Source organism: Pipra filicauda, unplaced genomic scaffold (assembly GCF_003945595.2).
Source record: "Pipra filicauda isolate LSUMZ 115617 unplaced genomic scaffold, ASM394559v2 scaffold320_size837821_pilon, whole genome shotgun sequence".
NCBI classification, from domain to species: domain Eukaryota; kingdom Metazoa; phylum Chordata; class Aves; order Passeriformes; family Pipridae; genus Pipra; species Pipra filicauda.
Window position 1 is genome coordinate 526,937 of NW_024104444.1, and position 144,179 is coordinate 671,115.

Genomic DNA, 144,179 nt, shown 5'->3' on the forward strand with positions numbered 1-144,179 from the left:
GAGAAACAGGAGCCTTATTGGCAGCAAGTCTGAGACACAGAAAAATTTTAACTTTGGTTCTGTGTTTGTCTTTTCCCTGCCGTTCAACAAGACCTGCAGGGATCATGAGGATTTTGAGAAACATCATCCTCCCTTGGAGCTGAGCTTTTGCTCTGCTGCAGTCTTAGGGTACTTTGATCAGAGATACAATAGCAAAGCAGCAATTTATTATTGTGCATTGTCACCTCCAGCCACAATTAACATTTCCCCTTCTCATTAGAGGTTTTCTCTCTGTCCCTTTTCTGTTGGTGTGTTTTTTTTTTGGTTTTTTTTTTTTTTTTTTTAAGAGAATAGCAGAAGTCATAGCAAAGGTGACAGCTTGTGTCTGTGGCTTGAAGTGCACTATAGGGGGAAACATGATAACTTCCTTGAAAGTTGACAGATGCTGCAAGCCCTTGCCTACTTCCTCCTCTACAAAGTGCCCCACCAGGAAACCTCTTCCCAAAACCTGTAGCTGCATCCATGACCAGAAGCAGACACAGGTGGACAAAGTGCAGACCCACAGACCTGGCAGTATCCTGTCCCAGGCAATTTAAAGAAGCAAAAAGAAAACCTGTGTCAGAGGAAAACTTGCAGTTGCTGCAAGTAGTTTAGATTAATTTGGAATAATGTCATGGTTTTGCAACATGCTAATAGAATGTTTGCATGCCCATATCTTAATAAACATTTAAGAACTTTAAAGTCAAATGCAGGACTTCAGCTAAGTAGCTCCCACTACCATTGTTACCTTTGTCTGGGCATTATAAGACTCGTATATGTATACTGTGTGTGTGCATGTGCATTTATAAAATGTGCATGCATTTACATTGCATTTGTGCAAGTCTGCAGGGAGGAAACTGCTATGTTGTTGAACTCAGCTTTCTGAACACACATGGTTTCTCAGATGAACTGTAACTCATTATCATTCCTAAAACTTCAAAATCTGTCTGTGTGTGTGTCTGCTTTTATCAAGAATGAGATAATTCAATATGTGGGTCCTGAAATGCCCAGATAAATCTGCTCTGCTCCTATACCTTATGTCTCAGAATGCTGTTTCTTGAATGCAAATTATACAGGACACTTCAAATCTACAAATCTTGGGAAATGAGCAGTATCGTGAGCTTTTGTGGAAACTTTGGTTTCTGGAAGGAATTTGAGAGAAAAAAACCAAACCCTGAGATAGAAGGCATTTCTACATGACAAGGTCAAGACAAATATGTGTGCACAGATGGTGGCTGACAGTACCATACTCTCAGGCAGGCTTATTAGTGCAGCCTCAGTGCTATGATAACATAGATGTGCAGGACTGGAGGTGACTTAAACTTGACAGCTGAGAGCAAACAAGCAATTGGCTCACCAATTTGTGCTGACATACTTAAAGAGGGAGGGAAATTGTATGTGAGGAGACAGAGGAAAGAAAGCAACAATTACATATACTAAAAAAAAAAAGTTATAGTCATGGCCTTGAGATTTTCTTTTTCCTTTTGTAAGGACTCTTTCCCCTCTCTCACAGTTGTTAATCACATTGTTTTCTGAAGACAAAAAGAAGAAAGCAACCTAGTCTGTCTCAATGTCATCTCCATGTTATTAGTAGCCTCCATAGAGCCATAGAAAAAGTGGCTATATGAATAGGAGATAAATCCTGAAATATTCTAGCAGCCAGGTAAACTGCAGCCTGTCACAGGAGTGGCAGGACCTCAGAAAGGGATGGGGGAACAAGGTCCTGGGTACTGGATTGTACAGCTCTAGTGTTTAGGAGAAGACAGGGATTTGCATACCTGATTGGAATCTATTGCTTCTGCAGAACTCTCTAGTTAAGCATCACTTTATTTACAGCTACTGCACCAAAATAAAATAGCTTCTCTTTTATTTGGACTCAGAGTAAAATGTGACAGCAAGATTGTCACCCTGTCTCTGCTCTCCTCTGTACCAGAGGAACTGGAGGGATACTTGCCCCTGGTCAGACAACCTGGCATTGGTTTTATGCTGAGGCAGTGCCTGGATAGGCTTGACAAATGCACAGTGTTTTGAAACAGAGCTTGCATTCTTAAGCCTGCCAATTGCCCAGAACAGAGTGGAACGATGCATTTCTCAGCTGGAGCAAAGCTGGGAAGCCCCCAGCTTCCTCCAAGCCATTGGAAGTAAAACATAAAGAAAGGCCATTAATATCCTATGAGTTAAATTCCATGCCAATACCTAATTTCTAACCACAGCTCTTTATCCACATAGTTCAATGATTTTAGGAGAAGGTGCATGGTATAATTTCCTTCCATGTACAGGACCACTTTACCAATGGGGACACCGAGGCACAGAGAATTTCATGTTTGTCCAACAAGTCTATGAAGTTACAGAACTTGGAGGAAGATCCAGGTCTCTGAAGTCCAAGTCTGTCACTCCAGCCACAAGCAGAGCTACATCTGAAATAGAAGAAACATGTGGGACTCACTGCAGTTAGCTACAGTTCAGAGCTCAACTGTTCAGAGCTCACACTGAACAGAACTGTTCAGTTCTCCCACAAAACAGATATTTTCATTAATACCAAACAATCTAAGATATTCTCATTAAACTAAATAATATGACTGTTTCCTGCATCCACCCACTTGGACACATTTTGGAAGGCAAAGCAATCCCAGGCATCTGGGGATATGAACAGATGTCCTTTGCTAAGTCAGACAGTTCCACCTCCCAGTACTTTCTGTACCTGCCCTGCCCTCTGAACAGTACATGAGTTGGTTGATACAGGACAGGTGCATCCATATTTTCAATGAAGTATAATAATTTATGGTCTGATTTCAGACTTTAGGTTCTGAGAGCAAAGTAGTTTTGAAGGCATCAAAGGAGGTTATAAAGCTGATAAACTGGTTTTAGCATTACAGTTAAAAAGATTTATCTGATGTATTGTTAGCCTGAAGGCACATACAACAAAGACTTTTATACATAACCTACATATACAATACAAAGCTCTAGTAAAATATTTTCCTTTCAAAGTGCAAAGTGTCATATTGCAATTTTCATTTAAATTTAAACTACACCTAAAATTAAAGTGGTGATCTCCAAGGACACATCACAAAGAACAGCCTGAGGCAGGAGTAGCTCCAATAAATTTGGCCTTTTGGGGGAGTTCCATCAGAGGACATTTCAAGAGTATGTGTTGTGTTTGATTACACTGTGGCCGCACACCTCTGACTTCAGCAAGCAACAGTTTACCAGCAGTTTTAGAAGAGATGGGCATAATGGCTGTGTCTGAGCTTTGCAAGCCAAATCCTACCTGAAAAAAAGAAGCTGCCTTATGCTGACAAGTGTATCAGAATTTGAGAATGCACACCTATGCAGTTTAATTTATTTTTAAATTATTGTTATTTTATTTATTAATTATTTTAAAACCTTATTATTAAATAAAACAATTCGGTTTTATTTAATACTGATTAATTTTAGAAGAAAGGCAGATATGGAACATTACCTTCCAAAAATCAGGTTAAAACTTTAGGAGGGAAGCACAGCTGTCTGGTGTTTGGAAGAGACACATGAGCCAAGGGAGCACTCTCCTCCTACTCCAGTCCTCCCCCAGACTCACTGTAATGCCTTTACAGCACGTCTGACTTGCTCTGACAACCGACCTGCACTAGAGAAGTGCTTAGAGATCTTCAAATGAAGAAATGTTCATAACTAAAAAGCATTTACTGTAATGAAGCCCCTTAAAAGAGGCTCTGCATGCTGCAGCTGATCTCTAGTGTAAATGTAATTGCACTGAATGTTGTGGAGTGTATTTTCATTCCTCTTCTGCATACGTTCAATATAATTTTCTGAATAAGACAAACATCTGTGCACAGTTGCGGAGATGGGATTTTATACTTGTTATAGCGGACGACCTTCAGTTTCTGGTTTTGCTTAGCATTCTTACAAAATATAAAAAAAGTTACAACCCAACCTCACACTCTAACCTTTCAAAATTTACTTTTAAAAATAGAGGTTATCTTTTATGCTGCAAATTATGCCTTTATCTCTTATAATCCCATAAGTCAGATATCACAGTCCCACTTCAATTATGCTAAACTCTTATGTTAATTTTAAATCATGTAACTTAATTCCTGGCAAAGCAGGCTGGTGATTTTCAAAATGTGGTTAATGAGGCAAAGTACAATCTAGATTCTGCTACTGAGATCATCTGAATCCCTTAGGTCGCTGAAGATGACTATGGAGAGGCTCTTCTTTACAAATGTCTGGGTTAGATTTTCAAAGAATGAATTTTTAAGTGCAGTTAGGGGCTATGAAATTTGAAGTTGAGCATACAAAGAAGTTAAATTACTTTCACTAGAGCCATAGAACAACAGTGCAGCTAAAACAATTACGCTTCTGTGCACATACATGCTTTAAAGGCCTTAACTAGTGTCCTCCCCTGTTAAATCACAAATGTAAGCCATACCAGATTTTCAAGATGACAATCTGGGGACCTGATGTCCATGTCCACGCAAGCATGCAAATCAATGTCACTTTCCCTCTCATTTGCAGAAAACAAACATTTGCTAATAATTTCTTTCAACCCTTTCCTTGACTCAAACAATACATTTATCTAAGACCAGTTAGTAGATAAAATCCTATGAGACTGTAATGCTTTTTTAATGTAATTACACCTGCACCCCCCCAAGTCTCTGTCATTCTCTGATCAGATAGGCTGAAAGTTTGTCACTAAAGCACACGCAATGTGGAGCTTAAGTTCTTCAGAAACTTCAGAAGTTCAGCTTTAAGTTCTTCAGAAGCTTTGCGATTTACTATTATTTATTTCTCTGAATTAAAGTATTCATACAAAACTCATATATAGATTGGTTTCCATTCTTTATTAGCAGTTAAACTTTTTTCCTCATATGTTTTTTTGAAAATATTAGTACACGAGTAATTTTTTTGTCTGTAAATTAACAATTATTTTACATCCACAACAGACAAGACAAAGCAAATATATAGACATCCAAAGGTTGGTGTAAATTTATTTTTTATTAATAACTTTAATGGCCTTCCTATAAAGCAAGAGAGATTCACTCAGGATTTGAGGCTGAATTCAATACTTACAAGAGCAGAGAATATAGAGGTCAAAGCAAGGTCAAATCCAAGTGAAAACCAAGGCAGTTTTTTCATGAGTTAGGAGGTTGGATGGTACAAAATCAAAACTGTCAGGAGGTTCTCTTTAGTGTCCTTAATGCATAGTCTCACTTGAGAGCAACAGTCATGAAAGTGCATGGCCAAGTTAAATAAAAATTAAATCCTGCTGGGTAAAGACACATGGGAATGCAGTAAGAGCCATTAACCAGCATGATGCACAACACTGGAGTGGCAGTGTACTGGTGTCCAGCATGACATCAGCTGTAAGGAACTACCTCTCCAGTATTTTAGGGACATGGTCTAGTGGTAGACTTGGTAGTGTTAGGCTAATGGTTGGACTTGATGATCTTAAAAGTCTTTTTCAATGATTCCATGATCCTGTGATTTTTCAGAGATTCTCCTCCTCCTGGGACACCCTGGCGACCCATCCTTCAATGCAGGTTTCAGGAACAACTGCATGCGTTGGTCAGACAGCATTTGAGGGAGGAGAGCGAAGGGGAATGTAGAAGGTACCTTTTCCTTTATAACCAGGACTGTGGGACTCTGGACATACCTGCCTCTAGGAAAAATCACCAGTACACATCCCACCCCATAGTAAGTATGGCCAGTCTTCACGAACGAAGATTTGGGAAAGGTCATTACCCTTCGAGCCTCGCAGTGGATTTCTTAGGTGAGACACAGTGTGCGCTGAACTGAGCCCACCCTTTAATCCTGAGGTTCATCTGCCGGGGCCGAGCAAGCTTGGACAGTGGCAGCGAGGTCCTCAGGACGTAGGTTTGTTTAGAGTGACCTTCTCTTAGATGGATGGCCTTACAGGGCTGACGAGCTCCATCTGCCCGGAGGGGTTCCCTGATCGGGAATCGAACCCGGGCCGCAGCGGTGAGAGCACCGCATCCTAACCACTAGACCACCAGGGGGCCCCATCCCACCCCATATAACTGAAGCATCCACCCCACTCCTGGGGTTTGCTGGCTGCTGACAAGGCAGGCAGGACAGCAAAACACAGGTGACTTCAGGAAGCTCTGGAGGCAGCACCAGTTTATGGGCTTGGGAGGCAATGGGCATACGCACCTTCTGTGTTAAAAATTCCTGGGAGGTGGGCTGATGATTGGACCCTGGCAGACCAAGAATGGTCACAGCAGTTGCATTGAGGTTGCTTCTCAGTACAGACCTTAGACTGTTCCATAGCTGGCACACTAAAACTTTGCCCTATCACCAAAAATGAAGACTACATTGAGTATTGGGACCACAGTATCCATGCATCATATGTAATGATGTACCCTCTGTAAGTTAAAATCTTAATTTTAATGAATGCAGCAGCTCTCTGAAAGTAGAGAAAATATGCGCTCTCTCTCATATTTGTCAGCTCCAGTGCATCAATCAAAATGGGGTAGTGGACTGGCACTTCACAGGCTTACCCAAATTTACTCTACTCATCAACTGAGCTTCTGTGTTATTTGTAGCTTGATGCATTTGTATTCAAGTGCATCCTTCAATTAAAAAAAATCAGGCCTAAAAATGGCTACAGTTTAATGGTAATCAAACAACGAAGCCTTGCAACTGAGGATTCTGCAAATATTTTAGAAAATTAGCCAATGCTTCTTTATTAATAACTGACAGAAAGTAAAAATACATTCAAAAGTTGTTTCAAAAACAATTTCTAAAGCAGACACACCAAAAAAGAATCACGCTACTCTGAATGTTTTCTTCTTAAAACATTAAAAGAACATTAGGTAAGATAATGCAACAGCTGGCTGAGCTACCATAGTGTAATCCACAATCGTAAAAGCAGCTTTTTCAGGCATTTTAGTGCAATTTATGCTGCTAACAGGTCTTCTTTTCTGTGCATTCTTATAATTTAATGCCAATTGATATCACTCTAGCTTATAAAATCCCCACTAAGTCAACTCCATTTAGCAGTAACTTTGTTTCCTTTCAGGGCTGATATCAAGGTAGTTGCTTTGAATCCCAAAACAATAAATATCTAATAGAAGCCTGAAGCTATTCTGGTGTTATACACTTGGTGATGTGTAATTGAACATTAAGTAATCAAGGTAATAGAAGTCATAGGTCAGCTGTCTCTCCTCCTTAGACAATTCCTTTAAGTATTGCCTCACTACTTCTGCACTTGTTCTCTCATCAGAGGAATGTCTGTCTTTGAATTTAGGGAACTTCAGATAGGCTGGAGCACCTACCAGCTGCAAAAAGTAATTGGCATCTTCTTCCAGGGTTTCAAACTTTCCTATAAAATCATAGTTGATGAGGCAGGGGTAGCAGAGCTTACTGACTTGCTCCCAATGAATGTCCATTCCTACTGGTCGATGGGAATCTAACAAATATTGGATAAACTCCTTGAACTTAACTCCTGATCCTGTTTTCAAAGCCTCTTCATCTGCATTATGTCTATACTTCTTAATTATTGCCTTCCCAAATACTGGATGGTAATAGCTGTTTGGATGTTCAAACTTATCCCTGAAGGCAGATACCAGTCTTTCCACAGGATCACGTACAAATATAAACTTGGTGTACATGTTCAAGCGTGTGTATATCCCTTTTAGGTCATAACTGTCCAGTTTCCTTAGGTGCTTTCCATAGTGTACATCATCATGGGAAATGTTGTGTGCTGAAGTGGCGAGTCCACTGAGCACCATGAGGACCCTTTTCCAATTGGAACAGCCTGCTTTTGGCACTTCACAGTACAGGACCTTGTGCCTGTCCTCCACGTAAATTCTTGACACCAGGTGTACCAGGTGGGTTTGCAGCTTCTTTCTGCTGTTGTACTTCTTACAGAAGTCATGCAGGAATGACCTGCGCTTTTCCTGCGTGCTATCTACATCCTTCCACCTGTTACCCTTGACTAACGTCTTGTTTAATGGGTGCAGTGCCGGGGGTAAATACACTCCTCTGAACCAGCTGAGAGGTGACTCGCTTGTCTTCTGCTGGTCAGGCAGTTGGCTCACCAAGGAGGCAGCTACCACACTGAAAGGGTCAGCCTTGCCCTGCCAGTGCTTGCTGCTTGAGACAGCCATCTCATGTTTACTGAAGCTCACGGGAGCGCTTCTGCTCCATAATGCTTCCCTTGGCATCCCCGGAGGTTGGAGTGTGAAATCCTGCAATCATGGAAAGGAGTAGAGCTTAGAGTGCAGTGACAGTCCAGCCCATTCATGTTGCAACAGCAGCAAGGTGGGTTGTGCTCACAACCAAGCCACATGTGGTACTAAAAAGTCTCTTCCGAAGCACTTGATCAACCCACCTAATTCTGGAACTAGCTGGGCTAAATTACTGACATACACACTTCTGAAGCTTACCTGTTAGCACACAGTAGGTCTTCCTACAAAAATAAATAGCTTGAGTCACACATTTTAAGAAATCAAAAATGATTCACACAGGGAGGCTGATAGTCCTGGTAGGGGTGGCCAGGTGCTTTTCTCCACCGAACACATTTTCCCCCATGACAACACTGTTTGAGGTGTGTGGTCATTCTATGGAGTGCACTGGCACAATCATAGTAACAGGTGCTGGATCTACTCCCACCACTGTGGTTTGGAGCAGGCCTTGTTCCCTTGTGGTGGTAGGGTTGACTAACCTAGGCCCCCTAAACAGCTGACATCAGTGGATTTGAGCATAGTGTAGTGAAAGACAAAATCCTCCCTCCAAAAAGGTCCTACAGACAGATGATGGAAATGGGATGCATTGGACTGTATGTACATACAGGTGTCTGCAGTGCAGATGCCTGTATCTGAGCCAGCTGCTTCAGCTGATAAGAAAAAATAGGTGCCTTTAGAGCCTATTCCATCTGACTTATTTAAACATCAACATTAATGACACCAACTAACTAAACATCAGCTAGTGACTCTGCAAAGAATGTCAAAACGTGAGACTTTCCTCTCAAACATCTCTTTCAATGTCCCTAGCCACTGTGCAATCCACAAACCGCAGGAACAGGAAAGCTTGCATCTGTGTTTTGCCATCAAATTCTTGTATCATGCAAGTTGACCAAAGAGTTTCTTGCAGTTTGAGTATTACTGCTCACTCATTCCCAAGTGGATTCTCATGTGTCTACAAAGGCTTGTAGATTTTTTTCTCCCCTCAGTAGGCAAGCCTGTTGCACTGGGACACCTATACAGCTGCTTATTTTCATTATACATCCGGAGATGGAGGATGCCAGTCAACAGGTTTTTAAATATCCTGTTGCAAATACCAGATAGCCAAATGGTTAGATGGACAGACATGCAGAGACTGCCTGCTTTCATAAGTCTAACTTTTTTTGAAATCTACATAAAAAGACTTTTCTATCATAAACTGATTAAACATTCACTGGAAAGTTGATTTGTGGACTGGCAGATCATAAGTGTGGATTTGGGGGGATGTGATAGCTCATAGGCTGATTCAAATAAGGCTGTTAAAAATTCAGACGAATAATGTAAGAAATGCTAATGAATGGAAAACAATTTGAGTTCCAGTTTGAAATAAAGCCTATGAAAAACAAGCTGTTGCAAGGCAAGTTAGCCTATGTTACAGTGTAATAATTTCCCATACAAAAACAAACCCAGGGGAGCAGGCTTTTCTGTACTGCTGCAAGCCACTGACAGGAAGGTCTTTTCTTCCACTGAACTGCTGAAAATTATTTTTGTATTGGTGAAAACAAATAAAAGAAGAGAGCCGTGCAGGAGTTCTACATCTGTGAGAGAGGGCATGTTGGTGTTTTTAGAGATGCAAAAGGATACTTAAATTAATTTGATTTCATGTGGTCAGATTTTCTGATATAATATTTTTTTTTATTTTCTGCCCAATATTATATTCTTTAAAACAAATGAAGCACATGTATCTGGAGATTTATCCCTTCTGCTTTAGGATGGAAATAATTCAGGAGCTTAGTTAGTGTATAACAGAAGTACTACTAGTAAACCAGGGTATGATTATGAGCCTAATGGGAATTTCAGCACCACAGTGAATGGCAAGGTGCCACTCTTACAAGTGCTACTGCAGAATACAGACTTGCAAATAAATAAATGTTTTTACCTTAAAAGGAAAACCTGGAACTTAAAAAGGTGAAATGAAAAGTATGGGATACACAGAAACCAACCCCACAATACAAGGGTCAACAGAAGTAGGAATAAAACTATAACAATGCTATAAAGATTGTAAATTCATCAGTGTGGCTCTGGGGAATTGAAAATTTAGAAAACAGTTTCCAGTGATACATGACTGTACTGGTGTTCCCCAATGCAGGGAAAACTCAAGAGAGGGCACCACCTTATGACTTCCCATAGTATGTCATCTGAATTTAGCAGTCTATTTCAGGACATATTTCAGTGCAAAGAAACTTAAAGCATTTGAATTTCAAACTGAAGCCACTAATAGGAATCCTACACTTCAGAGGAAAGTTCAGCCCTCTGAATTCAGCCTACAATCCTCAACTAGTGGAAGACGCTTTAGTTCCGCTAGGACAGGAGGGAAAAACACAGGCTGGCAGGTACATGGTCTTGACTTTGTTCCACTTCAAACAGTCTGTCTGGGATCTAGGACCAACCACAGGGGATAACCCAAGAGGGTACCAGAGGAGGATTGCATTTTAGTTGCAGAAACTGTGAGTGCAGTTGTAGGACTGCCTACTAAAAGATTTTTCATGGGATTAAAGACTTCAGAGAAGGATGTACAGAACTATTCAGAGAATTCTCAGTTAACACCCTAGAGGAACAACACATGCACAGAGGAAGTCACTTGAAAGGGGCTTCATCCTAGTGAGATGAGGCAAAAAAAGAAAGAATTTATTAGGAAAAAAAAGCCCCAAACAGAAATAATAAATAAAAAAAATACCTAGGGGGAAAACAATGGCCCAGGAAGTTTTGAGGACCAAAAAATTATCTAAATATGTAAAATACTATTAGTTGCTTCCCCTTTCCACTTCCCCTTCTCTTTGAGACACATATTCCATAGTGAATACAACACTGTTGGTTAGTAAATGTTTTTATAGTGTCCTTGCAGTAAATGCTGGCTGTAACTTTCTCTGTCTAAGAATGGGAATGGATAATGGATAGTGATATTTTCCAAAGGCATAAATGGCCGATACATTGCCATGGAAGTTTTCCAACTCAAAAAAGAAAAGATCAAACCTTCCTACACACTTGGCTGAGCAGCTAGGTTAGTACCTAATAAAAGTGAGATGAATGAAAAGATGAACGAAGCTTGGTTTTTGATGAGAAATATTTAACTAGAAAGTTTTCTTAGGAAACTAACAGAAACTATTTAATAGATGGTGCCATATTCTCTAAGCAAAACTACCTGACAGTCTGACACTTATGTGCATGAGAGAGCTGAAAGTCACATGCTCTGAAAGGATTTTAATGTTTTTTGACACTAGTCTTACACAAAATGAGGTGTCTTATTTGCCTTCCTCTTGGTGCCAGTGATTTTTCAATGCCCATTTTATGATACGTTAAAGATCTGAACATCTCCACGTTATACTGATTTTTGTTTTCACTGCAGGAACAGTAAAACAAGAAACCAGCAAAAGCAATGAACATTTTTTAAAAAATCCTTGTCTATTATATCTACATTCCTAACAGTCCATCTCACAAGCTGCTGAGCACCATTGCTCTGGAAAATGCCAGAACATACAGCAACAACAGGCAGCATGCAGATGATATCAGATACTAACTCTCAATCCAGATCTTTGCATGCAAACAGTCCTTACTAAACTCTTTGAGCCAAGTATCCAAGGAGAGGGATGTCCATTTATGGGTTTCCAAAGAGAAGCTAAGTTTGGGAACCAGCTGCCTGGCATGGGAGATGAACTTCATCTTGGAGTTACCTTGGACAGATCAAAGGCTGTCCTTGAGACATGCTGGCAACCAATGCACCAGGTTGTGTACATTTACTCTGAGAATTAAAATCCAGTGAAGTGTTGCACCTTTGCAGTAATTGTGCAGAGAGCCCTGTCCTCTGCTTGCATTAACACATTTGAAAGGAAGTTAAGAAAAGGCCATGAGTCCAATTTAGGAGAGTAGGCACTCTATCTCACTTTAGGCAGGCAGGAACTGAAGATGGATTTAAAAATTAGTTTAAATACAAGGAAAAAAATTAAAATTAATTTCAGAGTGTGTTAGTGTGGTGTTTGGCTACCAGCAGGCAACTAAGTGAAGCTGTTGAAACAAAAGGCATTTTTGAGTCATTAATTGTGTTCATGAGTTTTATTTTTTTTTTTTGACATTTTTATTGCTGGAGATTTCCTGCTCCTACCCATCCACAGAAAGATTTCTCCTCACTGTAAAAATAAGTAGCCAAAACCTTCTTTTATACATATTGAAGCTGTCCTTTCCTTTAATACCTTCACAAGCCAGTGGGGTAGAAGAGATTGACTACTGCCAAGAATGGTTAAGACTCATCCAATTATGCTTTGTGGTGATTTTACAATGCATGGGTGGGATCTCATCTAGACAGTTTGCAATTAGAGCAACTCACCATGCAAAAAGATAATGATGTATTGGAAAGGCTGATATTCCAGGGCTGATTTACAAAGATTTAATGGCCTGAAGTGCAGGCAGTGCTGTGTTTCCTAAATGCTTTAGTACTGGATATCCATTTTTACTAACAAGAATAATAAAACTAAATAAGTTCAACAGAAAATGTAGCACAAAGAATAGTGGAGGGAATAAATATTCTGTTTTCTAGTGTTTTTCTCTGCTGCCCAATAACTACATTCTAAGTATTAGTGATGTATGTTTTGGTTCTCGACATCTAGTTACTACATCTTCTCTCCTAAAACACCCTTCATGAAATAGTCCTCTAAGATGCTGCTTAGGAACAACTGCATGAGTCATGTAGGAAGACTGCTGTGCTCTGCTTTTTACTGTGGCTTGAGTTTGGCTGCTGCAGGTTTGAGTGCCCTGAGGACTCTCTCAGCACTATTATTCTAAATAGCTAATATGGGTGCTCTGCAAACACATGGATACTCAGAGATGATAAAACCTTCATCCTTTAAGTCAAAACTTATAAAAATTATTTAGAAGGTCATAATATTTGCTTTTTCTGACCAACTCAGACATACTCACAGCAACTTAAGCAGGAGAAGAAGCAAAGGCCTCCCAGTGAAGAAATGAAAAGATTTTGAAAGATATGCTTGGAGTATATAGTACTTACATCCCAGTCCTTTGGCACTAGACATGTTCAGCAGTGCCAAAGTTCAGCATAAACTGAGAGCACTGTATGAATGTATTTCTTCACATTTCTTCACATTGCTTCTTATGTGAAGATTGTATTATAATGATCATATAACTTCAAAACCTTACTTATTTACCTAGGATCTCTCAATAGAAAACTGACAGAGAAAGGGTCTTCTGAGACAAGGTTCATTTTCCAATTCACTCTCTGACTCTATAATGATCAGGGAGCACATAGAGATCAGTCTCTTAATTCAGGTTTTTAGCTGAAGGCAGCTTGAGTACCAGAGGATTATAAAACAAACATCCTCTTACTTGGATAGTAGGTATGTGTGAGTCTTTAAAAACTCTGAAACCTATAGTTTTGGCCTAAAACATCAACTTTTTCACTTAATGGTTGGATGAGTCTCTGAGCAACCTGATCTAGTTCAAGATGACCCTGCTTATTACAGAGGAATTGGACTAGATGGCCTTTGAAAGGTCCCATCCAACTCGAACTAGTCTGTGGTTCTATGACAACTGAGCACAGTTAGAAGAAGGACCATGATTGTGGCAAATGGCTCAGACTTGGTATGTAGCTAAATTTGAGGAAAAGTTTGCATGATTCCTATCTTCAGCAAGACAGTGAAGCCTGGATCTGTTACTACCTCACTTTAGCTGTACAAACATGTACAGCTGTACTTACGTATGTACATGTAAGTTTTCTTAAGTCTGCCGAAAAGAGAGATTATCCTTTACCTTCTTTTGTGATAGAAGGCTATTTGCAAAGCATAATTCAGAATGGCCATACTCTTCTACTACTATGCTACCTGAGCTAACATGTAAATATGATCAGAACGCTCTCATATCATAGCAGCTGTTTAGTGTAAAGTTAGCAATCTAAAAAACCCCCCTACAGGATGTCCCAAAGGAGACACTATCCAAGCTGACCACAAGGGACAGAAAATATTTGCTGATGAGGTGCTTCACCTTCTGTCCAGTGGGGATATATACCTCTTGATTCATCACTTGTGCTTAAAACAGCTAGTTCAGAGAAAGGCACTTCTAACCCCTCACTTCCCAGTGGAGTCATGAATTTTTGGCTTATCTAATTTATTCAGGGCATATCACTAATGCTACATTCCTCACAAGCCAGAGATGACACATGTATTCCTTGTGATCACTGCAAGTTTAGCAGAGGTAGTTCTGTCAGAGATACCTTGTGACTCATACAACAATTCCATTATGGAAGAGGAAGAATGAAACAACTGTGATTTGAACTTTCATTGTTCTTTCTGCCCTAAAGTTCTCAAAAACGCACAAAATAGCAACAAGCTTATCTTTCCTCTGAGTTAAGATCTAGGAATATTTTGTATGTAGAGTCATCAGTCCTGACAGGGAAGACCTTACTGTAACAGACACCTTATTTTCTATGACATATGTATCCCTAAAACACATGTACTTGTACCAAGCATTTCTAAGATTAATAAACAAGTTGAGGGGGGGAAAAAAAAAAAGAATATACCAGATACTCAGAACTTCCAGCAGACACTAAGAGGCAAACTTCATAGTTTACAGCTAAATTACAATCAGGTTCACAGAGATCCTTGTGAACTCTGAGCTAGACACAAATGAGAATAACTGATCATAGTAAGAAAAGAAAATACTACAGGTAGATATTAATTAACAGATACCAGTAAATTTAAATACTGCTTTTCAAAACACAGCTTTGTGAATCAGTGACTATTGTCCCTTGAATCTGTTAGCAGAAAGTTCAGCATCTCATTGCAGGGTGACTTGGAGTTATGGCAAGGACACTGACCAAACTAGTGAAGAAGGAAAGAGATTTTTTTTCTTTTTATGTGGTGTGGTCAAGTGTGAGCTGGTGTGGAAAAATTTGAAAGGAGAGCCTCAGTCCAGAAACAGTTTTGGAGAACAACCCACACGCACAGGCAGCGGGGAAAGTGGAGAGGCCCAGTGGGATAAGATAAACAGTAACATTGTCATGAGTATCGTAGTAGTCCCATCCCCATTTAATAAGGGGACAGGAGGAACCCATTTGTCTTTGACTGAGACCCTCATAGATACCTGACTCTTGGCTTTGCACAGAGCTCCCCTCCTTTCCCTGCCCTGTCTTCACCTACAGAAGCACAAAGTCACTCATGCTAATGAGGCAAGACAGTCTGCACGAGCCACTTCGACAAAGCTGATTCACATGGTCAGCAACTTGGATGAAGGCACTTAAGCTCTAATTTTACTCGCCGATTCTTGTTCAAATCCAGAATTAACTTTCTCCTGTTTCAGCCCTCACAATCAAAACATTTGGTTTCTCCAAAGAATGCTCAGAATGGGAAGGGCAAGAAAGATCAAGGCATGGTTAATAGAAAAAATACCAATAAAAATGCTATTATTATCAGAAACTAACATATAAGTTTGCATGACTGATTAAAGATTCACCAAGACAACTGCAACCAAGTATTGAAAATAAAAGCAACCACTCCACTCCCATATTACAAATAAAGAAATAATTGTCAAGGTCAATTGATGGTAATAATAAATTGGCTTCAGGATAATGCAATACTGATGTTGCTTCTCTTGCTTTCTGACAACAGTTTTATGGTGGTGGTTCCTTGCACTATAACTTACAGACTTGTAAATAAGCACAGAGCTACTGCAGCCCAGATACCTTGTGTTTGGACAGACTCTGCAGTCAGTTTGCATGGAGTATGTGTCTCTAGATGTGTAGCTCAGATGCATTGCTAACAAAAGGCAGATGCACTGCTAATAAATGGCAATTTTCAGATCATGGACCTCTTAACAATTGGTCGTATTTATCCCAACCTTCTCCCTATGCAATAATACTTGTTTTGGGTACGACTAAACTGGTGTGTTCAAACTGTTTAATTCTGAGGTCAGTCCTCCTCTGTGTTAATAAATCAGCCACTGTGGTCAGTGGCCAGAAATCTTCATCAACACTCACTCATTTTTCTACACAGAACAATCTCACAGCAATCTGAAATTCAAAATGGACTCAAACTTACCATGCAATATTAATTTTATGAAGATTACCCTTTCTGGGTTTCCACCACACTGACATAAAAAGTGCCTGGATTGGATCAGTCCTGCCAACACTGGGGCACACCTGTCCCCACAGAACAGGCCAATGAGGCTCAACCACCTCCACTGGGAAGTGATGAATAAGCAGAGGTTGTTTAAGATCTGGACTTGCGTTAAATTTAGGCACTTTGGTTTCCTTCCAAATTTGCCCCCCTGAAATGCAATGAAGATACAGCTACTGAAACAGCTGCTTAGATGTTTGTTCTCAGTAGCCAACGGTGGAGCTTGGATGCGCATTAAGACATTTGAAACAAAAATGAGGCAAAGAGCGTGTGTTATATGGGGAACCAACGTGATACTAAGGCTAGAGGGTTTTGAGACAGGTACCAAATCCTTTCCTCAATTTCTGCAAACATCAGGTTACAAACAAGCTGTTCAATGAGATGTTCTTACAAGCAGCAACACAAGTGGTAGTCTAGTTTTGGAGGAATTTCAATCACATTTCCCCGTTCCCTCTCTCCTTGGCCAGCACTCCCTGTTCCTGCCTGTGCCCAACTGTCAACAGTGGGCAATGTGGCAGCTTACCACCTGCATTCATGCCCTCTCCTGAAATGGATACAGAGTTGGGATACCAATGACTGCCTTCTCCCCAGCAAGGACAGTATTACCCCTCTGACCAGCCACCACCCCTCACATCCCTGAGATCTTCTCTTATAGTTGTGGCTATAGTTGTCCCTGGCTTCCAACATTACCGAGAGGGAGATAGTCTGGCAGCATGACTGGACAGGATCTCCCTAGGGCACCCTGGGCATTTACAACCTAAAGGGTAAAAACCAAGATGATGAAAAACTGTATTCCTTCCCCACAAAACCCACCACCCCCTTTAAGAAAAGAGACCTGAAATGCAATGCTGTGCTTCTGCAACATGGCAGAATTTCTCACATTAGTGGCTGTGGTAAGATTCACAGGATTTTTTTTCCTGGTAAACAGAATCCATTTCTATCTTGTCTGCAGGTAAATACACTTATCTTCCAGCACAAACGAGACATGTTGCTCTTTTAGAAATAATAAGAAAAGTCTCAAATGAAACTAGGTTCAGATGAAGAATATTAATGTATATTCAGGCATGAAGAATTCAATTTTCCCCAAACTGTTTTGGAAGATCTCTAGAGGTCTCAAAACATTTTCCCTTCAATCACAATTAGCATTCAATTCAAATTAGATTACTTTATTGGTAAATAAAAAAGAAATAGAAACACATAATGCATCCTAGGTTGGCAAATATCTCAAATATGTCTTTTCCTACATTTATACTCTTTAAAACAAATTCATGCGTTCATTTTTAGATAAAAATATTAATAGTTGATAATTGATTGCATTCATAAATTGATGTGAGAAAATAGGCTGTGAATTGACAAAGGGAATCATCCACTGTGCACTTGGTTCTTACACTGACTGAAAGGTAGCATACCCTATTTTTGCTGAATGGGGCAAAGTCATGTTTATTGTAGATGAAAGAAAATACCCTAGTTTATTCTGTAGCAATTTTTTGTATAGCTATCCATTTTGGTATGTATTAATCTGCAAGCAGTGTCACAGAGATAAATGTGACACCCAAACACTAAATAGTTCAAGCACCATCCCTCCTTGAAGCACAGGAACAATAAGACCAGCACTGTGATTAAGGGTGGGTGCACTGGCCAGAGCCAGAGTCCTTGGTTTTAAAATTTTGAGCAAGTCCCTTGACCTTCACACTTCATTTTTCCATGTCTGCAAACCTAGGAAAGACAATAATTACCTAGCCCATGTGAATATTGTGATTCCTACTTTCTGATTAACACTGGTAGAAAAACCTTGTCAATTTTGCAGAGCAAGAGGGGACAGAGAAATCTCAGAGTCAGGATTGCAACTCAACTTCCTAGCCCATGCTGCCCTTCCTTGCTCAAACCTCACACCATTTCTTTCAATACTTCTGTTGAGCGTTCAAATCCATTGCATACTCTAATGTCTGTGTTTTTTCACAAAAAGAATCATTCTTCATAAAATTTAAGATATTATTATCTTCAGACACTGCATGTATGTTCCTGTCTATACAGCCTCAGAGACTGTTTCCTCCGCAAGGGGCTGAAAAGGTTCTTACATAAAAGTCTCTACTGTTCTTATTCAAATTATAGTTCCTCCTTTATTTTTTTTTCTGAGATTCACCATCTTGGTACTATATATTATGCAGTAATCAATGAATGACTGCTATGTTATCCGAACTTGAAGGTTCAGAGGATGGTATCAGAAGCAGACCTTATGAGCTTGGAAGAAAGAAAACTTTACATGTAGGGGGAAACTGAACGTTTTTCCCAACTGATTTTCATATCTTTTCATATACCAGATAAAAAATGAAAATTTAATTTTAAAAAAAGCAACTTCCACTTACTGATAAAATATGCAGGGGGAGAGGAAGGATCCCACAGTCAACCAGACAGTGCTCTGAGCTGTCTACCTCAGGGATATGCATGTAGACAAGTGAATGCCTAGCGGACATGACCAAGTGGCCCGCCTAGCAGATGAGGGAAATGCTGTGGATGTAGTCTACCTGGACTTCAGTAAAGTCTTTGATACTGTCTCCTATGGCATTCTATGGAAAAGCTGTAAGTGTACAGTTTGGACAGGTGTACTCTTTGCTGGTTAAAAACTGGCTGGATGGGTAGGCCCAGAGAGTGGTGGTGAATGGTACCGCATTCAGTTGGCAGCCCGTCATTAGTGGTGTTCCCCAGGGCTCAGCGCTGGGGCCAGTCCTATTTTATATCTTTACTGATGATTTGGGTGAGGGGATCGACAGCATCCTCAGTAAGTTCGTGGACCATACTAAGTTGGGTGGGAGTGCTGTTCTGCTGAAGGGCAGGAAGGCTCTACAGAAGAATGTGGATATGCTGGATCGATGGGCCAAGGCCAATGGTATGAGGTCCAATATGAGGTCCAATAAAGCCAAGTGCTGGGTTCTGCACCCCATACAGCACTACAGGCTGGGGGCAGAGTGGCTGGAAAGTGGCCCAGCAGAAAAGGAACTGGGGGTGCTGGTTGACAGCAGCTGAACACGACCCAGCAGTGTGCCCAGGTGTCCAAAAAGGTCAATGGAATCATGGCTTCTGTCAACAAGAGTGTGGCCAGCAGGACCAGAAAATTGATTGTTTCTCTGTACTCAGCACTGGTGAGGCCACACCTCAAGTCTGTAGCAAGGAAGACTTTCCATGGTGGACGAGGATCAGGTTAGGGAATATTTAAACAAACTGGACAGAAACAAGTCCATAGGACCTGATGGGATGCACCCATGAGTGCTGAGGGAGCTGGAGGATGTCACTGTGATCCTATTCTTGATTATCTTTGAAAGGTCATAGTGATGGGGGAAGGTTCCTGAGGACTGGGAAAAAGCAAGAGTCACTCCTATCTTCAAGGAGGGCTGTTAGGAGCATTGAAGAAATTACAATCTGGGGGCATGACACAGCAGGGAACTATTCTTCCTCAGGTGCATATACTTTAATGAACTTCATGAGGTTTTTGTTTGTCCATTTCTCCACTCTGTTGAGGTCCCCATCTGGTGTCTCAACTCCTCTCCCAGGTTTGGTATCCTCTGACAACTTCCTGAAGGTACACTCCATCCCATTATTCTGGTATGCAATGATGAAGTTAAATGGTACTTTATTAGGCTGTGACCCCTGGGGCTGTGGGCTGTGACCACTGGTGACTGGCCTCCAGCTGGATTTCATGATGCACAGATTCATGAAAGAGAAATCAATGCTTGACCAGTCTGATAGCCTTGTATGATGAGATGATTGCCTCAGTGGGTGTGGGTAGAGTACTAAAGCTTGTTTATCTCAAATTTACTGAGGCTTTTGGCACTGTCTCCCATAGCATCCTAATGAAGTACACGTTAGGTAAGTGTTCAGTGAGTTGGACTGAAAACTGGATGAACTGCTTAGGCTTACACAGTTGTGCATAAAATCCAGCCAGAGGCCGATAACTAGTGTCCCAGAGTCAATGGTCCAAAAATTGTCCCAGACTCAATGGTTCAAAAATTGTCCCATATCTTTATTACTGACCTGGATGACGGGACAGAGTGTACCCTCACCAATGCCGCAGGCAATACGAAATTGGAAGGAGTGGCTGATATACCAGAGGGTTATGCTGCCATTCAGAGGGAATACAACGAACTTGAGAAATGGGTAAACAGAAACTTCATGAGATTTGACAAGCTAGAATTTGAAGTCCTGCACCTGGGGAAGAACAAGCCCAGGAACCAGCACAGGTTGGGGGCTGACAGCTGGAAAGCAGCTTTGTAGGAAAGGACCTGAGGGTACAAGCTGACTGTGAGCCAGCAATGTGCTCTCATGGCAAAAAAAGGTCGAGAGCCTCCTGGGTTGCATTAGGCACAGCATTTCCAGCAGATCGGGAGAGGTGATCCTTCACCTTTGCTCAGCTCTGGTGAGACACAGATACACCAGGGGTGACGTGTCCAGTTCTGTCTCCCATGTCTCCCAGTGCAGGAGACATGGACATACTCCAATGAGTACAGTGTATAAATGGACACGGATGTAGACATGCTGGAGTGAGTTCAGTGAAGTCCAACAAGGTATTTAAAGGTTCTGACATACAAGCAGGGGTCGAGAGAGTTGGTGCTGTTCAGTCTGGAGAAAGCTTAGACTGATCTTATAAATGTATATAAATCCCTGATGGGGGGAATGTGGGGGGTGTGGGAGACTCTTCTCAGTGGTGTCCAGTGACAGGACAAGAGCCAGTGGGCACTAACTGAAACACAAGGAATTCCACCTAAATATGAGAAAATATTTTTCTACTGTTTGAATATTGAGCACTGGCACAGGCTGACCAGAGGTTGTGGAGCCTCCATTCTTGGAAGTATTCAAAATCCAGCTAGACACAATACTGGGCAAACTGCTCTAGCTGACTCTGCTTTGAGGAAGGGGTTTAGACAAGATGATGTCCAGAGAGAGAGGCCTTTCAACCTCAACCATTATGTGACTCTGAAGCACATGAAAGTGAAATAATAGCACACTAAACAAACTGAACTAAAGGCATAAGCTCTCTTGTAGATTTTCAAACTCCTAATTTTGGCCTAACAAAGTAACTGGGAAAACAGAACCAAGGGGGACACATATTAGATAACCTCAGTGTACTTGGAAGCTGGCATACTGGACTGAAGTTTTTGTAGCTAGGCCAAATGAAATGATGAAGGGGATAAAGGAGAGTACTGAAGTAAACTACAGCACTGCACAAGGGTAACCAAGGAGTTTAGACTGAACTGTGAAGTTTTTGCTCATATTAATATAGATTTATTATACCATGAGTGTACCTGAAGTACCCTTAAGGTCACAAGTCATTCCTCAGCATTGTCTGTGCAACACACTCACATTGTCATTTAACAGTCGTTTGAGTTGCTTTTCACTTCTTTTCTTTGGCACAAGGTGTATATATACTGACAGTACTTCAGTGCTGCAGTTACCCCTGGTCCAAGCTCTAGTAAGTATATTGCCTCATCACAAATCTTTCTGCATTGCTGGTTCCCCAACCCCACATGCAGAAGGGGGAATGCTTCCTGAAAGAGATCTTAAAAGACTAAGAGATGGATGTGCCACTGCAAGAGAGCCTGCCTTGACAGAGCTACTTAAGGGCAGAACAGTGGGATAGATATTGTGGAGCCCTCTCACTAGCCACCTGACCTGACATGCAGCTTCACTGTAGAAGAGACAGGCTCAAGCCTGAGCTCAAACACAGCTGTGATTTTAACCCAAGAGTCTGACTGTGCAAACAACTTGAACTTCTAAATCCAAGTACACATATTCTTGTTAGTCCTTCATAGATTCAGAGGCACTGGAGAAAACTGTATGTAGAAGTGGACATTAAGACTGCAACACAAACAAATGTGAGTGGTAAGGAGTGTATAAGGATGAAACACAAAAGATTGCCTTCAGATACATTTTGTTTGGCGGTCTGCAGTGTATTGTTTTGACAAGACTGTTACACAGGAACTCAAGGTTTCTTCTTGTTTCCTTGCATCTTCCTCAGCAGTGGTTAACATATTACAGCTAATCAGGCTGTACATTGGTGCCAGAATTTACCCTGAAGTTGCAAAGGTAGTTAAAAACAGATATTGAAAAGCAGAGCACATTCTATTTCTGGTTGACTGCTGGTGTTAGATGACCACTGCTGTTAAAGGAACATGCATATATAAATGACAAAAAAGGTGTTTGAGGAAAATGAGCAAATGCTTTATGATCAAAGAGAACAAAAGTTAGTGAAGATGATAACTGTAGTGAAAGGTTTCTGGAAGCAGATACTACCTTAGTGTTTCATCTACGTTGTGTTTCACTAAACTTTGCTTAGGCTTTAGAGAGAGCTACGAACCACACAGAAACCACAGTGGTCTTCAAGACGTGAGAGGTTTCCAGGTATGCACAGACAGCCAAGGGTTTACCCAGTAGATCACTGGGACAGCAGCTTTATCATTTCCCCTTCCCCTCTCTGTTTCACTCACCTCTCAACAAGATATTTCCTGCTACTTGCCCCTTTGCACTCTTGCTCCTCTCAAATTGTAACATCATTCATCTTCCGTGTAGACACTTCTCCCTAACTTAAATTTCTGGCAGCCAGTTTAACTCACTGTTGTTGAACCAACTTAAAGGGGACTACAAGACCTCAAGCCATATAGGTATCTTATCCTGCATAAAACATTTTAAATTCAGAATTGAAAATAAACAGAATCCTTCCATGAGAGGTATTCCATTAGGATTAGCCCCAGTTCAAATCTTTTTACTGAAGTAATAAAAGGACAAATCAAATATGCAGTGCCTCTGCAACTGTGCCTCAAATTATAGACTTCAAAATGAAATTGAGTCCTGTTCTGAAACATTCTTCCATTTCTTGGAAGTTCAAAGGAAGTTTATATAGAATGGGACATCACCAGCTTCATTAGAATCCATTTTAAAGTCAATGTCCACTATTTTTTCCCAAATCAACCTTTTACAGCTTTTTTTAGATACATCCTCAGAGTATCAAGACAATGAAGTATTCCTACAAAAGGCGATGTTCTTAAGTTAACCGCAGAGAGACAGAGCAGGTGAGCAATTCCAGGAGGGCAAGGCAGTGGCATGCGGGAAAAGCCCAAGACTGGATAAACAAAGTGCAGCACCTGATCCACGTCTTGAAACTGAGACAAATGTCTTTTTCATCACAATACACTCTTCCTCAGAAAAGGGCAATGGCATCAACAGAGCTGATTTTGTCACAGAGAAAAGGTGCAGAATTAGGTCTCCTATCAATAACTCACAGCCCTGCCAATGGAGCCTCAAGTCGTGTTTTAAAAAAGTGCCCCCCCTTCTGGCCAATAAAGACTCCCAAAAGGGGCTTTGCAAGATATTTTGGGCTAATTTAAAAATGCAGTTCAGTTTATAAAAGTTAATTAGACTTGTTCTAAGACATAAACTCTCAGTCAAAGCACAGAACTTCCACTGAATTTCAAAATATTTCTACACTTATTTAAAAAAGTGAAGGTTTTCCTTTGCTTATGCAATGCTATATTCTGGGCTAAATGTATCTATCCATCAATTTCTTAAGATAATAAGAAAGTTGTAACAACTCTGAGTGTTATTTTGTGTCACAGGACCAGGCTTCCCATAAGCGTTCAGATGTGCAAGGGCTTACTTCGTGAGGAGTGGTGCCAACTCAGGCCACTGAAAGTGATAAAGTGACATCTGTGCCATGCTCAGCCATGCCAGGGGAATTGCTGTTAGCCCCAGACCAGGATGCTTTAGGTGGACTAAAGCACTAACCTGACTAACTGTCAGGTTGGTGGTTCATAAAGGTGATCAGTTCACAGACAGTAGTGATGCAATGACGCCAATGCCTCCATTTATATCTTGGAAGGAAGGCTACTGAAGGGACAGTAATTGTTGGAATACAAATATTTTAATGACAGCTTTTTAAGTGACTTTTCAAAATAAATCTCATGAACAATCCAGATACTCATTTATATGCCATCTGGATAACAGCATTCAGCAAGAGGACAAGAAGCCAAAAAATGACAAGCAAGCTCACTGCTTCTGTACGAGTCAGGTCCTTTCAATCTGCAAGGACACAGAATTGAGGAGGGTAAACTCTGGGTTTTCTCCTCTCTTTCTGGATAAGATTTTTTTTAGTTTAATTCCTGTATCTTTTTCCCGATGTTGAAATCATAAATTACAATATATAAAGTTATTTTTTTTCTCCTAAGTAGTTACTCCTAACTGATACAGTACTAAGGACAAGATGGAAAATGCCTCTACAAGCAATGTCACAGTTTAGTGCAGCCTCAATGAAAATTCATGGAAGAAATAACCTAAGCAACACTGAAATACACTGCTTACATGTGCTGTTCAGGTATTTTGTATCAATAGTTTTCTGCCTTTTGAAAAGGAGTACTAGCAAATAACAGAAATATTACTTTTTGTTTTGTTTTGTTTTTTTGTTTGTTTGTTTTGTTTTGTTTTTTTAAAAAAGCATAATTCTGTGCTACAAAATTTGGTACCAGTGAACAAGTTATTTCTGGGCTTTGTCCTCAGCATCAACATATTGAGAAGTAGATGACTTAAATTGCTTAAATGGCAAATCTTAGGTTTAAATCAAAACAATGGCTACTTTTGTTAATTCAACATATCTTCAGAGCCAGTCAGTAGTCTGACGCATGCTCCTTAGCACATCTGCATTGTTAATATTAGCATATCCTGTGGATTTCTGCCTTTTAATTGCTATAACTCTTCTACGTGAAAAATTAAGTAACAAAAAGTATGAATGTTTCTAAATACCTGATTAATTATCTGTTGCTGCAGCTTTTTTCCAGACTCTGAAAGAGAAAGAAAAGAATTAGTTTGTACATATTTTAATGAAGACGATATTGGACATGTCACTATCAATATACATGGCAGAGAAGAATAAACAGTGAATTAATCAAAAAAATAATCAAACCTTATAATTAAGAAACAGAATTTAACATGTAGAAACTACTTGAAACTTCAAAATGGAAATCTACCTAAAATAAAAGAAACACAAGCCCCTCTTAATCAAGATGTGATAAAAAGATAATTGATATAGGGTAGCCAATCTTGCTAAGCTGGAACCACAAAGAAATCACAAAATTTAAAGGGGAGGCAACAAATTTCAATTATGTGCTATGGAGCATCTTAATATAGTGAGAGTGTACTATGTGGAGAAACTGGTAACATCCAGCTCAAGATCTGACCACTGGAGGAGGAAAGCAACTTCTGCCATTACCTTAAAATAAAATTACATGTCTGTGTCAAGACTGAGATTCGGCACCAGCTGGCTGAAGTGAGAAATTCTATCCTGATAATATCACAAAGCGGCAAGTTCAGTGATGGTTTTGTTTCCTTATTCTGGCCTTCTTCCGCAGCATCCTTCAGTGTGCTCCTGGAGATATAATCAGAACCTGGACAATGCACTGCTTTCTACAGCTGTCTGGGACCCTGGCAGCAAGGACACCTAAAAACTATTCTTTTCTTTTTGACCAATTTTGTCTCTACTGCTCCCATGCACTAGATGTCAAAAGGGCAGCTGGTATCAATTACCTTCCCTTTGCTATTGGAGACCATCCACACGTATTGGGGAAAGTCAGGCATTTCACACTTGCCTATCCAGCTAGGCTACGTGCACCCAGAGGGTTTTTAAAAATAATAATGATAGGAGACACGACTTACAACCTGTCAGTACCACTACTAACTGTCAGGGGAGACTGCCTAGCATGGGTGGCTGCCACCTCCAGCACTGGAAATGATACTCCCTTTCAACAGAACTTTTCCATACTAATATGTGTGGCACAAACAGAATTTTTAAAATGAGGTGTAAATATATAAAGTGTTAAAATACAGTATAAAGACTCTATTTAAAGGAGAATTATCTTCCCTACTCATCCCTGAGACTACTACTCTTTTCAATGAAAGCATTATAGATAATTCAGATAAAGATAATTACTTTAGGCTATATTATAAGATTGTCTCTTATGATAATTACTTCCTGCATGCTTGTGTTGTGTTTTCATTTGCTAAATATAAAAATTATCCTTTTTTTTAGCTAAAAACCCTCTACACAACTATCATTTAGGGGAGATTTCTTAAAATGTAGTCCCTTGTTCACTGAGTTCATCTTTGGGAGAAATAAGATTTATTCTTGTAACTAATATTTTAACCAAATAGATTGTTGGTAATAGAAGATTAAAGGAGTATGTGTTTTTAGCATTCTCTAATGATATACAAGTTGCTAGGAAAGCAGTGTGTTTGAAATCTCTGGTTAGATCAACACTATTTTGCTCAAAGGTTTGTGGACTTTGAATACTGATGCTTTCCTGTTTCCCAGTACATTTGTTTTTAGGCTATTTTGATTCACTTTAAAGGAATTTTAATAACTTTCTGTTGACAGCATGGACAGCTGGTCTTGAGAATTAGTGAAAATTCACTTGCTGACTGAGGAAGGAAGTGACATCAATGAGTTTCTAAAGTCAGCCCCCAGGGAAAAGTGTGCTCCACGAGAGTAGCCTTTCATGCCATTGTATTTCCAGTGATGCCTTGAGATGCAAATTGCATTATCAATCAAACTTATGGTTTCTACCTCAGACAAATATAAAAAAAGAACACAAAGACTGTGAAAGACCTTTGCAGCCATTCCTGACACTGCTAAGAAAAAGGTGAAGAGGAATTTATGATAGTTCTTTCCTTGTTCTCTCTTCTTTTGGTGATTTAAATGTAAGTATCAAGGAAAGGGCAGTTGCAGAAGTGTCTGTATGATACGACAGCAATGGTAACATGGGTTAAACAGGACAGAGATTTACTAGGCTGTTAAGGTTAGAAGAGAGATCAAATTCAAGGTCACCAGCAAATTGAATACTGTGTTCTCCATTTATTCGCTAGATGATCCTTGTCCTCATCACAGAATAACTACGTGAATTTGGCATAGTCAGCACTTGTACTCAGAAGGGACCAAGGTCTGTAATAACAGACATGCTGCAAATTAGGGTGGAAATATATTGGCACCATTATATAGGGAAGTCTGCAAAGTCCTGGCCTGTTTTGAAGAAACATCACGAAAAGCAGTGAAAAAACCAGAACAATATCTACAGTGCTGAAGGGGAATCAGCTTCCAGCTGCCAGTGACTAACAGTAGGGCAGAAAGCCATTGAAACTAGGCAGAATTTTGTTTGTCTTGTTTTGTTTCGGGTTTTGTTTGGTTTTTTTGGGGTTTTTGTTTGTTTGCTTTTTAAATCCCCAGAATTCTCCTACAATGACTCTGGCCCTCTCAATTTCGAGAAGGATGTTTCTGTCTAGGCGCTGTGTGATCACTTGTGGTGACCATGGACATTCACCAGAGGGATTAAAGAAACTCCACTGAAAAAAGTGCTCCAAATTCAAAGGACATGAGGCAATGGGACACTGATGAAACGAGAATTGTCAGAACATGTCAGCCAGTCCTACAGGCAACACCTGCGTCAGTCTCATGAAATGCAGGTAATACTTCACACTTGCAAGAAGCTTCATTTCTGGCAGATGTACATATCCTAAATTTAAAATTTATGACAGTTTTTCCTGAGCCACTGCAATGAGGTAGCAGCTTATGCAAGAACATCAAACAAACCAGGAAATTTACTGCCATCTGAAAACTTACGTGGAAGCTGCCCAGTAGATAGCTGGTGTAGCCAAGAACATACTTTCCACAACTCAGACTGCTTGTGAATGGCTTGCTCTTCTGCTATATTTCTTCTGAAACTCATTTTTCTACCTGTCCTCTGGCAAACTGTTCCTAAATGGGCTCAATAGTACCACTTGACCAGCCTCAAAAGCACAAGCAAATCAAAAGGCCTTAATTATAGTCAACTACAATTGCTGCAACTTCATGATTCAGAAGTTGTATTTACTAGTATAAACTACGATTCTTATTTGCTGAGGCTGTGCTTTCGTGCTATGCTAACTGAGGCTAAACTGCTGCAACTGGATTCCAATGATATTTCTGCATCAGTACTGGAAAACATACCTCTCCCAATTAATTTTTACTGATTTTTTTTTTGTCTCTCTGCTTGCAAAAAGTGTAATGGATGGTTGACTGGTTGAGATAAATGGCCTTCTTGGGTTGACCTCAAGCTATATCACTTAAAAAAATATTACAACAAACATTGTTTAAAAATTTCTCTGTATTTTCATTCCCTAATTAGTATATTAATTCCTGTTTCCAGGGCAAGTTGGGTTTTTCAATATTTTTTTTTTTGTTGCTTGTCCTTATTATAAGATCATCTTACTGAGAGAAATAACATATGTTTTCTAATGTAACTGACAACTGCAAGAAATGAGAGTGTGCCTTAATTGCTGTTGTCACCAGGAATGGCAACACTGACTCCTCAGCCTTACGCACACAACCTACACAGAGAACAACATGTAATTATGCACACTATGCCCTGCTTACCTCCATACAAAGGAATGTGATATTTGTGCAGGTTTACAGATTAATCTGCTGTAATTCCCTTTAATGTTAAACTACTTCCAGCTCAAATATAATTAAGATCACCAGGTACAAAAGATTCAGATTGGAAATATGAGTACACTCCAACAGAACAAATAACAGCTTGATGCTGTTTCTTATGTTCAAACAGTTGGATACATTAAGGATTTTGACAGCATGTTTGTTCCCTAAGTATGTAGATGAAAAAACAAAGGTTTCAATTCAAAAGGCAAAACACTACTAACTGTATTTAATTAGAGAGCAAAATCCCTTAAATATACAGATCTGCCAATTTATGTGACATGACTGCTACAAGACCTAGCAACGAAGGATTTTAATTTTTTTTCCTTCCAAAAATCAAATCCCAATTTATAATTCAAGCAATGTCAATAAAATAAAGGCTTTAGAATAAAAAGTTTGCTTCCTTAAGTCTTCAGATAATTCTACTCCTATTTGTGGCATGGCAGCAAGGCAGGAGACGAACAGAAGTTTTGGGTCTGTCTCCCTGTTCTCAAGTATCTGAGGGTTTCCAAGCAGGCTGAGAAAAGTGTGGAGATCTCAGAGGGCAAAGGGGGCCCTCAGCCTTGCTCTGAAACAGTAACATGCATAGTCTGACACAGATATCACTTAACTTCAAGTGGGAATGGTATTACTAAGAAATCAGTTGTGAAGAGGGAATTTTATGTTCTAATATCAATTTAATTTTGTTTTTCCACTTTGTGAGACAAACACACACTAACAGCTTTGTATTTTACTTTATGTTTATAGACTTAAATAAACACATATGCAACCTATTCAATTATGATCCACCCCACTTTCATTACTGGTGTCCTAATCAACCAGAGCGGATTTTGAGAAGTAAAAGGAAACCAAAGCACTCATTTGTGATAAACTTCTGCAGCAATATCCCATGGCACTCGAGCCTGAGGAAGAAACACTCAGAATTGTTTTTCAGACTTATAACAGACACGGTGTGACACCAACAGATTATCCCCTGTGAAAGCCTGAAACTTGGCATACAAAGATTAAAATATTTAGGACAAAACCATACATTTCCTATAAATTATTGGCAGAATCTCAGAGGTCTGTAAGCATCTCCTTCTTCTTCTAACAAGGAATTCAGTAAACTGAAAGTGCTCATTTATAGCATTGCCTTCAAAACCTAGTTTAGCTTACTTTTGTACCTCTGTGATAATTATGCAACTGAATATGCTTACAGTGGCCTAAAATATATTAATCACATATTCTTGGTATTGCATAATCCTTCTCAGTTGTCACAATGCCAACTCATAAGTTGCCCTGGCAGTAGGAAACATAAAAAGAAACCCAAGTTGATACTGATTGAAGCAAATGAAGGAAAGTTGGCCATCTCAAAACACTGAAACTCTCACAGCATTCCAAGGTCTCCCTAGCTAATTTTTCGTGATTACTTTTGATATGAAAACAGACCTTTAATTGTCAGTCTCTAATAAGGATGCAGAACTGTTCCCTGGGAGGTTCAAAGGACCCTGGGAAACTAAACACTTACGAAAGCTTGAGTAGCCAAATGTCCTGTGCTGATTAACATAGACCATTCAGTTTCCACCTAACAAAGTCATAACAAGAAGGAACCCCAAAGGAAAAAAAATAAATTGGACTGACAAAGAAACATTAGTCTTAATAGGACTGAGGGCCCTCATTCATTAATTCTGTTGAGTGTAAAAAGGAGGTGGGGGTATAACTCAAATCCATTCCTGGACCAAATCCTGCACTGACTAACATTGTGTAACTGCAGTCAGGGTAACGAGATGTTATAATATCAGTTAATTAAAAAATTGAAGTTTTATCTGCTCTCTGCCTCAACAGCAACGATAAATATTTTCAAATTAGACAGAATTGCCAGGATGCCCACTAACAGAATTAGTAAGCAGGCTTGTTTGCCAGTTTTCTTCTAGAAGACTGTGCTTTCTATATCTGGGAAAAGGAAAAGCAAAAATTTGACATATTTTTTCCTTTAAGGATAGAAGATTTGAGATAATGGAAACATGCCAGACAGCATACTTGGTTGTAACATCAACACAATATTGATATGGTTTGGGTGGTTTCCAGCTGAACATGGTGTATATTTCCAATATCTATTTGGCATTCATGCTGTATCTAACAACAAGAGAAGTTTGTTTCAGTTTTGTTTTACAGCTCACTGTGCAACTGTTTTGAAAACCTTTTTCCTTTTATCCAACTGCTTCACTACTTTTTTCAGGTTCCTGACCTGTTAAGGAACTGAATGGAACAAATTGTGCATACCTACTCATCTGCAATAGGCAAGCAAAGGTCAGCTAATTATGTCTTAGTACATGCATTTGCTCAAATTCTATCACAATGTGATCCAAATCCAATGGTAGAAACTGTTCAGTTCCCACACTGCAAGGGCTACTGTTTATTCATCTGAAATCACATGGACCACTAGCCTCCACTTTCATGTTGCTAGTTATGTATGGTGCTTTATGGTGCTTTATATTATGATCATCTGGGGGCGACAGGTCACATAATCAGTTAAAATGCCTTTTTGACTATGCTTGTGTCAACCTCAATTGCTCATGCAGTTATATTCCACAAAATAGGTTTCTGGGCTTTGACACAAAGGAAGTTGTTTTCACCCATCAGCTGGTCTGTTGCAGTTTCCTATATTAAGGTTATTAGTATATGATTCTGTGACGGATCATGGAATGGCTTGGGTTGGAAGGGACCTTAAGGTTATCTATTTCCAATGTCTGTGCCATGAGCAGGGACACCTTCCACTTGACCAGGTTGCTCAGAGCTCCATCAACCTGGCCTCGGATGGTTGACTGCGATTTTTTTCTGACAAAGGAAAACTGTTTGATATTTACTCTAAGAACATTCCAGTAAGAGCTGTCATGATAGACAAGCCCATGGAGAGCAACTAGAGCTTGAAGCTACATACTCAGACCCTACTCAATAATAAAGCTGAGGACATACAGCTCTCTAACATACCCTGCTATGGTCTTAGGCAGCTTAGGCATTGCACTCACAGTGGACTGAAACATTGCAAAAGTTTGGCTTCGGTTTTGGTTCCTGCTTGGTTTCTGTCCATATTACGAACATATGGTTGCCCCCACTCAGATGAGGAATGTAAGTCCAGTTAAAATCTGCAGTCCAATTAACTATCTTGAGGCAGAGCCACATGGAGTCATGAACATCCAATCTACCATATCCTTAAAGAGGTCAGTTGTTTTTTCACTTATAATGAAGATAAGTTGATATCCAGCTCTGGAGCACACTATCCTGATATAATCTTAATTAGAATACCCTGGAAATGGCATATGCAGATGAAGGCACCAGTACCAATGGGAAACAGCACACAAGCTGCTAGAGGGTTATGCCCACAGAAGTTTATTTTGACTCACCTGCTAGGATAACTGCACCACAAACAGCTGAGCTACAGAGCTTCTCTGGTGTGAATCAGAAGCGGTGGTGTGTGCAAGTTAAGCACACAGCAAGCCCAAACAGGGGTGGAAAAACTGAACTTCTTGGCACTAATTACAAAGTAGAGTCCCACAGCAAAGTCACCATGGGAAGCCTTAGTCTACAGTTTCTGTATTTCAGAAATAAAAAGGAGACGAATTGTCTGTTCAACATAAGGCCAGGAAGTGACCAGTGGTGATGAGAGTAAATATTCTTTCAATTTACTACTCATTCTGAGTTATGCCTACATAAATAAACTGTACTTGTTTAAATCTGACCTCTTTCTTTAAGGTCTAAATGTGCCATTCTAAGGCATGCTCTTAGCAGAATGACCTCAAACAACTTCTCTGAAATTATTCCAGTTACATGTAGAATATTCTCCAATGAGAATGTGACACTTACAGAAGACACTACTCACATTTACGAGGAAGGCTACATGCATGAATATCTGGAATTAATCCACTAGTGAAGAACAGAGGGAAAAAGAAAAAGGTGAAATATGAGCCCTTTGAAATAGAACCTTAAAACCTGGAAAACTCAGAAAATTCTCTAAACCAAGTAATTTTATAGTGAAAGAAAACTAGGAGAAGAAAAGCAAAGAGAAACAAAGCTAGAACATAACCTTTGCTAATGCACAGCTCTGAATTAAAATTGGTCAGATACAAACAAAAAACCTACAGCAATCAGTTGCTGCAGGGAGTACAAATTTATCTACACTTCGTATAACTAGAGTATGACCTTTTACGACCAAATCTTGTGGTTGACTTCAGCTGTAATTATTGGAAGTCATTTGTAAAAGGTCATCCATGACTGAGAATACAATATGAATCCAAGCTGCACAAGGATTCAGGTTTGTGCTACTCAAAAGAAACTGGGGATAGAGAAGGAGAGTGGGAAGCTCACCCACTGCTACAGATTCAGTTCTCAAATGGATTTGGATAGTTTGATGAGAGTATTAAATCTAAGTAGTCAATTTCAGATATGTGAATTATGAGAGAATACACAGGTTTTCTTCTTGTCATTCATGACTGTGTTATTTAAGCATTACCAAAGGAGTTTATATTATCAAATAAGGTTACTTATTTGATTATTGTAACCTTAGTCAATTTTTGGTCTCTAGAGCACTGTAGAACATCATCTTCCCACTGATTCTCCACTTTAGGAAAAGATTATGGATGCTCAGTTTTTATTGTTATAAAGAAGTAAGGTTCTTAGGTAAAGATAGTTTATAGCCCTAATTAACATATATAGTTGATTTTCTGCACACACAACTTTAGTACTGTTTGATTTTTGTGTTCTTTTTTGCTTTTTTGCTTTTCTTTTTTCACTAAAAGGATGTTATTTTAAGGACCTCCTTACAAGAAGAGCCGATAATGATGCACAAGCAATTCTCAACCAGAAGAGTCCAAGGGCATGTGAAAACTTCTCATGTTTTTAGTCATGTTCTCTGAACATCAGAATATTCAAACCATATCTTCCAAGGTAGTTGATTAGGGGGAAAAAACCAACAGTATACAATAATTAATGGGTAGAAGCAAAAGAAAAATAATATAAGAAAGAACTGGCAGCAGTTATTTAACCAAGACCTTAAGAGACCACCTCCGCAGAAACCCAGAACCAATTCTGAAGGCCACTCTGTGAAGGATTCACCACCAAATATATGAAAGTAAAATTAAGATTATGCAAGAAAATATTCTTTTGTGCTTGATATCTTCAAAGCCAAATCTGTAGCTCAAGCTTGCAATCTGCCCTGCCACTAGCTATGGCCAGCCGAACAGCAACCGAGTGTACATTGCACATACTGTGGCTAATTGCAGCCACCTCCTTGCCCACTGGTGAAACAACCTGACGCTCCAAGCCTCACAAACAGCACCATACTCTGCTTTGGCAGGAGCCTTTTGCTTGCTTTAGAAATGCCCATTGTGCCTCCCTCTGTGTGCCATCCTTGCTACGCCAACTTGGATATGTGCTCAAAAGTGGCAAGCGGCAGGGGTGATGAAGCAAGTTCAGTTGGAGAAATCATTATGAGAACTGAACTCACATATGTTACTGAAAACATAGTTAAATGATTCCTTTTAATTAAACAGAGACTCAAAATAACAGCAGTAAGGTGGTACCCAGTACCCAGAAACTGCAAAGTACCCCAGCACCTCAAGCATAAGTGCTGCACTGTATCAATTCACTCGAGCAGAGTCTAAGTAGATGCCCTCAGGTAGAGTGCATCTTTTTCATGCACAGAGGGTGAATTGTCAAATAGGCCTTAAAACCACACCTGCAAATGTTGTACATACCAGAATTTTCTGCCCACAAAATATTCTGCTGGTGCTCGCAAAGGACCGTATGTACATACCAAAAGCTGGTGCTTAGGTACAATTTGCATCCATAAATGTGCAGGTGCAGTTTTATGAGACCTATGAGAAGACCGTGACCATGTAGCTCACAACTACTATTTCCACAGCAGCCTTCTGACAACAAGGTAAGTAATCTTTCCATAGGATGTGCCATGCCTGGCACAGCAAGGACAGGTGGAATTTACAGATGAAATTGCAGTCATGTTCATGACTGGCAGACTGATTTAAGAGACAAGCCTACTCAGTCCCAGTCTGCAAACCATGAGTGTGTACTAATATCAGTAGCCCTGATGATACCTCAAACTGAGGGTAGGATTAATGTGTTATCTGCAAAGGTGAAAAAGGAATTCTGAGAGAGTCCTTAACGCCAATATGTTTTTTTTAAGGACTGAAAAAACCCACTTTGTCTATTCTTTCCTAGTGAACTGCATTCTTTTTCAGGCATCAAAAAGTAATTCTGCAAGTCTGACTTGAGTCGGCATGAGAATTACAGACCAAGTTAGGTTCAGTAAGTACTAAGTGACAGTCACATAATATGGTGTCTTTATTTGATGTAAATTACTGATTTCTAATGAATTGAGCACTCAGGATGAGACATTTCTCTTTTGTTCTGACAGAAGAACAAAGTCAATATTGTATCCAATTATCAATAAAACTTTTTATTGGCTTCTTGCTAACTGCAGGGACAAGGTCTTCAGGTATTTCCACAGATTAAGGGAAAGAGGCATATTTCTATTTAGCTTACTATTAGTATTTAATTCTAATGGACACAATTCTTTATATGGAATCTGATTTTAAAACATGAAAAGAAACATAAATGAAATGTGGAAAAATTCTCTTCAGATTAGAAATTATTTTGGACTAAAGCCACACCAATTACTATTGCTTAAATATTTACTGAAGGGTAAAAAACCAATTTGACAGTACTGAATTTCTTGCCTTCTGAGGGATCTAAAAAAGAAAATGTGATAATTGAGCATCCACACCCTATATAACTTTTGGGCATTACTAACATATTGACCTACTGCTATAACTAAAGTGATTTGTATACTTTGGATTGCTTACAATTTAAAGGCTAGGTCCAAATGTTGCAAGCATATGAGATGTAAATCTTCAGAAAAAATAATTTTACATCTTGATGTTGCTGGCAGGGGGTGAAAGGAGTGCCCAGAATTTTTAAGTGGATGGTTAATTAGATGTACAGTCAGAGACTGGAAGAGCAGAGATACAAACAGCTCAGAGCTTCAGGTTTCTTCTGTTAATAAAAGCATACCAGTAATGTTCTTACTTTCAACAATAATTTTTGTCCCCTGGATTATAGACAATTAGTTCCCAGGATCACATTATAAACCAGAAACATCGCTGGTTGTTACTCTATAGCACCAAACTTAGGTTAAACATAGTAACAGCTTATCAGTCAGAGGAGAAACCACAGACACGAAGAATATAAGTCATAAAGAAATCCCTCAATTTTTAATTCTCATTTCTGGAAAGAGACTAGACCAATTCTATTAATGCAACGTGGACTACTATTGCTTTGCTGGAAAACATACGGCATCATGCTACCACCTAGTCATATTCAACACACATAACCTTAGCTAAAAATACCCCTTTATACAAGCTACAGACAAACAACTTTTCTTAGGGTTTGGTTTCATGACTGGCTTAACCTTCTCAATGCCCAGCTCTCGCTGCAGCTGCAGTGATGTGCTCTTCCTCCTCCCATGCAGTAGCCACTAGTGCACTTGCATGGCAGGGTCGTAACACATCACAGTCCTGATTCAGCTAAAAATTCTCACCTTGCTTAATAGGCTGATTTTCAGCCATATGAGCTCAGTTCAGCCACATGAGCTGTGCAGATGGAAACACATAGCTGGAAACAATAGTGGAGGCAATGAGAAGTCCTCTTCTAGGGACACTCAGATCTAGATCAGCATAAACCTCCTGTAAATCCACATCTTCAGAGCCCTCATCTGCCCAGCTGCTACAGACCCATCAGCATCAGAACACCAAGGTTTGTCACAAATGACCGAATAGTTTAGATGAGCAATAATAACAAGTCTCTTGACAGTCAGCTATTTTCTTTCAGAGATTGCATTGTACGGGACTCCATTTTTTTTTTTTTGAAAGTCAGATACATTGTCTATTTGGCTTTCCAAAAGGTATTTGATAATATCTCCCTCACAAGGCTTCTTAAGGAAATTTAACAGACACAGAACTAGAGTGATCATCTTTATACAGATTTAGAAAACCGAATGTTTAAAAGACAGGAAAAAGGGCCTAGGAATATAAGAGAGAGAACAGTCAATTCTCACAGTGGAAGAAAGTCACCAGTGGAGTCCTGCTGCCTCATGTCAAGGACACCCACGCTCTTCAACATGTTTTGAAATCACCCAAGAAAGGGACCAAACAAGGAGAAGAAAATGTTTACTGATGATATTAAGCTATTTGGGGTAGAAATAATGGGGCCTAAAGAGCTTTTTATTAGAGTAGGTTGGTAATAAAATGTCATATGAAGTGCAATTTATACAAAATGATGCTAGAAAACTTCTAGGGGGAAACTTTTAGTTTAGACTCAAAAGGGACTCCGAACTGAGTTTTGAGCACACTGCTACCCACGAATGAGATCTTGGGGTGGTAAAACTTCTGTGTAAACATCATCTCCATGCTCACAAGTTAGAGAAAGCAAATTGAAGACCAGAGGAAAAACAAAAAACAACTATTTTTTTTCTGTATATTCACACACTTCTGTCAAATATTATATGCAATTCTGATCCTTTCACTCATGTCCAGAACTAAAGAAGAGGAAAAGAGGGTGGACTGAAAGTGTAGACTGGCTTACAAAGAGCAACAGCTACAAAACCTGGCAAAGTAATGATCCAGAGGAGATAGAGATCTGTAAAATCATGAGTGACATGGAAGGGGTGAATCAGAACTGACTGTTTGCTGCTTCTTGTAACACAAGGCTGGGGGCATCAGACGAAGCAGGCAGATGGCAGGTTGAAAACAAACATGAGGAAGCAGCTCTCCACACAACTGAGAAAGGAAACTCAGGAACACTTTGCCAGGGGATGTTATGGCTGCTAAAACTTTACATGGATTAAGGGGACAACCGAACAAGCTGAGAGATGGGAAATCCTTTGGGGGTTGATAAGCAACATAAAAACCACCTCTGGCGTAGGAAGTTTCTGAAACACAAACTGCTGGAGTTTGGGAAAGTAATGTGAGAAGGTTTCACTTTGCTGCTAGGATATCTGAACTCTGGTCTCAGCCAATACTGCTGCTGTGTGCATGTGCAACAACACAAGACAGCTAAAAAAGGAAGGCACCAGTTTAAAATACTTCACAGTCTGGACACCCTCAGTAATTACATGCACCACCTGCACATGCTGTTGACCATTCCTGTTAAGCTGATACATGTCTCCAACCACAGGGGACTGACCAGTTCTTAGATAAATTTCCAAGGAAAAGGAAGAACAGACTTACTGAGTATTAAAAGTACTAGACTCTGTGTGCAATGAAAAATAAACAAACACAATGATCTCAGTGACTGCCAAAGTTACCTAGAAAGTGTACGGCAAGCAAGAGATTGACCTGCAGCGTCCTAAGCTAGATGCTAACACCAGACCATTCTTTCTATGCCACAGACTGGAAACATCAAGTGATCAGAAGGTATTACGTGAATTTTTTACCACCTGTCAGTTTTCTGGTTTCCTGGTTCTGCTTCCTTGGAACCACACAAAAATCACTAGAGAAAAACAAATGAGCCTTTCTGAGAAGTGAGCTGTGCTGGATCTTTGTTCATAAGGCAGATATTAATTTAAAGAATACAAATAGCCCAACAGCCATTAAAATGAACTCTTAAGCACTATTTCTAATTATACTGCATTGATTAAATACAGTTATATTTTAATTAAGTTTTGTTCATACCGTCATCCTCCTATATATTTTTCTCCTTCTAGAGGAGGGAATTAATCTTTTCTTCCAGAGATTCATTTTCATGGCAAATAATGCTTATCACTTCATTTATTTTAAAAGTGAAAAATAAAATCTGGCCAAGACACAGAATGTCTCACTTGTGTTAGGCAACATCAGCTGTTCACCTGCATGGAGAACCCCCAAATCAATTGCCCGCACTCCTTTCATTGCTGATTCCTGAGTCTTAGCAAAAGGCTCACTTTTAACAGTCTAGGACGTTACAGGTCCAACTGCAGAGTTTGTTAACAGACTGTGTGAGTACTCCCAATCTATTTCCTTGTGAAATCAGGTTACCTACAATCCCAGCTGAAGAGCAGCCCAGCAGTTTGCCCAATACCGGTACAATGGAGAAGAGAACCTGAAAGTTAGCACCTACTGCCCTCTACCTGCTTCACTTAAAATGCCTAAGCAGCAAAACTAGAGAATACTTTACTTTCCAATTTTTTAAATACTCATTCTTAACGCTCCAATTAGAACTGATTTCTAATCTATTTCTTTTTGATTACAAGAGTAAGAAGTGTTATTCCTCTCTATGTTGCAAGTTACAATGAGGGATTTCCATTAAAAAATATGCAGATAAATATTTCTTGCATAATTTTATCCTGTTTTCATAAAACAGAATTTTAAATTTCTCTTAACAACATTCAGTGGGACTACGAATTCAGACGTCCACCTTATCTTTCCAAGAAATGTGGTGGGAGGTGTACTACAGTGAAGTTCATCATGACGGACAGAGAAAAAAAGAATTCCAGCTTGTAAATCCTTGTCCTGCAATATGATATACATAGTGAAACACTTATACAGGCCATCTGAGTACCTGGCACATACTACAGAGCGGCAGACCTTGATGCCTACACAGATAAGACTTCATCATCAAGGACAAAGTTCTTATAAGCCATAGCCAGCACCATGAATGGGGACCAAGAAAACATCAGTCTCAGTAGCCTTGACTTTGCATCCAGCTTAAGCAATAATCTAAAGTTATCAACTCTGACTTACACTTTAAATTCTCGGTTCTGCCCAAGAGGATTGCTTGAAATTCCTTAGCTATTGAGGATCGAAGGAAGTTATTTTCTTGGGTTTTGTTACAGGGTACACTACCCTTTGGTAGTGTAAAGCTGTTTTTCTTTGACCTACAGAGTAGAAAATACTTCCATGTCCATGTGTGAAGGAACAGAAGCCATGTAGAGGGCACTCGGATAGCTAGACCTGGCCTCAAGTCCATGAATGCAAAGCCAATGCTGTAGCTGTGGGTATATATGTCCATTAATCATGAGCAATGGTTCTAAACAGAAAAGATACATGAAACCCTGGCAAGCTGTTACAATTCTATTATCCCACCTGCGTGTCTTCTAAAATGCACCACTGTAGCATTCCATCCATGTGAGGCAGGAGATACAGGGAAATATAAAAGCCCACTTAGATATGTAGCTACTTGAACCCGTGTTTTCAAAACTGGTTAAATTTCCAAGCTTCAATATGCTTCTAACAAAGACTTAACCTGAGGGAATTTGGTTCAGAAATGAAACAAACCATGTGTTTCCAGCATATTTGGTCTTTGTCACTGCTTCTACTTCACCTTATCTCTGTAACCAGTGGTCTGGCAGTTACCATCCCTTCCCATTCCCAGACTCATTCAGGTTCATACCTGGAATATTCACCCAGGTTTCACTCCCTCACAACAGCTGATTAATTTGATAACTAACATGTCAGACCACCCAGACAGCTAAAGAACCCTCAAGAAACACTGGACCAAGGCCTTCTACGGCAAGCTTTGGTCAGAAGCTGAGGACAGTGCTGACAGACACACCATGACCACATGCCACTTGCTGAAAGCATGTGTAAACTAATACTTGGCATTCTGTATACCTCAACATTAAGCTGGCCTGGCAGATGCAGTCCCTGAGTGCCTTCTTTCTCTCTGTGATTGGCAGTAACAGCCAGAAAAAAAATACAGCAAACCCCACCCGCTTGGGACACCCCTTGGGCCACCAGCTCTCCAGCCCACTGTCATTGCTTATCCATCAGAGGGTTATGGAGAAAAAAGGTCCCACGGCAAACTGTCACATCCATGGAGCCAGTAGGTAAAATGCACTATTTTCCCAGCACAAAGACAGCTTTACAGGTGTACTAGGAGCTGTGAATATGCCAGTGTGTGGCCAGGTTACCAGTGGACCTTAAGCATCCCATCTGAAATCGCTGGGGTTCAGTGTCCAGCAAAACAAATCACTGGAGCACAATGAAGTTAGATGGTATCCAATGAAGTGTGAAGTATTTTAAACCCATTCATAAAAGAGCACTCCACTATGCATCTTAGGTGCTTCACGACTGGTATGTGTAAAGGAGGGTTCTGGCTTTGTTTGTTTTCAATAACGGGAGTTTTTACATTTGTAAATTTACAGCAGAGATTTTGTTACTCAAGAACTGTATGTGTGTTTGTGATTATACACCCCTGCTGCTAAATATGATAATTTGTTCCACTTCAAGTTTTATTAATTAAATTAATACTAATTGAGCAGCCTTTTGGTATAATTTTAGCCTGAATGTTTTATGCACTAAACCCTGTGCACTGTAGCTTTTCCTTAGCCTTTTCTCTTTATCCCCTGTACCAGAGGAAATGTTTCACTGCATATCAATCCCCTGACACTGTTCTGTTTGGAGATATTTATGGCTATACTTGCATACTCTTAAATCAATAATAAAAGCCAATAAAATCAACAAATATTTTAGAAGATATTTTGAAGAAAGAAAAGCTATTACCAAAAAAACACAAACCAACCAAACATGGCTAATTTTATGTGACTAAGTGCCCTCTAGTGACAAAGTCCAACTCCAAATAACGTTCAGTCACTTCCAAGCATTACACAGTTTTGGTTCTCAGTATCTCAAACATTGTGGGTGTTTTTGTTTAGTTGGGGTTTTTTGTTATTTTGGGGTTTTTTGTTTAATGAAAATGAAGCAAAATAGCCAACCTACCTCTATCCATAAGAATAACAACAATAAACACCAATCACTGTGTTAGCCTAAAATCTGTCTTTCTTATTGGAACATGACAAGGCTTTTAATGCATAGGTAGCACCAAAGTCAATGTTTGTATTCCCATGACTCGAGAGAGATACACAGCCAGCATTGTGGTGGGTTTAAACTACACAACATCCATTGTACTGATACGCTGCTGTTGCTTCTAAGAGCTGCCTGCCACTGAGTGGTGATGCTGCAAAGGGGAAGAGAGAATTAACTCTGGGCCAGGCCTTGTCTCTTGTTACAAATCCCTCAGTGCACACTGAAGCCCACCTCAAATCAGGCATTCTTTCCCCAGAACAGCCCACCCACATGCTGGAGCAAACAGGCACACATGTATCTTTCCCTGCTCCATGATCTTCTCCAAAGATGTAAGTGAAAAAATTGTACTTAGGGAAGCTTGGCTTATAAATGAGTTCTCAGGAAAAAAAACAGCTTCAAAAGAAAAAATGTTTGTCCCTCAAACATGTTAAATTTGTGAAATTAGAGAAATCATAGAAAAGATACCAATGTCTTTACTTTGTCCTGCTACTTATTAAGGTGAAAGCTGAAGATTTATAAACTATTCTTAATACAGAAGAAAACTCTATATTATTATTATTATTATTATATATTATATAATACACAATATATAATATATTTCTAAACTATATTATAATATATAATACATTATATATTATAAATTTTATGTGTGTGTGTATATATATATATACACAGAATAGATCCATGTTCAGATTTTTGGATGCCGCTTCAAAATTACTCATTGCTCTTCTGTAAATAAGAGTTCTATTTTTTCAGGTGTTGTCTTTGGCTTTTTAATATGGAAAATCTTGCACTGACAATTACACATCACTTTGTAAAACAGCTCTCGGTCATTTTTAAAAAGACCAAAAATGACTAATTTAAGCAATGCTGTTGTCTGCTATGCATTATTTTAAAAATAAAAACACTTCAATGAAAATGTTTTTTTTTTTGTCTTCACACTTAATGAGCATGAATTATATTTTCTGGTTTTTCTAATGAAGTAATAACCTTACCACATTAATTTTCTTTGCTGTACTCACTGTCTTTGCACTACAATAATCAATGATGCTAGCTAGAAGCTAGCAGATTGCCAGTGTGCTCCCAAGTTACTGTAAAACTGGGGTTTTAGTCAGAAGTACTCCTATATTCCTCTGGAACACCAAATTGAAGGCTTAAAATACAGTTTTTTCAGTAAGCAGTTTCTTAGAGAAGATAAAAACAGCTCATAAAACAAAAAAGGACATGGCAAAAGAGACAAATTGTTCTAATGCAGACAGCATAAAATGCACTGAAGTAAATTCAAATCTTCTAAGAAAATTTTGCTTCCTTAAAACCAACAAACACCAATACTAAGGTGCTCTGAATTGCAATCTGACCTTTCAAATTACTGTCAAAAATAGGGTACAGCTTTATTGCTAGTACCTGTTCTCAAGTTTTAGCACAGTAATTACATTTCTGTCTCTTTGTTCATATTCAACATTGGCTAATATTGGTTAGAATTGACATATATATATATCTCAAGAACTGTAAACACAGACTATCTACCCAGCAGAAGGAATAAGCCGCTCTTAAGTATTTTCTCAATCATGACAGAAAAATCCAGTGCCTTCTTAAGGCTAATAAATGTAGACAAGAAACATGCCACTCTTACACTTTCATGAGACATAAAGCTCTGCAGTTCATTGTCTGTGGAAATTTCTTCTGAACATATTAAAATCATCTTAGGGCTCTGCAGAAACCCTGCTCATAAAACAAAAAAGCTAGGATAGTAAAAATTAATATATCATAAATAAAACATGCATTTCAGTATATATTAAGTGACGGGTTTCCGAAACTCCACCACCACACACACATTCACAAAGCAGCAAGAACACACGCAATTCATTAAACCCACTCAAGTGTGCTGGTTCTCCTGGCATTATTCATAATTGAAACATTTCAATTCTAGTTAACAAAAAAAAAAACCCTTCTAATTTAAAAGTAAAACAAGAAAATTTGTTCTGTGTTTCTAGATTACACAGAAATCCACAGTGCCTTCAACTAGCCACATTAAGCCTCAGGGGGATTAATTTAAAAAATTTGGGGGTGTTTTTTCTGTGCTTTTTTTATAAGGAGGCAATTTAGCCCACTCAAACAGAAACCTTTGCAGACACAGATCTCTTAAATATTTTTTCCAGTATGCCACACAAAGCCGGACAGAAAAACAATAAAAAGTGCTAACCTATATTTTAAATATATACCTTGAAAATGTTATTCCTTAAATAGGAATGCTCTTAAATAAGCATAAAGAACAGATGGGCTGCAAAAAGCAGACTAAGAGCAGTGTATCCTGCAGGATATAGTACTGTGGTGACAGATGACAGGATGGAGGTGACAGTCTCCCCCTACTTTTCCCTTGCTTTAACCACAAAGGCTCCCTGCAAAGCACATAAGGGGTTAGGAGACCTCATCTGGACTGCCTATATGAAAGAAGGCAAAGTACCCTGAATGAAATGGATTGGTCTGCTACAGTGAAAATTAATGGCTGAGAATTAGATTCTGCATCTCGGGCTCAATATTCACAAGCCAGAGGTGTGCACATCACCAGCTCTGACCTCAGTCCATTATTACTCAACATTTGATTTGATTTTGTACACAGGCATAAGCACAGACAAGGTGTATTTTCCTATTCTTGGTCTCTTTTAGTGGCTCACTGGGCTCCATGCTGCTGTCCTCAGACACAGACCCACCTTCTGAACAAAAAAAACCACCAAAAACAAAAACAAAAAAAATTCACACCAAGATACAGAATACCTTATTTGAAACACAAACACACCCTGCAAGACTAGAGTATATAATGCCAGTAAGTCTGGTCTCACTGTATGTGTTATATGACTGCCCAGGGCACCAGCACTCTTGACAGCAGAGCTGCCTGCACCTTTCCTAAAGCTTTGTTACATTTCAGAGCCATTCCCATAAATAATACCAACTTTTCTCCACTTTGGGCCCTCCAAAGAACAAGGATAACTTTTTCTTTTTTAAAGTTACTTTGAAATCTTATTAGAACAATATCTAGGTGGAACTGGGAGAGCCCTTTGGAAAGGGACCACAAATTATTGCTTTATTCCTGCATTCTTCACTTGCAATCTACTTTTGGTTACCTGCTGGACACCCAGCAGAATTTCAGTCTGGTCCCACATGGCCTGTCAGCACTGGGCAAACAAGAAACCAACTTACATCCTGCTTATATAAAATCATGTGAAAGCTATTCCAGTACAACACCAGATGTAGGAGGAGACCATTATTCTGGGCTGCAGCTGATGAATTCCTGAAATGTAGCTCTGTGCTGCTTCTGTTACTTTTTGTCAAGGTATAAAAAAAGGAAGCAAAAAACCCCAGCAATTTCCTTGTGAAGATCCTAATTTTCCTAAAAACCATGTCTAGTTTTATTTATAATCTCTTGTCCGCAAATTAAAATTTTAATGATTTTTACAGTGAGGTAAAAGAGCTGTACGGACTTTTCTATTTGCATGATGAAGAATTGATTTTACCTGAAGTAACATTTGATCTCATCAGTCACATGGGGCCAGAAAAAAACATACTGTTACCATGTTAAACAAATTCAGATTTCAACTTTTGGAAAAATAATTATTATTATTACCCCTTAATACAGCACTATCAGTAAATCTTTACCCAAATGTCTATAAGCCATTTTGATTTTTCATTCGAGAGAATAAAGCGTTCTGAAAAACAAAACAGCTAAAATAGCTATCATGTCATTGTTTAAATAGCTCCTATCACAAGTAAAACTCTGCTGATGGGTCCACACACGTCCAAGTTACACACCCGTGTAAATCAAAGAGACGGGTGAAAGTCATTCTATTCAACAGTCACACGACATAAGAAAGGAGACAAAAACCTATACTCTTAAATGCATCTCTGTCTCTTCATAAAATCATCCTCATGAATTCAAATAGGAAGAAGCAGCTTCTCACTGGAAAGCCAAGTATCTGAGTGCCATGGCTACAACACACCAGCAAGGGGAGTAGTAACACTTTGAGAACTTCTATCTTCAGCGATAGTCAACAATACCTAAATGCAACAAGGTGTAGAATATTGATGCCAGGCTGTATAGACAGTGGAAGGAATATTAATACTACTGAAAGATTGAGAAATTAAAAAAAAGAAAATCAAACCCCACACAGAGTCTTGCAGTGACATTTGGTTTTGAAAAGAAATTGGAAGCACACACAAAGGGTCTCAGATCAGTCCAATATGCCACCCAAAAAACAACCCAGGGCAGCAAGATAAAACCCACTCAAATCTGAGACTGTTATTATTTTCATTTTCTGTTTATATATATATATTTCTGTATCTTCTCCTTTTAAAGAGCGATGACTACATATTTCTATGAGAAGGAGAATATGTTTTAGCTTCCAAAAAAGTAAAGGGATGGTATCACTGGGGCTGGTAGGCAGGAGGGCTGAAGCATTCTCAAGCCTGAATTGCAACCACTGATAAGGAAAGTAGAAGGCGGAGTTTCTTAAAGCAGGTTTTCACTTCTATATTTCTTAGGAACAGACAACTGGCACTTTCACAGAGGAGTGCATTCTATAACTGCTGGCAGACCGACCTTTTAAATGCTTGTGCCTGCAGCACTGACACAGACCTGCCCCTCGTGGTACAAAAGGCAGAGATGGACGTCTCTGAGCTCCCACCACAGTGGGAGGAGGAGAGGAAGCACCAACACTGCCTCTTTGCTGCATCATGACCACTTCCCTCTCAATCCTGTACTACCATAAGCTACAGGTACCTTTAAAGAGTCAGCCCAGCCACCACAGAGCAGAGGACCTCAGGTTTCAAGCAGGGAGTGCTGTAAAAGAGAAGCAAAGCTGAGAAAAACTGCTGTCTGCACCTGGTTCTTCACTGAAGCCAAGGTTCCCATATTCATACCTTTTCTACACCTCTGTGAATTTTTTAGAAAGGATTAAGAACCCCTCTCAGTCCAAAATGCTGCAAGTTTGTAACAACTGCTATCCCAGTAGGTAACCAAGGCATTTAATCAACTTGTAAATGCCCAAGTGTGAAGGCAGCCTAAGTACTAATCAGGAAATCACTATGCATGACAAAATTCAGAATAGTGTTTTGCTGTAATTGTGCATAATTTAACTCAAAAAAGCAAGAGGAGTTATATTTGGATACAGAAGAAAGAGGTCAATTTGATGAGGGGGAAAAAATGCTGTCATTTTTACTAGTCTGAGAGAGAAATCCATCACCCAGCGTAAGAATTTTAGGATGTTGCTTCTCCAGCGTGATTCAAGGGGGACAAGCCATCATCAAAGGGGCATCTAATAGAATAACTCGTGTTCCAGGGCCACATTTTCAACAAAAGAATTCCACCTCTGTTACTTTAAAGCACACTTGTAAACTGCAGTTTCAGCCATTAGAGGCAGAGAGAGACTTGCATGTTATAATCCCAGAGTATGGTTGTTACAATAAAAGCAGTATAAAGTTTTTCATCCTTTTGATAAGAAGGAATGGAAATATTAAATAAAAAAAAAACAACACATGAGTGGTCTCAGCAATTTCCGAATGATTTCATACCATTTCTGAACAACGGACTCAGCAGATTTCCCAGTTTTGAGTTTGTAAGTGGATTTTGATGAGGTCAGATCCAGACCTGGTTTGGACAGTTTCTTGTTTTCCTCTAAGGGAAAAGATGTGGGACACAGGGTGATGGGAGAGGTTACGTGACCTACCCAGAGCCTCCCAGGACAGGTTTCCAGTTACCCAGACACCAATGAAGGGATGTGTGGGTAGTGGAGTCTAAAGGTCTGCATACCTCTGGTCGGGTAAGTCTGTGTCTTCCTGAATTCTGTTAACAAGGCACCAGCCACAAAAGAAGAGTCACAGGCCTCCTCCCACAGCACTCAAACGCAGACATTGTCCTCCTTTTGTACTCTTCCCTCCGTTAGCACCACCCCAAAACAATTACATCTAATCCCTTTACCTGGCAGAAAGCCAGCAGAGAAACATGAGCTGGAGTCCAACCTCAGGACTTGCATGACAGAGAAGAGAAGGACCGCAGCATGAAGCGCCCTTCACCCTGCATGGCCCTCTGCACGGGCACTAAGCAGCCTAACCCATGTCCTCTGATACTATCCTGAGGATATAAGTCCTTGGGCATAATTTTCGGACAAAAAGTAGAAAGAATATGATAAAACTGATGTCCTAATATCAGGAATAAGCGCTTTCCTCAGGTAACCAAGCTCAAAAAGCGTGCTGAGGGCACAGAACATGTGGTAAGAAACTATCTTGATGCTAATGCAAATGGTCCTGGTTTCTTCCAAACAGACCTTAGCACTTGACCTTTAACGCATACCTTTCCAAGAAAATACTCTTATCAAATCACAATCAAAATTCCTGTAGATTTATTTTAAATAAGATAAGTAAATTACATTAGCATAAACACATCTCTATCTTGAGAGGCAAATTCTTTGATAGGTAGCTTTCAATGCACATAGATTGCAAAAACAGCAGGATGGCTTTAAAGACCAGCTTCCAAACTTTCTTACAATGCACCTGGCTTAGTAATTCTTCTAAAGGCAATAAAAGGGGTGTATTTTTCAACTGAAGGTGTATGCCTTTGTAGCTTTTGGTGACTAAAAATGTAACATTGATTTTGAAGACCTCTGGAAAAATAAGACATTTTTCTCTATTTGGAAAAGGTAGTAACAGGATACATTTTCAAGGAACAAGTATGTGTAAATGCAAAGTTCTCTATATGGGCATGATATAAACCACAGTCCTGTCTAAGATCTCACATGCAGTCTATAAAGACTTCATTCAAAATCTTAAATAGATCACATAACATTCATGTGACCACAAAAGGTTTGCTTTTACCCTGAAAGGATGTCAGCTTTAGAAATTGTGCTAAGTGATTTTACCTGCACATCAACAGCCCCATCATAGAAAATCCACTTTCTTTTGCAAATATCAATTGGGATCTCTCTGGCCATGGGTCTTGCTGGGTCAGCCCACCACAGACAAGCCCAGATTACTCTTGGGTGGGAAACACCAGGCGTGACTCTAGATCAACTCTGCTAATCTTTCTTTTGCCCATTTTTATCTTCCCAATTTTCAGTCTCAGTATCATAAACAGGCCCAGGGTAACCCAGTTTTCCCTGTGTTGTCTTCTTCCTCATGTAATTAAGCCTGAAAGGAGAATTTAATTTGCAAAAAGAGAACAAATACTCAAGCCCATAAAGAAAGAGAGGATGCTGGACAGAAATGCTCTGTGATGAAGCTATACTATGAAAATGAGCACAGCCATGACTGTCTTTCCATCATCATCCTAAGAAAGGTTCCCCTCTTTCTGAGCCTCCTGAATTTGCATATGCATGCCTTATCCTCCTCCTCCCTCTTTAGGGTAGTAGAAAATTTCATCTTTAATCCCCTTGACATCTGCTAGACAAAAATACAGATTCAACATCTTCACTTATTTTTAAAAAATGCATTATTATCGAGAATGTTGCTAATTATAAGTTACTTTGAGAGCTATGAAACACTTTTCATATCCTGGAAAAATACTTGGGGTTTTTCGAAAACTTTCCTGCTCTAAATCAGGAAGAAGTGTCTAAGATTACAGTATATAACAACAACCAAAAAAGTACTTTTGCCTCTTCTGACTAGCTGAAACTTCCAAATAATTTCAAAACATTTTGCCCTTTTTCTTAGGCTGCAGTCTCTGACAAATTCAGAATAACTAAGAAAGGATTCCTTTATTCAGAAGAGGTCAAAACAATAATATCAACACAGTTCTCCATAGAAATGAGTTTAAAGAGAAGATTAATTTGAATTTTTTTCCCCCACACACTGTTCCACAGTTGCACTGGATCAGCATTTCCTTCTGAAAGAGAATGTTCTGTCAAAAAGATCCCTGCCTTGCTCTAGGGCTCTGTGCTTACTTGTATTCTAGCAACAGGAGAATCAAGGCCTAAAAAGATGTTTTTTTACAGTAAGCACTGTACCCTTCCTCCTTGGGGTCCAGCTGCCTGTGATTCCAAGCCAAGGGCCTGTATGGCACAGCTGTGCTACCTGAGCTCAGATTTCTGAGAAGACCATTAAGTTCTGAGGCAGATATGTAAGAAAGCAGGCTAGAGCCACGCAAGGTAAGAATGGCAAAACTGAGGCAGAGGTACAGTTATTGAGCTGAGGACAGATGCTGCTACAGGATTCAAAAGGAAAAACACCAACATGAAAAGGTATAAAGTACTTAGGGGACTGGAATAAAAATACAACAACTTACCTGCTTCTTTCTGTTCTCTAATTTCTGGAACTAATGAGTATTCAAAAAGAAAAAGCACAAAATAGACAACTAAACTAACTGCAATGAAAGTTCAATTCTAATCTCAAGTATTAATGAATCTGTATAATTTTAACTCAGTTCCCATTGCCAAAGTAGATATTCACTCTACATGAATGAATAGAACAGTATTTAGTATCATAATGAAATAATCTTCCTGTATCATAACTATTTGTTTAGGTTCATGCTTCTATGTATCAGTGGTCTAATCTTACCTGATTATTTCCATTTTACTGTGCCGTTTATCCTATAGCCTCATTTCGTAGCTTGGAATGAATTATGGTAAATCTGTGGCTTCCTGATAAAACACATTTTCCAATACTATTTTTAAGCATTTGCCATACAGTGTGGCTAGGGGCACTATGTGACAGATGCTATGGAATCACTGAACATTTGAAGATTACTACATTAATTTTATAAGAAGTGTTAAACATATCCACATAGGCTCGTTAGTGATTGTATTACTGCCTAAGTGGTTAGGAGATAAGTTATCACAGGAACAAGTCATCAGTGGAGGCTGGGGATACTGATACCAGAAAAGGCAAGTTCTATGCCATACCCAGAGTAGCCTACAATAAGGAAATGCATTATTTAAATTGCACTAATTAATTCTCCCACTGCAGAAGGCAAGTGACCTGCTCTTGAGTAAGCGTACATGTAGCTTGTTTATAGATAATATATTTTATCTTTTCTGAATAAACTCTTTTTTGCTTTAGCAAAGCCTACTGGTCACCACATAAACTTGATTCAATATAAGGGAAGGTGGGGCAGGAAAGGCAAACGGGTAGATTACCACCACACAAGCCAGGTCACAAGACACCTAGATTTAGATGGGAGAGCACAGCTTGTGAAGCTGAATGAGAGCTGCTGTTTCTGGCCAGGGCTCTGCAGTGTGTTATGCAAAGAAGGAGATACTTCAAGGATGTCCAGGGAATAAGGTACCTTCCAGATCAGGTGAAAGGTGCACACCAGAACTGTGACACTCAGCAGGGCTGTGGCCCAACACTGGACTTGGCTCTGCACTAACATGAAAACATTATCTATTTGCTCTCATGGCTTTACTTCAGGAAATATGATTGTTCTTCTGTTGCGGCCAAGACCAAAATGAACATAGCCAATTCCTTATACTTAGCATTGAACTGGGAAGACTTTTTCCAAAGCTCGCTCAAGCAAACAGGCTGACACTGACCATCAGCTGTTGTACAACTCCACAACTCCAGCTGATCTCAAATAGCATCTCATTCACAAGCCTCTCTAGCCTACAAGAGACAAAGAACTAGTCTGTGCATTAATGTATACTTCAGCTTCTTCAGAAACTATAAATACAGGACTACCTTTGCTGAACAGCATCATCAGAACCAAATTTGTAAGAGATGATTGTAATTTTCCCTTTAATTTCAAAGGATGCAAGGGTTAGGCATACAAGAGGACCATATCAGTTACTGTCTGCCATTGGTATGACAGTGGATGATAATTGGTTTAATATCCATGCAAAATAAAGCAAAATGTTCATGCTCATTTATTGGATTAGACATCAAGTTGTTTGCATTACAAAGTCATGGAACAACTGCTTCTGGTGGTGCCAGTGTAAATTATCACAAAACAAATCATTTTTTCGCAACCAAAATTGCAGAAGTGTATGGTACTACCAGATATACTTCGAATACAAAACAGTTGTCACTGTCTGACAGTCTATCAAACTAATTATTTAGTTCCCTTGTGGCATTACAGTGATGCACAAATCTATGCAATTCACATCTTTTACTATTCAAATTGTATTTTTTCCTTTTTCTAAATTCAAGCTATACACATAGCTAAAGATATATTTTCACATCTGATTAATTTCATTATCATTTATGTTAAGTCTGCTCTAACTGAATGTAAAAGATGTGGAGGAAAACAGTTTTTTTTCTTGTAGCTTAGATTTAGATTTAAGAAGACAAGTAGCAGCAGCAGCATGAGACATGTAATAGGACTTAATTACATCTTATACAGGCTTAATTACAAGAAGTGGCAGAAAGAACCTGCAACATTTCATCATTAGAGAAAAGTTATCAACCGTATTTCCCAAACTTTTAGTACAGAAGTGCTATTAATTGCTTACTGCCTGCATACAGGATTTGTATTTGTTATTCAGGCTGATATACATATCACAGCTGTCACAAGAAATGGATAACAGAATTAGTTTGATGAATTTTGTAATAAAAACCCTGGAATTTTCACGAGATGCTTAGGGAATTGAAAGCCTGCATTTATGAGTTCCGATTTCTGCAGCAACTGGTTTGCCTTTTTTCTTCTTATAAATTCAGGATAAAGTATTGCTACTGTTATGTCCTTTGATATCCTTATTTAATTCCCAATGCCTACATAGGTAAAACAGTAATTTCAGGACTAGTTGAAATACACAACTGCATCCACAGAGGAAACTTAGGAAACTTTAAATGAGTTGGTTTCAGAGCACAGAAATTGAGAAGAAATAAAAAAAATATACATTTCCACAGTATCTCATATGACAATTTTAAGAAATTTTTTATTTCTGATTTTAATTTTCATTATTTCATTGACACATCAATTGGAGTTTTACATACTTATTTTGGTGCTAGTGATGGCCCTTCATTGCAACCTGGGAGGGACAGATCTAAGTGAAAGAGCCAATACTCTGCTGTATATTATATCATTGACAGATTCACACTGACTTTTATCTAGACCACTTTTAACACACCTTTATATGTTCACCTTATGTTATGCATTATGTGATCTATAAGGGAAAAATTAGCTATTGCTAATAATATTTTGGAGATACAAGTTCCAGAAAAGCTGAAATAATTATTTCAACACTTGGTGGTAATCTGTCAAAAAAAAAAAAAAAATGTTTTTCCAGCACTGCTGATTTTAACAAGAAATGCACATTTCACTAAAAATAACCTGACAAAAGAATTTGGAGCAGACCTAATCCATTCCTTCCTGCTTTGATGGTATTTACTACAGGATCACCTTGTACACATTCTGTTATATTATTGTTATTGTTAACATCTTGGAGCAACAACACTCCAAAACCGGTTATTCAGCCCACACTATTTCCTGGTCATTCGTTGTAACACAGCTGAGCACTTTTGCTGTGCTGCAGAGTGTGTATGAAATACTAATTACATGCTGACATTTTCTGTTTCATTCCATGTCTTCAAGAAAGAGGGTGTAAACACCAGGGGACAACCACCAAATACGTGGTTCTGCTATAGGGCATCACACCGAATGGCATCAGAGTCGATAGGGAGGAGAGGACCATTGGGGGTGGGAGCTGTGGTGGGAGTAGCACTTGCTACATATACGGCACCGTTGGTCAGCTATCTGGGGTTTAGATCTGTAGACAAAGACTATAGATATTCACACCATCTTTCTTTACTCAGCACATTTTTTTTCTCTTTTTTCCACTGCAGAGTGTGATATCTCAAGCAGCTGAGCTTTGAGGAACTTCCTTTAGGAAACTGTTCCATAGCTTGCAACTCATCCCTTACAGAAAACTAAACTCCCTGACAGAAAATTAAACTCCCTTTAATTTAAGGATTCCTGGAATCCAGCTGAACACTGCTGCTACTCATCAGTCACCCAGTTTCACTTCACCTTTCTATGACTATCAGCATTAGTGGCAAATTCAGTCTTTCCTCTTGAAATAATAATAGTTAAAAAAGGTGTTCTTTAGCTTCCTTACTTCTAAGGTCTAAGCATTTCTAATAAATTCTCATTTTTTGTCTTCTGTCTGCAGCTAATCCCAGTAGGTGTCAATATTTTATTCATCTGCCTGTCATTTTTGGCAAGGGTGTAAACCAACAGCAGGCTGAAAAGATGCTGTAATAAAGATGTTAAAGAATAAAAACTTGAGCTTAAATCCTGACCCCTGCAGAGTCTCATTAGGACAACTGACCCTGTCTCAATTCATCACCATTCATCACTGCACATTATTTATAGTCCTTCGAGTCATCTACAGTCTCTATGACCATGTTTCTATTCAAGCCAACATGTATTAATTTGTGTATGCTTTGGCAAGATAGTATCAAAAGGTTTACTAAAATGCATGTATTATACCACTTGCCTTTCATCTGCTTATTTTGTAATCTTATCAGAAAGGTAAAAAAAGCAATCCGGCTAGATTTATCCTTTCTAAGCCTATTTGTCTTATTGCTTATGGTTCCATTACTAAAGCTGAGGAAAATAATCTTCTTTTCTTGACCTTGCAATGCATTTATCATTTGCCTGCTTTTTATGGTTCTAATTTCACTAGCTCTTCCAGTTACAGTCACAAAACACTCTCAAAAATGGACCCTGACATGAAAAAAGAAACGTGCATAATGGGGATAAGGTTTGTGGAAAGAAGCCCAGAAATAGAATGTATGGCAAATTTTGTTCCTAAATCTGCCTCTTCTGACCACAATAAACTGTGTGTGCTAAAATTCAGTTCTGAAGCAAGCACTACAAATCAACCAGCCAGAACATTTCAGCACTCCCTTAGCTTTAACCACATGAAAACTCCCTCTTGACTTCAGGGTCTACTCAAGTGTCACAAGCTAAGTACAAACTTCACAGAAGGAAAAAATCAACTACAGTAAATCACAAGCCTCATTTATTAGCTCTGAAGGCCTACCTCTTGCAGATGGAGGAAGCAATAGTACAAAGTATGAATGTTGGTGACACTGAGGAGCTCCAAGTTCTGTGAGAGCTCCTGCTCTGCACAAGCCAGCACTCCTGTTTTTTTTTTGTTATGTTTCTTGATCAGAGTTCATTCATATTCATAATTTCCTTTATTATTTTCTGTTGGGTTCCTGAGCTTTGTTTTTGCCATTCTCTGAGAGGGCCTTTAATAAGACCTCCCTGTTATACTCTCCCCTTGCTACTAAGTTGACATGCACACAATTCCTCTCTGTACCTGCAAATGGCAAAAATGGTTTGAGATGTTACCCAGTACTCTGCAGATCAAATAGAGGTTCTTCAGTCACCAAAAAACACACAAAAGATCAAAAGTAAAGAAACTGGGGGCCTGTGTTTTAAACAGGCATGTCAGTTTTGTCCACAGAACCTTTGGGTCTGACAGTTAAGAACTGCATTTTTTATATATCACTTTGCAAGTCCCATTAGATGTTGAAACTTACTGAGTGTTCCTATAACATTTTTCCTTAAGTATAACTCCCTTGAGCCAGCAAAACCCAAGCCACCTCAAAAAATCCATCACAAAACCAACCTTGTTAAAACCCCCAGCTCAATAGTCCAAGACAAAACCAACCCAACACTACTACACTATAATGCTATGATGCTGCTTAAAAAAGGGTCCAGAAAAAATAAATAGAATAAATTAATTGTTATAAACTGAAGGGGTAACAACATCTGCCAAGTCAGTTTCCCATGAAAAAGTAGCTTCTCCTCTTCGTAGTGGAATGATGATATTGTTGTATTCAGTTAGAATCCCTGACCAAGAGCTAGATTTTCAGCAAGAACAGCAGATGTCTGGAAGTGTTCAGCAAAAGAAAAACGTGAACACAGAGGGGACGTAAAAGGAGAAAGAAGACTGAAGAGGAGAACTCAAAAGAGATGTGATTCTTAATAATAAGATGTTAAAAAAAATCATGTTATTAAAAGTATTCATAATAGAGACTGCTCTAGAAGAAAATGCACCCAAATAAGAGGGAATACAGTACAGGAACAGTTGAAATCAAGGAATATTAAAGCAATTTCTGATAAACAACCAGTGACAAAAGAGGAACAGCCTGAATTGGATGCAGAAACAATCTGAACCACTATGTTTACTTTATCTTTTCATTTTTTTAATTCCCCTTTTATTTTATTACATAAACCACTTCTGCTTATTCCAAGGAAAAAGAAACAAACATTCAACATTTCTGTGAAACTGAAAACTCTGTGAGGCCATCCAGGAACACTGTGGATATGTTGAACAGGGTTCAGTGAATAAAATGGATTTGCTCAGACTTCTGTGAATGTCATTGACCTCCACAAGAATGAAAATATTAAGATTTATGATTGCTTCATAAGTGTTACACCACCAAACAGATCAGGAGACCCTTGAACAGATTTTAAAGAGATGAGCAGCTCTAATTCTGTTTCCTGCTATTTAAGATACATGGGGTGTGAGGTCATGTTAACTGGTAACAAGAACTTTAGGAAGTGGATCTCCTGGCTTTTGCAATTCCTTCCCAACAGTATAGGGATGTTGAGGGCATTCTGCAACACAGCAGTTGTCAACTGAAACACAGGGATACTTTCACTGATAGAAGTACAGAGCACTTCAGTGCTAGTCAGAGAGATACACCCTAATGTGTTTTGGCAGCTGAGGTAGAGGGCAGAGTGGGGCAAAACACACATGCACGCACTCTGATAATGCAAGAAATCCCACTCATAATTCCCTCTATGTTTCTAAGCCAAACAAGTCTTCTTACCCTTTTCAGTTCTGTAAGAGAAAAAGACTCACAACTATGATTCATACAAAAAGGCGGAAATGATGCAGCTTCAAACACTTGTCAATCTGCCTCAAAATTCAAGTAAGATTTACAGAACTTCTCAGTTGAGTTACAAAAGAGACAGATATTCAAGGTTGCACATGACTTCTGAACATTTAGACTAGGTAATGTGTAATAAACATGTAAACACACTTTCATTAGTAATTACTCAGAAGGCATAGAACTTAATTACAGTCTCTTTCATTGATGATTATTGTATCCACCAATTCAAATACAATGATTTGCGGAGAAGAACTGCATGGAAAAATTTTCATATCTGGCTTTAGTTAATTTGCAGCTATGTATTTTTTTTAAACAACAGTAATTTTTAATTTCAGAACTATTTTGCTTGTTTAGGTGTACTATATTTCAGAGCTGCACTATACAACAAAATCTTATGCATTTGCAAAATTGTAATGCACAGCTGGTTTGTTACTTATACTCAATCTTAAAACTGACTGGTTGGAAAATGAAATTTGAAAACAATCACTTCTGATCTCATTTAAGTTTACAAAACTCCCTTTGAAAATTTCTCTTCTTTGAGCTGAAAATACGATTCACCAGCAAAATAAATGCTATGTTAAAACTGCAGTCCCGAAAGAAAGGGGCATTTTATTTTCATTCTTTCCTTGTCCGGTGGTTTTCAACCAAACACCTAAGAAATGTATTTAAGGGCAAAAGACCAAAGCAAACACAGCTGACTCAAGCCAGAAGGTCAGTAAAGCTGGGAAACAGCTGCATGAATATCTTACACTGATTAGAAGCTGCAATTCTCAGAAAATAAATAATTACCTGAGGCACAAGTCAAACTAGTTCTCTAAATGGTCTTTGCTGAATGCTCTTTTAAAGAAGTAAAAGCATAAAAAGTTTTTTGCATAACCAGTTAGTCAGGATAGACTGCAAGCAGAGAGCTAAAGTGATTTTAGTCAACAGAACTAGGATATAAGGGCACCATCTTATCTCAGGTAAGTCAGTGGCACAACTTGTGGTAATTTCAAAAAGAGGAGTCTTGACCTCAAGACTAAGGACAGTATTTATTTCCTAACCAGGAATTCTTTCTACTAATACTAGAAAGAAATGTTAGAGAGATCCCTAAAAAATCATGGATTTTGTGTTTATTTAAACAAAGAAAGAAAACTAAAGACGTGCTCTTATGCCTGTGTCATTACCGCGTGGTCAACGCACATCATTATGTACAATACACTGAACACCAGGCAAAAAAAATTAATGCCTGCCGTGCAAGAGATAGCTGTAGGTGATGAAGGGACCAATGGTTTCCAGTTCCCTATTCAAGAAGGCACGGGGAGTAATAATAGGCAGCGTTTAATCATGTTTTGCCCCACCATTTAGTCCTGTGATGTAAACTGACAGTTTCCAGCTGCAAGCCCGATGGTCCCAAACCAAAGGCAAAGAAACATACTCTCCCATGAGGTTCCTGTCATGCCACCTGGTGCCCCCCTCCAGTCGCGATGGCTGAGAAGCTGCAGAGCCACTAAGTGGCATATTTGCAAGGGGGTAAGAGGAGATGTAGCAGGCAGTACAGGGGAGAGTACCACTGCTGGTCTCAGCCAAGTGCCAAACTAATTCAGGTGACAGCTAAAAGGTGAAACGAGGCAGGGGGAATCTTACATAAGCAGTTTTCCAGCAGAGAAACTATCAGCTCTGACTGAAGCCACATGCTGGGGGCCTGGTGTTGCTGGAGGGAATTTCAGCTAATGAGGGACAACCCTCAGAGGTATGAGAGATCCCTCCCTACACCACAAAACACCATTATACACCTACACCAAGATCTTTGTGCAGTAAGTTCGGGTGGCAGCTGTCAAAGGAAAAAAGCAGCAACTTTCTTTTGAAAAGAGTCTGGACTTAAATAGCCCTTCTATCAGAATCAGAACACCCATCATACTTTGACAGTAGGCTATGAAATGTGAATAAATCAGGAAATTGCCTATTAAATGCAAAACCTTCCCTCTCTGTTTTGGCAACAAAATCTCTAATACCACTAGGCACTAAAGAGTTAAACTGTGTAAAGGAAAAATAAGAAATGACTGCTGATGTATGTTAGCCCATGAAAATGCATCAGGAAAGTTACAAGGAGCCCAATCAACAGCTAACCTTTCACAGCATCTCTCCTACAACTTCTGCAACTCACTGAAAGGTTCACATTGTCATTAAGCACATTGAGCAGAAATACATACAGTCCAATGAACCGGAATAAATGTTTCTACTGATTCCACACAGAAGACAGGGCATGACCAGTATAATTAAGTAATTTGAAAATAGAAAAAAGCAGGTTCAGCAGGTTTTAAAGCACAGGACAGAAATCTGTGCTTCTGCATTGTAATAAGTTATTTCTTCTCTTAAGGCAAATGTTTATGATATTATGCCAGTCTATGGGATCGTCTCAATATAACTAGTTCTTCTACATTCAGCACACAAATACATTACTCCATTTTATTCCTATACAAACAGCAATTTCCAACTATTACAAAATGAGCATACAGTGAATCTCATATTCACCCTACTCCCACAGTGCCTTTTCTTTATACAGAATGAATACAAAATGGGAAAGAATTAAGCTTGTGCAACCAACTCGTATTCTAACACCTTTTGAGTGCTTGAAAAGTAAATATCTCCCATTTTTTTATAAATATATAACCTTCAAATACAAACAGATAAAATTCAGATTCCTCTTATTTTTATATACACATGAAGTTTTAAGATAAAGCTTAAAAATGTAGTGCCATTTAAAATAAAATGTCCATAGCATTTTCCCCTTCTCTTCTCTACTAGAAAACTGTAATTATAAACTTTATGCTATATCCAATGTTTTGTATATTTTTTAAGTAGAGCACTAGACACAAAAGTTCATTTCAGGCCTAAAAACATTGGTATGGTACTATAAAGCCATTAACTCTATATTAAATTATACTACATTTCATTTATACTACATTTCATTTTAGCTGTGATGGCCCAGTAATTACTACTGATTGCTTCTGATCTCTCACATATGAAAAAGCATGGCTGGTGAATTAGTGATGATAACCAATAATGAGAAGCAAGGGCATTTATACTTTCTCTTTGTACACCATTCAATTGTTATTAAAAAAATCCATTATGCTCTGTATTTTACTCCGTAAGGCAGATACAACCCATTAAATACATCTTTTACTTTCTCTCCTTTTTTCAACAAAGATCACAAGATATTGTCATATTACCTTTTCTCTCTCACTGCACTGCCAGGCTCTGGCCAACCAATTCTGAATTTGCTTTCACTTTCAGACATTTATCTGCATACAGTTAGGTGAAAGGTGTTATTAATCATATCCTGTTGCTAGGCTACCTGGAGATGTTCATTTAAGCTTAATGTTTCTCTTTGTTATAGAGTGCCATGAGGAACACACAGATCTGAGACAAGAAAACTGCCTTGCAGAAGCTACTTAAAAAATAAAATAAAATCAAGGCTATCATAACAGAATACACATTAACAAGAAAAATACAGTTTGCATAGTACAGTTTCATCTGAACATGGATGTTTTAGATAACTGAGATGCACAGTAAGAATTAAAATCAAGGCTCAGTGTTCAGCCTCATAGCTGTAGGTAGAGCTTCAAAGACTACAATGTCTTTATTAGGAATAATTCTGTAATGGGAGCATTATCTAATATTCAGTGAAATGAACAGAAACATATTTATTACATACAATTTGAAGAAAAATACTGTATATACCCATGTAAATTAGCATACTGTTTACAAGATTATTGGTATAAGCCTATGTGAAGATTTACGCCTCTGCATATAGGTTCATATTCATTCTAAGCCTTTACTACATTGTAACACAAGATACTCCACAAACAGATTTTGTCAAGTAAAACAACCTGATGAAATCCCACCACCCATACTCACCAGTCCACATTCTCCCACAGAGGGGTACCATGCAAATACAGCCACTCATTCCTGCAGACCCTCTACTCTGGAATCTTCAACATCGATGAAGAGTTACCAATGACTCCAGAAGGGCTTAAGTTACGTGTTACAAAGTTCTGTGTAACAAGAGATTAGGGAGCACAAGACTGGGATGTGATTTAAATGGCTCTTTTAACCTGGCGCGTAGCAGTTTTTCAGCTGAATTGGAAAACATGAAGCAAAATTCTAGCACAATCAAGGCTACGTATGATTTTACTCAAAGATATCAAGATGAAGTTCTCTGATTCTCAAGGTCTCTATACAACTTCCTACCTCATTTTAAAGTCTGCAAAAGGCCTTGTTCATGTTGCAGTTTTAATCACGTTAGTGAAGTGAAGCAAGACAGTCCACACTGTTTCCCTTTCACTCTGCTCCAGCTTGTCTATGCAGAATTAAAGGCAGGTTAACTTAAACGACGAAGCCGGTGCACATAGATGAAATACACCACTCTTCCTTGGAGGATTGGCCAAAGTAAAGGACGTACTTGAACGACTTTCCAAGTGTTTTGGAATACTGATGCTCATTTTAATTCAAGTGAATGAGAATAAATTTCATCTCTGTAGGATCCCTTTTCATTACTGAAGACACAAAGCATCCACTTTGAGAGTTTCAATACCTGGTACGTAAACTCTTCTGTAAATTTGGGTTGCAGCCCTTAAAAATATAGTACCCATTCAACACAGTGGGCACTCATAACTTCCTAATTCATCCATTCTACTGAAATGCAAAAATTCTGAATACCGGCACAGACTGGCAAATCTTCTCTGTTTCTGGGGAAAGTAAGCCTTTTTTGGAAGTTTTGCCCTGCAAGTGAACACAGTGCTTTGATAAAATGACAGAAAGCAGTGTTACAGAATTTTCAATACAGATGCCTGGCTTGGATACTGGTTATCACAGGAAACACACATAGGTGCAATAATGAAAGTAGTCTTCACCCTTTACAGAGTTAAGAAACCAAAAAATTACCTTCAGATACAAGCAGTGATAGTAGACTCCTTTTTTAATTCCTGCTACCTAATATCTTGGTGCCTTCCAACTAACAACTGGAAACAGTGCTTTTCCTGATTCTTCGTGTGAAAAATACATATAAAATACTTCCGGGAGACATTACTGCATTGCATCGATGTGTCAGCACAAAAGATTACAAAAAATGGTCCTAGTATGGAAGAGTAAATGATCTTTCAGAGTTTTTTTTATTAAAGAAATTATTTCCAATTAACTTTAATTTCTGCACTAACATTATAGGCATAGAGAATTTTGTATTCAGCATTTTCAGAAGTACTAAGCACTGGATTCTTAAGTCCCTAAGTAGAGATTTTTTTAAAAGTTACATTTATGGTTTTTGGGTTTTGAACTGTCTACTCGTTAGATTAAAAAAGATTTTGTTTCAATCAATATTCTATTTATTTATTCTTCATGGAAAAAGACAATAAAATGTTGTTGTCCAAAACAAAGCTAAAAGCCAGCGGGTATATTTCTGGCACATGAAAATATGCGACCTTTGCACAAAGCTAAGGCTGGCTGCCTGGCACAAATAGTGAGGAACTGCTTCTCTTCCACACTGCAGAAGTGACCAGGAAAGAAGCCATGTCAGTTTAGGGAAAGAGACCAAATTATGCTCTGTTAAGTTTTTTCTTTTTTTAGGAAAAGATGAAGAAGGTGCAATACACACTTGGTAACTTACAACACACTGGTTGTCTTGATCTGAGGAAAAAGTTCTGACAGCTCAAAAATTGTACTGCTTGTTATACATGGAGATGAAGCAGCAATTACAAAAGACTAAAAGATTTCACTGAAGTTGAATCATGACTACTAGATAGTTAGGGAAATAGGGAAAGTCAGGAGCCCTGAATTACTTCGTGCTGCAGCAAGACTGCTACTTACCTGCAAATTACCTGGTTTGAACCTAGCCCAAAGTGCCTCCAACACAGGAAAGCTCCTATTTGTGGATGTAATTTAGAGCACAGGGTAGTCGTCAAGTATCTAGTTCCAAGCAACCTAGTTGTTACTTTGCATCCTTCATATATATTTAAGTAAGTTTTGCAGCCCAAAGTAACACAAATGTATACAAATCATGTGACTTGCCCCCATATAAAAATATTTTGCATGCAATTATATAATGGTATCATCAGTTAGATTTTAAAAAGTGAGTTAGATTTGGTTTTAAAAGTGGAATATACCAACCTCACAATCCTTTGGGGATTGAACACTTTTATATACATCATTGCTGACATTGTACTAAAAGTTATTTTGATGAAGGCCTGTACCTCTGTCATTGGTTTTTATGGTAACTGTACCAGACAGCTGTTTCATCAATGGAGATCTATTCTGTTTAAAATCTTACAAATAAATTGTTTGACACTACAGCATTTTTAAAAAATTCATTCAAGGAAGACGAGGTTCAGTTTCATTTACATCAAGCATTTCTTCAGAGAGAGAAAACCACTTAGGACAAATGTGGTACTGCTTTAAGTTTCCAAGACTATGCTTTCTGGTTTGCCCAAGAAATATCAGTTGGTCAAGAAGTAGCACTGTCAATGGGGTAGCATCCTATTGTAGGGAAACTCTAACTAAGCACGGCAGATTCACTAAAAGACACGTTTGCTGTAGCCTCAGCACCCCCAAATGCAAGGAATAGAAAGTAGTGGATATCTTCTTCCCCAGTTAGAAGATAACTTCTTCGCAGCCTGCAGTGGCCGACACAGGGACAACACCTCTGAAGTGCTGCTGTAGGCAGTGTCACCTGGAGTCTTCTGTAGCCCGTGAACATTGCAGTAACTTCTACAGCCCTCCAGAACTGCTCGATTTATGGCCAGGGGCTTCTCAAAAAAGCATTCCTCAATCAGGTGTATGTGAGAGTGATTTAAAGCTAACTGAAATTACTTTCCTAATGACCACGTATTCTGTAAGAACCTTAACACACCACATCTACTATTTCACCTAATGAGATGAATCACTAATGAGAAATCCCCCTACTGCTGGTATTTTTAATGACCGGACTTGACTTGAACTCCTACACTCAGCATTGTATGAATCTCCTTACACTGCATGCTAAGCATGCAGACTTAGTGCTCACTTCTACAATTTAACATCCTACCTGCAAGTACTCAATTTTGTGGTAACACCCACTGCATTGAGGTTCTCCACATAAGTAATGATGCTTTATTTTCACGACACACTTCTCATCTTACAACTTAAATTCACTTTCAGCTATTCAGCTAAAAATGATCACTTGCCCTTTTCTAAGGGCTAAGAACAGTTTTTGCTTCACAGGCATTGTCAAGACATCTTTCTGCCTTTGTTGCTTTTTATGCTCTTCATTTAACCAATCAGACAAAATCTGCTTCCTATAACAATGTATTCAGCGTGTACACACAAGCCCTGTTCTTGTGTGTAGGCTTTGTCTAATAAATTCTCATTTCTCCTACAGTACATTTCAAGTCTTTCCTTGGATATACAGGAGTCTCAACACCTCCTGTCTTGCTAGTTCTGTGAATGCAGCTCAATATCTTAAGAAGTTACAGTTTCTTGAACCAGAAGTAAGATTTCAGCTAATACCATGAATGTATTTTCCAGAACTACAGTCTATACCCATCTTACAGCAACAACCAGATGTCCTGGTGTGCTCCAAGTTTGAGAAGTGGTTCTTTTCTTCCATCTTTAATTGAAAATGAGTTATCTCAAATACAGTTTGTCCTTCTCAACCTTTTATCTTTATCCCTCACAAAATATGACTCCTCATCTGGAAAACTCATTCCACTTGAATTCCACTCTGGTTCCACCTGACGGCTTCTCTCTGTACTTTCTGTCCAAGCAACCTCTGTTCCACTGGCTCCAGAGATCTGGCCTTGAGATATGGCATTTGAGCTCTGATCGCTATGTACTACAGTTCATACCAGAATAATTGCAGTCTGATCTGATGGTTATATTTTAAGCCATAAATTTTGTTATTAATGGGCAGAGGACTGTAACAGAACTCTTTCACATAGTAAAATAAATGCAAAAAAGGTTTTTATCTCTGTAATACTCTAAAAGTATACAAGTTTTAGAACATGCCTTGAGAGACACTTTAGTTTCAATTATTGTTAACTGCAAAACATGAAGATCATAGCATGGACTACACATCTTCAAATTGTTTATTTAAGTAGCACTGATCACTAGTTTAATTAGCTGTATTTGCAGTGCTGTTTTTCTCCTGATATTTTCCTTCTCTCCGTAGATTTTCGGATTCCCAGCACACTTTTTTTCAGTATTCCTCTGTAGCAATTCAATAGTTTGTTAAGAGTAATGACAATGCAGAAAAAACAAAGGGTTTCAATTTTTCTAGGAAGTACTGGGCTATAATAACACCCAACCATCAGTGCACTGAATAAGTGAAAAAAATCAAAATAGGACTGACTGATTTAAAGTAGTTTTTAAAGCAAATTTCAAGAATCAACAGCTGTCCTGCTAATACCTGCCTCAAGGTAATGTTTGAAACTGATGAAAATCAAATACGCAACTTGGAAGTAGGAGTTATCATCAAACTTCTATAGCGTCCTGCAGATTTTACTCAGCCAAGAATTTCTACTGCTGCTATGGAAAAAACCAGAGATTTAGGGAAAAAAAAAAGTAAAAATGAATACTGCAAAAATAAAACTCTAAAAAAATGGTATAAATTCGAAGAAAACTTTCCAACATATAGGCAGTCCCCTATAGACTATCAAAGACATTGTAATAGGTAAGGGGGGGAGGGGAAGAACAATAAAACAAGAAAAACAACTATCAGAACATCAAGAAATCCCCTTTTTATACTATGGCCTAGCTGTTCCCAAAAAAGGGAAAGGGTGCCACCATCCTCTGAAGTAAAGAAAGGGGGAGTGAGGAATGTAGTAACCTAATAACTTTATGTCCATGTTTAGGATAACATGAACTTTGCTGTCTTTTGCCTCTCCAGTTTCTTTTAAACGTGGGGATGGTTTTTAAGATGACTTAGATCTCAAATATCTTGGAAAGTCTGACTCGCTACTAAGATGTTTTACCCAAATTATATATTTTTAAGATGCCAAAATACTGAATGCAGAAAATATTTATGTATGGAGACACAGAAAGAGCAAGTATAGAGAGTAATTGCTTTGTTTCTATATACCCTCACATTTACTTCATCGCTATGAAGCTGCAGAGAAGCTCAGTAACACACAAAGAATGCAGTATAATATAACAAAGTACCTGCGAGTAAGTCCATTTGTGGCTCTTTGGTTTTATAAGGAGTCACAAAAATATTTTACACTTTGTTATTTCTATAGCACCTATGAGCAAAGTGTACTCTCTTTTTTTAAATCAGCCAACCATTAAACTACCAGAAGTTAAATCTTTTAATATTCAAAGTGTCTTACATTCAGTTCCTCATGCTCCATACATAAAGCAAGGGTGTGGGAGAACAAACCCTGCAATTACTAGCCAAAAGGAACAAAGCATATTTCTGTCTGCCAGCCTCTCTTAACATCACTTGCAATACTTCACAAATTCTATTTTTTTATAAAAAGTTAAAAATATGGCTGAAGCTATCTAACTCTTGATAAGGATTAAACACCTTTCCTCAGTAAGCATGACAAGATAATGAACTATATCCACTCGTATATAAAAGTAAAACAAATCATTGAACAGCTTTAAATTATGGATGCATCCGAGCAGAGAAAATAAGCCACAAACATTTTGTGATAAAACCATTCTGATCTGGAAAGAAAAGTCAAAAGAAGATGGAAAAGGAAAAAAATTATCTGTATCTCATTTACTTAAAAAAAAAAACCTCTCTTTGTAGTACACCAACATCCTACTGCATATCCAGGTCAAAGAGACAAAAAAAAGTGTATAAAATAACAGTGTACATATATTTGAAAATCCTGGTAACGAATGTAAAAGAAAAAAAAAGAATCCAGAGATTTTTAGTGTTTTTATGTTTAAAACAGTTAATGGAATTTTCCTCTTATTCAGAATTAATGCTCTTGCTGTTTGTCAGTTTTCTGATTTAGGACAGCTAGTTTTCCTTCTATTTCCCACTGTAAACTCAACATGTTCCATTTAGTGACTCAGTCTGTCTCTCACCATGTTTTTTTTCCAAAATAAGAAGTGCGGGCATTACCTGAAGAAAATGCTGACTATTAAGGTCTCCATGAACAAACAAAAAAAGCTGGTTTTGTTAGAATGACATGTCCACTTTGTCCACATGAGATGGAGCCATTTTTTTGGCTCCTAATCCCCTTCTGTGAGGACAATAGAGATCTTCAAAATTATGAAATAGCTGTAGGTCTCTCAGATACCTCAAGCCAAGCACCAAATGGCTGGCATTAGAAAAAGATAGAACAATACTCAAAGCAAAACCCCACTCGACTTCTAATTAAGGTTGGTGTATGTAAATCTTCAATCTAATTTCGTGCTCTGTAACTTAACATATAAATTTATTCTGGTAATGGTTTCTAGGTAGAGATTTCTCTGACCTTCAGTGTGAATGGATAGTGGGCATTAAAATCCATAGTTTCAGCTACCATGAAACCAAAAGCACTGAAGACCTTTCATCTTACATTACCAAGCTAACCAGATACGGAACTAGCATCCAAAGAAATAAATAATAGGAAATCGACTTCAGGGGTCAAATACCATTTATTTTTAATTTCAGGACAAAATTAGTTGTCCTATGCAAACAAAATTACTGCTGCAACAAAGAAGGTCTGTGTGACGACATTACTTTGGACAGCACAAGAAGATACATACAGAGAGCCATGCTTTGTATCTTCGACCACTAGTAAGAATGTAGTTTTTTTCCCCATCTGATTATTGGTATAACTGGACTCCTTTTCACTTTGGCTTATATTGTAAACAGTTGCTTTTTAAGTCTTTTTGGTACAAAAGAACATCCTAGCCATTAATCATTACAACATTTACATAAAATGAGGAGGTAGTTTGAGTCTCTTGGGTGCAGATAAGCAAAGAAAGTTACGTTTAAGCTAACCTGCTCTTCTTTATTTATTGGTGCCTATTGGTTATGAATATTTTTCCTCTCCTACTTTAAAATACCTTATTATATATAGCTGTTGCAATTAAAATTATAAGAAAAGAACATTCTGCTGGAGAGATTGCAAGAAAAATGGGGGAACAAAAAGAAACAGTGAATCTGTCAAGCTCAGATAAAAAGAATGCTCAAAGAGTTATGGGTGGTAGTTTGGATATTGCACAGAAGATTTAACAATTTTGTCTTGCGAAGGTATTTTCTTCATAATAAGTGTCTGTCGCCATGTCAAGTTGAAGTGCTAAATGACACAAATTACCAGCTCTTGCACTACATTTTCCACTGTCTTTACTCCACTCTTCAGAACAATCTCACACACAATTGAGCAGTTTATAGCTCAAATATGTAGAAAACACGAACAAATCCATACATGTTTATATTAGGCTCAAAAACCCCCCATCAAAAATACATCTACTTTGTTTTTGATAATGAGAGGAAGCAAAAAGGGAAATAGAACACAGTAAAAAGTTATTATATGCAGAAATATTCAAACTCTGTTAGGATTTAATCTACCCAATGCAAAAGGTTTGAATATTAACATTAACTCTGCAAAGTAAACATACAAGTGTATGATATGTAAAGAAGAATATATCAGGTTAATGAAACAGCTCTCAGTTAGACCACTATAGTTAGCATTAATACTTTTATTATAAACAGCATATCTTCTCCCACGAGCATGAAAGACATTAACGAGCATGGATGCTGAAATATAAGACTGTAAACTTTGCATACATTTTTAGCTTAAATAATTGGTGAACTATAAATTGTATTTTTTCCCTTTTTTTTGGCTCTTAAATACGTGAATACTCAAGTTATATACAACTGCCTTATAGATATCAACATAATATTTATTGGAAGTATAATTGTGAATTTATTAGACTGTCTAAATATTTAATATTATCTAATATTTAAAATCAAGTAATACACAATATATTTGTTGAGGGTGGTGTTTTTAATTTTGTTGGGGTTTTTTTTGTTTGTTTGTGGGGTTTTTTTTTGTTGTTGTTGTTGTTGTTTTTTTAATTTTGCTTTATTGGGCCAAATATAAAAGCACATACAGACTCAGAAAATTTGAGACAGTGAACAGAGTTGGATTCTAAATGCAGTAAACTAAATATTCATACTGACATACCGATTAGTAATAGTTCTTAAACTAGGATAAATAGGGAAGTGTTTTTATAGTTCAGATTTTATAGACCACCTATCTGCTTTTCAACCACAGCTTCTGAGACTGTATACAGTGACCACTATAATTTATAAAAAATCATTTTAGCTGACCAGACAATACATTTTGATAATATAAATGAATTGACTGAAAGAACTTCATAAACAATGAAAGCAGAGTATAAATCTTGAAGAGTTGAAAAATTGTCTTAGGATTAAAAACATAATGACCCAGGTCTTCAGAGTTACTAAGATGTAATGGAATAAAGAGAACTACTTCTTACTGTGAGGAATGTTCTGTTGCCTTTGTAAGTAAAGGACTCAAAGCACACCAAACATGACACAAGCCTCCATTGAACCTAAGCTTCTATGTCCCTGTTGGTATGGGATTCAAATACCAGAAGAAGCCTTCAAATTAGGACCTGGCATCAACTCTTCTTTGTAGATAGGGAACTAAGGCATAAATTTTCTGTATTTTTGAATATTTCTCAAGAAATCTATGGCAAGCTCAGACAGAACATGTTATCTTCCACCGCATCTAGGACCTTGATTAAAAGATCACCCCTCCTCCCACAGGAAAGGGAGGCAAGAGAGTTTGAAGCCATAAATCTCTGAATTTCCTGTTTACCTGGTAAGCACATTACATGTCAAGCAAAAGCCATCTACCTGCATGAAACAGAAAGAAACATCCTTGATGTGTAATGGCTGAAAGAGGGTGTGACACAGTACATAACCCTTCTCCTTGCAGCATTTTATGTGGCAGGTCTATTCTGCATTATTTTTCCCCTACTATACTCACAGAGCAGCATTTGCACTTTGTTATCAGCACCTGAACTGGTATTTTAAAAGGATCTTAAAATGAACTTAAACTTGTCCTGATTTTGGCTGGGAATTAGCTAATTTTACTCCTAGTAGCTGGTACAGTGCTGTGTTTCGGTTTTAGTATGAGAATGGTGTTGTTATTACCCTGATATTTTCAGTTGTTGCTAAGTAATGTTTATACTAAATCAAAGACTTTTCAGCTTTTCATGCAAGAAGGCTGGAGGGGGAAAAGTTGAGAAGAGATACAGCCAGGACAGCTGACCCCAGTTGGCCAAAGGGATATTCCATACCATATGGTGTCATGTTCAGTACATATACTAAGGGGAAAGCTGGCAGGGGGCCACTGCGTGGGAACTATGTGGGCATCAGTCAGCAGGGGGGTGAGAAACTTCATTGTGCATCACTTGGTTTGTATATTCTATTTCTTTTAACATTATTACTATTTTCTTCCTTTTCTGTCCCAAAAAACCTGTCTTTTTCTCAACCCTCGAGTTTTCCCACTCCTACTCTTCCGATTCTCTCCCCTATCCTGCTATGGGTTGGAGCGAGCAAGCGGCTGCATAGTGTTTGACTGCTGGCTGGGGTTAAACCAGGACAGAACTACACAACATACAGAGGATTAACTAAGCTGAGGAACCATGGAAGAACCTGGCAAACCTTTGCAGCTTTATATAGCCTAGCAATATGAAACCCCTTTCTATTCTTGGCTAGATTTCCTTCACCCACCCACTTTGAAAATTTATATGGAGAGAAAACAAACTGTAGTACCTCTAAGGAGTATTCACAAGGCTAATTTTAGGCAGAGGAAACCAGCCTCTTTCTTTCTTTCTTAAGCCCCTGGAAAGACAGAAGCTCCATAGGAGACAGCCAGAAAAGGCTAATTAAACTGGATTTGTAATTGCAAACATAAAAAAAAAAAAAGGAAGAACAAAAGCCCAGTTGAAACTTCGAACTAATCACACACCTCCACCCGTACCTGCCTGCTCGTAACTAATTTTTAGCTTCACCCAGATATATGTTCCTGTTCCTCCCAGTCTGCCCATGCTCCAAACAACAAATATGAGCTCTCTGGCCCAACCTTAGTCCAAACCCGTGTGTGTGAAACCAACCCCACTCACACTACACCACAGGAGAGACTGAGACCTGAAGTTATCTTGGAAGGCAAAAGGAAGTATCCCCCTCTCCATCAACCACACTGCTCAGGAAGATCAGTCTACTGACCCTAACTCTTTTTCAACTCCCTCCAACATGTCTTGTCTCCTTTTTCTCCTCTATTTCATGATTCATATCCCAGGTCTGAAGATGCAAATTGTGATTTGAAATCTCTTTGCATCTTCCTGGATGAATCTCTACACACAATTTACAAAGACTTACATAAGCCCCCTTAAACCAACACAAAACTTCTCCCTGTATCACCACCATGGTTTAACAGGGCATGGAAGAACCTGACCTTCTGCAATTAAATTCAGGGTCAAATGACTCTACAACCATAATCTACTAATGTCCCAGGTTAAAATACTACAGCAAAGGTCCTTTTTTTTTTTTTTTTTAATTCCTTAGGACATGTAAGAGGAACAGCACGTACCTGAGCAGGAAGAGGAGCACCATCCACTACATAACTATTTACACCCATGGGCATCCAAAGAGACTCATTTTGGAATTCTATAATCCAGGGCTGAAAGCATTCAATTGTCTTGGTCGCAACAGCTATGTCATGTTCAGTATCATGTGGGAAACATGTTACAATGTGTTACCGCTCAAATCCAAAATACCTCAAACTTTTCAGACTAAAAGTGAGCTATGGAAGTGGTCTTATTTGCTTAAAGCATGAAAAGCATAACACTGAATTAAGTTGACATTACCCTCATTTCCATAAACCACTGCAGCTACTGACTGACACTTTGCAAGTTAAGCAAGAGAGGAGTCAAATTCATACTGGCACTTCTACTGTCGGGCAAAAAAGTATGGCATGCATAAACCTGTGGTCCCATCTACTGCTTGTCACTGTATCAACGTAAAGCAAGTGTATATGTCACTTTCTCCTATCCATTTGCATTATACATACAGAAGTCATGATGCTCTGTATCTTCTCAAATGCTGTTTTATATTCAACAGTGAGCCTTTACTGTTTCAGAATAGTACCCACTAGGACAGGCTGTTTGATAGAAACTATCAAGCTAGAACTCATCCTCAAAACAGTTGCTATGTGTTTAGGCAGCAGCTACACATCTGTTTTTAAATGAACAAAATGTTTGAATTTCTGCAGAGATTCAGCAACCTGAAATATGTATTATTGCATCTCCTAATTGGATGGTTACTAAAAAGAGACAGCTTGACGGCTTCTTCCTCCTATCAAATTTACTCCTGAAGAAGGATATATTTTTGTACAAATGTAAGATTCCTCCAAAAAACAAATGCATAGAAGAAAGAAGTAACTGAATGAGATAGCTTATATTACTTTCAGGAAGCTTTAAAATGTTTGATTAGGTTTCCTTTGGAGATTATTTAGTCTGTGACTGAATGTTGTCTTTTTCTTACTTTCAGGAATTGAATTAAAAAGGAATGTGACCTCTATCTAACAGTTCCAACAAAAGATAGTACAGTTTCTATCAGAAAATATAACTTAGTAGAATTAAAATAAAAGCTACACAAGTTTGATAAAGGATGGAGAAAACTGATTTTTATATCAGACTCCACCTTGTGCTTCAATAAACTGCACAGGCAGAATTTGCTCACAAAATTCTGAAGACACTTCATCTCAAATCAGGACTTAATCAATTGATGTTGCAAGGTGTCCTTATGAGAAATTTTTTAGAGGACAGACTGCCAAATATTTGCTAACAGTCTATGAAGTGCTGTACCTAATTAAAGAAAGTATATTTGTCAAATAAATTGATATATTATCATTTGCCTTCTCATTCTTAAATTCAAATTCAGCAATCTATAATGCTCCTCCAAGGTATCAGCATGATTTTAACAGGCCTTTGTTACAGCTACTAAAAACCTCATTTACTCTTCTGGAGAAAATTCTGACATCGTATCTTTTTTCCATTCTTAATAGGACACTGTATTTAAACTACACATTGTATATTTTTTTTAACCAAAGAGTTCCCGAAAAAGCAAACTGAGATATTAAATAATGTAGTTTTTATGTTTCTTAAATTTTTCTTTGAAATAAAGAATAAAGAGCCTCTCTTTTTTTTTTTTTATTTAAAAATCCAGTAAAAATCATTCTGAATATTTTTAAATCAACTCAATATTAATTTATTTAATCATTATTTTCCTGGGATGTACCCCATATGCTTAAAAAATTATTTTAAAATGTCTTTATAATTTCATTTTCATTTTTTTTCAAGTGTAAACTCTTGTCAGGAAAATAAGTGAAAATATTTATGCAAGTTACTGTAGGCAATTGCCGCTATTTAGTGTTTTTATAACTTTTCTTAGAGGCCTTCTTTGCACCACCTAGTCTTGTGGGCTTTTTTCCTCAAAAAAAAAAGTGTTTATAGCTAACTCACTTAAAATTAGCAAATTTTTTTCCATTCATGCATCCCTCTCAGCTGCAAAAAAAATCATTCAACAGTGAGCATTTGACACTATTGCCAGCTTCCCTATTAATTGTCGACTAAGACAAGAATATTGAATTTTTGTGTGCTAAAATTTAGGCAGCAGTTTCCTAGCGAGAACACCCTCAGCTGCTGTCAGATGCTCAGTTTCTCTAAGCTGAAGAAGTGAATTGGCATACCTGTACCCACTAATGACAGACAGCTCTTCTGAGCTGAAATGGCAGCAGGTTAGTCCCTCTAAGCAGTTGAAAGGGTGATGGCAATAGCTTCACAAACACCGTCTAATCGTTATTCTGCTCCCAAAGGTGTTGTAGCTGATTGATACACTAAAATTTCATTCTAGATGGTGATAAAAAACCCAAGCTATCATACAATTCTATTTGCTATCCTTACCCAGCAAATGTTTTGCCCAACTCAGACTGTCAGCTCCACTTCTAATCACTGTTCAAGCAACATTAAGCAAACGTGGCATTTGGAACACTTGATGCTTTCTCCAAAAAGCCAAAAATCCTCACTTATTTCCCTTCCTCTCAACCTTAGGCACTAAGAGATGTATGTTTTGTCAAATTCATGGTAAAAATATCCATCTAATAAAAAACTAATAATTTCATTCACGTTATTGACCTCATCAGCAGAGAAGTGCAGTTCTACTTGTTACTCATTAAGAAAAACATACTAAACTTCATCTTATGGAGAAAGTCCATTATACCCAAACCCCTTTCCCTCTCTTAACAAAATTTCTTGAAAGGCTTTTCATTTACACACATGGGAAGTCACTCCCAGAACAGTTGTGAGTACAGTTAAATAGATATCTCCTCCCCTCTTAAAAAAAAAATAAAAAAATTGAAACCCAACATTCTGTGAGTTACTATCAATTCTTTCATAAGTACAAAGCTGAAGTCATACAATCATTCTTGACGAGTTTTTGCTAGAGAAAAGCACAGAAAAGTACCAAAAATGTAAAAAAGTAGCCAGGCTGTTCTGCTGAGCCAATCATCCATTAGTAACTTTTTTATTTTATGATCAGTAAACGACATTCTTACTGGGACAGAAAGTGGAAAATAACCATTCAATGATAACACACTCTGGGGAATACTTCCATAGAATTAAAGAGCATCATGGAAAAAATGCTACTAGGATTATCCAGTATTCAAGCTGGACACTCCTCAACAGAAGAATCCCAGAGGAGAGGCTTTAGCTAAGACAATACTGTACAAACTGATGAAAGAAGAATAGATCAGGGCTGCTGAGCACATGTCGAATCCAGGAAGCCTCTAAATTATAAAAGAAAGGACAAAGAAAATTCTCTGAATTAATATTATAAACCTCTCTTGTTTACATAGTCTACTCCAGACACTGTTGCAGAGACCTTTGGACCTGACCTGATCCAGTTTTTCTTCTGCTCTGCCAAAGAAAATTGGCTTCATAAGCCTCTGCTTGAGATACCTGAAGGTAGAAGTGACCTGCTACGTCTTACGTGGCAGAGGGTGATCACCTTTGCTACCATACTTGCTTAGCTCAAGTAACATTTCTCTTTAAAACTTACAATTTGCAGGTTTCTAGCAGTCTGAATACCTTCCCTCACAGGTATTCATGGCAGCCTAAGACTAAGTCATTATATCCTACAAACATTCCTCATTCAAAAGTGTATTTATGATCCAGTTGATTATACCGTCCTCCTGTTCAGAAAAGAAAATAGGAGTATGATTTGGCCTTTTTTCTTGGAACCACTTAGTTTGTCAGTGCCAGGCATTTTTTCCCCAAGGGCTGGTTGTCACACTACCAAACCTATTTTAGCTCCCCTTCAGCCTCTGCCTTCCCTCCCTTCCACCGGTCCTTGTTCCCTCGTTTCCCAGCTCACAGCATTACACCATTACAAGGCCTCCACATAAAAAATGCTTACTGTTACTTTACATCAGATGTTTAGACACAAGATTAGGCCTCGTTCGCCTACAACAAATATTTTGTTTTATTAGTAGCTGGAAAACACTCCTAGGTAGGTACAGTTTCAAGTGAACATTTTTGATGATACAGTATTTGGCACTGCATGAAATGCAAACATATTTATTTGCTCAGTTCTGTGGCTATTTATTGAAGAAAAAATGTGACTGTCCAAGGCAATAAAACTACCTGAAACATTACCTCTATGTCACAAACACTTGTTGCACAAGTGCACTATCACATCAGAGGAAAACAAAAGAAGCCAAAGAAAAAGAGTATTTAGAAAGAAAGCAGGAACAGACACTTAGGTACTTTTAATTGATCCAACTTCAGTGTTCCTCACACACACACACAAAAATCCTTGGTAATTCTATTGATCACTTGTATGATCAGTAGAAGCATCATCATTCTCTGAAGTGCCAACCTTCTTAGCAAAGGGTAATCATAACATAAGGAAGATATTTTTACTTCTCACCATAAAACCAGATGCTATTCCTACAAATTCACCTCTTTAAAACCTCTACAAACTGCAGCTGCATTAGCTCCTCCAGATACTTGGGGGGCAAGAAAAGAAAGAGTGGGAACTGGACTTCTGGAAAAACCTAAAATGTCAGAAGTTTTTTGAAGGCAAGACCACAGTTTTGGCCAGGACAGTATTAATGCCAGCTGCCCAATATGCACATTTGGAGAGGCAAGGCTGAATCTACCTGCCAAAAATACCTTGAACCCGCCTGTCATTCACAGCATCTGGTAACTTTATTTGATTATATTTATATGTACCTCAGTCCAAAATCTGCTGCCAATAGAATTTTGTTATGATCAATCATTACTTAAGAGGTAGCACACCTTAGCTATTTGCAGATTAATTCTACCAGAAAGGAATTTCTGCTCAAAGGTCAAATAAATCATGAAGTACTTATACCTCACTGCAACTACCTCAGCCTGCATAAGCCCAGTCTCCTCTGCCTTTTCATCTTAAAAATAGACACACTGAAGTGGAAAGATTGTAACAGAAAAGAAGTAGGGTGAAATTAATTTTGCCATCTGTAAGAGGATAAAGAAAATTTAAAAAAATAATCCAAAAAGTATAATAATCATGTATGCATTATTTGTTATATTTCACATATATTTGTGTTACCCCCATCATCCCATGAAACTAATTTGAAATTCAGGAGCAAAGCCAGGGTTTTTTTTGAGAAGTTTATCATCGCCTTCTACCTGTCACTGGTCTCAAGATTGTGACAGCAAATCTTTAACACAAAATCACACCGAGGAAGAAGAAAAATCATCAAATAATTATTGTAAAAATGTATTTTTTTACAGTTTGTTGCTTCATTGGATATAATTTAACTAGGGGTCAGTATTCCCACGATCACTCTAATGATTCTGCAACTACAAGTAATTTCTTTAGTGGTTAGGAGTCTATTCATATCAAGTCGACTTTATCATTACATTAATAATTCAGCAACTCCACAGTAAAAGAGTAAAAAGAATAAAACCACATCCAAGCAAATTCCCATCCCTCTACCAACCTCCCTGACCTGTTTCTTTCCCTCCCATCACAGAACATGGCAGATTTGTTTCTTCCCCAGTGTCAGAATTTTACATATTCAATGACCTCTTTGAGGACTGCTAGTAGGCAGAAAAGGTTAGACAACTTGAGAATCTTATATTCCCATGGAAATTGCAGTTTCTAAGGAAAACAAATATCTGTCACCTTTATTAATAACTGTTCCGTAGAGCTACTCAGCTTGAATGTTTCTAAATAGCTTATAAATCAAGCTGAAGTTCATGAAAAGTCTTGATTCTTTGGCCCTACATCAAGAACAGAACTACGTTCTGGAAAGTGTACCATAATTCTTGACCGCAATTACAGAATCATCTTAAAGCAATGACATTTAATAAATTATATGCATAACGTTTAAAGTAACAGGCTGCATTTTACACAAAATTCAAGTATCATGACCTGTGTCAACAGATTGTAGTCTATTAGTTCTCAGAAGCGGACAAGGTACATTTGATGCCTTGCAATAATGAATCTTTGAGGAGAGCAAGAAAGAGCCAGAAACAAAGAAAAATAAAATCAAAACTAAAATTAATGCATTTATGTACTTTCTTAATTTGTATTGCCAGGATTCACTTGAAAAGTGTACTGTAATACTTTAATATACTGTAGTATGTGTTTTTTTAATGCAGTAACGTTATTGCAACAGATTCCACTGCATTATTTGGCCACTAAATGTTCTTCCAAGAATAAAAAAAAATAATTTTGCACAGATGAGTGGAGCAAAAAGTGAAATTTTATTTAACCAGGTTTATTAAGCTTTTGCTAACTAAAGCTTCTCCTTCAGCTGCACTATTGTGAGGCCAAAGTCAAGAAGAATAAATTTGAAAAGAAAGAGGGCTCAAATATCAAGGATATTTGGTGGAAGAAAACAAAAGCTTCCATGACTAGCAGCCATCCATTAACTAAAGAGCCACAATTTTTCATAATTTGCTGCTGCCACAAAAGCCCTCTGCAAAAGACAAAGCTGGTGGCCTTTCCCTTGCCAGTCCCTAACAGTAACAGTTTTTTGGCACTATACTATTTGTATCCCTCATGAGCACGGCCCTGATGTTGTGCTCCATCCAGTGGAGCAGCTGACCCTCCCATGAGGGGCAGAGCACACACGCCACTGTATTTTCATTCCCATCGAAATGCTGCTGAAAGCAGCCACAAGAGACAGCTTTTCCAGCAAACAAGAATGGTGGGAATCACACCGTAACTCCCAGCCAGGTAGAAAAAACACTGTTTTCACATCACAGCAAATGGGTGTCTTCACTGGAGATCCACAGCCCCCATCCTAACTCAAGAAAGCAAGACCCTTGTTCACATTAAGGCTTGCATAGGTGCATGTTTGGGAACCATCAACCACTGCACAAGAGCACAAAGGTACTTTTCAAGCAAAGTGGGTATCTCCCTCCTTCACCATTCTCTGAAAACACAGTATGGTTATGCAAAGTCAGAGTAACCTCTCATGGCATACACCTCTGAACAGCAGAAAAACTATGAGGTTTTGACAACAATTCAGGAAAAACTACGAGGTTTTGGCAATAATTCAGGAAAAATTGTGTTTCCTCCTCTTCCTGGGTCTGTATGCTCTTTTAAAAAGTTTAAGCAAGAATATAAAGTATAATCAAAACTGCCTTTGTACACAATGTTTACTGTACTTATTATTTCCTGTTAGACATTTTCTTTCCTTAACAGAGCTATTTTGTGGACGAATGGTGAAGGATCAGGCACTGATATTTTCCTCTTCAATGCAACTGAATGCTTCCAGCTGCAGCGAACAGAATTCATGCACCACATCTCCCTAGCTGATCATAATCAAAACCAAACACCCCCAAACCGTCATTTCTCTTGCGTATAATTTACTGAGGGGCAATACGCACGTACCTAAGGCCTGGCTGCATAACTCCAAACAACCTCAAGTTCACTTTAGCTGTTCCCATGTGCATACTTGTATTAAGCCTAGATTATAAAATATCTGTGGCAGAAAGTATTACAAACCTTTAACAGCTTCTTCTGCTATCTATGCCCTTACGCACATACAAAGAGCTGGGCAAGTTTTTCTATTGTTAGATTATAATTGGTACTGAAATGACCTGCTCCATTCCAATCACATTAAATATAAAATCAGTCAACACCTCTTCTTTCACCTAGCATTTGCCCAGAGTGAAATTTTAATATTGGTTCTGATTATTCTTAACCTTAGGCTGCTGATCTTCAGTTACTTTTCTGGATGTTACTGAGTGTCCATGCCACGCAGAAGACATCCCCTGAGGTGCACGTCAAAATTTGTGGCTATTAGGCCATCATCTGTTATGTTCTGCAGCAATGAAATTCTTTGCTAGGAGACAAGTTTTGCCTTGCTATCTCTGTTACTCAAGAAACTCAATTTTCCAAAGCAAATGACTTACTTTCTGAAGAGTTTTCCCCCCTCCATATTGTCTGCTTGGCTCATAGAGGGTTTTGTGCATGGGAAGTGAACTCCTTACAACCACTGCCTCAACACTGTATCCCACCCCTGCCATTCCAGGAGCTTCTGTGCTGCAGCATCTCTAAGCAAAAAAACCCAAACCCCAACAAAAACCAAAACCAAAACCACCCCCTCTCCCCCCAGAAGTCCAAACAAACAAGAAAACAAGAAAAAAAACAACCGGGGAAAAAAAAAAAAAAAAAGCATCACTCTTTTGGAAAGGGCTAACTTTAACCTAGTCCTGTTTTTTTTTTCCTTAGAATATTACAGAACTGTAAACAAAAGAATTATCATTAACATTCTCAAAAAAACCCCACAAAAACAAAAAATGAAGATGTCTATCATTCCTCAAATATTTTGATAATTCATGTCACTGTCCCTCATAGATTGTGTCCAATGTGGCTCCCAGGAAGCCAGGGGATAAGAGACAAAAACTGTGCCTACTCAGCCTGATTTTGCTAAAGCTATTCACTATGTGTTTCTGCCAGGATCGTGTGATAGAAAGCTGAATCGTCAATATAAATAAAATCATTTGAAACAACAAAGCTGTGAGGGACAAATTGTATTTGCTAGCAGGCATCACACAGGTTTAATAGAGGTCAATGATAGTCTTGGATGTCACTACTGTGGGGAAGCTCTCAATGTGGTACAGAAGCAACCATTTTTGGTGGATATGAGAGGGACTGGAAGGAGTGAGAGTTCCCAAAGAACTGTAGGGAATAATATTTTCTAGGTTGCACTTGCCGCCAACTACAGCTTTCCAGGCAGTACAGGATGCTGCTGCACATCTTCACTAAATAAAGATCAAACCAATCAAAATCCAAAGCAAACGGATGTGTGTGATTCCCCATCACTTTACATCAAGTGAGGCTCATACATGCCTTGGAAGAGTTTCATCTATATACAGGGCAATGCTTAAAATACAGCATATTTTGCAGTTTTCTTGAGTAATGAATATTTACTGTTTTACAGAGAGTCTTTAAGCTGATTTGATCATTGATTTTGGATAGAACTGAGAAAATTTGGGAGATGTTTTTGGGGAGTTGTTTGTTTATTTGTTTTGGATTTTGTTGTTTAAACATAACATTTGATAGAACGCAGCTAGCTCCCCTTTATGGCTGAAGACAGTAACATTCACTCCCACAGATATAGCCACAAGGCTCAAGGTTGGAGGAACTGGGAAGAAAAACACTATATGCTGATGTGTCATGAATCTTCCCAGTTTCAAACTGACAGTTATGAAATGCTGTCTACAGAAATATTGTAAAATGGAGAAATATTCTTTCTCTTTGAAAATGTCTTTAATATACAAGAAAAATAATGCAAAAAGTAAGGCAGTTGTCTGAAGAAACAGGGACCTAAACTCGAAAGCCAAGTCAGTATCCTTGCTGCTGTGAAATAGTGATTACCTTTAAAAAATAATCTAAAAAGAACTGTAAACAAAACCAGGTTTTCCACATTAAAAAAAAAAAAAAAAAGTTCTAGGCACTTCTCTTCTTCCTTGAACCTTTTGCTCCATGACATACATCACGTATTTTCCAGCTAAATCATACACATCATCTGTCAGACATTAATCCCTTGTATACTGAAGGGCTCCCATTACTTGAAACCTGTCAGCCTCCTGATCTTTAAATGTTTGTTTCACATGTGTTGCAAGATGATCAGAATTATCCTGAATTTATAGCAAAAGCCTGTTTACAGTAACACCAAATGAGTAAAGTGGAAGAAAAAGACAGAAACAATGGCTTTTGAGTCTGAATACCAAAACAATTCTTCTATATAAACTCATCCCCTAGTATTCACATAGCTGACTGCAGTAAGAAGATAGGTTTCCATCTAAAATATTTCTCCTACAGCAGTCCCTACTCCCACAAAAGAAGGGAAATAAGGGGGATACTTCAATATATATGCATACAAATATGTATATACACACATTTAAAATAAACACCAGACTTTTAAATTTAATTTCAGTAAGAAATCAAAGGTTTCCCTTGGAATTTTGCAGAGACCACACCACATGTTCTAACAGGACTGTTTGTAATCAAGCTACATATCAAAGCAGTTTAACATCAGACACAGAGGTAAGCACCCTTAAATGTACTCCAGCAGCAACAACTTGTTCTTTTGAAAATGTGCAGCCTAATTAGGAAAAACAGAACAAGTCAGGAACAGAGAAACTTTCATCTTTTCATCATCATTTCTAGAGAGTAAGTCATGAGGAGCAGCTGAGGGAGCTGGGGTTGTTCAGCCTGAAGAAAAGGAGGCTCGGAGGAGAACTCATCACTCTCTGCAACTACCTGAAAGGTTTTAGCCAGGTAGGGGGTCAGCCTCTTCTCCCAGGCAACAAGTAACAAGCTGAGAAGACAGCCTCAAGCTGCACTAGAGGAGCTTCAGGCTAGACATCACAAGGAAGTTCTTCACAGAAAGGATCATTAAGCACTGGAACTGACTGCTCAGGGAGGTGGTGGAGTCACCATCCCTGGAGGTGTTCAAGAATGACTGGACATAGCACTTAGTTTTATGGTTTAGTTGACAAGGTAGTAATTGGTCAAAGGTTGAATTTGATGGTCTTAAAGGTCTTTTCCAACCTAAATGACTCTGTGATCTCAATTTTTTTCTACTGTTACTTCTAAATGTTGACTTGCCTGGTGACAAATACTTCTCCAGCTTTCTTGCCTTGTAAGACTATCTGTATGTCTTAAATATGCAAGAAAGAGTATATTCAGATGTCCTCACTATAATTAAGCTATGTGTTACACCCTTCTAGAAGTAGACCTCTGTGGTCTAGATACAAAGTTGTGTTGGTTGTCAAAAGCTTATATACAATAATACACAAAATGTCATCAGCTTCCACTCAAATATGCTATTGAATATATATAGCTGACAGGAGCCCCCAGACGTCACCCCAGTTTGGTTTCTTTTGTATCACCAGAACATGAAAGCTAAATACCACCGGACTAAAACATACTACCAACTCTGAAACACTCTCCCACAACACCAACAAGAAAAGAGCACGGCAGGAATTTCTTGCAAGACAGAAGGATTTCTAAAATTAGATGTGACTTAGCTATAGGAATGATAAAAGTAAAATGAATGAAATGTAAGACTGAGGGCTACTAAACAGCCAGAGCTGGGAAGAACATCCTCAAAAACAGATAAATAAGTGTTATATACTGCAATATGAAATTTTAACTTCTTAAAGTTTCTAGGGTTTGCAACTGCTGAAGACAGACTCTACAATCTCTAGCTCAGAAAACCATCTTTTCCTATAGTTAGCTTTTATTCGTATTTTTACATCATTATGGTCTGAGAAAGTAACAATTTCCACCTGTTTCTTATTAGGTTTTTTTTCCCCGCGAAGATAATTGTTCTCTCCCTACAGCTTGCAATCACTGAAAGCTGAGGGACAAAGGAAACCCTACGTAACCTATGTTATTTGGTGAAATTGTCCTAATAAAATTTTGTAGCATTTCTGGGACTTCAACAACCCCATAACTGTTCACCAAGCAGTAGTTACTGATCCTATTGAATCCTCTTTCTTTTGTGGTGCAATCCAATAATGGGGCAGACTTAAAAACAAACAAACAAACAAACAAAGAAACAAAACCACTTTATACAGAGAACACAGCATATTCTGACCAGAAGGGTAAAACCTAAAAACACCCACCCTCATTAGAACAGCTGCATTAGTAGCTGGACATTGTAAACCAGGAAGATTTGTTTGCCATACCAGTGATGTTCTCCAGCAGAGTTAGTAAGACTTCCATAAACTACCCAAGACTTTAAAAACAAATATTTCAGTGTTACTAGAAGAATTAAATTATTCATGATTAATAACCGTTTTTGAGCAGTGTCCTTTTCTCTTTTATTTACAAACCTGTTTTCTACAAATATATTAGTTTAATGTATTTTCTGAAGATGGTCTAGGAAAACTATGACTTCCCTGGAACAGTTGCCTTTGTAATCCACTACATACGAACTGTCCTTTAAGCCACATTGATGTTTCTTCACTTAGACAAGGTTTAAATAAAAAACAACCTGCAGAAACAGCAAAGAATATATATTATCACGTGTATGCATGCATCCATTTGCTACTTAGAGTGTCAAGACAAGGAAGAAAGTCTCTCCATGGACTCAAAATATCTCACGAGGTTACTAAAGGACCCAAAATATCCCCTTGGAGTTCCAAATCTGGCAAAGTGGGGGAAAAAGCCCACTTTTTTATGCTGAGTAGTACGTAGTATATGTACAGACTCACAGAATATGCTGAGTTGGAAGGGACCCACAAGGATCATCAAGTACAAATCCTAGCTCTGCATGGGACCACCCCCAAGAGTCACACAATGTGCCTGAGAGCGCTGTCCAAACACTTCTTGAACTCTGTCAGGCTTGGTGCTGTGACCACTTCCCTGGAGAGCCTGTTCCAGTGCCCAACCACCCCCTGGGCAAAGAACCTTTTTGTAATATCTAACCTAAACCTGCTCTGACACAACTTCAGCCTGAATGGCTACAACAATAGCAGACTAAGTTGTGAAAGCTCATGTTAATTCATGGAATTTCAAACTTTTCCTAAAATATGATTTTTTTAAAGTTTTGATTCTTCACAAAAACAAAACCTGGGGCCTGAGGAATGGATATAAGGTCCGTGTGATGAAGCTCCTCAGGAGGTAGATGCACAAAATTGCAAGAAAGTACATGGACTGCAGAAGGATGTCTGGGCACCCACTGGTACTACAAAACTGCTATCTTGCAAAATGAGGAGAAAGCAAGCAGAAAACTCTCAGTATCCTTCAGGTGAGATACAAAGATGCTGAGAAAGAGAAGAGTCAGAGTTTCTCACCCTTGGGAACCAGAAATCTATGGGAGGGCAGCGCAGCCTTCTTCATATTAATTGGTAGTCATACTGCACCCCATGAAACACTAAAGTAGCCCTCCATAATCATGAATTTAATAAGCACACTTCACAAAAAGGAATTACACAAACTTTAAGAGGATGAAAAAACCCAACACGCAGTAAAACCCCACACAACAAGCTCAGCATACAGATCTAATCGTAAAGATATTCTTGGATTATTTTTTACTAATCAGTCACTAAATCCATCAGTAGTCTTCCCAAAAAGGAAGAGTTTTGAAGTACAAAATTAGAATCCCTAACTTAAAGCTCCAATTCACATTTCTAACATTTCAGGATTAAAACACAGGCATCTTTTGCAACCCACAATCCCCTAATTCAGGTGATTGATGTTATAGAAGTCAACATGGACCCTGGAAACCCAGAAGCTTGCTTCCCCTGCATACGATTAACGGTGCTGGAAATTACTAAACATGTAATAAATAGTAATTGCTTTTTAATCAGTGCCACAATATTTGATGCTTGCACTGAATAATGCAAGACCATATGGAGAACTGCCAAGTAAATCTGTAGCATCTAGTTGGATTCACATTAAGCTTCATTTACATATGTGAATTTATGTATAAGTGAATATATTTATACATGGAGAACATGAAGTCCTCCATATATATTACATTGTCAATGTTGTCAATTAAATTTTCATCCAGATGAAGTCTGTATGTGTTGATGCTCACGTTGGACTATTGATAAGTCTGTTCCCAATTACTCCACTGATGTGATTTGAAGACACCTAACAGAAGGGCTCTACTATATCTAAGTAAAGATACATCATCCTGTCTTTATACACTCCATGCACAGAGCCAAACCAAGAAACATGCCTGTTCTCTGTCTGCTAATGTCTCTGAAAAACCATCAGAGAGGACCACCATGTAGCTAGCAGCTGTTTCTTAGACATCTCTAAATGAAAGATTTTCCCTTTTTTAAGATATAGGGATGATGAACATGACTAGAAATAATCTGAAATGACCAAGCACAGTGGGAGGGAGCAGAAGACATGGCTGTGCTGAGAGGTGCATCCAGCTGCTGAGCCTGTGGGTGCCTCTGAAGCAGACGGACAGCATGAAAAATTAGGGAAAGTGTTCCTGGGCTGGATACATTTGAGTAATGAGAGAAGTTTGTAAAAGTCAATCAGAAAAAAACACGCTTAGATAAGATCAGACTAGAGCAAAATAAGACAAACAGGAAAATCAAATCATGGTTGAGATCTCAAAGATGTGAAGAGCAAGTGGAGAGAAAAGATACAAAAGAGAGAAAGCAAACTATGAATAAAAAGTGGCATTAGGTCAGTGTGAAAAATTATGATTAGCGAGAAAAATTGGCAGTAAGAATGGTGAGTGTGAAAGCAAATTATCTAACTTTAATATAGTAGGATAAACATTAACAAGGACATTGAAAATTACCATACAATTTTCCAGTTCCCCAGAAAATCTACATATGATTGGGAATAATTCACACCACAGCTAGGAGAGACTGAGAAATAAGTATGAACAGTACAAACAACAACTGAGTAAAATTTACTATCTTTTCCAGAGATTGTGGTATATAAAGGCTCCAAGTCAGATATTCAGAGGAACAGGGTGGTAAGCAGCAGCAGTTCACAGGTGCAGAACAGTTACTTTCCTAAACTCAAGAACATCCAACTTTCCATCCCTTCAGCAAACAAATGCAAACATGAATGTTGCAGGTCTTGAGCAGGGCACTGTGGAAGATAAAAATAGTTCTGCCTGCAACAAACACTTGTCTCTACAGGCTCACAACCCGGCAGTTGAGAAGCACGAGGTGCACTTTTCCATTTCCTAATAGAACATCAAATCACATGTTCAGCCACTTGCAGATTAAAACTAGCTGTCTTACAGCTGTGCAACTAGTGATAGGATTAAAGGAACACATAAAATCCTTGCAAAAATACTTGTCAATTTGGGATTCTCCAGATATAGCTCATCCTCAAAAAAGCCACAGTGCATAGCACATGGCAATATCAAAAACACAGCAGAAGAGGGAAAAAGTTCCAAAATGTTCATAACTAAACTAATGTATATTGTGAAAATGCAGAGAAGTTTTGCAGAGAAGTTTTATTTCATATCAACTCTTTAGCAGCATACGGGGGGGAACATTAGAGAACTGAGTTGCAGAAGGTTTAGAGGAGATACAGGTGTTTAAAATAAAAAAGAATGGCTCTCTACATGTTAAATTGGAAGAAGAAGAGGCAAGAGCAGACACCAAAGAACGAGTTTTTGCCATGCTCTTGCCAACGTATATGACCTAGCTACTGCAGAGAATGCCAAAAATTTTTTTTTTTGGATCTTGCTGAAGTGCTGTCACAACAGCAGTCCAGTGAGATAAAAGGGCACTCAAAACTGCAGGCATGCTTTAAGCTCACTAAGCATTCTGTTATTCTCTGATAGCTTTCATTTTATTACGGAAATGTTTCCACATGGAAATGACTTATGTGTGCAAGGAGAAGCCTCTCTCATGAGAAGATTATAGCAGTACATCACAGAAAACCCCAAAGAAAGCACCTGGTTGCCCAAAAGAATATAGTATGTTCTAATTCCCCCTTTATTATATTTTTCCTGTTTCTTCTTAATGGTAGAGAGATACAGACAAAAGAAAGGAGTGGAAAAAACCACAGTGAGAAACAGCAACATGGAGCACTGCAAGGAAAGAAAGGTTAATTACAGCACAAGAAAAGATGCAAGGAATGTGAAGAATGTCAGCAAGCAAATAAATCAATAATCTACAGTCATCATCTGCATTCCTGAACTACCTTGAAAGCAAGGATATCTGCCCTTAGCATTCCTGAAAACAGTAGAGATATTCAAGGAAGACCCCCCCACCCGCTGCACACTCAGTTCCTGCCAGCACCCTTGTGTCAACAGCTGATTACAAGGGAACTTTTCCAAAGGGAGCCTGTAGTATCTCTTATAACAGCTTTTTTAATACGAGCTTGTAAATACCTCGGGACAGCCCAGAAATATTAACAAGCCAAAATTCATGTTGTGATTATTGCTCTTAGTTGAAAAAAACCTCAAGGTCATTATCAAACAATTGCAGGAATGATGCACTAGGTTCCCCCCTCAACACTGCTCTCTAAAACATACCAGAGCCTAGCAGCTCATATGGAATAACAGCACAGATCAAAAAAGCCAGAAGACTAATGGGGTTTTACAGATATATTTCTTCACAATGGTATCAACATACTATAAGACTTTTACAAAGGAAATGGAAGGTGAGCAATAGAGACAAGGAGACCTAAAAGTCAAGACTTAACAAGCTGGAAACATTCTGTATTGCTGATGGAGAAAAACAAAAAAAACAAACAAACCCCAAACTAAAACAAAACCCAAAACAAAACCCCAACCCTCAAAACAAGTATATAACTGACATCAAGGAGATGCCGTCAAGTAATATGACACAACAGAAATGGATCTGCAGAGCCAAACAGTGGGTGCTAAAGGCCTTACTGACAGCCACCCCTTACACATTTCAGGGGAGGCTTACTTCAGATTAACTGTAGACTAGTCGCATGAACTGAGCATCCAGTAGGGGTTGAGCTAAATAGCCTGGCTTAGTTTTGTCCATAAAAGAATTCAGATCAACCTCTGGTGCAAACCAAAATACTGGAAATGGGGAACAGAAATTTGATTCAGCAGTGCAATCCTCGGCCGCTGCTAACACAGATTTACCCGAAGTTGCAATATGACTCTGATGCTATATATAAAAAGTCTTGCAAATCCAGTATCTGTCTCAAACAAACAGCAACAAAAAAGAAAAGGATAGAATGATTCCATGAGCGCTGGTGCTTAGAAGATCACTTTTGTCTACAAGACGTAGCAGTAATTCTTCAAAAATTGCTTTGCCACACAGAACATATAAAAAACCCACTGCAAATCTTCTTACAGAATTATTTCTAAACTGGACTTGCTTGTCTTCATACATACACAGAATGCTTTTGCAACACTTGCTTTTGCAAATGAAGCTGATACAATACAATTAGGTAGCTGGGGGCAACTTTTTATGTGACTGAAATTTCTTAATGAAGTGTAGCAATCAAAACAAGCCTATTTTCAACGTCATTCCACAGCAAAGCTGGAGGCTCCACCCCCAACTCTTCACATGTATTCAACAGATTTTACAGTCATTTTTAACATAATGGATGCAATTACATTAAAAAAAAAAAAAGAGAGAGAGAGAGAAAACTTACTGTACCTGTATGTTGTTCTTCAATCCAAGCTTGTAGATACATGAACAGGAGTAGACCAGCTACTCCAAACAGCAGTACAGACACAAAGACTTGTCTTAGGTTCATGACCCTATCAGGGGTCCTCTTTTCAGCTTTCAAAAAGACTCATGGCTCACTTTTCTGAAGTTTTCAGTATGCCTGCATCTTCTTCAGTATCTTCCCCAGAGACACCAACCTGGAATAATAAGAGATGGAGGTTGTTTTCCGTTTTTATTCTTCACCAGAGACTGTGTAAACAGCATACTATATACAAGCTGGAACTCTTACAAGACACTACTTTCAAAGCTTATATTTCTGTTCACAGCCTCAATGCATTTTCTACCCCTGTATGAATTCCAAGCAGAAGTGTTTCTTGAAGTACCTGAAAAGACAATTTCACCTCCACAACACCAAACATTACCTGCTGCTGTAACAGAAGGAGGTGATGACCCAAACGAGATCATCAAGTGTCACACCAGTACACCACCAGCACACCACTCTGCCTGCCAACCTTCACAGCTGAGAAGCTACAATAAGCAGCTGGAGCCTCTCAGGAGCCTGCAGTAACCCCCACAACACAACAACTTCGCTTGCAGTGCCTCAACATCAGTTCAGCCTATGCATCAAGGAGTCATACTCTGATGTTTACCATCAAATATGAATCTAAGGTGAGTTTTTCAGGGTTACAGAATGTCAGCATGAGAATATATCAGTAACATAGCAGAAAAGGAATTAGTGGATCATCTTTTTACTCAGCTATTTTGCAACATGGAGAAGGACCTGTCAGGAACTCAATTCTTGCCACTAAGTTTAAGGAAAATGAGCTCAAATGTAAAAACTTATAAAAAAGATTACTTTCTTGCACACCAGTGGGCCCAGAAAAAATAATTTACCTGATACTCCGCACCTGACACAAAGGGTTCATAAAATTCAGTTTATAACATCAGAACATAGAAGACACTATGTATCACTAAAAAGACAACTCCTTAACCTGAATGAGAACGTCTTCACTTTGAAAGCGCATTATTAGATGTTGAAGAACAGGTGTTGAAACTGGCCTCACAGCAAATGTGTTAAAATTCAATATAATGCACACCCTTGTAAGTGCACATCTGACAGAAGAGCCTGGTGAACTACTTAAGCGATGCTTAAGGAACCATTAGTCAAAGAATCAACAATTGCAAAACTCTTCTGTTTTGCTGTAGACAAAAGCTGTGTTGTTCACGTAACAGGACATTGGCAACATCTACATTAGGAAAAAAGATTAAAACCAGCAAATAAATAAGATGTGAGGATCTGAATAAGTATCTCTGAAATAAAGTATTTAAATTGGAAAGTAAGAATCAATTTCTTTTGAAAAAGGTTGTTTGGGATTCACAAGTTTCTCTCATAATAGAAAAGTAAGCAATCTGGACCGACACAATGACAGTGGCATGCTCCAAATAAGCCTGCTTTTGTGGTTTTGTCACTTTCTTCCATCTCCGACCACACAAAACTCCCAAATTTTCAGCCCTTCTTTCTGAAAAGTGTCCTTGAGGAGGGGCAAGAAGAGCTTTTCAGGCCACATAGATGATGCTGAAAGTAAAGTATCTCAGACCACATCTCCACAAACATTTCTGACACACGTAGGCTGGCACTGCTGCACTTGCTCTCATGACCCCTGACTGCCCAGCTCTTGCCACTCTTGCCATGAGGGCTTACACACCTGTTCAGTAACACTCTTCTGAACGTTCATCCAGCTAAATAGACGGATGGATAGCTCATCCAGCTAAAAACTGCCCCAGGAAAAGGAGTGGGGACCTTACTGACCAAGGAAGTCAGGAAACACTAGTTTAATCAAATTACAGCTCCCAAAGGATTTACCCAAGGAACAGCACTGATGTTTTTTCCTTTAGCAGTAGCAGCTACTGCATGCATCCATGACACATGACAGCACAGGATACACAGCTGACCTTGCCCAGACACCATCACAGTTGCATCCAGCACCATCTACGAGACCTGAAAGGTGATGATGCAGATGCACAGTAAAATCAGGAGTACTTCCTAATAATTTAACCTGACAATAAGAAAACAGATGTTCTTCTACTAGGTAGTTTTGGTTTTGAGCGGACAGAAGTTCCTAAAAGGAAACAGCAGTTCCAGGTGCATTTTTTTTTTTAAACTACTGAACATACCCTAAAGCCAATTCACTTCACCATCACTACAATTATCTATGTATCAAGAACTTACATGCTGCTTGCAATTAGTTTAATATATTTAAATTTAATTTATATGAAACTGTGTTCTTTGTTTATATGTTGGCTAAGTTTTAAGGTTAGTTTTAAGGTTAGTTTTAAACAAGAGTAACACTACTTTTAATTAAGACTACCTATTTTAGCACAGGTCAGACTCTAAATACATCAAAGCCATCCAAACTCTGAAGCTATTCTGCTACCTTATAAGATTTTAAAGGCTTTTCAGCTTGAATAAGTAGTTTAATTTATTTAACACAGTGATTTGTAACCCACATATGAAAAAATTATAGTGACATTTAAAAAAGTCTGTGTGTATGAGTCTTCTATCAGAACTTGAAAAATGGCTGCACAACATTGACAAATTTGCTCCTTTGGTATTAAAAAGCAATGCTTATGGATAACACTCTCAGGCATCCTGGAAAAGAGGAAATACCTGCAAATATTCTTTAATCAAGATAAATGCTTTCTTGAGGCTGTAAAGAGCCAACAAGCAATTACTTTCAACCTAGGTATTTTCAAAAGGGACCAGCCGTATCCAGAGGTTCAGCATCCCTACTTAAGCTGTGAATCCTGCTTTGCTACCAATCATGGGCAACATGGCTCCACTGGGGGGTATCTCGACCATCCTGCTGGATGGGATTCTTGCTACAGGGAAACTAACATGGCCCTCCCTTGCTACAGGGAAACTAATGCTGTGACCCTCTCGTCTATGCTGAACTAGATTCTTGCTTTTGCCCAACCTCACCCCCATCTCTTTTGGGTGTATGGAGCCCAATGTCCCAACTGTTTCAACTCAAGCTTTCACAGAAAATGTCATAGTGACCCATGCAACCTTTTGAGTATTGGAGAGAGATTACTACATACTAATCTTATCCACCATGGACAAACAGTTAATCTGGCAGAAAATAGCACTACATGCCTTAGAAGACAAACACAGACTCCTTTGCAGCAAAAATGTAGAAATTTAACAAGTCTATCGTCATTCACTTCTGAGGCCAAATTGTTAAACGTCTGTCAAATATTAAGGGTTTTGAGAATGCACATTCCACTGATATAAAATCCTTGCATTTTTCCCATTGTGTATGGGTTCAAAGAGGCACATTCCTGTACAGGGCCAACACAAGCAATTGAAATAGCACAGCCACCCAAAAAGGGGGAAGAGTCTGCCTCCTGCTTTTGGCATGATTCTTCATTTCAGAACATCATCCACCTTCTTCTTCCTGGCAAGCAAATATACCTGCAGCTGAGGAGAGGCACCCCAGCTCTCAGGTACCATTGCTGGCTTCTTCCTATTCTAGACCACACAAAATCAATGGCATCTGGTCACAGGATGTTTGTCTAACTTTAGATTTCCTTGCCACTGTGACCCTCACCATCATCTAGTTCCAAAATCAAGGACGTATAAAAGTAAAACATTAGATTGCCTCAACCTATTTAGAAATCTTCCTTTTAAATTCCTGTTCACCTTTTTTTCCTTCACCTGAAAAAAAAAATAATCAAGAAGCATGGTTAACCAGCAGAATACAGATGAAAAAAATCCAGACACTCTTTATAATGGTCAAAGCATTCATATTACTGTGGGATACCACAAATTCCCACCCACTCAGTATCTCCTTAGACACAACTGAATTAATGAAAGAAAAATGAGAAAAAGGACACAGAAAGCTACTGTAACCTCATGCACATTTTTTTTTCTTTTTTTATTCCCTTCGTCCTTCCTTACCTCAAGAAGCACTACATTTTCTGATACCTCCACTGGAGTTATCACAAGAGAAGTTTTGTACCGAGGAATGTTCTGCTGGACACTGGCCCAGGCTACTTTCAGCCCAGTCTGTGGAAGGAGGCAAGGATATCTTTTCACTTCAACGCTTCCCCTCCTCCCTCACTTCTCATCTGTTGTCTTGTGTCCTACTTCACATACAGGTGATCCTTCAGGATCATCTTTCCACTGTCCACATCTCAACTTTCTGGCTTCGCAACAACTAGCACAAGGCACGGCTCCAGCTCTTAACAATGCTTGCACAGTTCCTCATATCAGGCAGTGCTGCTTTTTGTTCTGGTTTATTCCAAAGGTTGCTAGAAATACACATACAATATTTGCCATTTTCTATCTCCAGCAAGTTACACTGAATATTATGGTTGGGTGAAGTCAAAGGCCCTACAGAAATTTGGTATAAGTGAGTAGGCAGATCGAGATAATCCAACTCAGTGTTGCCGAGAAAGTTTGTAAAAATTAAAAAACCACAACCAACCAATCAAACAAAAAAACCCTCACCAAACCCCCTCATAAAAACCCCAACCAAAAATCACCCCAAACCAAAACAAAATTCACATAATGTAGCCCTTCCTGTCTATAAGAATCTACTGGGGAGATACAGACAGGGTAGTGGGGAGATACCCAGTATCCAGGCCCACTGGTACATCAGTCCTGCTGACACCTCAACACTTCTGCACCTGAAGAGCTGCTTACAAGAATGCTGTGTCAAAGTGTAACTGAAGACACCATCTGGCCTGCACAACTTTTATCACTGGCAATAAAAGAAGATTACTCCCTACAAACATTGCAAATCAAGTTAAGAGAATTTTGTTGAGAGTTCCATAAGACACAAATAATGAAATATTTTTTTCATGAAATACGTAGGGATTTCTTTTCAAAGGAGAGAGCTATTTTTATCAAAGTGAGCATCTTTCACTCACCCACTGATAATCCTGAAACAATAAAGCCGCTTCAAAAAAATAGAGCTCCAAAATTTAAAATTTCAACTGTAGTCAGGAAATTCCATACATCAACATCACCAAAGTAACTTCCCACCTAGCCAACTTGTACATATTTAACATTTTTCAACTTCCCTCTCCCTCGTTACATAGCAGACTTCAATGTTGTTATAGCAATTAAGTTTTATTATTAATACACTTTACAGCATACAACATATTGTACAAAATTAATAACATGGCAAAGAAAATATGGTTTGCATTTGATTTCACCATTTTAAGCTATTAACGTCACTAGTTCCTCATTATCCTTTCCATATATTTTAAAAGAAAAAAACTCCTTTTAATGAAGCAATGGATGTAAACAAGACTCATTTTAGTAGAGGTATATATTTGTTACTCATGCCATTAAAACTTTCCATAGGAATTGTACTAGGTGACTGAAAGCAATCTTTAGCACCTGCATTGCTTCTAAGAACATGCACACCACTTACCTGGTTCTGCACCTTGACCATAAATCCTATTAAACTTCAGACCATATTAGTATAATGCACACAGCAACTTGCCTCAGACACTTGTAGTTTAATTTAAAGCTGCAGTTCTAAACAAACAAAAGTTATACTTGTGTTAATAACAGATAAATGCCAAGTTGTCCTATCCATGGGTATGGAGGTTAACACACCAGCATCGTGGAAAGTTTTGGTTACTTACAGAAAACAGAGAGGACACCAAAAGCATCGGGATCTGGAGCTTCACCACTTCACCAGAATATTCAGTTCTAAGGGCTTCACTCTACAGCTGCCGGACATCTCACTTAGAAAAGGAAAAATCATTATTATTCTTAGTAACAATTCCCAGTCAGGACTGAGGGACCTCAGCTGACAAAGTTTGACATGCTTAGCTCTTACCTGTCTGAAGCACTGCTGGAAGTCAGTGAGCAGTCCCACATGGAAGACACCTGGATTCTGGGAAGTTAAAAGAGAAACAGGGCTCACGAGACAGCAACTTGATGGCTTTCAGTCTTCTAGCAGGATTGGAGGTGGGTTTTTTCCCCTGTTTTAGAATGGGGAAGATTAGGAGAAGGACTGTGTCAAAGCAAGATCTTCCCTTTTTTTGAACTGGTGAAATGATTCGTCTTGTTTATGGACTGCAGTGAACCCAGGTGTTCTCAGCATGCCAATAAGACTCGCAGCCTGCCCCAATCATCCACTCTACTGCTATAAAACGCACAGGCAACACCAGTCCATTTTTTATTTTGGAGACGAGCCACGAATTCCCGGCGTGTGACGGAGCGGGGAGGCGCGGGGGCGTGAGGAGTCAGCAGAAAAGTTGGTGGGTGCGCGGAGCGCAGCCCCGCGCGGAGCCGCAGCGGGGGCTCTGCGACCTCCGCAACTTCGGGGGACGAGCCGCAGCCCCCTCGGGGCCGGTCCCGGCGCTGCAGCCCCTCGCCACGGCCGCGCCAGAGGGTCGGGGCTGACACGGCCGAGGCTCGCCCGCCCCCCTAGACCGCTCCGCACTGAACGCACCGGGGCGGCCGCACTGCCGCCGCCGCCTCCCGCTCCTGTTCCCGCCGGCAAAACTCCCGGCGCCCCGGGGCTGGGCGGTGCCGGCGGGGGAGCGGCTGCTGGCGGGGCCGGGGAGGTGATCCCGCAGCAAGCCCACCCACCCACCTACCCTCCGTCCCGCTCGTCCCCCGTGAGTGCCCCGCGGCGGCACCTCACCTGCCCGCTGCTCCCGCCGCTCCCGGGAAGCGCCTCCCCAGCGGCGCCTACACACTAACTTTCCTTGCCAAACTTTGCGGCCGGGCGGGCTGGGAAGGTGCCACCGGCGGCACGGGACCCCCCAGGCCCGGCGGGCGGATCCCCGCGGGGGCAGGTGAGTCCCGCCCCGCACAGCCCGTGTGATGGCGAGGGCAGCCGCGCTCCCTCCCTTGTCATCCGGAGCCCGGAGCCGAAGAGCTTTGCTGGCAGGTTTTTGTGTGCTGTTACAAATCCATGGGTAACTCTCCCTGTGTTAGCATATAAATATGTCTAAGCTGCCAGGTAAAGGCAAGTCATAGCTTTAATTAGCTATTAAAACAGGTAGTGTAGAAACTTTATTGTCGTCTATGGGAAACGGGATGACAGAGAGAAATATTTAAATAGTACTTATTAGAGCGTCGTGTGTGCCTTGCAAAAATTATCAGCTTATTGTGACAATAGACCAGCCATACAGATAAATGACATAATCTCTCTTTAACGGGAACGTCACTTTTCTTACATTTCCTCGAGGAAGCCCTTGAAGAAATAGCTCTGGCTGTTGTTAAGGGGGGGTGAGCACAGAAGAGTTCTGACTTTCCAGGGCTGTGCTCAAACCACTTCTATCCATCTCTCGTTTAGGCATTTCACTGCAGTGCTGTGTCCCTAGAATTACCCCAGCATGCACTTCTGAAATGTACCCTGATTCATTGCCCCATTGCTCACTTACGGCATAAGGCCTTTTTTTGGAGTAACTGTAATGTAACCTTCATGTTTTTACAGCATCTTTTACCCTAACAAATCTCAAATCATCTCACACACTGTTAGAGTCAGCACACGGGGATCACTTCTCCAACCAGTGAAGCACAATCACCGTCAGCGTGAAGCTGAATGTCGTCCACCAGCTGAAGACAAATGTTTCAGAGCAAAGAGTAGAAAGCTGGGTGCTGCTCAGATTTCCAGGAGGGTTTAAGCAGAGTGTAATTACCCCTTCCAGAGCTTAGATGTTCATTGAAAAGTGCTCCAGGATCTGTAACAGCCATAGGCAGCCACAATCTGTGCTCAGGAGTGTTTGCTTGGATTTCCAATCCAAGTGCTAAGCCATCCTGCTCCTGCTTAGTTTGGGTTGTGTGAATACATACAACCTCACCCTGGTGCTATTAATTTTCTCTTTTATCTCACTTAAGTGCCTCCCTAGTCACAGTCGATTATAGAGGCTGCCAGCTCAGAGTAGACCCAGGGAGCAAACATTTTTCCTTTAAAGCCAACCATGGATCCATTTTAAAGTTCTAATGAGTAAAGACTATCCCTCAAACCTGTAGCTTGACTGTCTCCCTACTAGAAATAAAAGAGGAGAAAAGAGAGAGTGAAGCAAAATATGGCTGCTGTTCGTTATAGAGTTGAGGAGCATGTTTCCCCTTTTAGACAACCTGGCAGGCATGTGATACTATGTTAACCATATGCCTTAACAAAAAAATGCAACCTCATATTTAAATTACAGGTCTACTAGTCCCTGATGGCCAATGAGATTTTAGAGAAAAACAACATTCTTACTGAACTTTAGTTTCTTGAGGTAATACACTCAGAAGATTGTAATGAAGGTCACTGAAGCTTCTAATGATATACAGATTAACCTTCTGAGTGTTGTAGATTTAATTTCACTCAATAAGTACATTCTGTGAACATGTTTCTTCAGATTGATCTGTTCAGATTGTACCCATCAACCAATTAAAGTTATATATAACACTGAAAAGATTAGATGTCTTGATTTTTATTTTTCTTCATTTAAAGGAATAAATTAATTGCTTTGGGATAAAGCCAAGTCTTATTCTACAATTTAAAAACAAAACAAAACAAAAAAAACCCCAGAAAATCAGACCAGTGTGTTAAGCTTGTATAATACTTGTTCCACCACAGACTCTTCCAGTGCAGAGGGCATATTCCAGCTATGGATATAAGAATCTTTACTAGATTAAAAATTCAATATTCAGGTGAAACTAGACACTGGATTAGGAAGCTCATCAACTACGTAAATGTAACCAGCACCTTCTGAAGCTTGACATGTAGCAAAAAAGAAACAAATTACAAAAGGGTGACGGCAGTCTGTCTGTGTCAGCAGGGCTGGTGCAGAGCCAGCGCCTACATCAGAAACTCTATTCTTGGCAGGTTTCTGCATGTTTCCTGTGAATTTTGGTAGACAAGCAGCTCAATAGTTAAAGTAGCAGCACCATCATCTGAAAGCAGTGAGACAACAGCCAGGTGGTGGTGCCTTCTCGCAGGAACAGAAGTGGTCAGCGCAGTTAGAGAAGAAAGATAACAAGTCATGAATTGAAACTGAAACCGGCCAAAAATTGGAGGTCAATTTGCTGAAATAAATTCACCTTTACTATACAATAAGATTAATTTTAGCTCTTTACACGTTTCCTGTGTAGATTTTCAGGGACAACCATGGAGGAAAGTTTGATGTGGAGGGTAGGTCACAGTAACACACGCTCACAGCTGCCTCTCTGTGAACTGCTAGTGCATCCTGTGTAAGGACCCTAAATCCCCTGTGGGTGCTCAGATCATGGGACAGAAACCACAAGTATCATTGCTCTGAGCTGTTAAGACCCCCCCCTCCCCTTGCTGAATTTTCCGCCCAGCCTAGGTTTCCATTTGACATTTTTCAAAGTTTACTGCAAAGTTAGCTCAGCTGCCTACACAGATACACACATTTCAAGGAGTCAGAAGTTGGTATTCTCACACTGAAAGAAAAATTTAATATAAAAACCATGTTTCAAGTAGCATCTGTGACAAAACTGTGCCTGTTTGGCCTGATCTTCTTCCAAAAGGGAAGGATTAGACCTTCCGAGAATTTTTTAGATTAGCCAAATTAATTCCAAGTCCCATTATTGTTTACTGCACTGAATTTTGGGACGGGCCACACTGGCACAGTTTCAGTGCCGTGTGCTATATATCAGTACAGAGCCAATTAGACAAACCTTTGGTGATCAAAAGCATTTTATCATTATGAAGGTGTCTTTTACTCCAGGGTATAAACCATTCAGCAAGTAGTTTCATTTTATTTCTTTGAGCTTTTTTAATTTTCAGCTAATTAGCTAGAAATGCACCACCTACAACATGCTCCTTTCCTAGGTTACGAGGATAACATTTGCCTCTACCAAGCATTGCTATGGGGCATTTGCTTTGTTCTTTAAAAAAACTGCTAGCAACTAGGTATAACATTTATTTGCTCGGTATCTGGCATGCTGGGATGATTATCAAAGCCTTTCTAAACAAGTTGTGTGCTCATTCAAAAATATTAGGCAATTCAAAGTCTGTTGTTCTTCAGCTATTACAAAGTTTTGTTTTTAAGAAATCTCTAAAAACTTGTCTTAAACACTTCAATGAGTTAACAGTGAAGCTGTTTTATCCTAGTGGGCTCCTATTCCCAGAGGATGGCCAAAAGTAAGCAGTAGCTGCCAATTTTTTTTTTATTCTGATGTTTGGTGCGTTATCTTACTCCAATTCTAAAATATTCTTCAAATGGCAGCTGCTATTCAGTTAAGATTAACTCCCCTTTCTCTTACTGCCTCTGCCCTATCTCTGGATGACCAGGGTTTGTGTGAGTACTCATGCTATTATATGATGAATTTATATCTTAGAGTGATGTATACCCAGTTTTACAGGCTCTATGCATGGAGGTTTTCAAGACAAGACTGGATAGAGCCCTGAGCAATCTGGCTTGACGCCATGGCTGGTCTAGTAATGTGTTGGAGGTTGGACTATAGGCTTCCTGGGATCACATCCTATGTGAATAGTCCCATGCTATCTTCCTCGATAGCCCACATGGAAATCAAGAGGTCACACTTTCACCAAAATGGTCTCATCTCACTACAAAAATGAGATTTGAAGACTGCTACCCTTCACAGAATCACAGACCACAAATGAATGAACGAGGTCCTTAACTAGCGTCAGAAGGCTTTCTGTTGAAATGTGGTTTGTAAAGCAAGTGAGAAGTTCCTCTGAAAAAAAGTCTTTTTTTGAGACTTTTTGGACTGTGTTTGCAAAAGCTATGTAACATTTCAATTTCTAGTTTGTCTGGTCCTAGAGAAGAGGAAACATTCACCTTTGTTCTGCCAAATAATACTTGATTATGGTACCTCCTGGAAAAGAATGAGCTATTGTATCAGAGTAGCAAGCTGGGAGACAGTTTCTTTGGTGTTTCAGTTATTGGCATTACAGTGCCCCCACAAAATTAATTGTAAATTTCTTAACTGTCTGATCTAAATGCTTTAAAAGCAATCAAAAAGATCTTGGATGGTATGTTCTTCATGCTTGTCTTTCAATTTTGACTGAAGGGATGCTAGCAGACCGTCTCTATCCTTACCATGGAGTCCGGAGTTCTCAGCTATGACTAACTGCTCTTAGGCATTACACAGAAAAACCCAAATCAAAACCCCTCATAGAGCAATTTTACTATCTTTTACATGTTTACAGAATGTCAGAGAAGTAAAATCTGCATATTGCACTTTGGTCTCAACACATCCTCTGAATGTGAGACAAATAACATTGTCTTACTCCCAACAGCAGTCTTGATAGTAAAAAGTTCTGCACTAATTCAACATCTGCTGACAAGCTGTCTATATAAATTGACAGAGAAGCAAACTGATACATGAAACTGAGGATGCCTCCAAAGTGATTCACAATCTGTTGAAACAGGACACCATACCATTAAATATGTAATTCCAGTGTTCTTGGTCCTCTTCCATCCTAAAATAAAAAGCGGGATTATGATGACATGACAGTCTGGCAGCTGTTCTGAAGTACAGATAAAGGAGAATTGAATGAAATAAAACAGTATAGGTTTCTCTTAGCCAGTCAGCATTGTACTATTTGTTGAACACTTGCACTGCTTATTAGAACCAATGGAGGTATTTTGAACCCATTCTGACAGCTTGGATTCAAACATCGAGGAAATTATGACATTATGGTATTCATATGTACCAGAAAAAAATGAAGTTACTGAGAAATTCTGGGGCAAATAAAGGTGGAAAGTAGAATAAGTACTAGGCAGACTGACAACCCTAATATACAAGAGATAGAAAAAGAGCTACAGATTAAAAAAAAAATAATTAAAAATCTAATGTGGGCAGTAGTCACAAGTGTTTGATCATCATGTAGTGGTTCACACATGGCCAAGTGTCAGTACTGCCCTATGCCTTTGCACTTCCACAAAGTACTTTTAGAGTGGTAGTCTAAGGAAAATGAGGTCAAATATTTTATACTGCATGTTGACTAGCCTAAGAGGTAGAAGCAATTTCGCTCCTCATCACACACTTGCTTTTAGCTAGAAGCTGAGATACATAAAAAACAAAAGATAGTTTTTGAGGGGTTAACCCAAGAGGGTTAATGTATTATGGCCTGTTTTATGCCAAAAAATGTTCTCACAGGTGGGTTTTTTAGACGAAGATATTTCACTGAGACAATGGTTATTGCTCTGGTGGGACATCTTTTAGCTATAAACCCTTAGTCGAATTACTATGCTAATGCTACTGCTGGCAGTATTTGATGGAGTTGACCACCATGTGGTATTCTTTAACATGAGATCAAGCAGTGTGGATAAACCTGCGCATCTCATTCTGTTAACCCTTCTCCTAGCCAGATCATTGTTTGGAATTGTATGTGCTCCTGGTTCTGGGAACATCCTCATATGTTTAAAGCTCTTTGTTAAGACCAGGATGGATTTGGGAGTCAGCAGTATGTATGGGCAATAAAACTCCGAATCTTCGTAATACCATGATCAAGCTTTCCAAACACTAAAGTGCTTAACTTTACACACTAAATGGAAGAGAAGTCTGGGAAAACTAAACATGCCTCTAATGTTGGGCTGTTCAAAGAGAAAGACATATGGAAGAGCTGTCTCAACTTAGGCTTGGAACTAGGCTTGGAGAAATTCTGTAAACAGAGGTGATGGCAGAAAGTTCTCTAGCTGAGGGCATTTCCCTCCTGTCATATACCCACAGCCATTTTTCCTGCCTTCAGGCTCCACTGCTGCAAAATGCAGTAGAAAAAAAGTGTAAGTGAACACCATGTTGGAGCCCCAGGATCATAAAATCCTAACACATCTCAGAGGATTCCTGCTAATTTCCCTTGGCTCAGCTCAGCTCAACTGTATATAAACCATGCTCTCCAGGATTTGGCTTAGTTTCTGGTAATTAGGTTTCACAGGAAGGTTTTTCTTTATATTTTGGAAACTTTTTCTCATAACCAATATAGTTTTCCCCTGTTGATTTCATACCCTTTTCTTCTTGCTCTTTTCCCAAAGAACACAGGATTGTTCATTACCTCTGTGGTAACCTCTTACATGGTAAATCACTGCTTTCTACTAAGGAAACCATAGCTCAGAGCAGATTGTTCCCTTAATAGGAAGCAATCATCCTTTACCCTATGTTTGAATTCTGCAATGAATTTATCTCACTCATTAATTCTGTGTAAGCCACCTTCTTTCTGTCTCTGTCTCATTGTAACCTGCTGAACAAAGGTGACTTTCTCAAGGATGCTTTAAATGACCCATTCTCCTGACCAGGACTTTTTTTAGCCTTGTGACTACTACATCTTTTCCAGATGGTATCATAATTTTCCACCCTTCCACCTTTAGAATTAAATGTAAGAATAGTCGATAAGTAACTTGGGACAGATCATGAAGTGCCACAAATAGACTCAGGCAGTGCTTTCACTGCTAAGGCTGTTATTTCACATCTGGAGAGGGGAATATGATCTATCACCCTGTATTGGGCTTGCGTGGCAATATTGATGGGGTGAGGAGAGGACTGGCTTGTGGGAGAAGTTGCTAGAAGCTTTCCCCATGTCTGAGAGAGCCAATGCCAGTTTGCTCCAACACAGACTGCTGCTGGCCATGGCTGATCCATCAGCAATGGTGGTAGAGCCTCTGGGATAACAGAGTTAAGAAGGGCAAAAAAGTTGCTGCACAGAAGCAGATTGCAGCCAGAAAAGAGAAAAGTAAATATATGTGAAAGAAACAACTCTGCAGACATCGAGGTTAGGGAAGAAGGAGGGGAAGCGGTGCTCCAGCTGCTGGAGCAGCTCGTGGTGCAGACCATAGTGGTTCATGATGGATCAGAGATCCACCTGCAGCCCATGGAGGACCCCACACCACAGAGCAGGCTCTGGAACCAGCTCCTCACAGGACCTGTGGAACAATGGAGAGGAGCCCACACTGGAGCAGGTTTGCTGGCAGGACTTGTAACCCTGAGGGGCATATTCTGAAGTGCCTTTCCTAGTACACACCTCATTTGAGCTGCACAAATGGACTGGTTGTTTATACTTATTTTAAGCATTTTTTTTTTAAATGTGTGCTTGGGAATTTAATATAATTTTGGAAATGGAAAAGCATTAAATTTTTTTTTTAATTTTTGGGATTATCCTAATTACTATGGGAAAACAGCTAAAGAATAAACAAAGCAGCCTGTTATTCTCTTGTTTACTTTATAAATAAATGTTCTGCTTCATAATTACCCCTTTAAAGCTAAATGCTTGGGTACAAAATATGTTGTTTAGGAAAACTCTACACTTATCATGGCAAATATTTGACAGTACTTGGAGAACTAAAGTACAGATAGAACTATTTATTACATTGTTTATAAACTGTGAAGTTCTTGGTAGGTAGAACTGGACATCTTTCTATTTGAACGTTAGACAGGAGCAGAAACGGCAAGAAATGTGGGCCCTGTACACACACAGGTACATCCTTAACCTAAGATTTGTGAGTTGTCATCAAACTGTTTTTTGCTCATATACATCAAGGTCAAAACGTGTTTAAGTCTGTATGCATACACGGTGTATTTGTATCAAACTCTTTTGATTTATAAATATATCTGTATGTTCCTTTGTTTCAGATTTGCAAGTCATCTGAAAAGAGATGAGTTTACAAGACCAATTGAAACTTCCAGCAGTGAATAAAAGTAGCAGAAATTTTGTTTGTTTTCCTTAATCTCAAATTGGTGTGAGGTACACAGTTGCTGCTTATGTCAGTGTAATAACGCTGACTGCCAAGTTACATTTTCAAAAGCAAGTAAATTGAAATAGTCAGGATTTTCAGGATCATCTACTGTGGAACACCCCCCCCATATGTCAGGTAGATACAAGGCAACCATTATTAGCAAATCCCATTGACACCCTGCTTTCAGAGGTCCGTACACAACACAGAAGCACACACATTCTCTCACTACAGTTTGGATTTATTAACCTAGAAGTTCAGAGCTCCACAACATTGTGGAGCTTGACTCCTATTGTGTCTGCAGCCAGAGTTTTCACCTGCAATTGTTCTTCTTGCATCCCAGGACCTACAGAAAATTAGTGTCGTATCCTTTCTTTCAGGGGAAGTAGCTAGCCAGCTGCTGGTTGCCAGCTGTGAAACAACAGATTTTACAAAGGACTGTCCCAAAACTCTCAGCAGGGACTAACAAGATGGAAAATTCAGGCTCCCACTGAGTCACCAGTACTACTATCACCAACTGCCAATCTACATTGGGGAAGCGAGAGAAGGGATGTTTTAGTGAATGAATTGATTAATTAATTCATTAATGAATTAATGAATTAGTGATGAATTAAGTGATATTTAGCAAATGAGATAGGGGTAGTTCATCTTTTCTTTCCAACTGTCTGGAAACATGTTTTTAGAGTATATTTTTTAATATAAGGGTAATTTATCCTCTATAGGAGGTCAGAGTAAAGGAGTTAGCAGTTTGCTCAGGTCCTTGTCCCCAGCGAGTGTATGCATAGTGCTGTAATTCTATTCTGGGTCTGCAGTGTATAATTACAATTTCCATTCTGCCACCTTACCAGCAAAATGAGGCCTCTCATTTTTCTGCGTCAGATCATGGTTCGCAATTGATGGATCAACTTCAAATAAAATGTATGAATTCACCTTATACCATAAATGTATCTTGTATTCAGCACCTGCCTTTATCATGCTGCATTCTGTAGCAGCTGCCTGTAAAGATTACAGTGTATAGAAAAAGAGACTTCTAAGCTGTAAAAGAGGACAGAATGCAATCCTTTAAGAAGACGATGATAGCATGAAACCTGGTCTTTTTCAATAAATGAATTACAACACCTTTCAGGTATTACACTTGCCCCTGAACATCCTTTTTCATTTCTGCATTGTTATGTTCACACTTTCTGCTTCACTAAGGTCTTTTCTTCCCCTGTCTTAGCGTCAGAAAGCCAGAACCACCTCTATCATCGCCACCACCAAAAGATGGGATAATTTGACAGCAAAAGCTGCTATATCAACTACATGCAATTTAATATCCTGAAGTGAACAGATAAAATGAATTCTCCATCTTTTTACATATAGCAGCTTCGGTTATATGGGTAGGTTGAATATTCAGACAAAATGGCTTTCTTCTAGTCAACAGGACCAAAAAGACTGATACTTCATAACACACAATTTCCCTCTAAATGAGAGAAATACACACTTTTTCATTTGAGGTTACGTTAATCACTGATCAGAGCAGGTCAACAAATTTCACATTTCTGGTTTCCACTGCCTACAGTGATCTTGTAAATCAGTGTAAATATTTTCAAGTATTTACACACAGCTATTGCAAAACCTGCGGGGAACACACGTCATGGCAGAAGCAGCAGCTTATGTTGCTGGGAGAATGAGATCCTGTTGCCAACCAGCAGCTTCTAATGGGCACGGGTAATGCATTTTGTTCTGGCATGTCTGTGCTCTCTTGCATGAGCATGCTGCCAAAAACTTTGTGTTGAGAATCCTGAAGGTAACAGTGGCTGTGGCTCACTGTCATTACCCAACCCAATGCCCTCCTCCATATTCATAGAGACCGAGTCGATTTTTCCACACACAGTCTGACAGCCACTGCAATTCCTTGATACTTCCTCATTAAGAGCATCTAGATCTTTATCTGTCTCTTCCAGGACTGTTTCTTAGAGGGAGTGTAAGTCGAGCTGATGCTATGATTATTCAGAATTTCCCTTTAGCTGTTGTCAGTCCCTTGCTCAAGTAGCGAAGCAGGAGATCCTCAGGTTGTCTCCAATGAGACAGTGGCCAGCCAGGAAGCCAGTGGAAAAAGTCTAGAGCTTCCCACTACACGTAACAATCAAATGTTATGTGCTTGATAGAACTGCAACAGAAAAGGTATTTTATCTGTGAGTAACTAACCCCATATTTAGCCATACCTTTGTAAATCTGCAGGGACTCTTCCAAGGCTGATGGTACAGCTTTATGGTTACCTCATTTAGCACCGCTGTGCTCAGGAGGGCAGTGTCTCTATCCAAGGGTTAAGGTACATAAAAAAAACAATTTCAGGAGCCTGAGAAAGAAAATTAGTGTGTGAACAAGAAAACCTGAAGAAGGAATGATGAAATTAATTACCAGACCAATGGAAAAACAAAGAAGCATGAAGAAAAACAATTAGTAGTTGAAAATGCTCTTGAGTCCAGTAACCTAGGAGAATGCATTGAGTTAGTAATGGTGGTTGCTGTCACTTAAGGCAATTATTGGATATCACGTAAACCTTTTTTCAAACAAAGACAGAATTGTTTATGTTTTAGGAAACAGACATCAATAGTGAAATTAAATATCTGAATGAATGCAGGAACATGTTCTAATAAAACATGAAGGAAGTAATCGGGGAAGATTATCAGTCTTGTTGGCCTGATATTTAGCAGTGATAAAAAAAGAAAGCTTGGTGCCAATGTACTTTCTTTTTTTGCAAGCTAAGCCTATCTAGTGTGATATTAAATGGCAGAGACTCATAAAGAGTTTAAGAGCTTCTCTTCAGGACAGAGCTGAAGACACGCACAAAACTGAGATTTACACTAGATTATTAAAATGGTTACTCTTAATGCCAAACCAGGGCATCCTGGGATCAGCAATAATTTCCCATGATTGCACAGACTAGCCTCTAGTCACATAGTTGACCTGAATTGAAGTTTGATGAGTTTCAAAGCAGTGAGGCTTTCTACTTTGGTCTAAAAGACAGCAAGACTTGACTAGCCCAGGACAGAAATTCAGCACCCACTTCCAACCCACTGATCTTTTTTTTGCTGTCCCCAGGGTCAAAAAATGGATTATGGCGGTGCCCAGCTACAGAATTTTGCCTCTGTCTGGAGGTCCCTGGTACAGATTCCCAAGAGAGCCGAAAAGAAGGTCACTGCTTGCAATTAAAACCTTACTCTGTATACTGGGTACAAATAACACCCAGCGACAGAGTACAATCTCTGCCTGCTACTATAGCTCAACAGATGGGGTAGCTGCTAAGCTTAGCTTGCAGGATTGAGAAATGGATTTTTTGTTTTATAAGCAAGACCATGTGCAGATGAACTGAGGATCACCTACAGATCACAGAAATAAAATCTATTACTTAGCAATTTTTTAGGTCAACATACTACGTCAGTCTCTTCTCTCATCTTTTTCGGCTTATATTATTCCAGAAACTTGTTAGCTTGCTTTTCTCTCTTGCTTCAGAGCTGAATTCCAGCAACTGAAGTTGGTGGACCCTGGTCAGAGTGCTTCCCAAATTTATTAATGCTCCTCATTGATGAGATGGCTAGAGATAGCTTAAGAGAGCTAGTACAATATAATTGCATGTGATTTCACTTTTTCTTCTATATTTTTGTTATAATTCTTAATGTTCATAATTTATAAAGCAGCTGAAGCCAGGTAGTAAAATATATTTGCTTATAATTTCACATTGTTTTTCTGTGCTTTTATGCAGGTAGGATTTGTATCAAACCCCAAAAATAAACCATAGAAGCTTGTGTCAAAATTTGTGTCACAGCTTCACTGGGAAGCTTTGATGAAAACATCTGCTTCTCAATACATTCCCCCTGAAATCTCAGAAGGCTATTTTAACAGCTTTGGATATTGCACACTTTATACTTAAATTGTGATCACTTTCTACACACAAGTTGCTACCGTGAGGCGGTAACCATTGTAGTTGTGTCTAATACCAACTAAACAATTTTTGTGGGATGACATATGCAGACTAAATCTTTGTATTTGCCTTAATGATTAATATAATTATTAAAGTGATCTGCATGAGTGAATTTTCCATTTGCATGAAGAAAGCTGTCTTTTCCTCTGTCTGCTTCTTTGTTTTAAATTGACATTTTTCCAAAGTTGATCAGAACATTAAAATTGATTATCATAAGCTGAATTTCCATGATTAAGGACAAAATTTTTAAGAACAGCTAGAGAGAGCTCTGTGTGCACTGGGTAGATACACACAGAGGGAGTGCAAGTGAAAGATGTAACTAATCAGTAATCTTAAAAGTACAGAATAAGTTGCCTTCTGAATGTAGCCATTACAATTTATGATTTCTGCCAAACTATATATTGATTTCTCTGTCTTAAGAATCAGCCCCTTTCCCTGTTGATTGAATTCTAATTATTCACTCTACGTTACATTGATTTTAATAGTCTTCTGGACAATTTTGTACCAGGCTGGTTTAAATTACACTTAATGAATTCATCATGACTATTGATATAAAAACTTCCATTTTACAGAAACTTGAAAAATAAAGCAACTGCTTTTCCTCCCTTCTGCACAGGCCAAATTTGCCCTCAACTTGTACTGCACTCACCTGGAGCAGTCAGCTGGCCTTAGCCTGTACTTCACAATGAGTCTGGTAAGAAAAGGTAGAAAAGAGTTGGTCTTATTAGTCTGAACCCAGTGATGAGTATGTCTATAGCAGACTGTGATTATATTAATTGTACTTTTCACATATTTCATCAAAGTCAAGAAAATCTTCTATCTGCAAGTTACATCCAGGTGTTGCTTGGGCATAATGGGTCTGCCTTTACTCCCTAAAGACATGAGGCATGGATGATGGGCAGCGAGGTGCCTGCTGCAGCCCCCTGGGATTGTTCCCAATCCTCTCTGCCAGGGTCACTCTCTCAATATTCCATTCTCCTGCCTGTCTGATGTGCATACAGGCACAAACATTTGCATAAATCAATACCACAGCCTGACTATTTTACAATTAACTTCAGGGAATCCTTTTTGGCATCATGGTTTTATTTTCATTTACCTTGGGCAATGACTCCCTATTCTTTTGAGTTATTGCTATATAAAGGAATATTCAATGTTCAGTCAGGCTGAAAGCTACTGATTACATTCATCAGCTTTAATAAGATATACTATTAGATCTTATTTCCTTGAATTATCTATAGATCAAAGATATGATCAATGGCAGCCCTTAAATATTTCCAAGTAAGTATTTCCAGAGATGTTTTCATTCAAAAGGACCTAGAAATGTTTTACAATTGAAGGTCCAGATTCTACTCACCAGGTTTATTTAGGCTTCACTTTCTTCCTCCTGAAGCTCATTATTTATAGCTGAAGTAGTAGGATGTAGAATCATAGAACTCTTTAGATTGGAAAAGACCTTTATAATCACCAAGTCCAACTGTTAACCCAGCACTGCCAAATCCACAACTAAATCAGGTCCCTAAGCACCACATCTACAAGACTTCTAAATATCTTCAGAGATCTCAGGCCCTTAGCAGCCTGTTCCAATGCTTGGTAAATCTTTCAGTGAAGAATTATTTCCTAATATCCAATCCAAACCTTCCTTGGAGCGCCTGGAGGACATTTTGTCTTGTCCTATTGCTTGTTACCTGGAAGAAGAGACCGACTCTGACTTTGCTACAACCCTCTTTCTAGTAGCTGCAGAGAGCAATAAGGTCTTCCCCCAGCCTCTTTTTTTCCAGGCTAGCTCCCTCAGCCCTGGCTCTCTTAGCTGCTCCTTGTAAGACTTGTGCTCCAGACCCTTCACCGGCTCCATTTCCCTTCTCTGGACATGCTCCAGCACCTTAATGTGTTTCTTGCAGTGAGGGGCCCAAAACTGAGCACAATGAGGTGTGGTCTCATCAGGGCAAGTACAGGGGAACAATTACTGCCCTGGTCCTGCTGGCCATAGTATTTCTGATACAAGCCAGGGTACCATTGGCTCATGTTCAGCCATCTGTTAACTCACACGCATAGGACTTTTACTTCAGACAACTTTCCAGCCGCTCTTCCCCCAGCCTGTAGCACTGCATAAGGCTGTTGTGACCCATGTGCAGGACCTGGCACTTTGTCTTGCTGAACTTCATAGAATTGGCCTCAACTCTGTGTATTCTTCCTATCCTCCAGCAGACCAACACTCCCACTCTACTCGGGGATGTCTGTGAACTGACTGATGGTACACTTGATCCCCTCATCCACATCACGTAAAAAGTTATTAAACAGAACTGGCTCTAATACTGAGCTCTGGGGAATACCACTTGTGACTGATCACTAACTGAATTTAACTCTATTCACCACCACTCCCTGGGCCTGGCCATCCTGCTGGATTTTTAGTCACTGAAGCATACACACATCCAAGCTGTGAACAGACAGTTTCTCCGGGAGAATAATGTGGGAAACAGTGTCAAAGGCTTTACTAAAGTCAAGGTGGACAACAACTACAGCCTTCCCTTCATCCACTAAGTGGATCACCCTGTCATACAGGAAGACCAAGTTAACCAAGCAGGTCTGCAGGTCAATACCATATCTGATGTACTTAATATTATGACTATATCTAAACTACCATATGCACTAGTAACCTAAAATCCTGTCCATGGATGCATCTCTCCTGTGACTTCAAGCTCACATCGGGATAAGACATGGTATGGTCCCATCTGCCCCCACCACCATCATATCCATGGGAGGGAAGTGGGGTGTGCAGAGACCATTTGAAGTGTGACCCCACTGCTCTGCCCTTGCCCCTGTGCCCCAAAATGACTCAGCGCCTGCCTTGAGCCTACTGCCCTTCTGAAATGGATTTTACCTGCTCTGTGCTGGAAGAAACCTGACTTCAGAGTATCATTTTCAGTGTAAATTATATAATTGTGAGTGCATTAGAGAAAAAAGAAATTAATGGAGAAAATTAATTACTTTAAAATCAGATGACGATTTTACAGCACATGCCTATCGCGCATTCAAAAATCTCCCACTTAATTACACATACCCATTCTGGAAGTATCATACAGAAGTTTTACTGTAATGATATGTTGTTTTCTCTTCTAATGAGGAAATGAACAATGAGTTATCCTCCTTTAACTCTGCATGTAGAAAAAAAAATCCAGTAGGCAGGAGAGTCTGATGATTTTAGAGGTTATTTTCTAAATTATAAAGCTTCCTGTGGAGATGAACTTTCTTACAATCTCTGACAAACCATACTATTTGGTGATTACTCTGCTAACAGCAGTAAATGATCTAAAAATATATGCATCATCTTTTGAAGTAGAAAGGAAATTAAAGAGTTCTTTAAACCTCGGAGCTGAGTCATTTATTCTCTGTTACAATAAACATATCAAGTTAGGGTCTACCTTGAGCAAGCTAGCAGAAAACAATCTGCATAAAGAGATGAAATTTTATCAAACAATGAATAAAAGATTCAAATAGAAAATTGGTTTTCTTTAGTTTCTATGAGGACTAAAAAGAACAAAATTACTGAGCTATTTCCTTTTCCTTAAAGTCTTTTTATAGATAATGGTGAACAGATGATTCTGTCAAACTTCACTTGCGATGAATTCAAGACAAGATAATATCATAATCTATCTTCTTGATGAACCTCATCATTTTATCTTCAGTCTAAATCCTGGAGAAAAACTGAACAAGCCATGCATCTACACATCTCTTCATTTAAAAATTACAGTTGAAGGAGAGAAAATGTTTAAGGTCAAACTTCTAAGCTACCATCTGGAGCTCATTTAACAACTGCCAAGAACATCTGCCACTACTGCACATGACTAAGACAAAACTTAACCAACATCATATTTTCTTTTAAGAGCAAAATCCTAGAGTCACACGAGCATTGACTGAGATGCCCTTCTGCCAGCAGTCAGAATTTAGTGCAAACTTAGTGCTGTTTGGCAGCCAGTGGAGCTGTTGATAGACAGTTTTGTAGTTCATAACAATAATGTTCACCATCTTAAAGCCAGTCACACCAAGAGTCATGTCATTCACAACTTTGCAAGACACGTCAAAAGCATTGAAGAGTGGAGATGGAGGGTATTCCCTGACTGCTGAGAACTGAAATGCAGTTTTGTGGTAGTCAAAGAAAGCTCCCATTACTCCTTCTGGAGCCACCCTCTGCTTTAGCTGCAAGGAGACTTTGGCTCTCAGGTTGCTGAAGGCAGTATTTTGATGAGTGCTGTAAGTGAAATATGAATGCAGACACTTAAGAGCTAAACAAAACATGTCCTTGGAGATGAGTATAATATTCTCTCAACTTTTATGACAAAACTGAGAGATAAAAATCTGAGAAACACATGGTGTATGAGGTCTAATTCCTCAGATAGAGCTTTGTGTTTTTATTTATATTTTAAGACATAGCAAATCCCACTGGCTATTAGTTACTTACATTGGGTAAGACAGAGTTTTAAAAATACTGTAAGGATGCTATTCTTTACTGACATGCATGGATTCCTAGTAGCAAAAGTAGATGGGAGATAAAGACCTGTATAACTAAATAGAGGACAAATTAGGGGGTTTTTTTCATGCTTGCATGGAAATGATACCCTCTCACTGATGGACATGACATATAAAATGCCTATTAAGATATGATGAAAATTTTAACTAGAAGGAGACATTTTACATGGTTGCATCATTAGTTTGGTGATTTGATCAGACAGGACAGATGCTTTCAGACATGCTTAGTGTATTAAATTTCTGCAGCTTGGTAAATGTCATGCATTGGATTATTTTCCATAGGTGAAAAAGTAATACAGTGTACTAAGTATTTAGTGATTTGTCTGAACAATGTAATAACCAGTATGTGCAGTTCAAGATAACGTGTACGTATATTAATAGGTATAATAAAAAATTTGATTCCATTTGCAGAACACTGTATTTTAATGGTGTCTAGAAAGCAGAGAAAATTGAAATGATTGCTTTCATTCAATTGAAAAACTGTGACTGTGATTAAAATTCCCATACTGATTATAGATCAATTTACTTTTGAAACTGAAAAACAGGAGTTATGCTCCATCTCTTTTTCTTTATGAGGCTTTAAACTATGCTACATTTTGTATTTTAACAGATGGTAGAATTTAATCCTTATCAGAGGGACAGGAGTTCTGTAGACACTGGTAGTGTTTGTTTCATGGTGTAGAGAAGATTAATGAGAAGTATTATATTTTGCTTTTCTTTATTATAGCTAAACATTGATCTCCTAAACTGTTATCATCAAATTGAGTTTTGTACAGAATTTTTCTGTTTGTGTGAAAATGAAGAGAAAGATGCTTGCAGCCAAACCTCCGATCTAGCAACTATACGTTTTCCAAAATTCAGAGCACCATTAGGAAATCCATGACACAAAAGGCATTGAATGTAGTCACCACCTGGGCTTATCTTTCCAGTTCTGTTCAAGAACTTTAACCAGCAGAGGAACATGTCACTTTGAATGTGATTTTACATTTTTTCTTGATGCCTTGAAATTGTTTATCTTCAGTAGGATCTAAATGTTTTCTTCGCTTTTGAAATGCGTCTAGTCTGAACAGTTTGCTCACAGCTGAAACAGAATTTGTAAGCAGGCTAGCTATCATGGTGTGACTCTGAAAACATTTCCTTACCTGATCCAGATTAATTTAGGCTGTCACTGAATTCTTAGTCTGCTGAATCTCCCTGGAGTAACTTTCTTACTTTATGAAAATTTAAAAAGAACTTCTGCTTTTAAGAGTGAATTGACAAGTGAAAAATGATAGTTCTTCACAGAATACCTGCAGATGTAAAGCCAATGCCTCCAGAAGTTTAATTACAGTAAAAGGATAAAGGATGCTGAGATTGGTGGTAAACTGCATTTATGAGAGCAAACATTTAAAAGTTAGGAAAGCCTAGAAGTTAAGGTCGGCAGGCAAAGTTTACAGGATTTTGTTTTATGTTTTGCATACTCTAAACAGGAAAGAAAAATCATGTCTTATGTTTAGCATGGAGCAGGAGAAAGACAAATCTGCTCAGAAATGTGCATGGGTGTTGTATATAAGAATTCAGTTACATTCTTTTAAATAGAATTGAAATTTTTCTTTGGGTTATTTTAATTATTAATTATTTTTTTTACAAATAATGTCATAACTAAAAAACTGTGGGGAAGGCTAAAACTATGCTTTCATTATTTGTTTGCAGCTCATAATTGTGTATTTGCTATACATGTTTGCTCAGCTGTATTTTTTATACTGTTGAAGATGTGTAAAAAAATAATCATGATTTATTGTGCTAATGAATGTCTAGGTTGTGGTTTAATCCCACTGGCAACTAAGTACCATGTAGCCGCTCACTCACTTCCCCCAACATTGTGAGGTGAGGAAATTCAGAAAAAGATATAACTCATGGGTTGAGATAAGAACAGTTTAATAAGTGAAATAGAGTAAAATAGAACAACAACAATAATTGTAAGGAGAAGGGGGACAACAGAAAGAGAGAGGGGAATAAACGCCAAGAAAAATAAGTGATGCACAATACAATTGCTCACCAGCCACTAACTGATGCCCAGCCCATCGCCCAGCAGCTATCAGCCCCTCTGACCACCCCTCACACCCCTAACCCCCACTCAAGTTTAGGTACTGAGCATGGTGTCCTATGGTGTGGAATACCTCCTTGGCTGCTTTGGGTCACCTGTCCTGGCCCTGCTCCCTCACAGCTTCTTGGACACCTGCTCGCTTGGCACAGCAAATTGAAAAGCCCTTGACTAGAGTAAGCATTGCTTAGCAACAACTCAAACATCAGTGTTTTATCAACATTATTCTCATACTGAATCCAAAACACAGCACGGTACCAGCTACCAGGAAGAAAATTAACTGTATTCCAGCTGAAACCGGAACAATCTGATAGCACCCAGTGTCACCAGCTACTGCACACTACCATGTTTGTCCCTCAGCTAAATAGGGATGACAATAGTGTTTAGATTTACTTTATCTCAATGTGATATGGTGCTCCTTAATCATGTCGTACCAAGTGAGCACACTTAAGCACTGGAAGTCACTGAGGAAGAGGGGCAAAAAAAAAAATAGGAAAAGGGAATGAAAAAGCAGGACAATTTGAAATCAAATTGTTTTGGCAGATGAGGGAACTTTCAACCTGGGTCAAACTAGTATCAGTTGGATGTTTTGGAAATAAAAACATTGTGTGGCAAATATTTTCCCTCTGTTTTTATTGAAGATATTTTTAGGTTTTAATATCTGCAAAGACTCACACTCAGCATCTAATGTGGCATGCTCTGTTGTGGTTATAATGCTGATAATGCCATAAATACAGCATTATAATACTTTAGTGGAAACACATTTTTGGATGCTGCATGTTATTCAGGTGTGCTCCCCTCCCACAGCCCTCCGTCACCCTCTGTCACTCTCCCTCCCCTCTTCGATCTTCTTGGGCTACCTGGCAGTGGTTTGGAGCTGCTCAACAAGTGACAAAATCATCATCATCTTTTTTCATTCTTCCTCTTGCTAGCCCAGCTACATCTCTGTGCCACCACAGGTGGGCAATCTTTTAAGAATTATACAGATCGGAGGGGAGGAATAAAAAGTCATGTCACATATGCCCTCCCTTCAGGGTATTTCACTCCATCATTAGGCAGAGGCTGTTATGGAGATAACATGGTTTGTGGTGAGGTTCAGTTGGACTGGGGAAAAAATGCATGGAAAAGGGACCAGGGAGTAATGGGGAAGAAGGGAAAGGTTAGAAGAAAATTTGAGATTGCAAAAAATAGGGGAAAACAGAAAAATGAGAGACTAAAAAGTAGGTTGAAGTGTCTAAGAAAAGGAGTTGAGAGGGAGGGAAGAGAAAGGAAAGGAAGTATTGAAGGTTAGTTTGAGAAGTTTGCTGACACTCTCAAAAAATATGTAGTATCAGGAATTCCCCAGAACTCCCCAACTCTACAAACAGGAGAAGACAGGCAATGACTGAAAGAGCTGGTCTCATTTTAATTAAATGTTTATTTAAGTCTAACATATTTGAAAATTATAATTGGTTTCCCCCAGCAATGCCCTTAACCAAGCCCCTTCACAAAGATCTTTGAAAAGCAGTCAACTCACAAAAAATCCCAGTTGGCAACCCTTTTTCCCTGAAAAAGAAGCTTACCGAAATCTTCAAAGGCCAGAATCTGGCATAGTTTTCTCTCAAGTAAAGTTAACTCTGCAAGCTGAAGCCCTGCCAGGGTGCATGACATGCTCCAGCTAACTGCAAGCATGGTCGCTGCATGCCCAGACCCACGAGTAGGAGTGATTGACCCTTCTGCCCATCGGTACCTCGCCTCGTACGCCCTTCCCCCATAAATGGAGCCTGTTTTTGTGAATGGCCCAGGTGGCAAACTACAGCTGTGGCCAGTTTGGATGACTGAGGGTAGTACCAATGCAGCTGTTCAGTGTAACCCACCTCTGCTCATGGACTGTTCTATGTCCAGCTGTGGCACCACAGAGTGTGTTCTATAAGCAGGGTCAGTCCCACAGTAAGAACAAAATAAATGAATTTTCAAGGATTTTTCACTCTGCAAAAGCTGATCCTCTCCCACTGCCCTTGAGTGTTGGTGGAGATCCCCTGCACCAGCCATGGTCGTACATCCAAGCAGGTTGTCTGTCAGTCAGGGAACCCAGAGCTAAGGCCTGGTTTAAATGATTGTTTCTTGGACAAGACTTCTGATGACTGTGTTCGATTTTAATGTGTAAGAACAAACCTTTCGGAAGAAAGAATATCACATCCTATTATTCTGCAATTAAAATCCACAGGGATATTTAGAGAAAATTTAAATTCATGTCCTTACTGCAGCATGTGTAAAAAGGTATGGAGTGACTCGTTGCCTAAAAGCTCAAATGGATGGCAAAACTTCTAAATGAGGCTGATGTTGGGAAACTATGGTCCCGGCATTCTGAAATTCAGGCTCTATTAATGTAGGGTAGGGTACTTTAGTATTCACGTCACGTGGTCTTTGCAGTTCTGATATTAGAACAGACACAGAATAAAGGTCAACAGAGAGAAAAGTCTAATAATAATGAAGCAAAAATGCATATGTATTCACGTCTTTAACAAATACACAATGGAGTTGGCTGGGCATGTTTAGAGGAAGTAATTTTTTAGACAGAAAAATCAGGTCTGCGAAGGAAAGCTTTCATCAATACTTTATATACAGTTTCAGCATGGAAAGAATTTCTGGTTGAAGTACACGTACAACCACTTATCCACTGACTACAGCCCCCACTGGGGAGGAGGAATAGAAAGGCTCAAGTAATTTCTACACCTCACTTTGTCAAGGGACCTGAACTTCTGACTCCGGGGAGACTGCCTGGACTCCTGGGCTGCAGTGGAAAGCGCTTTGTGGGGGACATTCAGAGTGGGACAATGCTTTGCTCCAGTTCCCCTGCCTCACACTCCCCTCTTTGCCTTCAGCCCAGCCCAAACCATGTCTGGTGATCATGGCACTTTTCTGGAATGTGCATGGGAATCTAAATGGGGATGTTTCTCATGTTGCTGGACCTGCTGTACCCTCCCCCAGAAGCCTCTTAGTTAGAAGCAGCCTCTCTCTCTCCCATTCTTGGTGGTTGTTAACAGTTAAGAAGTTCATAAGAGAAAATTGAGTTTTCTATTTCTGAAGAATAATGAAATTATTTGCTTCTCAGTCCAAGACCTAGGCAGACACAAATATACTAAGTATAATTTTGTGATATCAATTTAATTGCGTATTTCCTTCAAACTATATGATCACCTGGATGCAGCCACAATAACAACGGCAAATTAATGTTTGTAAGGAAATGCAGCTAAGTATTAAGATCTAATATTAGACTCTCTTGGAAGCAGCTGTAAAATTCTTTGTTTCCCTTTGCAAATGAGTGCTAAGAATGCCAAGAACCAACAAGTGTCTAATATTATTCTTCCCCAGATGAAATGAAAAGATATTGATTTCTGCAAAATAGATTCCATGATATGTAAACACATTATTCTAAGGCTTAGAAGAATCATATACTTTTATTTCTCCTCTCTCCTGAAAACACTTGAAGGAAATATTTTGTAAAATAAAATAAAATAAAATATTGTGTATGTTTCCAGATGAAAAGGCCAACAAACATGTACCTCACCTTTTCACATTGTGGACATATACATTCCTAACTTTATATTTATTTAAATAAAAGGCATATGTGAACACTAAAAGACGTGAATCTGCAAAGTTACTTCTGTGTGAAGGGGTCTTGGCACCAAGGCTGTTTGGTAGAAACTCTTAGTCATATTGTTTAGTGTTAGGTAGTCCTGTGAGGAGTAGGGAGTTGAACTCGATGATTCTTACGGGTGCCTTCCAACTTGAGATGTTCTGTGATTACATCATGTCTGGTCATGAGGTTGAATTTCAGAAGAGGCTCTTCTTCTTACCACTTGGAAAGACCCCTCTTGTGCTACATATTTTAAATGGTGATTCTACTGCTTTACAGCAACACAAATGACCACAGAAGAGTTAAGGAATAGGTATGAATCACTATGAAGTGCCTCCTTTCACTGACTGGTTTTGCAACTGACACTTAGGGTTGTCCAATTAGGTTAGTCATTCCTATCATTTCATTGACTGGGGAAACCTTTAAAAAGATTTCAGAATTTCATTAGCAGTCTGTTAGTCATCTATATGGTCATTCATCCCAATTAATGGAACAATAAACAGAAATCCCCAAATACCATGGAAGAAGGATGATGCTGTCATGTTTCCGACCATGCCAGACGGAGAAACTATCAAAACCCTAGATAATATTTTGCGGTATTTTTTCCAGTGCAATCAGCCATTTGAGCCCTTTTACTCCTTTTTAGAGTAATTTGTCTATTATGATAAGCATATCAGGAAATCTGTGAAAAGGTGTAGCTATTACTATATTTTAAATATATTTATATGTATGTATATATAATATATAAAAACTCATAAATTTTTATATAGCAATTTTTAAATTTATATGTAGAAATTTAGTGATTTCTATATACACAGACCGAGAGAAAGTTTTCACATTTGAGAATTTTATATTATAGAAATATCCTTTACTTCTCTGATTTTTTTTCCTTCTATCTTTTCCTTAGAATGGACTGAGATCATTCAGATTTAATTGGGGCACAGGCTGTTCTAACCCATCAGCCGAAGTACCCTTTTTCGAGAAGCTTGGGCGTGGAGACTACTGTTTCATAAATATTTTCCATTTCCCAGCAGCTTTGCCTTTTCTTGAGCACATGCAAAATTGAAAAGAAAAGGCCCAGGAATTATCAGCTGCTCAATAAAGGACAAAGAACATTCATATGTCTGTCATGGAACAATGCAAAAAAGCAAAGAAGAGAAAGATGTGTTATATATGTGGTTAACCAGAACAGCAAAAGGAGAGGCAGCCTCACTATTTACAGAAAAAAAATTATCTGATTTGTGATGGCCACAATAACTAGATGGAACACCCCCCTCCCCCATGTATTTCAATTCAAGTTAAATAAAAGCCTGTTTCTGCCTAATACTTTTGATAATTTGTCCATGAGCACTTCATTATTTAAACAGCGTTCATGTGGTACAGCCAAGTTTAGAAAGGATTTATTTAACATGCCATTACAGCAATTAGCCCCAGGGAAAATTCGGCTTGCATACCCAGCTTCTAAATATGTCTTGAGTTTGTATTTAGCAAGTGACTTTCCTTTTCCCTCCTACTGAGTTTAAACCTTTTCTTTTTTTTCCTCACCTCACAGCTCCTCTGAAGCCTTCAACCTGAGCTCTTTTCTGAGCACCTGGCATGCTAGAGCTTCATTCCAGGGACCCCATTCCACCCTTCCTCCTGAGGACACTGGCACAATGTCCGTCCTCAGTCAGGTGCATCTCTCAGGCCACATGTGTCCGTTTGGATCATGAACTGCAGGAGTAAGTAGATAAAGACAAGATGTGTAAGCAGCAGAAAGGAGATTCAGGACACTGAACTTCAGTTTCTAGCTCTAATGTGACTTGAGGCAAGTCGTTTAGGCATTACCTGTATCTTAGCTCTCCAAGTCTGCGTGGTGAGCTTGTAGTTCATCTCCACGTTGCCTATTCAGTCCATAGTGGATGAGCTATCATTTGCAATGTTTATTTACAGCATGTAGCACATCTGGAGTCCAATCTCACTTTAGGCCTCCAGACGCAACCATTCTCCAAAAAACTCTTTGAACCCTATGACTTTGCTCAGACCTTCGTGACAAAGTAACAGTGACACTTTGCACAGAGGAGGAAATGTGTTCTGATGCCCAAAAAATCTGGGTTTGAGTCTTCCAAGATATCATATTAAAAAAAAAAGAAAAAAAATACAGCTTTAAACATTTTGGTTTTATTCCTCAGGTTTTCGATACATGTCAGAAAAAAAAGAAACACATAAATATTCCAGGTTTATACTAGTGCTAACGTGGCAGTTGTCACTATGCACTGAATGCCAGGAAACTTAGAGAAGTCTACCTGGCGTTGCTCATCTCTTGAATCCAAGACGTCCAATCCAAATCCAAAGACTTCCTTTGCCTGTACACCTCACTTGATGACAAGAAGCAGGAGTAGCACTGGTCTCCCTCACCGCAAATGGCTCTGCGCCTCCTGATTTCATTTTCACTTTTCCTTTACTACTAGCCTTAGCAGTGACTCTTCAGGTTCCCTCAGGAACAGGAAAGGAACAGATTTCTTACAGGTTTCAACTGAATGCAGCATGTGCCACCAACATCCCAATGCCACAATCCCACTTTCATCTGCTGTTAACTGATGAGCATCTCGCAGTGTGTGTGGCAAAAGCTTGCATTTTTGTCCTGGGTGCCGTCTCCAACATAGATTGAGACCAGTTTCTGCTATATTTTCAGTAGGATTTCCCACAGCATTCAATGTGCAGAACAGAATGCAACTCTAAATCTACTGCTTTATAAGTCTACAACTGGCAATTAGATTCTTTTAACAATTTTTGATGAGTATGCACTTTACAATCATAATAAATTGTGAGTGTTGCAAAAGAAAAATGATGTTTCAGAGCTTCTGCTTGCTGTACATATTAGCCACAAGAGGCTTAAGGAATGTCACTGCCTGGGTTAAAAGAGTAATGTTGCTTTGGTTTTGCAATATACATGAAAAATCAGCCTTTTTCACTGTTCATACTCTTTCTGCAGACCATGCTAGACATACCTTCATTATACGCTATCTCTGACCAAAGCATAGTGATACCAATGGAACTTTTTTTCTGAAGCATCAACAGGATAAGCCAAACTCTGATTTGTTGGAGGCAAAACTCCCCATCTAGTTTAATTTTCTATTACTTATACTGTCTGTATCATAAAAATGAACCAAAGTACAGCAATACTTCTAGCAAATGACTCTACAAACCCATAATTCTGAGACATTTTCAACCTCTGGACTTCTTTCTTAACAATATTTTGAGCCTTTTGCTGCGAGTCTAAATAAATTAAAATCCGAATATTTCCCAGTCTATTTCCCAGTGTTCTTTCTTTTATATTACATCTGGACTGATCAGGATGAATGGCTACAGCAAGAAAAGGTAAGAGAGATTTCAAGGGCTCCGTGAACACTACCTAATGTACTGCTGCAGTATAAGACTAACTGACATCAGCTTGACCCACTACCTGACTAAAAGAAAATGGCCAGATCGTATTTGGTAAAGTTTATGAGATGCCAGTTCCCACTGTGGTGTACTCAGGTTTTTAATTTGCTGTCATTTATGTCTGGTATGCTCCCTAGGCATACAGCTTTGTCACAAAAGTGACAAAGAATCAAACTTCAAGTCAGTGATCTTTTTCCCTCACTTTTCCCCAGCATCCTTTGGAATGAAAGGAATGTGATACAGAGAAAATAGCGCAAGTGTGATGAATAGTCTTCATGGGGCAATCATGAATAAAATAAAAATGAGTTACATAAGCATTGGGAGAGAAAATATATGCAACTTCTTTCAACTACTTGCTCAGTTACAAAGACACATGATTTAATTTCATTTTAAATTTATCATGAATTTAATTCTATTACTCTAAAAAGAAAAGTAATTCTATGAAACCTAGTTCGGAAGAAACAAAAATTCTGCTCCCTGTCCATAAATCTATGCCACATTTGAAGCACACATTTTAACAAACGTAATGAACAAATACAGACACAAGTTATCCAGAAAAAATAAATGAACACCAGCTTTTGAGCTTCATCTATCTTTGATCAAGAGCAAACTTCTATATAATGATAGGAAACCACTCATATATTTTAGTAGTAAAATCTGTCTGGTTATAAAGAAAAAAAAAATCACGTCTGGTTTTCCCTCACTGAATTCCTGAAATTAACAGGGAATGACATAGTGGCTGCGAGCGTTTCATGGTTTCTGGGATGGAGGGTATTTCTCACTGATTTCTACTGACCCCTTGTGGTAACCTTAGCATAGTATTGCTGAGGGAGCCTTTGGCTTCCTCGTTGAAGGAAGTGTCCACCATCGACGGGAAAAGTCTTGAGGACTGACTCTGAGCATCTCAGTGGCCTCTTAAGTGCATGAAATCTTAAGTTGTCAAGAATCCAGAAGATGGCCAAAATTCAAAAGTTGTTCTTTTGAACAACGAGGGGAAGATATTGGACTACTTGGTATATAACAAAGCTGTAATTCTGTAAGACACGTTATACAGACAACCTAACCATAAGACTGAAATTCAAGTAACTAACTCCATGCACTAAAACCCCAGAATGAAATTAGAGGCAAATTTATGCAACCTTTATTTTGCACTAGGGGAGAATACAATTGTCTCTATAAATGTCTTTCAAAAAATTAAGTTCAGCTTTTCCGAAACACATATTAAATCCACCGTAAGACAAGAAGTTTAAAAAATACCTATCAGGGAGAAAAAAAAGATTTATTGTATTATATGCTCACTTTAAAGTACTTACAAATGCTTTATAAATTCCATAATCACTATACAACCATTCTGTCACTTGGGAACAAGGCAAGGTTCCTGCTACTTCCATTTGTCCTAGCAATAGAGTCACTTGCAGAGGGAAAAAGAGCTTATGGGAATATTAAAGAGTGTGTAGCAAATGATACCACCTGATTTTTACATAGAAAAAGTACATCTGAATCTCACGTGATCCGTATACTTAGGAATTATACTTTAAAGATTTTGTCAGCTGTCAAAACACAAAATGAGTACCTGAAAGATAGTTGTTGTTTATTGATGAGCGAAAACAACCATAAGCAGTTGCAAATCTCAAGTCATGTTCCCTAGAGTTTGCAAAAATTAGAGGTCTGCTACCTTATCTGGTGTGCCTTCTTTGGAGTTGGTGGTTAGTTATATTAGTTGGGAATATGTTCGGTACCATTTAACACACATGGAACTAATTCAATGGACTCAGTACTGCTGTCATTCTTCCCCTTCTTAAGAGAATAAAAAAACACCTAAAGAAATAGCTGGAACTATGAAGAAACGTTATGTATGTTGGCAAAGCATACAATGTACTATATACATAAGCTCCTTTCTCCATATGTTTTTGCTTGTTTCATGTGCTTCCTCTAAAATTGCTTTAGGTTGTCCATTAAAAGCTGGGGGAAGAATTTCCATTAATATTTTGGGTCTCTTAAAACTTAGCAAAAAAGTAAAAAAAAACCTACGTTAGATGAAAAAAATTAGTTATAAAATTTGAGACTAAGTAAATGGAGCTTTTAAGCTTCAAGCAAAGTAAGTGGGCAGCAAAATCACCTGGACAAACATATTTGTTTTAGGCATAAATGAATCTGGCCCAAATTAAATCTTGTCTTTCCATATTAAGGAGTGTGCTTTTGGGAAGCATTTTCAGCTTGACTTTTGGAAATGGTAATAATACACGATAGTCATGCCTGATGGACCACCCACAGCATGCAGCATGGACTTTTGACATTAGAAGAAACATGGAAATTAGGCAAACCTAACTCTTCTCTCCCAGTTATAGAAAAAATAAAATTAAATATCTGCCAAAATAATCGTGAACAAAATTTAATCAATCTTGGAACACTGCCCTGAAAAATTGCAGATTTGGTTTTTCCAATTGGAAAAAAAATGTCTAATTGGAATTTTCCCTATGGTTCCATGGATTCATCAAAACAACCAATCCATTCAAAGGTTGATTAGCAATAAGCTTGGGGTCTCATATTTTCCTATTTGAGCCAGGCTCCAAAAATTGTCAATAAAATATTTATTGTAATCATAAAATCTACAGTCATGATCTCTACATTTTCATAAGTTTATCTTTAAAATATTGTTCAAATATCTGCAATGAAATTTGTTATCCACTTTTCTTTTTTTATGTGTCTCATATACCAACGCCTTTTTAGTGTGCTTCGGGGTGTTTTTGGAAGGGGTAAGGTTTCTTTTCAAAACAGTTTAAATATCTGAACAGATGTAAAATTGGCCAATATTGCCAAGATAACCAGTTGTGTACTGCAGACAAACTTGCAGATAATTCTAATATGATATTTATCAGCTTTTAAATGAGAATATGACTATCAACTTCGACACAATCTAGGATAATGTAATGTTTACAGCTGAACAATGACTGAATGCTTATACTTACAGAAGTGTTTGCTCTTAATGGCCACAATTTCCATTCCCATGATACAACAGTCTGAAAAAAACCTCTCTTTATCTCATATATGCTAGTTTATAACAACAATTATTATGATTTTTATATCTATACAATGCTGCCTACAAAATATTTAATATCTAAGCAGCTGGTGCATTGTGGTCGATGCTTACTAAATGAATAAATGTTTTGTCTTGTGCTTCCCTTGTGTACTTGCATCCATCTGTTGTCTTGTGTCATTTTTGATTGAGGCCTAGAGGCACTACCACAAAACAAATAATGTCAATTTTGTTTTCATTATTTCAGGGCCAAGAACTTTACTTCCAGCCTGAGAACACTCTGGTGCTTGGTGCTGCACAAACACAAATGCAAAGAGATGTTTTCTGCACAGACACCCCATGCAGCAGGATGACTTTACAGTATAAAAGTTTGCACGAGAAGTTTAAATTGGTATTCATCACAGGACAAATAACTTTATCAAGCAGACAGCCTGAGTGAAAACAGATTTACCAAGCTGGCAGAGGAGAGTGTAGTTCCCTCTAATGAGTATTGTAAAGTGAAGCGTGTTCTCCAGGTCAAATGACAGATGAGCATCTGTTTCACTTCACAGCTTCCCTATCTCCTTGCAGTGCCTGCAAACGCCCTCTTCCAAGACAAGAACTCACCGACTCCGACCTAGAGACTCTGGGGGTGGTGGCATGCTTGTGCTTAGCCCTTGGTTGTGTTACGTTGGCTGCTTCTCCTTGCTGTTGGGGGTAATCACTCTGTTCTTCTTCAACAGAATGCCATACAACTGATCTCCACAAATGCTTTTTGAGGACAGTTCTCATCAGCAGGGCTGTTGCAAACAGTGCTCTTAGGGGCTGGGATGGCTTCCCAATAAGGTGGCTTCTCATTTTCATTGATTACAGAGGGACAGTGCCTGGCTAACTCGGTTAATTCATTTGCTTGAAGTTGGCACCCTAAAACTCTTATAAATGTTCCAAGATAACTATTGGGTAAGAATCAAACCATAAATTTTAAGGGCTTGCCTGCTCAGCCCTGAGGTAAGTGTGTACCTGCATTTGGGTGGTGTATTTATGCACCCGTACAAACATCTGTACCTACAGTTATGTATACAGTTATTTTGTTCTTCTATAGCTCATGAAAATACATCAGTGAGAGTTACAGAGTAGGGTACTTGCTGGCAGGAAGAGAGAATTTCTTCAGACTGTGTAATATCCAGAACAACTCAGCAACCTGAACCTCTGAAACCCAACCTATCTGAAATCAAACACTCCTCCTTTGAGGCAGTGGCAAAGAGGAAAAAGAGTTGCAGCAAGAGCAAGAATGAAAATGACAGAGAGCTGCGACTGATGATTGCAAGTTCATGGGAGCCTCTGCTCCCGTGTGTTTGGACAGTGAACTCAGTCTGAGAGTGCAATCCAGCATGGAGCCTTTCTTCAGGCAATACCTTCTAGTTCTAAGCCTTGCTGACATTACCTATTTAAGCCCAAAGAATGATTCATGTAATGGCAAGTGGGATTTCATCCGAAATGTGAGTATTTTAGGACAGGTCTGTTGCCAATCTTACAGTCTGTGAGCTCAAATTTTTCAAGAAACATCTTGGAGTTGTCTGTCTCCACTGAACAAATGGCTTCAGGGACAAAAAGCTGAATCCTGAATTGAGTGAAGTAGATTGTCTCTGACACCTCTGTCAGGACAAGTTTCTCTCAAGAGAAGGACACGATCTCTTTCTCTTGGAACCACATAAGACATCATTCAGTACAACCATGTTTGACAACTAAAAGAAAGAAAGCTGTATTCGAGAACTTCAGTTAAGTAACTTGGTATTATGGAAAATTTTACAATTGCAGTTAAAGCTGATGACCCATTTTCCATTCCCTTAAATCCCAAATAAGGCATATTAAATATTCATTTTCTATCTGCTGGAGAGTGTATCTCTGAACTTTGAAGACCATTCCCCTTGGTGAGGAGAAAAAGGAAAAAGGGAAATTCCCTCATATATTCAGAAGATTTATTCTGTTTTGTGTGATTGCTGGCATGGGAGCAATCCTTCCCCTCAGAAATGGCTGCATGTCATATGTAGCCAAATGGTCTAAAATACTAAATTCAACTATGTAAGAGAAATACATTCCAAATATGGAAATTTTGTGGGAGAACCTGATGAAATATCTTGTTCACCTCTGATCTTTCTTACATATCATAAGTCCATGCAATGGAGTTCATGTTAGACTAACTGGTTCTTAGGATGGAGTAATCTCTAAAGACATTTTGTATTTCCTTGTTTTTTTTTTTACTGAAGTGGTGGTGGAAACATTGACTTCTGATCATTACTTTGCTGCTAACTAAAAGCATGGCAAAGACTCATGGATATTTTCTCACCTCTTCTTTCCCCCTTATTTTTAATAATCTAAGCAAATGAATATGTAAATGCTTGATAAGCCCGTGTAGCAGAGTTGCTTTCTCTGAACTCCTCCTGCATCACTCAAGTGAGCCAGAGCCCAACAGTGAGGCCAGACCCCAATCCTTGATATTGTTATTGCTATGAAAGCATCTACCCAACTTAGCATCAGAGTCCCCATGTTTGTTCCAGGCACTGCACACTACATAGCATCATGGAGTATTCTCAGTTGGAAGGATCTCACAAGGATTATCGAGTCCAACTCCTGGCCCTGAACAGGACCACCCCAAGAGTCACACCATGTGCCTGAGAGTATTGTCCAAATGCTTCTTGAACTCTGGCAGACTCGATGCCATGACCACTTCCCTGGGGAGCCTGTTCTAGTGTAAGAGATACTTGTTATCCCCCAGAGCCTTCAGCCTAATATGAATAGCAAATGAAGCCAAAGGCTATTCTGCCATTCATCATCAGGAAAAGAGACTGAGTGGCTGTGCTCTCTGGATTTTGTGTGAGAAGAGTATGCAGCCGCCTGCATTTCTGGCCTTTGTCTGATCCCCAGAGCCTGACAAAGAAAAGGGGGTAAAAAGGTAGGAAGATGAAGGTAAAGTCAGTCACAAAGTCCTATATTTGATAGAAAGATGCATAGAGAGTAAAAACAAAATCATAAAATGACAGGACATAAATGCAGTGGGAGTTAGGGAAAGATGAAAGAAGAAAGGAAATTGGATAACAATAGTGATCAGAAAGAATAAAAGCAAAGACAAATAATGGCAAGCAAGAAAGAAAGGGGATTAAAGGTGAATGATGAAAGCTATGGAAATAAAGATAGTAGCTGCTATTAGAATCACAGGAAGTTATTTTATTTAAGGTGTCATTGTTAGGAGTTAGAAAATGTATTTTTGTTTAAACATAAACAATCTTCCTGAGAAGAGGAAGATTTCAAGGCAAAAGGAACTTTTGTAGAAAAGCAACTGACAATATGTTTACATGGCACTAACAGCTGTTGGAGTTAGCTGAGGATGGCCTAGCTTGGTGTACTGGCAATGGTACAGCTTGCATTAGCACTGACTTTCACACAGCCTGAGCAGTCCTGTTAAAACATAGGGAGTTATAAAGTGCTATCTGAAAATACTCCTTAATTTTTTTTTTTTTTGAAAATTTCATTTGAGAAGGATACACCATCATGAGCTGTTATAGTTTCTTTCTTTTTAATTATTTAATAATGACAATTTTTTTGTGGGATAAAAGATCACACACCATTGTCAAGAACATTAGCAAACTTTCTTATGAATAGTTGATACATGTGAAATAGCATTGGTTTTGGAGTTTGTTTTACAGGCACAATTTGGTACGACTCCCAGGGAGTCCAAGCCTGAATAAATGCAAGGGACTGCAGGTGAAGTGCCAGGCCCTCAGTCTGAGTAGTCTCTCTCTCTTTCTCTCTCGTTACTCTCTTCCCAGCCCATATGTACATTCAAGATGCTCTAGGCTATGATTCATCATATAGTGCTGAATAATTGGTTTGGGGAACAAGCACCTGAAAAACCAGTTGCCACATAAATAGAACTGTGAACACCTTCGCCCGCCCCAGGCAGCCAAGACTATTCCCTGCATTGCAGCAATGGGCATAGTGCTGAGACCCAATAATTCCCAGAAACAGAGGTTAGCTCAACCTCATTTTTCCCTAGATGAGAGATTGGTGGGATGAGGAAAGCAAGGAGACAGAGAGCCGAACATGGCGGTGGGGTCCCTAGCAGTGCAGGAGCAGAGAAGCCTTGGGACACCATTGGTATGGAGCTCTGCCATGGCTGAACCATTTCCATTGTCCCTGTGTCCAGGGGGTTGGGGGTATTTGAGATCCTGGTGCTATTCCAGATCTGCTTCCAGTTATCTGTGCCTAACTGCAGCAGCAGCAGCAGCACAATTTTTGTACCACCTGGTTTCTGCTGCTGCTCAAGAATATCTCCAAATTCACCTCCAGAAAGGACTAATCACAGATGATACACCTGCCACACTAAATTAAAGAAGTCCCACTAAATGTTATTTTGATGTCCCACGGCTTTATTCGGTAAAAGATATGTTCTCTTGTTTCTTGAATAGTACTTTGTTGTCCCCAGAGAAGAATCCTCTTTATCTTAATAGCAGTACATGCGTACAATAGTTGGAGTTTGCAAAGTTTGTAACACGTTGCTCTGCTTCCCTGAATGCCAAGGTACCCTCAGTTTCTAGGTGGGATTGGTTGCCACAAAACCTCATAATCTTGCTGGTTAAAACAAGCTTAATTTTTCTGGGACTTATATTTCATTGAATTTCTCACCATTCAGGCTATTCGAGTGACATCAATTTATTATGAAGGTCAAATTCTCAAGACCTGACTCTAGGGATTTGGTAATTCACTGGGACTTATGGCACAGGAGAGTCATACATTTCTGTGACTGAAACAGCACAATAGAAGAGTTAATATCTGCAGACTTTTTTTCAGACTAAGCTCTTGCCTAGAAGAGTTCACAGAATGAGAGATATCTGGCTGCAAAGAGATCCGTAAACAGTAATCGTCAGAACTGGATGGAAAAAGATAATTCCAACTCTGGGAGGTTTTCAATATTTGATGATTGCTTTCATGTCAATTTAAAATGAAAGCTCAAAATGTCAAAATTCTGCTTACCCAGATTCCAAGCTCAGTTTAAAATCCTAGGCAGATGCAAACTGTTCCTGAAGCACCAAAGATTCTAAAATATAAACTTTGATGATTATTTTATCTTTCATAGAAAAGGTTTTCCCACCATGAAGGAAAGGATTTTTGAGGTCAGGCTCTTTGAAGCCCACCCAGAGCTGACAGCCTGGTATGCACAGTCTGTGTCCAGTGGTGAATGATCCACTCTCACGTGAGTTTTTCCCAGTGAACTCCAAGCCTCCTTAAACCGGCTTCAGGATAATTCTGTGTCTGATGACAGAAGTCTCTGTGAGCCATCACAGGAGGAACTGTCTAGAAAATGTGTTCCTTTCCATTTAGAATCCAAAAAGGGTACAGAGAGTACCATGTTTCATCAGCATAAATAATTAACTGCAGAATGACATGTAATATTCATAGTTGAAAATCGTTAAACAAAATAGGCTTGGGAAAAAAATCTTAAACATAGAGCAATATTAATCATTTACCCACAAATTCAGCTTAGAGTTTCTCTTTTGTTTAATTTAATTATTATTTTTTTTAAATCTATTCACAGACAGATGTTGCTCTGCAAACCCACACAACTAATTCCCACATGTGAGACAGTCAGCCTGAGGTTTAGCCTCTTGCAGTATTAATTAACATCATGAGGCATTGCTAATGATAGTGGACAAAGTAAAAATGTAGAATTTTCTGTGCTTGGTAAAATAGGGATGAAAACTTGTCAAAAGAACAATGCTTTTCAAACAGCATTACCTTCTCAGCTGTATTGTATACTCACAGATGTTTTAGTTCATGCAAGGTGAAAAAAAAAGCCCTCTCTAGCTTTTCTGTGTCTCCAAGCATGCGCAGCAGGAGTCTCTCAGAATAGAGGTGTTTAAAAGCAAAGAGAACCCCAGAAGCTTCATGACGATTTCCTAGACAAGAAAATGCTACCATGTAAGAGCTGAATTCATCTCAGCAAGCAGAGACATCCAGAGCTATGCCACTACTCTCACTGAGGGGGTGATGCAATGGCAAACCCCATGAGCAGGCATTGTTCAGTTTATGGCCTGGAGAACAATCACATACAAATTAACTGTGTCAAATCTCAGTGATGGTCTTCTTGTTCTGCCATTCTGGCATCCTTTCTCTCTTTCTGTCCCTTTCCCCCCAGATAACAGCTCAGCCTGAAACTGGACTCTCTGTGAGATGGCTGTGGTTCTGACAAGTAGGGAGATAGTCTATAAAATAAGAAAAAAGTGTAAAGATGAATTGGTTGGACAAACACTGTTCTCTGGATGGAGAGAAGGATGTCTGAATATTTGCTCCCATGGAGTCTGTCACCTATTATCTATCAGGAAGATATCAGAGCCTCAACTTAAAGAAGAATATTTTTTTCCTCTCTTTTTTTTTTTTTTTTTGCTTACTTTGGTTTTCTGGAATAACTGCAGCAATTCTAAACTATGGCCCATCATGCCTTTTGTGTTGCATTATGTTCTCAGCTGGTTCTGAAAGGCTTCATTCACAAACTAGTCTGCCGAGGAGCCTCTGCAAACAGAGAAGACACTGTACACCTGAGTTTGAAGTGTAACCTACTTGAGGAAGAAGACATTGTTCTCTTAGAATTTCACTGAGTGCTGCAACCCTTTCAAGTACAAAAATAGAGTGCTTGTGAGCTTCCTTGTAGTACTATATATACTTCACAAACTTAGACTGGAGCCATAGACAGACCTCGGACCCTACAGCAACCCCTTCATACCGCTACAGATACACAAAAAGTCACTTAAAATGCTCTCCTAGGGAAGGCAATTGTTTCCCCATGCCAAACGTGTGAAACATATCAAGGACTTCAGGCATCTTCCAGTCTGTTGTCTTTTAACACACATATGCTTTGTAAAGCAAGTATAAAATCTACCCAGTGAAGATTCTCCCTTCTCTCTCACTTCATGGTTATGTTTGTTACTTAAGGACACTTAAAAGACTGAAGGGGACTGCACGTTTGCAGAATGGAATAAGGGTTTATGAACTTGCTGGTCATATACAGCTCTTTCATGAAAGGTGCAATCATGTAGAACACCTACTGTGAGGATTTCTTCTAGCAAGTTGCCTGTGACAGTGAAGTGAGATATTTTTCTTCATTAGCTCGCTAAACATCATGCCCTCATTTTGAATATTTTATATATCCACAAGGGAGTTACAGACACATATAGGCTTTTCTGTCCCATCTGCAAGGTTATTAAGTCTTCAAAAATAAACAAGAAAATTGAGATTATCCTGTGGTGATTTGCTGTCCCATATTGAGATATCATCACTAAATTACGTGGAAAAGGATTTTTTGGTTTGCTTTAAATGAAACTCATAATAGAGCCTTAGTTACATAGAGGTCATCAGTGTCTCTGGCAATTCTCAGATGTGTAAGCTGGTAGTCAATGCAAATTTCTGGGGAAATCATTTTGCTGCCAGTTTGTAATTTTCCTTCCCTGCTTAACAGCCTGCTCAGTTGGACTGCCTTCTCACCTGAGCTGCGAGGTCCCTAGGACAGACTGTGAGTGTGCACAGTGCCTAATGGGATGTCCACTTACAAATATCCTTAGCTCTCACTTAGAATATGTAGGTCAGCTAGGTGCATACCAGGATGGTGACCAGGGTAATCACGATGTTAGTTTACTTCTATATACTATTTTGGGGAAATATTCCTACTATTAAGTGGCACCAAATGTGACAGAAAAATGCTTCTCCTTGTTGAGAAAGAAAGGTAGCAACAGGGTTGAGGTAGACCTCTGGATGGTACTGTGTTGTAGGCAGACAAAGTTGGCAGAAATGGATGCATCAGATTTACTTGTGCTAAAAACTGATCAATTAATCTGGCATGCAGTAGGGCTCTATTTCTTCTGTCAAGATCTGAGGGCATAATTACATGAGCCACAGCACTTGTAAGGGTGTTCAATCTACACACAAATTTATTAGAAAACAGGGCAAACACATTTGCATACTGAGTTCATATTTCTAGAGGAAGAATTCTATGCACTATGCCAAAATAAGAATTTAAATGATCTAATATGAAATTATGAAATGTAATGAATGGTTTAATAACATCATCGACATTAGCACAGATGGCTCACCATGTTAGTGCTTCACTCTGCCTTGTATAATGGGAATGGCTGAGAAATGCCACGAGTCTCTATTACACAGTATTATCCTGAGTGCCTGCACAGTGTACCACTAAGAAGTTCTAGTGCCAAAGTGTGGAAGCTATCACTCACATTTCAGCTTCAGAAGAAAAAACCTGTTGATTTATAACAACTGTTGAATGGTTTAGAACAGTACAGGAGGGATCTTGTTCTTCTCCGGGAGTCATATGTTGTCCTAAAGTCATATAAAGCATAGCAGAAGTTCCTACTGAACATACGTGCTGAAAAAATTTTCTGTCTAAGGAGGCATAAAAATTAACAAGGAACTCTAAAGCTGTTGGGTTGGAGCAGTAGTCTAACCATAAGAACTGAATAGTGCTTGGGTGCATTGCTGTTACCTGTAGTCTGACTTCAGTTATTTTTTAAGGAAATAAGTATTTTAAAAAATAACTAGACATTTCCTGAAATGTCTGAAATTTGCAATTGCTAGCAATTGATGGGATGAGAACTGATGTGTATTTAAACAGAAAAAAAAGCTCAAAAATTACTATGTTTAAATCTCTGATTTGATTAATCACGTAGTCTTAGAAACTGGCAGAACTTGTGCTTTGAGGAATAGACAGAAGAAGGAGGAATGGGGATTGGTCACAGGTGCAAAGCAGTGAAGGCTGCTTGAGCCAGGACTGCCACCAAAATAAATGTTTGTTAAATTATACCCTTAAAATCTGATGGATATCAATCTAGGTGAACTGTAGGAGTAATTTAAGTTCAGTTGTTTTGCTATGAGAAGAGTGGTAGCAAAGCTTCAGCTGCCTCAGGTTGTATAGTAATTTTTCTTGGCTGTCAGAACTGTCTCTTGAGCAAATTTAAATGTATCATTTATGGTTAGAATATGAGAGAGTTCAGAAAAACTTTTCACAAAAGTTGGGAGCATGCAGATGACCTTCCTGTTTCAGCCTGCATTGCAGATTGTCTAAACAATCAGATAATTATTATTTTAATACTTGATTCAATACTGCCTCTTCTAGGTTGATTAAAACAGGGAATTACCATAAAAACCAAGACAACAAGGATAAAACTCTATTCCTCTTAAGTTCTTGAAAAAATGATCACTGATTTCAAGAGGAAAGAGATTTGATCTTTTTCTACAGTGCTTATCTACATCCTTGCAAATTAGAAGTTTTTTTATATTTTGCACTAGGATGCATTCAGAACTGTCAAGCCTCCATCGAAACAGCAATGTTTCTCTGAGCAAAGGCAATTACAGGTTTGCTTCCGACATCTGTGTGTGTTTCAAGTCTGAACTAAAGTGAATCTTGGTTAAACAGTATTTGTGGCAGTGGGGTTACCTTGCATGCGACAGCTATCACCTCCACTTTTATCTCCCCGTGAGAGTATCCTCTTTGATGGCTTTCAGTAGAATGACTTATCCCAACACCTTTTCACACAGATTGCACAGTGAACCCCAGAGCAGTGAACCAGAGGGTAAATTTGCTTTCTGTAGGAGTTTGCTTTTGTTGGAGAGCATGACTGAGACAGTGGGTCAGGAGAAGCTAGTTCCATCCTGAAAGCACTGTTGCTTGGTAGGGGCTTATGACTAGGTTGACAAGGCTAGATCAGACATTCAGTATTGTACATCATTGTAGTTAGCAAGTTGACTCTTAGAAGAACTACTTTAACACAGTTTAAAGTCAACATTTGACCTACCTTCAAAGCTAGTAACTGTTGTCTTTTAGCACACAGGGCCTTTGGAAGTCTGACAACTTTTATCTTGGTGTCACAGTGGTGAAATGTGTTGTCTCTACTGACAAATGTAAAAAGCAGCTACAGACTAGCGAAGAACTCTCCCTGAAGTCTAATGATCTGTTATTCATCACTGTTTATCAGTGCCCCTACTGTATATTTGCTGTGCTGTCATGGAAACAGCCATTCCACCAACCAGTTTAGAGCTAGTAAAGTTACACTGTCAAGAAAAGCATATGTTAGACATTAATTTCTTACCCGTTTCACAAAAAATAAATCCCCAAAATAACTTTACTTTCTAAGACTCCTATTTGCATTCATCTTTTGGGAAAAAAATAAAGATGGAGGCTATTACATAAATCCACAAACCAAGAAAAAGATCTGTATACAGTGGATCACATGTGGCTTTACAAGTGCATTTAATAGAATTAGTTCAGTATACTTTGGTTGGGTTGTTTTCCAGTCCTCACACAAAAGCAGACCACTCCATGCAGTTCAGGATGCCAATTTTTTTATATGGTAAAAATGTGCACTAGTGCCATTATGGCACATTGGCACATGATAGCACCTTATCCCATACTGGCTCTACATTCTGCCTCAAACAGTCAGAATACTTGCCAATAGCTCCTCCAAGGGTACAGTTTCATAGCATCACTGGAATTACCATGGCCTTGTCTTCCTTTCTGTTCCCATCCCATCTCCAGCTTTGTTCCTACTTACTCTTTACGCTGGTATAAGTATGTATTTGATCTTCCAGTAATGTGAAGAAACAATACTGACTGGGTTAATTTTTTTCCTGAACCTGGTCAGATGAGCAGTGGTCCCACTGCACAGAAAACAGGGACAGTACGCTGATCGTGGTAACAGTATGTTACCGTTACCATGGAACTGCCTCCTCAACGTAGGATGTGGCTCCACAACATAAGTGCAAGGACAAGAAGGCCTCCAAAATGAAGTCTGATGCAGTTTAAGCCCTCTGAGCCATCTAACTCTTAAAAATTATGTTATTCCTTTTACTCAAAAATTGTTCTACTCCATCACCCTCAGTGACGTTCCTTAAGAGTAGCGGTCATCTCTGCACACTCTCAAGTGCATCCTTTCTTGCCATTGAAGTATATTCTGTCCCCTACTCACATGGAGGCAGGCGGATATGCAGTGGTAGAGTCAAGTGGTGCAGATTTTCCTGTCCTAGGGGAATCTGATAGCACTTTGTGGCTCTATTAGAGCTTCTTGTTGCTGCCTTAGCAGTGCAAAAAGGTATGCTGCACAAGGGAATCTACCCAACAGACCCTTACTAAAGTGCTGCTCACATGAAGACAATGCAAAAGCCATCCCCAAAGTCACTAGAGTCAAACTCTAAAACTACACAGAAAATCAGGAAATCAAAGCCTGGATTCATAACTCTTCCTGTACTATTCTTATGTTCGGATGAAGAAGGTGAAGTAATAAGTCAGTACTAATATGTGTGGAGACCTGGAATGTGCTGCATCTTTCTCCAGTGATATATGGTCAAGAAAATGGCTGATGAAAGTAATTATTTATAGCAAGCATAAAAACAGTGCTAGTTAAAGCTCAATAGCTGTCACCATTGCTTTAACAAAAGCTTGTGAGAGTCATACCAATTTGATGGTGTCTTAAAGTGAGCTGAACTGTAGAGAACTGCAGTCTTGTTTCAGATATCAAGGAAATCATCAGAGTAACAGCAGTAATCAAAATGAATGAACCCTACAGAAATATTATGACTACAGAACTGTCAGCATTTCTTTTCCTCCTGCTCTGGTTGAACCCAAAAAAGGGAGTACTGAATAAGACTCTGCTACAACCATCAAGTACAGTGCAATCTGCATGAAACTTTTACTTATTCTTCCACTCACCTGGGAGTACCTTGTTCACAGAATAATGAGTCATTAAAAATAAGGTGTTTTTTTAATCATAACTTGTTTTTGTGATCTGTATTTCTGGATGTACTTTGGTTTTGCTTATGCTATGCCAAAGTTCAATGTGTAACATTCAGCCACACCAAGTGCCTTCACCCACTCAGAATAGACAATGTGGTGTCTGCATACTGTAAGTGGCTTGTTTAACTCTTTCAGAGTTAGAAGTCTAAACTAAAATATTACACTGATGCAGCAGCTCACTTTAGTTCAGGAATAAAATAGTACAAATTATGCCTCTGCAACAAAGTTCTCCTCCAGTCCCAACATACCTTGTGGTATCGCTTTAGTCCTTTCCTGCTGTGTCCCACAATCTTCTGCAAATGACCTCCAGTGATGCTCCATGTCTTCAGAAGCTTCAGACATTTGTGTCACTTTTTTATCAAAAACCACAGATGCTGAATTTATTTCAAAAGATGATTCAAGAAGTCTCTAGTGACTTTGTATGATTTTCAAAACGCTAAATGTATTAGGCTCATCTAATGTAAGACACCAGACCCACACTCTGATTCTTTGCATCTTTGAAGCCTCAAAGTAATCTAATCATCTATGGCTGTGTGCAAGTCTGCAGGAGCCACAACAATCTTAAACTTTGTGTGGAGTCTTTGTAGTGAATCAACCTGTGAGCTTGTCCATTTCATGACTTTTACAGTAATTTTTTCACTTGATCTAATGTTTTTATTAATTTATTTTTCTTGGATATGAGTCAGCAATATGCATTTGTAGTCCAGAAAGCCAATCACATCCTGGGCTGCACGAAAAGCAGCAGGGCCAGCAGGTTGAGGGAGGTGATTCGGTGGCTCTACTCTGCTCTTCTGACATCCCACCTGGAGTACTACATCCAGCTCGGGGGTCCACAGTACGGGAAAGATGTAGATCTGTTGAAGTGGGTCCAAAGGAGGGTCACAAAAAATGTCCAGAGGGATGCAACACCTCTCCTATGAGGAAAGGCTGAGACAGTTGGGGTTGTTCAACCTGGAGGAGAGAAAGCTCTATGGAGATGTTATTGCGGCCTTTAAATATTTGAAGGGAACTTAAAAGAATGATCAAGACAGACTTTTTATTAGGGCTTGTTGTAATAGAAGATGTCCCTGCTCCTTGTGCAGGACACTGGACTAGATGACCTTTAAAAGTCCCTTCCAACCTAAACTATTCTATGATTTAGTAAATACCAAAAGGGACAAAAATATCCTAAATCTGTACATAGTTCAAGCTGATATTCTATTTCTACTAGCAATGTTGTAGTATTTTTGCATTGATGATGTCTTGAGATACTTGTGATGATGATTAGTTATTCATATGCTAACTTCTTTAACTGTGCTTTACAATATTAAGTGTACATATATTTTTATGTAGTTTATGATGTCAGAGATCATTTTATCCTTATTTTTAGAAAGAGGAATTTTACCAAACCAAACATTAAAAAAGCTGCTTGATTGTCAATATTACTTGTAGGAACATTGAATTCATCAACTTAAACAGTTGTTTGTACATGATATCAATTGTCCTTGGAATATTCTTCTCCCTTGCCTTGAATCTGTCTGGTGTGTCACCAGTTTTGAGCTCCATGCTGTGCTGGAATTTTATTTCAGAATGTATTGCAATCCTGCTCTGAGATACTGTCTTTTCCTCCTTGCTAAAATTAGACTATACTACCTCCCATACTGCACCCCCTGCAATTTTTGTATATGTGTATACAAAGACAGCATATCTGTCACCAGACTGGATTCTAACGTATATGAAACAGTACAAAGTCAGAACATTCTGCCAGTTCATTAGAGAAGAAGGTGTACATTACATAGAAAAATGTGGAGGATGTAAAGGACAGACCACAGTTTCCATCACACTGTAAACTTCCCCTGCAATATTACTTATTTGCTATGCAGGATGATTAACTCTCAAACGCACTGCTTGCTGGTTGAGAAGATGGGCTCTGAGATCACCTGGCTGCAGAATGACAGCCCAGGCCTCCTAGTGCTCTGCCAAGGTTGCCATGGCCTTGCTGTCTTGCCCCTTGCAGCAGGCACCCCACCAGCACCCACCACTTGAGCTGCCACAAATGGTTTTATAGCAAACCCACTGGTTTTTATAGCAATTTTATATTAAACACTAGATGTCACTGGCATACTCTTAACGCAGTCTGTTGGAATTGACTGCACAGTGCTTGCTCGGCCCTGCACCCAGATGAAGAAGCTTTTTCAGTGCCTGTACCTCAATGGCAGAGACCCTACAAGTTCTCCTCAGTTCAGATGCCGAGGGGTTTGCAATGCCCCCACAGTGCAGTGACTGCTCAAAGTATGTATTTGCTTGGAAAGCAGGAAGTACAAGTGTTTTCACAAAGACAGTTTTTGCTGTGTTTGTGTATTCTCATTGGTCTCAGACAAACACAAGTACAGGAAAAAAGTATAACTTATCCAGGAAGAAAATAATTAATTACCCAGTTATCACATCATTAAGAAAGAGACTAATCCTCTGGGTCCTGTGTTCTCTGAAGGAGAATGGCTGTCCAGCACAGCAATCAGGTCATACTGTTTATCCATGTTGTGAAGAGCAAAAAGCAGTTTTTCTTTGGAAGAGCTGTAAATCAGAATGGCATTTTAGCTCCTAGCATAATCAAATTCAAATATTGCCAGAGGTTTTTTAAAAAAAATTACCTTGATCACTAAAGAAGATCTGAATAAATTATTTTGGCTGTTTTTCTACCCTTTAGGCACATTTTAACAAGTTCTTTGTACCAAGGTTTATACAACACACTCCTGTGTCATGATGCAAGTTTAATGTCCATGAAGGCTTTTTCCCCCTCTCTTCAGCAAGTCTGTGATTGCTAACTGCAGCCAGGAGCCCTGGCACAGGCAAGGTAAACACAGACAATGCCCGATGGCAAACTGGAAGGTACCTTTCAGCTTATATGATAGCCTTTGGAAAGAGCTGAGGCATCCTCTTCTCAGGACCTACTGCCAGACAATGGAAAATGTGCAGAGTGAAGTGCAGCCTGGCAACAGGCAGCACAGCAGCTGTCCCACAGTCCAAAAGTCAAGGAGGCCTGAAAGTGGTCTGGCATATATGAGAGTCAATCTAAGTACTGGCAAAGGACTTTCCCTGCCTGTTTTTTGTTTGTTTGGTTGGGTTTGGTTGGGGGTTTTTGGGTGTGGTTTGGTTGTGGGTTTTTGTTGTTGTTGTTGTTTTTTGTGACCAGGCAGATGGAGAGTTGTCCCCAGTTTTTCAAAGTATACGAAAGGGTTTGCAAATGTCTGAGCTCAGACATCAGACTGACTGTGAGTTACGTGTCATATACTATGCTAAGGATGGACTCATTTAATGGACCCATAATGACCTCAGAAAGTCTGAAAAGCAACTATAAATGCTAAGGTTAGAACTAAGGTGCTGTTTGTGCCAATATAGAGCTGATCACACTCAGCTTTGATTCAAGACACATCCTTTGTCCATTTCTGCAAGCTACATAAACTCAGATGGGAAGCCTGGAGGTTTCTCTCCATCCTGACACAAGTCAATCAGTGGGATTTTTCTGATCATTCAGGATAATTTGAGGTGTATGATCCAGAGCAGGAAAGAAATAATAATTTTATATTACCTCTGTTCCATTACCTTAAGGAGCAAATATAGAATCTCATTAAGAATCAGCCACATTGAGCTGAATGGCAACCATTAAAAACTCAGGAATTGCTCCCTTCCAGAAGTGAAAATAGACCCAAGCCTCCTATTTCCTCCATCTCCACCTCCTTTCCCATACTTCAAATGCTGAGTAAGGAATTGGATTTATACTGTTCCTTAAAGACCCACCACCTCTGTCACCAACCTATACACTTGCTCCCATGTACCAGTGGTCTCTCTATGTTGCAGTAAAAGCACAAAGGCAGATCCCAAGCTGTCTTATTCTGGCTAAGCATGAAATGAAAATGGTAGGAAACTAATGATGCTGTTCAATATAAAGCCATTGAAGGATGAAATCAGTAATAAACCTTTATTTCTGAATTGTTCACTCTTCCTTTATCCTTTCTTTGTGAATAAAGATTCCATATAAAAAGCACAGCTGATTTACATGGAAATCAACCAAGTAAAATAGCATATTTAAAATATATTACAAATTCATATAGCAGATTAATATAGAATTTTTTTTTACAAATTCAATCAATTTTATATGTTTAAATGTGTTCCATTTAGAAAGCAAACTAAGTCTTTTTTCCCCAGAACTAACCTGTCTTTCTGATCAAAGGGAATACACTGATATTCAAAATTTTGCCTTTCCCAATATAGAGGTTCTCACTAATGACTTTTTCAGACTGCAAATGTTGATCTAGGTAACAAAGTCATACATTTGAAATCTAATGCTGCTTCCAAGGCTGATAATGTTCCTGTGTGCATACTTCAGAAAACTATTTGTTTACTTGTCTTGAAGAGCTTATTTGGTCCTCATGGCACTCTGCCAAACACACTCAGGAACACTGATGTCTTTCTATCTTAAACAAGAAAGAGATATTAGCCTAAACTGAAGGGAAAATTTTCATTTAAACTTCAATGGCAAAGAAGTTTCAGTGTGGATATCTTCCCTAATCCCATGTCCCCACATTGCCTTCAATCTGTTTCAACAACTTTCAGATGTTCAGTTTCAGTAGCAGCAAAATCATAAAAAAGCTATTAGCATTATATTTGTATTAACTCCAGTAAGCACATACTTATTTTTGTCCCAAATATTTTAACTATTAAGTCTCAGCCAAAGTGCTGATTCAGCAGTGGTGCATATTGCACCAAGTTAATGGTGCATGTAAACTTTATCTACTTACTCAGAAATTTAACATGATAGATTATGAAAAACAACTAACCATTATTTTGTTTGATATATTTCAATATTATCCATGAAATTCTGATTGCACTGAAATCACTAGGAACTCTAAAATTAATTTTAAGAAAACCAGGCGTTTTATCTCTGTCTCTCTGTGGGTCAAGGATGATGTTACTCTTTTAATAAATTTCCTTAATCAATTTTTTTCATTGATTTCTTCAGAGAGAAACCCACCTAAAATGTGCTATTCACAAAATAACTAATCTAGATGCCTAAAAGGTGAATAAATACTTGCTATTTTGGCATTGGACAGCTTCAACTCTGCATTCGATAGCAATTCAGGATGTTCTGAGAAATTCACAGAGCAATCAGTAATGTGTTTGTGACAATCAATCACTCTGCATCATCTGCAGAGTGCTGCAGCACTGATTGGGATGCAAAAAGTGGGGTCCCACCTTTACCTCCCTGCTGCAGTCCTATCTCCAGGCCCTGTGTGCCCCCATTCCTGCAGTGCCTGCTGCTCCCCCTCACTCCACTCACTCTGTTGTTCAGAGGAAAAATAGGGTATGTATTTAACTTCCAAGCCTGTCCAGTCATTCCTCTGTTCATTATTTCCTTCTGCACCTCAGGGCCATGTTGGTTCTCTGGAATATATTGCAGCTTCTTTTGTCCTTCCCATCGCCTTCTCCACAGTAAGTCTTTTAGCCTTCACATTTATAAACAGTTTTGATGATTTAGCTATGCAAGCTATTAGACACAGCTTTCTATTATTTTCAGTTATCAGACTGCAGAACTTTTTTCATCCTCCCTTGCAGCCTGGGTTATTAGCAAACCCATCTGTGTGGTATACCAGCCTGTGTGATTAACACATCCATCTGCTTCAAATCTGTTGATAAACTGCAGATCAAAGTCCCACTTGACTATGGCCATTAACACCTTCCAGAGCAAGAATATAATTCAAATACACTTTTGCTAAGATTTTTTTTTTTTATTTTTTTGGTAATGATAAAAATCTGTTTCAGATGACCATTTTATCAAGGAAAGTCCAGGTGCTTCAGTGTTCTTGGAAAGCAAGTAAAAAAGAGGTTGCGGTGCAATAGAATCTGGGGCACATTTTAGTAACTGTTTATTCTTTGAAGAAACAAAAGAGAGGGACTGCCATCATTTCACAGTTCTCTTGTAACCCAGCTCCAATATCTTGGGCACAAACAGTATTTTCCTTGCATGAAATGTCTTATGCTTCAAACCCACCTTCCTTTTTCAGTCCCTCCCAGGATTTCATGGTAACTCAGCTTCCATGTTTATTAAATGTGACAAAATGTTGCTCTCTCACAACAGTAAAGTGGCTGGCTATCAGGTTCCACTGTTTTAGTTTAGAAATTATGTAATGCAAATGATAAAGATTTTTCTGCCCCTTCATGCTCCAGGACAGCCACAAATTAACATTCGTTATGAGCAAGTTAACTATTTTATTGCTTTTTAAAGTCAGATATATCGATTGCATAATTTTCTATTTGAATCTCCTTGGTACAGCTCCTTTCTATTTGAAGCTCCTTGGTAAAGCAACACCAGATCACAAAAATGTTGGCTGAAGTGAATCTACTCTCAATATGCAACACAGAGCTGTAGTAAGAAGATAAATCTTTCTGGGATATCATCTTTTTGTTCTCACATTTCACTGAAATACATTACCTGCTGTGAAGGGAGGAAAAGCCTCAAGGGCTCTTGGTATTTCGCATCTGTGAATTTCCAGCTACTTGCTATATCTATGGCTGCATTATCAGTCTTCATCAGGATGCAGTAAATACCTTTGCAGAGGTCAATATCTTGGATTTAGTTCAATTGTTATTTTCAGTGGTGATAGAAACTTGACTTAAATCACTTTTGTCATGTACTTGGGACTCTCAGCTTGTTCCATTGTCTCTCGCTCCCTTCTCAAATGAAGGACAGTGTTCCTGCATGGGGCCACTGAGAATAAGAAACTCTACTTTGTTGCTTTCCTGCCAGCTCTCCTTTGGTTGGCCTTTTTGTTCCCCAAGCACTGATCTGATCCTTCAGACTTGACAGATAATCCAGTAATTTCTGCTTTAACATCTCCTCATGGCTTTCAGTCTCCAGGCCTTCATTCTTACACTTCATTTATTTAATTTTACCTATCTGAAAATCCATGCTTTCCCATCTATATCTGCAGTTTTATATTCAGCAAAAAATATTACTTTTCCATGGTTCAGTCTACCTCAAACATCAATACTGAGCATCTTAGCACTCAGTCATGCAGGATTTCTGTAGCATCCAAATTTTCAGATCTTATACTGCCCAGATTCATGTTACTTTCTTCTGAGTGAAAAAAATGATGCTCCCTACAAGAACTTTTTCCCTCTTATCTTCCACTCCTACACCTTCTACCCACCTCCATATACTTCACTCCTGTATTTGACACAGACCTCTAATTAGCCTAATTAAATCAGATCAGTGTGTCCCCTTTATAGAAATAAATTATGTATAAAAAAAATTGATTGAGCTGAAATGTAACCCTCCCTGGAACATTCTTGCTCAGAGCAGATGTCATTTGTAAAATGTGCTAGTAGCTTGCCTGCCTGAGACAAAAATTTCTCTCAAACTCTTACCTCTGTTGTTTCTTAGGCACTTGTAATAGTTTCAAGCTCTAACTCAAAGTCCTCATTAATCTCCACCAAGGAGAAATACATCCACAACCCTTGTTCCCACAGAGAGCCGAGATCCTCTGCTCCTTGTCATAGTTCTTCACTTTCACTTGTTCTCAACTCCTCTCTGTGATCTAGCAGTTTCCACTCAGCCTCAGACAAGGTTTTGCATTACTTGCTCTAAAAACGACAACCTTCTCAAACTTTAAATCCATCTCTCTTCTTGCTTTTATCTCCTACATCTTTCTTAGAACCTCCGATCCGGTGCGGAGAGAATAACATTGTGCCCAAAGTCCCTCTTCTCTGGGGACCTCTACATTTGTTCTCAGTGCTCCAGACAAGTGTTCAACTCTGCTGACTGTTTGAACTCACAGGAAACCATCTCCTTCTCCTGTTACTTTCAGGTGGGCAGTCAGCTTTACTTACACCCATTCAAATACCACCCTGGCTTTCCAATGTGGAAACTGTCAAACCTTTTTTCAGCCCACAGCCTACTACTTGGCATCCTGTCCAGAGTTGTCAGTGTAACATCTACTATTTGGTTTTTAGGGTTCAGTAATCAACTGTGGATCATCAAGATTTCCTTCTCACTATCCAGTTAAACACTTCACACTGCTATCAAACATACAAGCCCCAAAAGTTAGTGTTACTTCTCTCTGCTCCTACCCTTTTCTGCTTTCTCCAAATCATATTCCTTTTTCCTTAGCCTGCAAAACCATCCTTTTCTATTCTTCCAACCAACCCTAAATAAAATCCTTTCATGGGAAAGCAGGAGTCATGCCTTCCTCTTCTGCTTCTTAAGTCACAGCACTCCTATTTCTAAGAACTTGCTTTCACCAATTACGAGGATAAAGGGACCACCATGTGTACCTAATGTGACCTCTATTACATCAAAGAACCAGGAAATATGCCTATATTTCAGAGCAGATCCTTTAGAAAAAGATCTGTGTTTAGTTTTTAATCTTTCTACTGATGCAGAATCCAAAAGCAAAAGCTGGCAAATTGGTTCTCTGTACCTTGGAGAGGGTTCTACTTCCAGCTTTCATCCACTTGACCTTGCTTTTTTTTTTGCTGGAGAGTAAAGAGCTTTCTGTTCTCCAAGGAGAACAATTCCTGCATTGGTCGTTCCTCAGAATAAATTAGCTGAGAACCCTAAACTATGACTCATGTTTTCCAGGGCTTTAATAACCCTCGTAACCTTCTCCATTTTTTCAAAATCCTTCTTTAAGAGTGGAAACCATAACTGACCAGACACAGACACAGTTTTCTAGCATAGGCTGTGAAGTGTTGAACCAAATTTTCCTCACTCGCTCTATCCATGTCACTTGTGCCACAATTTAAGTACCAGATTACCCAGATCTTCCAGTATTAGAAAGATAAACATGCCA

General features: G+C 38.9%; 1 protein-coding gene across 1 annotated transcript; it reads right to left on the reverse strand.

Moving 5' to 3' along the window:
* Positions 1-5,994: 5,994 nt before the first annotated feature.
* CHST9 (carbohydrate sulfotransferase 9) lies at positions 5,995-94,941 on the reverse strand. The gene is made up of 7 exons (XM_027731329.2): positions 94,855-94,941; positions 94,042-94,186; positions 93,845-93,946; positions 92,145-92,252; positions 88,175-88,383; positions 25,157-25,194; positions 5,995-8,222 (listed from the first exon to the last, which is right to left on the reverse strand). The coding sequence occupies exons 5-7, from the start codon at positions 88,272-88,274 to the stop codon at positions 7,125-7,127; spliced, it is 1,236 nt and encodes a 411-aa protein (XP_027587130.1). The 5' UTR covers positions 88,275-88,383; positions 92,145-92,252; positions 93,845-93,946; positions 94,042-94,186; positions 94,855-94,941; the 3' UTR covers positions 5,995-7,124.
* Positions 94,942-144,179: the final 49,238 nt, after the last annotated feature.

What these genes read in the sequence shown, in the direction of transcription:
- CHST9 (XM_027731329.2), bottom strand. Translation starts at nt 88,274, where the DNA reads ATGAACCTAAGACAAGTCTTTGTGTCTGTACTGCTGTTTGGAGTAGCT. An exon ending in GATTGAAGAACAACATACAG is followed by an intron (nt 25,195 to 88,174) that starts GTACAGTAAGTT and finishes TTTCTCTTTCAG; the next exon opens with AGTCTGGAAAAAAGCTGCAG. An exon ending in AGCAACAGATAATTAATCAG is followed by an intron (nt 8,223 to 25,156) that starts GTATTTAGAAAC and finishes CCATGATTGCAG; the next exon opens with GATTTCACACTCCAACCTCC.